General features: G+C 37.5%; 2 protein-coding genes across 2 annotated transcripts; one reads left to right on the top strand and one right to left on the bottom strand.

Moving 5' to 3' along the window:
• Positions 1–4,472: 4,472 nt before the first annotated feature.
• On the bottom strand, positions 4,473–24,427 carry LOC144251077 (dihydrofolate reductase-like). The gene is made up of 6 exons (XM_077794203.1): positions 24,328–24,427; positions 23,932–23,981; positions 22,333–22,438; positions 15,680–15,806; positions 12,144–12,259; positions 4,473–4,624 (listed from the first exon to the last, which is right to left on the bottom strand). Exons 1-6 carry the CDS (start codon positions 24,411–24,413, stop codon positions 4,546–4,548), a joined length of 564 nt encoding a protein of 187 aa, XP_077650329.1. The 5' UTR covers positions 24,414–24,427; the 3' UTR covers positions 4,473–4,545.
• A 209-nt stretch (positions 24,428–24,636) lies between these two features.
• Positions 24,637–72,379, top strand: LOC144250942 (DNA mismatch repair protein Msh3-like). The gene is given in 11 exon segments (XM_077794108.1): positions 24,637–24,839; positions 26,545–26,665; positions 33,199–33,419; positions 36,452–36,646; positions 38,497–38,613; positions 39,018–39,135; positions 44,032–44,177; positions 47,652–47,818; positions 57,176–57,254; positions 67,176–67,308; positions 71,919–72,379. Coding segments are annotated over 11 exon segments (1,959 nt in total). The 5' UTR covers positions 24,637–24,638.
• Positions 72,380–144,179: the final 71,800 nt, after the last annotated feature.

Here is a 144,179-nt window from a genome sequence, read left to right on the forward strand (position 1 = left end):
TTGCTTCTGAGTTCATCCTATAGAAAGCCTTGCATTTCCCTGGTGGCAGAGTCCTGGACCACTTTTGGTTTGGAGATGCCTGATTCATGAATTGCTGTTTGTTCAAACTCTATGATATTTAATATGCCTTAGTTTATCTTTTAATACTACTCAGTAATAAAAAGGAACTAATTACTGATACATACTACCTGGCTAAAACAAATAAATTATGGTGAGTGAAATGAGCTAGATCAAAAGAGTACATACTGTATGATTCTATTCATGTGAAGTTCAGGAATACACAAAACTAATCTATAATGACACAAAAGCCAGAATAGTGATTGACTCTGTTGTCGGGGATGGCGATTGACTGGGAAAGGATATGAAGGAGTTTTTTTGGAGTGACAGAGAGAAGTTTGGGTTACAGTGGTCGAATATAGAACGCACCAGGTGTGGCAGCACACACTTGTAATCCCAGCAGTTTGGGAAGCTGAGGCAGGAGGATCCCAGGTTCAAAGCCACTATCAGCAACAGCGAGGCACTAAGCAACTCAGTGAGACCCTGTCTCAAAGTAAAATATAAAATAGGGTTGTGGATATGGCTCAGTGGTTGAGTGCCACTGAATTCAATCCTCCCCTCCCCCCCTCCCCCCAAAAAAAAAACCCAAGTAGAATGCTATGCTTAAGATCTGTATTTCACTACACAAATTTTACCAAACAAATAAACAAATACTGAGGTGTAGTTAATGATGTGCAAACTGAAGAATGAAACATGAAGTATTACTTTGAAATACAGCAAAATGCAAGATGGGCAGTTGGCTAAATATGTGGGAGCAGAGATAGCAAGTATTAAAAATAGAATCTAGGTAGTGGATAGATGGGTGCTTACTGTACCATTCTTTAACTTTTCTGTGTAATTAAAACAGTTCATAACAAAATGTTGGTGGAAAAACAGTATGTAGTTCAGGTTTTGCTAGTTCACCTGTCAAGAATAAAGACAGCTGGCAGCTTTGGGCAGTGCTGGGCAGCTCTAAGCCTTTGTCTTGCCATGAAACCAAGTCTTCTTTCCTTAGAAGAGGACCATGACCAGTGGCTGAAAAGGGGTAGTTTCATTCAGAATCCCAATTTGGTTTTCCTCCAGTTTTTCCTGAGTTACAGCACTGTCAGGTCTAATAGACTAAATTCCATTCTGTTAGGGCTTGTCTTGAGTGTGTGTCCTGTGACTCATGGGGCACAGAATTAGAAAGCACCTCAAATTTACCTTCCAATAATTTAGTTTTTATGTACCTTGATTATTGACTATAAAATTATTCCAAGTATCACATACTGATATGATTTTCTCTGTTTAGTTCCAGAAAGAATGTGGTTTAAGAGAAATGTCAGTGTATTGTCTGAGAACATTTTGGTACACATGAGGTCTCCTGAGGGACAGAAAAGGCTGGGACATATCATTAAAAATTATCACTAATGTAATTTTCCTTTCCACATAAGTAGCCCAACTTCATGTAGATTGGTTATAGCCTTTATCTCCTTTGTGAGTACTAATATGTTTTCACTAGAATTTCTACTTCTATTCCAGGTACTCATTTAATTATGCATTTCTTCTCCACAGCCAGAACATCCTCAATCACAGGGTTCAATCTTTCAGAGGTAATTATTTTTCTAAATCCTTTCAGCAGTTGGCAACATTTCCCTCACAAAGTCATCTTAGCTAATTATGTCATGTGCTTTGCAATTTTTTGTTTATTAACTATTAACAAATACATTTTGTTGAGACATCTGTCACTGAGGTTTCTTACTATGTTTCTGACTTGCTGATACGAAATACTTCCATATGCATTTTTTTACTATATATTTAAGAAGTCTTTAGTTTTTAATAGATCAGCAACATGTAAATCTAATCATTATTTTACTTTTATCTTCTCCCATCTCTCCATGTTAACTTATTACACTTTGCATGCTTTCCTTCTCTTAGAACTAGGGATAGAAAACATTTTTTTTCTTCCCTTAGGCAGGGTGCAAAAGTTCTAAATCAGTGCTTCATAAATTTGAGCAGGATTCTGAATCAGGGTTACTTGTTTGAAAGGCAGATTTTGGGTCCTGTCCTTAATGCAGGTGATGTGGGGAAAATTTTGAGAAACAGTGCTTGTAAGGAAGTAGGTGTTAACAATTACGAGTTCATAGAATCAAAACATTCTAATCTGAGTGTTAGAATATATGTCTTATTATTTACATTTTTGCCATATTTTTTATATTTTAGTATAGTGCTACTCCATAAATCAACCAGGAAAAAGTGAGACTTGCTTCTCTATGAAAGATGAATGAAGCAGGCACCATGCAGAAATCCTGACACCTAAAACTGTTCTCTGGGTTTCTGTGTGATCCATGGCTAATTCATTATGTTTTCCTTTCTACATTTTTAAGCTGACCATGGAGATATACTGCAGTCAAAGTTTCCTTGAAATTTTAAGTGGGGTGTACAAAAAATAACAGAAGCCCAGCTTTCATGAATTAGTGCATTTTTTATTAGGAAAAAATTGTTTTTACTAAAGAAATACATGAACATGGGTTAGTAAAATCAAAGGGCTCTAAAGTCTTAAAATGAAAACAGTCCCTTGTTTGTTTTTTTAAAAAATATTTTTTTAGTTGTAGATGGATACAGTCTTTATTTACTTATTTTTTTAAAATATTTATTTTTTAGGTGTAGACGGACACAACACAATGCTTTATTTTTATGTGGTGCTGAGGATCGAACCCAGGTCCCCTGCGTGCTAGGCGAGTGCTCTGCCGCTGAGCCACAATCCCAGCCCCTATTTACTTATTTTTATGTGGTGCTGAGGATCAAATCATGTGTGAGGCCGGCGCTCTACCACTGAGCCACATTGCAGCCCGGTTCTGTCTTTTTTTTACCCTTAGTTGCTCTATCCAGGGGTGCTCTTCATTCTCTTGGCTTTTTGGTAAGTACCATCATGTTTTTTTGTTTTTTTTCCAAGTTAAAATTTCTCCCAGTTTTGAAGCTAATGCATGTATTCATACATGTAAGTATTAAATCCTCTTGAATCTTATTAATGATTGCCTAATCACCTCCCCTCATCAACCTCATGTTTACATTTGCTTTATCTTCAATGAACTTACTTCTTTCCAAATGTCCCAGATTTGTCAATAAGCTATTATTTTTACTGTTTGTTTTCTAAGCAAGCTACACAGTTGTGAAATTTCCTGTGTTGGATTATATTTATTGCTAATAAATATTTATTATTTATTTGAAATTTATTTTATTGATGAACATAAAGGGCCCAGTTTGTTATCTTAAATAAGTCTTCGTGAAAATATGCACAGTTGCCCACAATCCTAATCACAGTATATGCACCTAAGCCAGAAAATAACACTTGTTAAACTCTCATTCTGTCAACTATTTGAAGCGTACTTTCTTCTTAGAAATATTAAAATTAGAAAATCTGTTATTACACAAAATTATTTCATTCACTAAACAACCTCTGACATTATTCTGATAGTATCTCATTCTTTTTAACTGTTGCAAAATTAAAAATAAATAAAATTTATAGACACATTAGTTATTCATTTCTTTATTTATTGACGTTTGGGCTCTTTCCAAGTTTACAAGAGAATGCTACAACAAATATTCTGGAGTCCGTCTCTTTGCTCAGAATTGAGTTCTAGATGTGGAAGATCTGGGTCCAAATCCAGAATCTTCTGAATTTGAATTGATATTGCTAACTTGCACTTTAACTGGTGGTATAAGCTTACAAGGCAGAAAATGCTATTTCTTTTGCATACCTAGTTTTCTAAATCTTTGCTAACATGATAGTTCAGACAGGTTTTACAGTGCATTTTGTAAGGTTTAGTTTCTAACTTACTGATTTTGGTATCTAGCAATATCCATTCTCAATTATCTCTTAGAATTTTTAATTGATGCTATTATACTTGTTATTACATTTTCTTTTGCAAAGAGCAGCCCATCAATGTAGTATCTCCTGGAATCTCAATGAAGATCAAAAGCAAATTTTAAAGGTCTCAGAGTTTCCTTTTGGTAATCTCCTACTTGCTTCTTTATTGTCCATATTTGAGTTCTTAATTTACTCATTCCCTGAGTGAAAACAATGTTTATTTAGAAGTAGGATGTGAAAAAGAAAAAGAAGAAAATTCACAGTTTTTACCTTGATCTAATTTTCTTTTAAAAAAATGAGTTCTAGCACTTCTGTTTATAATCCATTTCTGCCCTTTGAACTAATCTATCTAGCTCCTATCTCTAAGGACCCTAGTGCCAACTCATGCTATAAGTTGACTGCAGCTGTCTTGCAGATAGGTAGGCAGGTGTTAGGTACTCAGTCCAGACTTTGGGGGAGAGCCAATGAAGGAAACTTATAGCAAGAAAGAGCAAGAAATGCTTCCTAAATGATATTTTATATGACCTAGTATGACTGATGGAGAATAAAACATGCTGCTTAGAAATCATTAACCACACAAGTCTTTTTATTCTAATGTAAAAATACAGAATTTTTTAGAGGGAAGGATAACATGAAATAAATCAGAAAACATCTTCACATTAATCAGTCTTTTCATATACTTCAAATTTGTACTTAATGCCTTTCTCCTCCTGGACCTCAGAAAGAACACCTGGGTATCTGCAAAAGAAAAAGATGTATAATTAATCCCTCAAAAACATAGCTTCCCTGAATCTCAACCAAAAGGCATCAATGGTGATAAAGCAAGGTAAGATTTTTCTTCTTGTAGGTAAGCCACTGTTAAGGTAGACAAATATCAGGCAAATATAATACATATGCAAATAATAAGAAAAAAACCTACAAAACTATGTATATAAATTTAGAAAATGAAAGTTGTGATTTCTCCTCCTTTTCTTCTGATTCCTAATTCTTTCCTCAAAAACTAACCACCATAGCAGTTCCCTAGTATATTTCTATTCTGTCATCAAGGGAATATGAAAATTCCTAAGAATTCTTTGTAAGTTTTATAGCTGATAAAAAATTTCTTATGTAAGCAAAAGAAAATGAAATATAATCTATAGTTGTTTAAAGCAAAAACCGAAGTCATGTGTCTGGCATGGTGACAGATTCTCAATTCCTGTTTACTCAAGAGACGTGCATCATAAGGCTCTAATTCTGCAATGTATGGCACATTGCAATTTCTTGGCTAGAATCAGGATGAATTCAATCTTTCCTCTTCCCTCTTACTTGACTCTTTACTCCCTTTAGTTTCCCATTCAAAACCCAGGTTGTAACCCAATCAATAAATGGGCTAAGGAACTGAAGAGATACTTCACAGAAGAAGAACTACAACTGATCAAACATGGAAAGATGTTCAACATCTCTAGTGATTGCAGAAATGCAAATCAAAACTACTCTAAGATTCCTTCTCACTCCAGTCAGAATGGCAATCATCAAGAATACAAGCAACAGTAAGTGTTGGTGACGATGTGGGAAAAAGGCACACTCATTCATTGCTGGTGGGATTGCAAATTGGTGCAACCACTATGGAAAGCAGTCTGAAGATTCCTCAGAAAACTTAGAATGGAACCACAATCTGACCCAGCTATCCCACTCCTTGGTTTATACCCAAAGGACTTAAAAACAGCTTATACTACAGTGACATAACCACATCAATGTTTACAGTAGCTCAACTCACAATAGCTAAACTATGGAACCAACCTAAATACCCTTCAACAGATGAATGGATAAAGAAAATGTGGTACATACACATAATGGACTATTACTCAGCTTTAAAGAAGAATGCAATTATGGCATTTGCAGGTAAATTGATGGAGCTAGATGATATCATGTTAAGTGAAATAAACCAAAACCCCAAAACCAAAGATGGAATGTCTTCTCTGATAAGCAGATGCTAATCCACAATGGGGTGGAGGGGGGGGGGAGAATGAAGGAAATTTGGATTGTGCAGAGGGGAGGAGGTGTGGTATGGGAAGGATGGTGGAATGAGATGGACATTATTACCATACATACATGTATGATTACACTACTGGTGTGACTCTACACCATATTCAGCCAGAGGAAGGAGAGGTTGTGCTCCATTTGTGTACAATGTGTCAAAATGCATCGTACAGTCATGTATAACTAATTTGAACAAATTAAAAAAAAAGTCTCCTAAAAGCATCTCCCAGTCAATACTTAACAATCCTCACTCTAATTATTCTTTTTTTTTTTAAAGAGAGAGAATTTTAATTATTTTTTTTTTTTTAGTTTTCAGCAGACACAACATCTTTGCTTATATGTGGTGCTGAGGATCGAACCCGGGCCGCACGCATGCCAGGCGAGCGAGCTACCGCTTGAGCCACATCCCCAGCCCTCTAATTATTCTTTATCTGGAGGGTAACCCAACCCAACCCACACTTATGATAATAATTCACTTTTGTTAATGATAATAAATTCACTTTTGTTTGCTTGAGGGGAAGGAAAGCCTATTATCCCTCCCCCTCAACACACACACTTCTTTTTTCACAACTTAATAACTCGTCAAGTAAAAAAGTACAATCCAAAACAAAAACAAAAACAAAAAACCCCAGGTTGTCAGCTGAAGACTGCTCTGACCATTCTGCCTCCTATCAACATTTTTATTTCACTCTAGATCTTAGTGTTTTTTCTTAGTGTCCTGGAGGCTGCACCCATTTGCTCCAGTGGGGGTCAGCAGCAGCTGTTTAACATTCACTCTGTGAGTGTCCCCGGATTTGCTGTGTGACCTATCTCCAGGCCTGACTGGTATAAAAAGGCTTCATTATGGTAAAGAATTCTCATTATGGTAAAGAATTCAGCACTAGGCCTGACCCAGTAAGTTTTCCACAAATGCTACCCATTACTACTGGTTTATTTTGCCCCCTAACTATTAGACAAGGGTGATACAGGAAAACTTTTTTCTCTCATAATATACATGAACATTGCTCAGTAAAAATAAGCATTAATTTTTGTTAGCTATGTTTTTATTTTGCAACCATTTCCTTAGCTATTGCTGTCCCACTATTTTAGTAGTAACCTCTTTTTTTTTGAACAAATGATTTTTACTAGGCCAATTTTAAACCATAATTTTAGTCTCTTTGAAATGAGTCATGAAGAGTAACATTTACATATTTTTTTTCATGTGTAAAATTCTCAGGAGTGTCAAGACTGTCAGTTAATAAGACAAAAACAAAGCAGTAAGAAGTTCTTTCTAAAATCATGAACAATAACACTTAAAATGACTGTGCTTTTGGCTGAATATGATAAGTAGCCATGGTATTAATGTAGATCTTCTCTGTGAAAATAAAATTTATTTCTGCTTGTTGCATTTTTCTTTCTCTAATATCTACACATTCAGTCTAATTTAATAACAGTTATAATTACATTTCCTAATCATCATTCCAAACTTTTTAAAGAGCAAACTGTCTATGATCCACACTTGGATGCTGAGTTCAAGTCTGACAGGATTTGGAAACACCACCTATTTGTTAGGAACCACCCACCCAGAGACTCCCCATTTAGCACCTTCAGGCACCGAGAAAGCCAATAAGTAAGAATCAATATCAGATCTAAACTGACAAAGCACCACAAGAATAACCCAGAGACGATTTTATGGAAAGTTTAAGAGGTAAACAGAGTTCCTGAAACAGTTTCCCATAAAAAACAAATTGCAGCTAAAATAAAACCAGGAAGCAAAGGTGTTGGAGGGAAGGGATATAAAAATACTGTGGACAAATATGCCAGGAACTTGGACAGTCAGGAAGTAGTGGGGTCAGAAGAGGAGACATCAGTTCACCTGAAATCTAATTCTACCTATAAGGTTTTCGTGTGTCAGCTCTGGAGCCAATTACCACTTCTGTTATAGTTTGGACATGGTTTGTCCCTGAAGGGTTCAAGTGTTGGTCCTTAGTGAGGTAATATTGGGAGGTGTCTTTATGGACCTTTAACTGGGGGCAGGGGACAGGGACTACATGACAATGATGACAACCCTTGGTGGGAAGAACTCAGATTAATTAGAAGTATGCCCATGGACTGTAGGATTATACTCTCTCTCTGGCTTCTTATTTTGAGATGTGATCTCTTCTTCCCAAGTCTGCCCCTGCCCTTAGGTTCTCACCAATACCAAGCTGATGCCAGCAGCATGCCTTTGAACCTCCATAACTGTGAGCCAAATAAACCTTTTTTTCTAAAGTTAGCCTGCCTCAGGTATTTCATTATAGTAATGAAAACAGACAATTATAGACTCTAAAGGCCTGTTTTGGTCTTTATCTTTGACTAGGTGGTCACATGGAAGGTTTTTAAGTGGACAGCAAATTCTGTTTGGAGCTCATTAAACAGAAAACTGCTGATATAAAACACTTGGGCCTGCTGGTTTGGTTGGGCCTTCATGTGACAGTCTGAGATAGAAAAATTTCTTCCAAGATGAATGAGGACAGAGCTTGAGAGGACAGGCTAGCATAGTGTGGTTGAAAGAATAATTGCACAGAAAATGACCTATGGGAAAAAAGGCAGCCACAAAGTAAAACCATCTTATTTTGTTAATATCAACTTCTGCTCTTCGGTGTCTACCATTTGTGGCTTTATCTATTTTCTAATTTTATTCTCTTTTCATCTCACAATAGTTCTCACTGTCATTTTTATTTCATTATACTATTGCTTTCTTTTTTTTAAACCAAAAAGTATGGTGTTAATAAAAGACTGTGTTTGAACTGAAACCTATACAAACACAAGAAAATGGGGGTCCAAACTAAGGGGTTACTGTGGGAAAAGGGGGAAAATGGGAAGGGGTAAAAAGTGATCAAAGCTCACTTTTGGAGAGTAGGAAACGATAAGTTCTCTAATGTAGACAGATTTGGAGAGAAAGCTCTAGAATTGAGCATGGTTACAGACTTTAGGGACAAAGTACATTTACTTTGCAGGTTTCCTTTTTCTCTTCTCCTTGTTTTCCCCTTTAGGAATTCCCTCTACCCCATGTTAAGGGGGGCTGTTGTGATGTTAGTACAGGCCCAAAAGTACAGAGGACCATCACAACTTGCAGTGGAAGAGTTTCCTTCAAAGACTCTTCTGAAAAACAACAGAAAAATGAACACTTTCCAGCTCATTTTGTGAGGTTAGTGTTATCCTGATACCAAATCCAGGTGAAGACATAACAAACAAAGAAGCTCAATATCCCTTTTGATTACAAATGTAAAATTCTCAACAAAATTCTAGCAAATTGAATCTAGCAACATATAAAAAGGCTTATACACAATTACCAAGTGTAGTTTATCCCAGAAATGCAAGATTACCATGAAAATCAGTGAAGGTAATATAGTTTATTGATGGTATATTAAATTATTAATTAGCAAAAGACAAAGAACACATGATCACCTAATAGACTTAGAAAGTTACGTGGCAAAATCCAACACCCCTTCATGAAAAAAATACCAGATGAACTAGAAATAGAAGGAATCTTCCTCAGTCTGATAAAGGACATGTGTGACAACTCTACTTTATCGAGGAAGACTAAATCATTACCCTCTAAGACATCTGATCTTTTCGTCTTCCAGACAACATCATACTGAAGTTGTAGTCAGGCAATTAAGCAAGAAATTAAAAAAACATCTAAACTAGAAATTAAACTATCTCTATTTGAAAATGACATTATACCTTATAAATAAAATCCTAAGAAATCTACTAACAATTAGAACTATTGAATTCAGCAAGGTTGTAGGATATCAGATTAATAAACCCAAATCACTTGTATTTCTATTTTTTTTTTTCATTTTTTTTATTGGTTGTTCACAACATTACAAAGCTCTTGACATATCATATTTCATACATTAGATTGAAGTGGGTTATGAACTCCCAATTTTTACCCCAAATGCAGATTGCAGAATCACGTAGGTTACACATCCACAATATTACATAATGCCTTATTAGTAATTGTTATATTCTACTACTTTTCCTATCCCCTACTATCCCCCCTCCCCTTCCCTCACATCTTATCTCTCTACCCCATCTATTGTAATTTATTTCTCTCCTTGTTTATTTTCCCATTCCCCTCACAACCTCTTATATGTAATTTTGTATAGCAATGAGGGTCTCCCTTCATTTCCATGCAATTTCCCTTTTCTCTCCATTTCCCTCCCATCTCATGTCTCTAAACACTAGCAACAAACAGGAAATAAAAGGAAAAATAAAAGGAATTAAACACTAACAAAGAAGTACAAGACATACAACCAAAATTTTACTGACAGAAATTAAAGAGGACTTAAGTAAGTGGAAAGACATCACTGGCTCAAAGTCTGGAAGACTTAATATTGAAATGACAATACTCTCCAGAGTAACCTACAGATGACACCTATCAAAATCACAACTTGCTTTCTGGCAGAAACTCACAAACTGATCATAAAATTCATATGGAAATGCAAGGGACCCAGAAGAGCTAAACCAATCTTGGGAAAAAAAGCAAAGTTGGAAAAACTATACTTTCTGATTTCACAAGTTAGTAATGAAGACCTTGTGGTACTGGCATGAAGATATACATACATATCAGTGGAGCAGAACTGGGAGTTCAGGAAAAAAACCCTCATACTTATTGTCACTTGAGATTGTGCTGATGGTTGCACAACCCTGTAAATATACCAACACTAGTGAGTTAAACACTAGTATAATAAATGCTATGATATATGCAGGACATTTCAGTAAAGATGCTACATTTTTTTCTTTAAATCTGGAGAGGCAGAATGGTATTTGTTTTAAATTATCAAGGGTTCCAGTTTTGGAAAGTGTTCTGATTAAGAGTAGTAAGACTTGGAAAGATGGAAAGGTATTTAAATGAATCTGATTCACACAGTTGTTAGCAGCAAAGAGAAAGGTAAGAAATGAAGAAAAGTTGAGCTCAATATCCATATAATGTGACACTCAGCAATTAAAGCAGAAGAGAAAATACGTAAGGTATGACAAAGTTAAACAATTGATATTTACATAAATTTATATAAAATTTCCAAATGTGATTTTTCTAAGTAGTCACCTTTGGAGCCTAAGCAAAAGCCTGTATTTCAGCTGCTTAGAGTTCTTATACTTTTCAGTTTTCTTTAGAGTTAAGAGCTCAAGAAAAATCATTCACTTCATTTGATCCAAGGCTATTACTCCGTAGAGTAATAGACTATTATTCTAAAGCTTGGCCATCCATTTATTGACTTTGCTCTGAAGGTTCATTTAGGGGGCATTTCAAAAACAAACTCACATTCAAGGGATAATTACTAGATACAACTGAGAATATCTGCAAGAATGCTCTAAAAGCTGGTCTAAAAGGGTTGATATAATTAATCTTTTTCTCTCTATAGAATATGGCTGAAATGTGCTTTTAAACTAAAAATGTTGTGAGCTTTCAAGATTTAGCAGCCTCATGCTGGAGTCACAACTGCACAGGAAGGCAAGTATAACTTCTCTCCATCTCCACTATTGCTACCACCTTTATCTGAGTCCCCTCAACCTTCATCTGAATTACTAACTGGTCTCCTTGCTTCACTCTTGTCCCCCTGCAGTCCATTCCCATAAAGCAGCTAGAACATTGTCACTCTCCTTTCAGACTCTCTAAACCTGCACCCAGTTTGACCCTTGTTGGCCTCCCCCTTGCTCCCACTGGCCACAGTAGCGGTCAGACTCAGGGAAGAGGCCAACCTCATTTCTGCCTCAGCCTCTGAACTAGCTATTTCTGGTTCCTGGAATTCTCTTCCTGCTATTACATGGCTGGCTTCTTCACATTTAGATCTCACTATAGATGTCATTCTTCTGAGAGGACTTCTCAGACTACTCCATGTCTATCACATCCCAATGTTTTAGTTCTCTACCCAACACCTCTTTTGATGACTGTCACTTGTCATTCCCCCTGACTAGAAAGTGTATCTCCAGGGGGTCAGCAATATCATCAGGCCTAGTCAACACTATTTCCCCAGTGCCTATGTCATGTCTGACTCTCCTAGGTTGAACTGAATACATTAATTCTAGATTTTATTGACATCATTAAAACCTGAGCATTTCCAGTATACTGAAGACGTCTAAAGATTCCTAACTTTATCTATATACAATAACACATTCCTACTCTGAACTCATTCTGAAAGAAGAAAATGTTCTTTTCTATAATTCTTACATAGAAAGTCCAAAAGCGCTTTAATAAGAACTTTATACTTACTCTGGAAGAAGTTTATATTTCTCCAAATCAATTTCTGGGAAAAATGTGTCACTTTCAAATTCCTGCATGATCCTTGTCACAAACAATTTAATATGGCCTGGTTGAATCATGGCTTCCTTTGAAACAAAACAAAAAAGGCATCACTTTCCTTAATCTATATCATAAGACACTCTAAGATTTTTGTTTGTTTTAGTTACGAAAGAAATGCCTTATACTAGGCCTTAAAGACTTGTTTATTACTGCCAAAGTATACTACATAAATACCCTATTCTTAAATCTGGGATCCTCTAAAATGTGCCTTAGTTACCTTAAGAATGGAACTAATCATAATCGATAATTATTATATTCTGGTCTCTAGTTTGCTTATGAGAAATACTTTTTAATTTAAGAATTCAGTTTGGTTGTTTTCCTTTGGCTGCTCTTTTAAGAGTTAATCTGGGGCTGGAGTTGTGGCTCAGCGGTAGAGCGCTTGCCTAGCATGTGTGAGGAACTGGGTTTGATTTTCAGTACCACATGAAAATAAATATAGATGAATCAACAACTAATAAAATATTGAAAAAAAAAAGTTAATCTGAATGTGTAAGGCCCAGGGCCACCAAAAATGAATGAATGAATGAATGAATAAATAAATAAATAAGGGACATTAATCCAAAGTTATCAAGTTATTTTCCAAAGAAAAACTTACACATGTATATCCATACAAGATAGTACAGTTTCATGGGATCTTGACTACTGAACACCAAGGGCCTACTCAGTACACTCATAAAATTTAATATTGCTTTCTTTCCTCAATACAGTAATTTAACATGTCTCTTGTTGCTAACAACTATAGCCTTTTTTGTTAAATGATTTTTCTAACTACTATCTACAGTTTTATTGACAGTTTCTACAGAAAGGATTGCTCTCAAACAAATATCTTAAAAATTTTAATAAACAGTATGAATCCTTTACAGACCCAACAAAGCAATAACGCTTTTTGTGTATTTTGCTTTGCAGTAATAACTCGATTCTCAAACATGTATAGATTATAAGAAAAATATTTTTATATGCATACATACATATGTAAAATTCCAGGTGTTTGTTATTCTTAAAGTTCCAAATAAGGGAACTGAACAAATTTTATTTTGAAAACTTATATTTATATTAAACCATTGTTATCTTTGCTACAACCAAATAAATATTCTTTTTGTGTGTGTGTGTGTGGTGCTAGGGATTGAATCCAGGGCCTCATACATGCTAGGTAGGCATTCTACCACTGAGCTACATTCCCAGCCCCTAGTAATTGTTACTATACAAAACAAAACAAAACAAAACAAATAAAAACAAACCAAAAAACAAACAAACCAAAAACCCGAAAAACTGAGTGGGACACTGAACAAATTTTATTTTGAATACTTAAATTTGTATTAAACCATTGTTATCTTTGCTACAACCAAATAAATATTCTATTCTTTTTTTGTGTGGTGCTAGGGATTGAACCCAGGGCCTCATGCATGCTAGATAGGCATTCTACCACTGAGCTACATTCCTAGCCCCTAGTAATTCTTACTGTACAAAACAAAAAAAACAAAACAAACAAACAAACAAACAAACAAACAAAACCCAGAACAACTGAGTGGGATTAACCAATCACATCAGCATTTTAAGTTCTATATCAAAGTTGATGGTGTGAGGCAAACTTTCTGTGAATAGTCAGGCAGTAAACACTTTAGGGTTTGAGGGTCATACGGTTTCTTACTTTTATAGGCAGAAGCAGCCACAGACAACACTAAACAAACAAGTGGGGCTGTGTTCCAATGAAACTTTATTTACGTGGTACTTGGGAAGAACAGCCTGAATGACTGAAAGCAGCTGTGAAGAGAGGCACGTGAATAACACAAATCACCTGAAGGCTTTATTTCCTTATACAAAAGTCATTTTATATACATGCTTTTAAGTACTTAGTGCTTATTAAAAAGTACAATTTCAAGTGATATGATTTGAGTAACTCAAAATGTGATAAATAATAAAATGAACTTGTTTTCTAGAAGAAATTCATATGTGGATGGAAAGATTAAAGAAGAAAAATGTTCATTTCCCCTTATTACAATGGGGAAAAAATAAGAGATTGTGGAATCAGGAACATAAGAAACTGAGAGTTTTTATAATCCCTTCTAAGATCCCGGAATACCTCTTCTTTCACAAATAATTTCAGTGTATATTTTACCCTAAACCCCAAGAAGTAGGGACTGATTTTTCTTTTCCCTCTAAAAGTTACCCTTTCAATAGTGCTTTTTTTGGGGGAGTGGGGTGTACCAGGGATTGAACTCAGGGGCACTCATCAACATTCTCAGTCCTTTGTATTTAGAGATTTAGAGACAGGGTCTCACTGAGGTGCTTAGTGCCTTGCTGTTGCTGAGGCTGGCTTTGAACTTAATATCCTCTTGCCTCAGCACTGTACCCAAGTCAAGAGCCAAAGAATTCTACTTAGTATCCTCATTTTTTTTAAAAGCTGGAAGTCAATTTGTATCAGGAAAAAAAAGAATTCTTCTTTAACACACTATTTACCACCCCCCTTTTTTTAAAGAGAGAGAGAGAGAGAGGGAAAGAGAGAGAGAATTTTTTAATATTTATTTTTTAGTTTTTGGCAGACACAACATCTTTGTTTGTATGTGGTGCTGAGGATTGAACCCGGGCCGCACACATGCCAGGCGAGCGTGCTACCACTTGAGCCACATCCCCAGCCCAACTATTTACCCTTTTGATCTGAAATCATGAAACCCTTCTCTTATGTCCTAAAATTAAATGAAAATTATTGAGGAAAAGCTTTCTGCTTTTAACAAATTCATATACATCTAGTAAGTATATATCAACTAGACCCCTACTCTTTTCTCAGTGAGATTTTCATCCTGTAAGAGAAGGTATATAACAGCTTATTTAGGGCATGGGGATGGGGGTGGAGGTAGAAACTAGTACAGTGCAAATGCAAATCTTGGGGAGACATTTAGAATGGTTCTTAAGCTGTAAATATTAACTAGTATTTTGAATTGAAAATAAAGTGGTATGTGGGGAGATGTTGTTTAAGGGACACAAAATTTCAGTTAAATAGGAAGAATAAGCTCCAAAGGTCTATCATGCAACGTGATGACTTTAGTTATTACCAACCTTATATTGTACTCTTGAAAATGGCTCAAGAATGATTTTAAGTGTTCTCACCATAAAAAGTGAGGTGTTATATTTATGCTAATTGGCTTGATTTAGCCATTCCACAAAGTATACATATAAAACATGTTGTACACAATAAGTAAATACAACTATTAATCAATAAAAAGAAAATAGACTCATATAGACCAAACATTTTACTTTTACATTTTTATTTAGTTTATGTTGCAGGGACAAAATCAAATAATTCAGAATGACAAAATATCTTTTTTAGAGATAACGTACTGTTTCTTATGCTTATGGCTTAATGTTTCCTCCCAACCTCCCTTTAAATGTCAAGAGAACTAAAAGAAAGTAGGGAACATTTCTTTTTATTTGTAGATAACTCTACTTACCTTATAAACAGAACTGCCTCCTACTATCCAAATCATGTCTATTTTACTTGCTAATTCTGGCTGCTCAGTAAGTTTTAAGGCATCGGTCAGACTTTTGGCAAGAAAATGAGCTCCTTGTGGAAGTTCTCTAAAAGTAAAAGAATTACATACAATTTTTGTAAAACCCATCCATATTAATCAAATTATATGAATAGGAAGCAGTGATTATAAAACCAAAATCATCATAAATATGAATCCTTTAAAAAAAGTATGGCCTACAATCAATACCTACCTACATTTGTACATCTAGGGTCCATATGTTAATCAAAATCACATGTGATATAAAGTCACAACAGTAGTCTCTAAAGTAGTGGCATAAAGAATTGTGAGGGGACATGAGACAACTTTCTGGGGGTTACCTTTTCTGTATCTTTGATAGGGGCTGGGTTACACAGGTATACACATTTATCAAAACTTTAATAAATGTACATTTAAGACTTGTGCACCTCATTGTAATATTTACCATAAAAGAAAAAAAAACTGTAGAGAAATACTGAATTCTAGTTAATTATATGTATGAAGAATAGAAGGCTGAAATTAATTTTGACATGCAAATATGAACAAGACAAACTGAACAGATGGATATGTGAAAAAGTTAACACAAAAAATGTTATTCGTAGAATCTAAGTGGTGGTATATAGCTATTTAAAGTTCTTTGTGTATGTTTGAAAATTTTCATAATGAAATATTGGAAAGAGAATGTTTGAGTGTAGAAAAGTTTGCAGCAATATTCAAACTGCTAATACCTTTGGGGAGTGGAAAAAAAAAAACTTTACTGTTCCAAACAAACAGAAATGGTTGAACTATTTGAAAATCAGTTTTTTGCTACTTATATAATTAAAAACCCAAAAGGGAAAAGTTCACATAAACAGTAAAATTATTGAACTAACAATCTCTCTCAACCTCCAAACCAATTATTGTTTTGGCAGGGAGGAGGGGGTCTAATTCCTTTTATAAATGAGGAAACATGCAGAACTAGGCTTTCATAGTAATTAAATATGGAACAAAAATTACAATCCAATGTCAAGGTCTTAGGCTGGTGCTTTAAAAAGATTACATAACTGCCTTTGAACTAGAGGTTATAACAATGATTAATCAAGAACTAATGGGGATTATTCATTCTCTTGGTTGCATCCTCCCTCTCCTCCTGAAATTTATTTTCCTTATTTCACTCTTTGTCATCTGGTAAAGGAGTTAGGATAGAGCAAAGAATATACTTTGGCTCAGGCTAGATAAAGAAATGGAGACCAGGGTGAAGTTAAATTAACTATCTCTTAAGGAATCAGGGCAGTCATAAGGGCTGAGTTGGACTAGGCTGTTCAGGGAGAAAACTTAGAAGTCAAAAATTTGGAATTGGAGAAGATAGTCTAGTTAATAAAGTACAGGACGACTGAAATAGTCATGGTGGTTTTATTAAGTAAAGATGCTGAAGTAAGGATGGATAATAAAGATGGAGTAGAATGGAAAATGGTGATACAGGAACTGACATGAGGAAAAACTGAAAGAAGCATTCTTTTTTATTTGTGGTACTAGAGACTGATCTCAGGGGCACTTTACCATTGAGCTACCTACCTGAAATTTCCTAAAATTCTTTATTTTGAGACAGGGTCTCACTAGATTGTCCAGATTGGCCTTGAATTTGTGATCCTCCTGCTTAGTCTCTTGAGTCACTGGGATTACAAGTGTGTGCCACCGTGCTCAGACAGGAAGCAGTATCCTTAAAGTGGGTGTATAATAGCAATATGACTTCCAAGGTGTTATAAATGGTTGGTGTGGACCTCAAAGAAAGGGGTGATAATTTTGTGAAGATTTCATTGCCCTTTGTAGTGAGTTTGCAAAAGCAAAAACCTGATTAAGGATTGGTTTCAGATTTAAGTTTTAGCAAAGGCTGGAGGAAATGCTTCTGCAAAATGTTGCTAAAATATTAGTTTAGAAATGTTTCACAGGAAACACTAGACCCCTAGATGGCTAAAAAAGAACAGGCAAAAAGTCCAGCTAATGTTTGAGTCTGTTAGTCCCTTTGCAGCACACATTGTAGAAAAGAACAGTGAATAACACATAGTAAACATTTTATATCATGCCTTGTTTCAGTGCTAATTTCCTGCCTATAATCTTTCTTCAAACCAATCTAGATTGGATTTTCCAAGAAGGGAGAGCTGGTATGTAACAGTATATGTATTCTGTGTCAAGACCCAAGTGGGTATTTTTGGTATCTTGTTTCTGACCAAGAGTTTTGTGATGATGAAATAATATAATGCACACAGTAGGCATTCCACTTAATATAAATACTAATCTTACGTAGGTACTATTCCTTTTTACAGGTGAGATTAAAGATGAGGGGTTAAGTAACCAATGATCACACAGCTAGGAATTGGTGGGCATGGTAGTTGAACTCCAGCAGCCTAACATTACAACAGATATTTAATGGGTGACCAGGGGCTTTAAGTGCCTGAGATACCAGGCCTGAGACATTGGGATGCTGGGGATTAGACTGGGCAACCCCCCTACTCCATGTCCTCTGGCCTCAAGCAGCCTTATCTGATTACTCCAGGCTGCTATAGAGACCTTATCCCTTCCCACTATGCTTGATGTGAAAGGTAAATGCATGGCAGATCAAATTCTGGCCTGATATCTTTGGGGACGGCTGGGATACTACTTAATCACAAAAGCCTCAGACTAGAATGGTGTCTTATGTAGAATTGAGAAATAATGTTCAACTTGAGACCATTTATACTCAGCTTTTAAAAATTTGATTTCCAACAATTACCAACTGTTTCAAGTATGATCTATCCTCATGTGACCATTACAGATATTTATAGAAATTTATTTTCTGTAAATAATTAAGTGGGAAAAAAAAAAAACAGGTTGCAAACTTTTCCCGAGTGGGATTATTCTCTTTCTATAAGTAACTTGTGAGCATTCCTTTTGAAGAGTTCTGAATCCCTACTATGCTATATCTATGTTAGATACCGGGACAAGAGATTTCAAAAACAAAACAGTAGTCCTGGCACCCAAAAGATCATGATGGTAGTCAAAAGAATATCTCAGCAGTGGCCATAACATATGAAAAAGACACACAATGAAGATGTGCAGAGGATACTTCAGGAGTCCAGAAACAGTGCATCATCTGGGTTGGGGTGAAGAGGGAACAATGACTCTTTAGCTGGGTGTCAAAGAAGATAAAGACGTGCAAAAGCACAGAGATGACAGACTACCCACAGATTCTATTGATAGTTACAGTGCAGTTATTTAACACAAGAAAGCTGAGACAAAGTTGAGGGTAAAAGAATGTAATCTGTGGTGAGGATTAAAATGCTAATGGATGGGGCAATAGTACAAGGTCCTGAAGTCAGAGAAAAATAGAATTTAGAAAAAAGTGGGAGTTGAGGAAAATAGTAATTTAGATGAGATTTTTGTCTCACAATCAAGGAAAGAAAGAACAAAGTGTTATATTAAAATGAAAATGAGGGGATGGGGTTGTGGCTCAGTGGTAGAGTGCTTGCCTGGCACATGTGAGGCACTGGTTTGATCCTCAGCACCAAAGAAAGAAAGAAAAAAATTATTAAAAAAAAAGAAAAGAAAATGAGATCATGAATGTGTTCATTGTGATTTTGTTCATGTTAATATTTTCTAGAAGCTATAAATTTACAAGGTGTGGGGGTAGGAACTGACATGTAAGGTATCTTGTGAGCAGAAACTTTATATATAAAATTTCAGTGAACCTTCAAAAACTGTCATTATTAATCTACTTAGTATGTAAAGAAGTTTAGGTTTAGCAAACTTTTAGGTTTAACCTGCTGAAGGCCCCAAAGTTACTAGGTACCAGAGTAGATTTAAGACGCAAGGTCTGTCAGTGTTTGCTATGCTAAATTTATGAGTTGGAGAGATCTGCTTTAAGAAGCAGAGTGTGTGTTAATCACTAGAAAAGATATGAGAGTGAGATAAAAAAATATATATACATGATATAAAATTTAGATAACTTTCATGGATTGAAGATGATTTACAACATTTTAAATCATGGAAGATATTTTGGATTTTTTAGAGATGGTGTCAAGATGCATTGTAGTAAAAATTCTTTACTTAGTTTTTGGTACCAAATACTTTAAAAACCTGCTTTGTGTGATATAAATCACAATACCACACAATTCACCCTTTTAAAGTGTAAAAATTGGTGATTTTTAGTATATTTAGAGTTGTGCAACTACCACTAGTTCACAACAAAAAGAGACCTATTAGTAGTCACCCTCTCCATCCTTGGTTCTCTTAAAAAGTCACAATTTGTCCAGAAAGCTTTGGAAAAACACTTTCCCCCATCCCTCATTAACTAAATAGTTACCATAAATAAGTATGTTTGGCACTGAATTGAGGTTACTTAGAGGATTCAAATTCTTTCTGTACTGGGGAGGAGGTTAAAAAAAATTAAGTACCTTTAAAAACTTGCACAAAAAATAGTGGTTTCTGATTGTTAAACTCTGCCCTTTTGTGCAGGACCCAGCAGGTTCTCAGTATATGTGTGGAACTGGCTAACAAGCAGGGAGACAGGAGAACAACAACAAAAAACCCTAGTAAAATATTTTACTAACTGGCATTACTGTTTCTCTGGTATGCTTGATAATAAAGACTTCAAATTTTCTCAGCCCTAAAAAAAAGGGAAATACACCAAAAAATGTTATATATACATACGTAAGAAGCAGCTAAACCCAATTACATACACCACAGGGGGAATCATAAAAAAATTAGACTCATCATTTCAGGAGAAATCCTGGCTCAACTGAACATCCTCCCAACTGAGATTTCTTTATGTTTATTTTAGTTGAAGATAGTCATAAATAAACTTGAATAGTATTCATGTTATTAAAAGTCTCTGGGAATGGCAATATACTCTGTGAATTTGGTTTCTATGAAGAAAAGATATCATCAGAATATCCTAGCAACCAGGAGAAGGAATAGCATAAAGACCAAGGCAGATGGCAGGACACACATCAATGTATTTCCCATCACCCCGAGGAAATCAATGCAACCATCCTGGTAAATCTAGTTTTTTACCTATGACATTCTAGGACAGATGTGGCAGAAAATCTCTATGAGCCTGAATCTTTTAGCCTATAGCTGTACAATTTTTTTCATTCCCAGGGTATATTAACTTGGGTAGGCCATAGTTACTGGTTATTAAAAGAGTATTTCAAGTGGTGCTGCCAAGGTATTTTGTAGATGTGATAACATCTGTAATTAGTTGACTTTAATCTGGGTAGGCCTGATTCATCAATTCAAAGGCCTTAAGAACAGAGCTGAAGTTTCCTAGAAGAAGAAATTTTACCTGTGTTGCCTTAGCCCTGGCTAGAGAATTTCAGCCCAATGGCCTGCTCTAAAGAGTTTTGGTTTCACATACAACTGTGAAAGCCAATTCCTTGTAATAAGACTGATAAAAAGTGCCTGTATCCATAGTGACTCAGAAGGTTGAGGCAGGAGGATCACAAGTTCGAGGCCAGCCTTGGCAACATAGTGAGACCCTATCTCAAAATTTAAAAAATAAATAATCCTATGACCTGGAAGGCTGAGGCAGAAGAATTGCTAAGCCCAAGGCCATTCTCGATAACTTAGCAAGACACTGCCTCAAAAAAAAATCCATATAGATAAATATTTTCTGGTTGAACCCTAACTGATACATGCAGGAAAGGAATATTATGACCATTATGACCACTGTTGTCAAGCAAGTAGTACCTTATGATACTGGACTCTTATTGGTAACTACATTATTAGTTTAAGGAAGAATGCTCAACATTTTGATCCCAAACTTTCCCTTAAGTTTAATTTGCATTACCCCTCCACCAAAGCAAAACCATGAGGTATGGAAAATTATTTTAGTAGGTTAGGATCAATGCCACTATCAACAAAAAGAAACAAAATAGAAATCAGGATATACTACATGTGGTGTAAATGACATGGAAGCCACCAGAGATGACTTCATGGGGCAATAATTCCACACCCTGCTTTTCGCCTTGGCATTTCTGGCGTCAGGAACTATCTACTCCATTGTTAGCAGAAACCAACTAGACATGCTTTGTTCTCTAGACAATCCCTAGAGCCATTTTCAATGCTTTAAAATATTTTACCTTCAGACACGGGGAAATGAACACAAGTACAGTGATATTCGGGTAATCCAGTTAACTAGGAATAGCAGGGCATAAGATTATAACCACTTTTCGTCCATCCTAAAATTCACATCTTCTTATGTTTGTGTTAAGTCAACTGAAGATAGGATAATTGCTTAATTTTGGCAAATCCCAAAACTTGGATATTGTGATTTTATGTGAAATTAGGAAAAAGTTATTGATTATATTGTATAACTGATATTTAAGTTTATTGAAGGTTCAAGGTAACTTGCAAATCTATTAATATAACATTTCAAGGTGTTAAAATCCATTAGTCACTTAAGGAGCAGAATAAGTTGCCATGTGGTGTAACAACTTATTCATTTTCTGTAATCACCTTTGTGATATTAGGTAGCTTCACTAATAGCTACTTTTATACTATTTCATCTTGTCATATACTGGTATGCACTTTAATAAATGGAACATGACTTTCCTGTAGTGACTTTATATTATAGTACTTAGTTGAGTTCTCTACTGAGAACTATATTAATTCTGTCCTTTAAAGGTCGATTCTTTTCAGGAGTAGAGAACCAGGTCTTCCTACCCATAATCACAAGATTCTGTTTACCTATAAAATCACATGGAAAGGATAAATATATTTTGGGACTATACATATATTTTTAATCATATACACGTAGATATTTGTCATAGTGACATCTAGTGGATTTGCTTTAAAAACATTAAAACTTAAAACAGCTTTACAAAAATTTACATTTATCTTTCCTAACCTAAATATAGTAATTATTTTCCCCTCGGACTTTACCCAACTTGTATCCAATATTTAATTATAATCAATTGCAACTACGTATGATGTAGTAAAGAGGAAAGGTTTTGGGTTGAAGTGTTCTAATCCAATGCATTCTATCATTATTAACCAGGCATCCTCCGTCTTAACCAGTACTCCTCCGCCTTACTTTCCTTGGCTATGAAAATAGAGATAAGAATAGTGCCTACCTCTACAATTGTTGGGGGGATTAGACTTAGAACAATGTTCAGCATATGAGTAGTTATCATTGTTGGATAATCATGCTATTCATATTTGGGTACTTTGTAGATTTCCATCATCATATTTAAAAAAACAGTTCCTTAACAGTTTCCTCAATTTATCTTAAAACAGGTTAAGTTGAACTCTTGCCTTTTCAGCATTATACTTCCACAGATAATGCTTTTGTAGAAACCTGATATATATAGATTCCATTTTTGACTTCTTAGAAGGAAAAAAAACCTTGAGTCAAGACATTTGGATCAAAGAAATATTAGCAGATCATACTTAAGGATTCTTGAGAGGGATTTGTGTCCCTGGAGCTTTCCGCTCTTGCCATTTTGTCTCTACCAGTGACATAATAGCCAATTCCAAGGGCCTTATATCTTTTATTAACGTTATGCAGCATCTGCTCCCTCTGACTTTCCTTATTTATTCTGCCATTCCTCTTCCTATACCCACAAATACACATTTCTTAGGTTTTAAGCAGGGTATTCCTCCATTTTCATATTTTTTTCTTTGTTTACCCTCTTTTCTCCCATAGCTCAACTCACCTAGCTCTCTCTGTCTGAAATTGTCCTGGATGTCCTTACAGACAACTCAAAATCATCCTCATCACAATCGAACACCATTCTCCATTCCTTAATTCTTCTAGTCACTGAGACTCTCCCACACTGAAATGCTGAGAGTTCATCATTGATGCCTTCATGCATCATAATTACATTCCAAATAACTCATGTGGAGGATCCTGTAGCCACTCTCTTCATCTTTGCCCCAGTTCAGGTTTAACATCTCTCCCAGCAGCTCTTCCAAAGACCTCCTTTGGCCTCCATTTGGAGCGCTAACCTCCAATGTGAAGATCTCTGTTCAGCTGCCAATTTTGCAATACCTGAACTGTACATGTGCCCAGAATTTTTAAAAAAGGGATGCTTAATGAACCTTGGGAACTTCAGACAGATTTTTAGTAAGATTAAAGATCCCAGATTAACGTGAAGCTTTCCATTTAAAACAACAATTGCATTGGAAAACTTCAAGAAAAATCCTTGACAATCCCAAACATTTAAAAATGCCTTCATTACCTTCTACTGAAGGGGTTGTCGTCATTCTTTGGAAATACTTGAATTCATTCCTGCAAGTTAGAGAAACACAGCATTACTCAAAACATTATCTGGTTGGCTCGGGTTCTAATGCATGACAAACATTGTACTTCCCAGAGGGTGGTGTTCTCCAGGCCAGGGACTTTGCCCTAGGCCAGAGCACCACAGGGCAGAGGCCATGGCAGGGAAGCAGGATCCGGTGGGAAATCAACAATTTGGCTTTGTGCTATAGCCGCAGAGGCCACCTAGGGTCTACATGCCCTTGTCCATTGGAACTGGCTCCAGTTGGCCAGTAGGCCCTGTGCGTCCCTGCCCAGGTGACCAGATTAAAGCCAGTGAGCGCAGCCTTTGTACCCTCACCTCCAGCCCGGCCGATACCTGAGCGGGGGCCAGGGCAGGTCCCTGTTCTTGCCGATGCCCATGTTCTGGGAAACGGCGACAATGCAGTTTAGCTGACGAACCATGACAGCAGCAGTGATCACCCAGCTCCCCTGCTACACCCGGATTCCGCTCTGCGGGAAATGATAGCCACTCCGCCCCCTCTGTCTCATTTGAGAAGGCAAGGCCCCGCCTCCGCCCCGCCTCACGGCAAGGTCGCGGCGTGCTCGCTCCCGCAGACTCCCTGGAACGGCAGCGGGCTCGCGCTACCGGCTGGGCCCTGTAGGCGGGCCACCACTACCTGTCCTGCGATGTCTCGGCGGAAGCCTGTATCGGGCAGTCTTTCTGCAGCCGGCCCAGCCCATGGGAGACAAGCAGTTTTGAGCCGATTCTTTCACTCCACGGGAAGTCTCAAATCCATTTTGTCTCCTACGGAAGCCGCAGCAAAGGCAAACCACGGCTCCGCAGCGCCCTTAGCGTCCACCGCCCAGCCTCATTTGCCGCTGCTGGTGGTGGGTTCGGTCCAGGGCGGGGCGGGGCCATCGGGTGGGGCGGAGCTTGTGAGAGGAATAGGAGGAGGTGGCGACCCTGCGCGAGAATCCCCGAGATGATGGGGCCGGAAGAGAACTGGAGAGGCGGGCCGGGGAAGCAGAGGCTGGGAAACCCCAGCTGGGTCCACGTCGTAGTGTGGCTGAGAGATTGCATTACCTCTTTTTTTTTTTCTTGTTTTTTGCATCACCTGTTTTGAGGGAATAGATTTGAGGCCAAGGTCCCTCTGGTTGTTAAGAGGAGACCTGAAGGGAATTTCCATTCTGACGAATGGAGAGTGCCAGTTGGTCTGGCATACTTGTGTCTTTTAATTCTCCCTCTTTTCTTTCCTGGACTGATGTTTGAAAAGGGGCTTCTCTCCACACGCTTGGTTGGGTGACTTTAAGAAATCTGCTCATATGTAGTTCTTAGGACTGAACAGCGTTGCTGAATATTTCAAATCACTGTGGGCTGAAGCTGAGTAGTGGTCACGATCTTATAGTTCACGTCTTAATGTGTGACGTTCAATTTGGATGTATAAAGTGTCTATAAATGCCAATGGTTAATCATTGGATACTTTGTTGCTTGCCAATCTTTTTTTAAATATTATTTTTTAGTTATAGGTGAACACAGTATCTTTAATTTATTTTTATGTGGTGCTGAGGATGGAACCCAGTGCAGCACGCATGTTAGGCGAGCCCTGTACCTCTGAGCCACAACCCCAGTCCCTGTTGCTTGCCAATCTTTAGTGAAATAAACTAAGATTTTTTGTTTTGTCCTTCCTTCCTTCCTTCCTTCCTTCCCTCCTTCCCCTCCCCCTCCTCCTCCTCCTTCCCCTCCCCTCCCCCTTCCCCCTTCCCCTCCCCCTCCCCCTTCTCCCCTCCCCCCTCCTCCTCCTCCTCCTCTGGGCTTTCCCAAGAGGGAGTCTTCCCTAGGGTACACTGTATACTTCCCAAACTAAGGGTGTGTGGAAGGGGATTACAGACTGAATTTTAGTCACAACCACATTTTAATGGAGTTACAACTAATCTGCTTTAAAAAGTTCTCTTCATTTACATTTCTTTCCTATAGTAATTGCTCCTCTCTTTTCCTTTTTTTTTTAAGGATGACCTAATTTTCACGAATTCACCAAAATTTTATTTTGTGTCTACCATTTAGAGACTATTTGGTGAAGGACTTAAATTTTTGTCAGGTTTCCTGCCAATAGATAGTTCATAGTCTTGTGGCAACTTTAATGGTGAACATATTGTATTTAAACAGCACATAGTTAAATATTGATTAGTATTTAAAAAGTGATATTGTTTATTTAATCTTTGGCTCCTAATTTTGGCTTTGATAACTACTATTTTATTTTTTAGGGGTATTTTATTTAACATGTAAGTGGGGTGAATCAGGTTTTATAATTTGAGATAAGTAAAGGCTGATTGAGTAAAGGAAGGTATTATATGGCTTAGTTTCATTTATTCTAGCAAGACTAGAGGTTCTGAGGCTCATGACCTGCCAGTTTCTACCCTGTCTTTGATGGGGGTAAAAACAGTTAACTCAGGACTTTCCAGAGCTAACAAATAATTCTATGAGGAATGGATTGCAGGGAAGTTGGTGTCATTCAGAAATAATGTTTAAATTACTTCACATACATTAAGCTTTCACAGAATAGATAACACCTCATTTTGTGACCTTTGTCTGTAGGCTACAGAAGTTAACAAAGGAAAAAAAAGAACGCTGGAGAAAGATGGGCCTGTTAAAAAGAAAGCAAAGAAAGTCCAAGAAAAGGAAGAAAGAAATGACTTGGTAATGCCTGGTAACCCTGGTGAGTCTGGGCAATGATTCTTCTCAGCAGTCATGGCTCTGATATTCTTCAGTTTTTCTGGATGGCAGAGAAAGCTCTTTGAGGGTTGAACCTTTGTTCTTTTTGGACAATGATCACTATTGTGCTTGAGTTTGTGGTGATATGTATAGGAGGTGAGGGGGGATGGTGGAGGAGCTGGAGTTCTGCAATTTGGCTATAATTCTCCCAACTTTCTCTTTTTTTCCACTCTAACCATTTTTGTCATGTTTTTAAAAATGAGATATTCTTGTTATAAAAATTTCAAACAGTACAGAAATTTGGATGGTAGACAGTGAAAGACCTTCCCTTTTAGTGAGGTCTACTGCTCATTGTTTGGGTACTGTGTGTTGTTCCAGATTTTTCTATATTTACACACACATATGTGTGCACAGCATAGACCCACAAATTAGTTAATTAGTAATAATTTCATAGTTTACATATTATATTATTAACAAGAAATGTTAATTAAAACAAAACAAAACAAAACAACAACAACAACAACAAAAAAACAGCATTGCTGAGCTTCTGGACTTCCAGAGGTGATTTTGGGTGTAGATGATTGAGTGAGCAGATTTTTTCTAGTTTTTGGCTCCAGAGATTTTGTGATAAGAAGAGACAGGGAATCCATCTTTATTCATAATTCCCAGGACATAAAACAAATAAATTAACAAAATGTCCCATTTCATTGAAGATAACTTGTCTATACCGCTAGAGATAATAAGTCAGATACTTATTTTTCCATATAAATGGTAAAACTTGGATTTAGGGCCAACATGAATAAGAACTAACTACAAAAATGGAGATGTATGACTAATGAGAAAAATATATCTGATAACATCTGATAATACCATAGTCCTTTTCTTTTATGGAGGGGGCTTGAAGGAGGCATGACTTGACAGATTTGCCACTGGTTAATTTTGCATTTTCTGGGGCTCTTTGCCGTTTTTCTTTTTGTTTCATTGCTCTATATAGACCTGATTGTTCAGTTTTTCAGTAAATTCTATTAGCAGTGAGTGTTCTTTTTTAAAAGTCTGCTTTTATTCTAAAGCTTCTTGTAGCTCATTTATTCTTCCTAAAAACTTTGTTTTATTTTCTTTTATAGAGGAAAAGGTAGATGACAGGTGAGGAGAACTGAGGGCTGCCATAGTTAAGTGGCTTAACGGGGGCCACACAGGACAGTTGAGATTAGAAATTGTTGAAATTAAAATGCTTGTCATTTGTTAATTCTGGGTTACCGGGGTTGTGACTCAGTGGTAGAGCGCTTGCCTAGCATGTGTGAGACACTGGGTTCAATCCCCGGCACCAAGTAAAAATAAACAAACAAAGAAAAAAGATATTGTCTCCATCTATAACTAAAAAATATTTTAAAAAATTTGCATTCAGAAGGTGGGTATCTGTTCTGTCCCAGGGTGGTTGTCATCATCATAGTCTCCTCCTCCTCTTCCTCCTCCTCCTCCTCCTCCTTCTTCACGATCTTTAAAATACAGTTCTCATACCATATAGTTCACCAATTTAATGACTTTTAAGTTGTTCCAAGATTTGTGCAAACATTATCAAAGTCAATTTTAGGGCCTTGGGATGTGACCAGTGGCAGAGAGTACTTGTGTAGCATGCATAAGGCCCTGGGTTTGATCCCTAGCACTGAGGCTGAAGGCTGTGGCAGGGAGTCAATTTTAGAACATTTTCATCATCCCCAAAGAAGACCTATACCCAGTCACAGCTACGTTCGTTTCCTTGTAACACTCTCCAGCCCTAGGCAACCACTAATCTACTTTCTGCTGTAGATTTATCTATTGAAATAATTTCATATAAATGGAATCATACAATTTGTGGCTTGTTGTATATGGTTTATTTTCTTTAGTATCATATTTTCAAGGTTCATCTGTGTGATAGCAGTACTTCATTCCTTTTTTAAAATTAATTTATTTTAAGTTGTAAGAAACATAAAATTCACCATCAACCATTTCTAAGTGTGCAGTTTAGTGGTATTTAGTACAATTAAATTGTTCTATCATCCCTACTATTCATCTCCAGAACTTTTTTTTCCTTTTGCATTTCTAAAACTCTACCCATTGAATAATAACTCCCATTCTCCCACCTCCAGTTCTGGCAGCTACCATTCTGCCACAACCTGCCAAGCATCAACAAAGGAGCTTGAGTAGGGGTGACTGGAGATGGAGAAAAACACAAAGAAAAAGAAAACATTTTTAAGCAAAGCTAAGGCCAGGTGGGACACTGCCCTCTAATGGAGGAACAGTGACCTGGAACTAGCTCTGCAAATTTATTATATAGGGTCTCATAATCAGGAAGTTAAACTATAGAGGCATTGTAAATTGTTCAAGGCTTCTGAGTTATCAAGAGGCTTCTTTGTGCACTAAAAAGTTACAGAGATAGAAACATTTTTATGATTATCCTGCTGCACCCAGGAAGCCCACTGTACTGGAACGTCTGATAACTGTTAGCATCAGAGCCAAGTGTCAAGGCTGTTAACCTCTTTGCTTTTTGGCAAGAAATGTTTCCCAGGCTTGGCTTTTTCCAACACTGCAGGATCAGCCAATGACTATGGGTTCATCTGCTCTCCACACCATTCTACTTTCTGCCTCTATAATTTCGACTGCTCTAAACTACATTCATTCTTTTTATTTCTAGGTAATATGCAACTGTATAGATTCATCTCATTTCTTTTTATTTTTTATTTGTTCTTTTTAGATATTCATGACAGTAGAGTATATTTTGACATATTATACATAATATGGAGTAAAACTTTCCATTCTGTGGTTGTACATGATGTGGAATTACACTGGTCATGTATTCATATATGAACATAGGAAAGTTATGTCTCATTCATTCTACTGTGATTCCTATTCCCATCCCCCGTCCATTCCTCCATTCCCTTCATTCCTCTTTGTTTAATCCAGTGAACTTCTATTCCCCCTCCCCTATTGTGTGTTAGTTAGCATCTGCATATCAGAGAGAACATTTGGCCCTTGGTTTTTGGGGATTGGCTTATTTCAGATAGCATGATAGTCTCAAGTTTCATCTAGTTTGGTTCCATAGCTTAGCTATTGTGAGTTGAGCTGCTATAAACATTGATGTGGCCTCATCACATGATGAGGTATGCTGATTTTAAGTTTTTTGGCTATATGCCAAGGAGTGGGATAACTGGGTCAAATGGTGGTTCCATTCCAAGTTTTCTGAGGACTCTTCATTACTGCTTTCCAAAGTGGTTGTACCAATTTGCAGTCCTACCAGCAATGTATGAGTGTACCTTTTTGGCCACATCCTTGCCAACGTTTATTGTTACTTGTATTCTTTATAATTGCCGTTCTGACTAGAGTGAGATAAAATCTCAATGTAGTTTTAATTTGCATTTCTATAATTGCTAGGGATGTTGAATATTTTTCATATCCGCTCATTTCTCAATTTTTCAATTTACAAGGGTTTTTTGTTTGTTTGTTTGTTTGTTTTTTGGTGCTGGAGATGGAATCTATGGCCTCATGCATGTTAAATCACATTCTTTACCACTGAGCCACATATCCAGTTTTTACAATTTTTTTATTGTGTTTTTTTTTTAAATCTGGTTTCCACAGGAGAGGAAAACTTTGTATTCACAAGGGAACTTACATGCTTTTGAAAAGTGATTTTAGAATGTATTTTGGAAATCATGGAAATAATCAAAGGTAAAACATACCTTGGAAAATATACTAAAAAATATGCTTTTAAAATAAGAGAAATCATAGTAAACAAGGTAAAGTATATATTAAATAATTTATGTATTTTGAAGAAAGAGAGTCACCATGTTCAAGGATTTTTGATTTTTTGGCATGTGACAATCTAGGTTTTTTTGGTTTATTCATTTGTTTTGTTTTAATTATAGAGGGCCAAATTTCCTGTCCATTTTCTCTTGGCTAGGATTTTCTCATCATTATAGATTTCCACAGATTAGATTTTGTTAGGCCTTATACCACTTTGAATTGATTTTTATCCTGTTTGAAGCTCATTTAAAGCTTCTTGGGTCTAATCAAATTTGGAAAGCCCTTTTAGGCATTATTTCCTCAACTGCTTTTTTTCTGTTTCCTTCCTCTCTCTTCTTCTCAAAGTTTATTTCAGGGATGTTGAACTACTTGCCATTGTCCCTGAAGCTTTGTTTTCAGGTCTTATATCTCCTCGTGTTTCATTTTGGATAGAATGCTTTCAAATTCAGTGATCTTTTTTCTGTAGCATCTAATCTGCTATAAAGCACTTTCAGTGAAAGTTTTGTTTTGGATATTTTATTTTTTTTTAAATATTTATTTTTTAGTTTTCGGCAGACACAACATCTTTGTTTGTATGTGGTGCTGAGGATCGAACCCGGGCCGCACGCATGCCAGGCGAGCATGCTACCGCTTGAGCCACATCCCCAGCCCTGTTTTAGATATTTTAGATGTTAGCTCTGAAGTTCCTTTTTTTGAAAATAATATCTTCAATTTCTCTGTGTGAATTATATCTCAGTAAAACTATTAATAGAAAAAAAAGTATCCTTTTACCCCTCTTTTTGCTTATGTTTTTCTTTGCCTTCTCGTTATGTGGAGTGTATTTATAAAACATGTCTGTATATATTAATTTCATCATATCTTTCCTCTCTGGATCTGCATCATTGAACTGATTTTTCATACTTTTCACATGTCCAACAATTGATTGGATCGTGGCTGTTATGAATTTTTTATTATTTTCTACTGGATTTTGTATTTCTTTAGAGTCTTGTACTTTATTCTTGCAATTAGTTAACTTCCTCATGGGTCATTTTGATTGTTTTCAGGATTGTTTTTAAATTTTGTCAGAGTATGTCTAGCAGTAGGTGAGCCTGTCCCTAAAGCTTTCTTGAATCAGAAGGGTTGCAAAGTAGCAGCAACATACCATAATGTGTATTTCCACCATAGAGAGATAAAAGACACTAATAACGTTAAGATATTAAAGACACTAATAACGTTAAGACATAAGTAAAAGTGATGAAGTAAAAGTGATGAAGTTTGAGTTTTACTCAATCGCAAACATACACCATGTAGTAGAGCCTTAGTACTTCACTTCTGTTTTCAACACTTCAGCTAAAGATCCGTCTTTTGTTTTGTTTCTGGGAAAGTTTTTTTTTTTTTTTTAAACCACAGGAGGGAAATCTGTGTACACACTTAAATTATGAAAGTTTTATACTTTCAGAAATGAACAGAATATCACTTGTGCCCTCAGAATGTTCTTGCTTTCATAGGAAGGGTAAAAGATGATAAATTCATGCAACCCCAGTTTCCTTATATTTGCTAATAGCTACCTAATACTATTGCTTTAAATAGTGAAATAATATATTGTGGTACATGGTAAAGATCCAATAAATGATAGATCCCTTCTCTATGGATTGCTTGCTTATAAACAACTCCTTCTAGGCAGACTGTGTACTATATAAAAGTTTGAGCTTCTTATAGGAATGTAAAAGAAAAACGATTTAAAGCTGGGAGAATTAGAGAATTTCATGGAAAAGATAGCTTTGAGATGGAACTTGAAGAATGAATACAATTTTGATATGTAGAAAGTATAGCATGTGCAAAGCTTGGAAGCAGGAAAACAGGTGTTTGAGTGGGGTGATTGGATTTCCTTGGTGAACCCTTGATGTCATTATCTAAGACTTTCCCCTTAATCTGGTCAGATTCTTCAATTAGAAACCTCCTAGCTTCCTAGGTTCTGGAGAGGCTGGTGGTGTCAGCATATAGTCAATGTACATTCCCATCACCCTTCTGAGTTGCTGCTCCATCAGCTATGCCTGTTTTGCCTTTCCAGAGCTATCTCCCGTCTGCTGCTGAGGTGAGGAAAAGATAGTTGCCTTTAACTTTGGAGTGTGTGTGGGGGGTCTAGAAACCAAATTACTTGAAGTCAGTGCCTTTATTTTAGATCTTCCCATATTCCATTTCCACAGTTACTGGTGCCATAATTCCCCAGTCTCTTGATCATTTTGTGTTGCAAATAGGATTGGTCCTTGGTTTTCTTAACTATTGACTTAGGACTTAGCTTGAGTTGGGTGGGCTGATTGGTGAGAGCTCATCTGTTTTCCCTTCTAGCTTCAGAGATTTCATTTGCAATTGTTGCCTCTCCTCTCCTGTCTGTCCTTAAATGTGAAAACAAACCAACAAATAAAAACCAGAATCAAACTGCAGTGTAGTTTTCCTTTCTTTGTCTCTCTCTTCTTTTGTAGTGCTGAGATAGAACCCACGGCTTTGCATGTGAGCAGGAGAAGCAAGAGCTCTACCACTGAACTCTAGCCCCAGCTTGCTACTGTAGTTATTCAATGAGGTCTCAGCAGTGAGTGAAATCAGGTGTATGCTTGAATATGCCACCTTTACCCTGAACTTGATGTTCTTTATTCCTTTATTACATTATAGTTCAGTCCATTAATGGGAATCTCCCTTTTTAGAAAATTCTGTGTTTATTATAAGTTGACATAATGAGACCCAAATACCATGGTTATATTTTCTTCTCTTTTGTTTTCCAAGAGCCAAAAAAATGTCTGAGGACCAGGACTGTCTCAAAGTCTCTGGAAAAACTGAAAGAATTCTGCTGTGATTCTGCCGTTCCTCAAAATAGAGTCCAGATAGCACCTCTTCAAGAGAGTTTTGCAGTTCTACCAAACTGTACTGATTTTGAGGATATCAGTTTTCAACGTGCAAAGAATGCAGTTTCTTCTGAAGATTCTAAATCCCAAGTGAACCAAAAGGTATGTAATTGTTATATAGATGTATTTCCAGTTACCCAGAACAGTAGGTTCTGAAATCCTTTAGTTTCTGTGGGGTCACTGAGGACACTTGACTGATCATCTGAGTTACCTGACAGATCTTTTGTTTCACAGATATATGGTGAAACATAAGAAATTCTAACATATGGATATTCTAATTTGCTGTGTATTATGAGGGATGAATTGGTTTGTGTTCAAACAAAACAAAACAAAAAATTAAAAGACTCCCAAATTATTTTGATCCAATACTCTTTATTTTAGAACCTCCCTTATTTTACAGTCTATGATTGTGATGTACTTACTGCCTGGATTAGGAACCACTGACTTGGGGGAATTTTTTAGATTATTGATACATGCATAATTTTATTATAGCTCTCCTTAAAGTTTTCATGATTTGCATGGAAAACAATGTTGGGGAACATCTATCTATCAATGTTTTGAGGTTTCCAGTTGAAAGCTTGTCATGTATTAAGTAAACTTAGAGATAAACCAAATAAATATGTGTTTTTACTTCTTCTACTGTTTATTTTGTGACTTATTAATGGTTCCTATCATTGCAGAATCTGGTCTGGCACCATCATTGAAATCTATAATTCAGACGAATGGTTGACTTTCAACCTTAGCTTTACATTAGACTCATCTGGAGAAATTAAAAACAAAACAAAACAAAACAAAAATTGGTATTTAGAACCTTCCTTCAGAATCTTATTTATTTGGTCTTCACTGAGAATTGTGCATGGCTATTTTCTTAGAAGCTCTTATTTTAATGTGTAGACATGGTTGATGATCATTGAATTAGAGAAATGCTTTTTGAATTTATATGTGTGTGTATATATATATGCATATATATTTATTTATTAAAATTTTAATGAAATGTGCTTTTTCTTAGAAAAATGATTAGGACAATAGAATTTTGCTTACAGTTTTCCCTTCGCACAAAGTTCAGATCTATGGACTTCTGTCTCAAATAGGCTACTATAGGTTAAACTCACTTATCTTAGGTCATCAGAAAAGGAAAGAATGTTTTCTTTTCTATTACCTTTTAATACTGAGAAGCAGTTCACCATGGTATAGGGTGATCATTATGGATAGAAATCATAAAGTCTGTGAAATCTCATTTTATTAATTGGAACATTTACCCTGGGGGCTCAGTAGAGCCTATCTACTATTGCTTTGTACATAAAATGACCAACTTGATTTTTCTGTGAAATTAGAAATGATCAAATAGAAGGGTTATCTAGAAGCAATATAAGGACATTATTACAAGCAATAAGCTATTTGAGAGCTTGAAAAGACACAGATGAATGGTAAAAATCTACCAATTGAACATAATTGCCCAGTGGTCTAGGGATATTAATGAAGGGTCGACATGACTCTGGATAGGTTCTGAAATTTATTCTGATCACTCTGAATTGTCAAGACAAGGTTAAGTTGAGTTCAACATGCTGCCTCTGTGAATATTAAAGAAAATATAGTATATCTGAGAAATATTTCCACCCAAATCATATAAAAAATAAGTTGCTTAATAATCAAGTACTTAGATTTACTTGTTAGTACCCCACATGGAGAGAACTCCCCCCTCCACCCCACCCCCCAGAAGTCTGTCGTATTTAGTAATAGAATAAGTTAAAAAAATGAGAGAAACTTTTTTCTAGGAAATATATTTTTGTAAGTATTAATTAACTTTTATATTATGTAGTATTCCTGGAATTTATGTAGGAGTCATAGAAACAAAATTGAAAATCCCTCAAAATGAAAAACAGTTGCATTCTCAGATGTTACGATGAGCTACATTTCTTTGGCCATTCTTCTCCACACCTTACCATCTTCCTATTGCGAATCTTTGCAAGTTTTCTGGGCTATGTTATTTAGATAGATTGAGTCTTTTTGAAATTAATGTCTTTCTGTGCCGTCCTAGCTAAGCTGTTTTTTTTTTTCTTAAAAACATTTACTTGACATCCACAGAATACATGTTTCTGGGGTTTCTATTGATATGAGATTACACTTTTCTGCTCTCTGTCCCTTCCTCTTCTTCTGCTCACTAGTTTTTTAGGGCATATTTTTTATTCCAGTGGTAGTTGAGTAACTTTTTAGATATTGAGAGTGACAGCATGGCTCTTACTTAGAAATTGATTTATCCTATCAATTTGTCTCATTTTCCCATTTCTTAATCAAGTCTAATAATCAAGGGATTTTCTCTAAGCTGTAAGTTGGAATTAATTATGGTTTTATATTACAGGAAGTTCAGGATAGTAGGAGTACTAATATTGAAAATGTAGCCCAATGCTCTTTGTTTCCCAAAACTTCTTTCCCCTATTTATTTACCAAAACAATGATGATTCTCTCTTGTAATACAGATTTATAGAATATACTATCTTTTAGAGCATGCTTGGAAACATGAAACATTAAGTGCAGCTTTAGATGCTGGCATGCTTGCTGCAAGTGTTTTTGCCCAAGATTTATCCCCAGTTGACTTTTATTCATTGTATACCTGGGAATAAATAAGAAAATAAATGTTTATTAATTATAGGTTCAATAACATAAAATTTAAAAAGAAGTATGTAAAACATTCAGGTTGGTTAGATTTGCAAAATTTACTTAAATACTGGCAGTTTTTGTTTTTTTGGTTCATAATTTTTAAAAACGTTTTACTTTGAAAAAAATTCAAACCTTTGTACATATTGCTTTGTACATAAAATGACCAACTTTATTTTTCTGTGAAATTAGAAATAATCAAATAGAAGGGTTATCTAGAAGCAATATAAGGACATTATTACAAGCAATAAGCTGTTTGAGAGCTTGAAAAGACAGAGATGAATGGTAAAAATCTACCAAATGTACATAATTGCCCAGTGGTCTAGGGATAATTTGCCTGAATACTACATTGTGTCTTGGGAAACCTTTTACCTAGATTTACCAACTATTAGTTTTTTGCTAATTTTGCATTTTCTTTCTCTGAGAATTTAGTATAATAGTTTATTCTTGTTAAACTATTTAAATTTTTTGGTTGCCAGGACAGTCAGTTTGGCCTATCACATAGGACTCATGAAAACTTACAGAAAACTTCTGATAAACCATCTAATAGACGATCAAAAAGCATCTAAACACCATTAGAGTTTCAATATATAGAGATGAAACAGCAGCATAAAGATGCAATTTTGTGTGTGGAATGTGGATATAATTATAGATTCTTTGGGGAAGATGCAGAGGTAAGTTGTTTTCATTTTTTTCTTTTTCAGCTTTAGATATTTTTCAATATTTTTGTTTTATTTCTTGACTTTGTGAAAAGCTAATTTGATCAGTCACCCTTTAAAATGCTTTCATTTAAAATAAAACTCAAGCACAAGCAAAGTTGATGGAGCTAGACTTGTGGGGGAGAAGTGAGGAGTCCCTACTGGAATGTTACTGTTTATTTTCTACGGTGCTGGGCCAATACTTTTCATCCATAAAAAGTTTATTAGATGAATCAATTGATGGATGAACCATTGCCAATGTGTGTTTTTTTTAACTTTTTTTTTTAGTTGTCAGTAGATCTTTATTTTATTTATTTATATATGGTGCTGACAATTGAATCTAGTACCTCACACATGGTAGGCAAAGTTTCTACCACTGAGCCACAACCTCAGCCCACAAATATGTTTTTTAGGAGAATCTCAAGTGAAAAACAATTTTTTTGAGATGTATTGAAGTTCTCCTTATCTTAATTAATGAATTTTCATAGCCAGATACAAAGTTAAGTTTCAATGAAAAGAGCACATTAATTCTGCCAACTACCCACAGGTCTTTGTGTCAGTCATCTTTCGATCTTAGCCTAAGCTGTGTCTCAATTTAACTTGGGGGTATTTGATACAGATCAAGAAGGTTTAAAGTGAATTTGCACATTCAATGGGCAAGTAGAGGGAAGCTATTGCTGGAAGCGGTGGTTGATTGTCATGACTACATAGTCTCAGGCCTGGTTAGGTCATATAACATCAGAACATGATGATGTAGTACATCTGCCACCCCTTGGATGGGAAGAGAAGAGTTGGCCAATGTTTTCTTGTTCATGTTTTCTGAATCATGTTGGGGCAGAAAGGTGGTGTTCTCTAAGTTCCATTGTGTTCTGTGTTATGAAATAGTATTGACATATTTCCTGAGGTTAAGAACAGGTACGGGGGCTGGGATTATGGCTTAGTGGTAGAGCCCTTTGCCCAGCATGTGTGAGGCACTGGGTTTGATTCTCAGCACCACATACAAATAAATAAAATAAAAAAATTCATCAACAACTAATAAAAATATTAAAAAAAGAGAACAGATACATAGCTGGCATCCTATAGGTGAAGGAGAGAAAGAAACCATCTAGGTTAAATGATAAATTTTTTGACCATAAATAGTAGAGGATGATATTTTCTTGTCTTCAGTGGTGGGTGAATACAGTTTAGATGTAAAGGGGTAAAGGAGTGAAAGTACTGGAAGAGACTTCCATGGCTCTATTTGGTGGTATCTAAGTGTGTTCTGGAAGAAAGCAGGGAATCAGGGACTGCTTCCTGTTTTTGCATTTCTATCAACCATGCATCATTAATTAACTAACCAGTCTAGAGAGTTCTTCATGTCACTTATTAAAAGTTTCCTCTGTCCAAGTGGATTTATTATTTATGCATACTCTGTAGTATCTTCTAATCATCAGTTATTTGTATATGCCATTTGCATAGAAAATTCTTATTCCTTTGGCCTCTTCCTTTTTATATTGAATAGTCCTTATGTAAAGACAGCTCAGCACTTTTAGGTTTTGGAACATCTAAGGACATAGAAAAAGAGTTGTCATTTTTTGGAGACATTTAGAGATACAGATTTTGGCCGTAATGTCAGGTGGTAGGAACTGCCAAAAAATAGATGAGACCAGGGAATTTATATGGGGAGTTTCTTTCAAACTTTTTATTGATGTACCACACATTTAGAGAAGTACACAAATCCTAAATGTATACCTTGATGAATTTTTAACAAAGTGAACAAATCCCACATGGAATCTTGAAATAGAAATTTATTAACATTCTTTCTTTTTTTTTTTTTTTAATATTAGATTGCTGCCCGGGAGCTGAATATTTATTGCCATTTAGATCACAACTTTATGACAGCAAGTATATCAACTCACAGACTATTTGTTCATGTACGCCATCTTGTGGATAAAGGATATAAGGTCAGCTTTGATTTTTAACTTCAAGGGAGAAGGGAGGGAGATTCTCTTCCAGGGAGTGAAAACATGCCTTTAAAGTAACAGGCAGGCTTTAATGAGTTTTAGAATTTGGCATTTGAAGAAATGAAAAAATGTTTCATAATTATTAACGTACCTTGATTTTTAAGAGCATATTGTTAGGTATTTACAGAAAAAAATTTTAAACTCAGTAACAGAGTGCTTCTTAGTGATTTGTGTACACTAGTCAGCTGCTCATGGTCCTTGTTGCTTAAACCTTATATCTGGACACTGTGGACTAATTCACTTATTTTAAGTGTTTCAGAATTAATATTTAAGCATTTTGCAATGAGTTTGTTAGATTGGTTTTTCATCAGATTTGATATTAAATATCTCTTACTTTGTTGAAGGTGGGAGTTGTAAAGCAAACTGAAACTGCAGCATTAAAGGCTATTGGAGACAACAAAAGTTCTCTCTTTTCCCGGAAACTGACTGCTCTTTATACAAAATCCACACTCATTGGAGAAGATATCCTTTTCGAATAGTAATTTTTCTCTTAGTTGTTACAACTGCTTTGTTTTAAGGTGACATTAAAAAAAAAAGTCCTTTGGGAACCTTTTTGATGAGGTGAGGTGGTACAGTTATTTGAATCCTTGGATAGTGCAATAATGAAGAGGAAGGATTGATAGTAACTAGAAACAAACATTTTCAATGTCATAGTGAAATACAAATTCATCATATACTAAGAGCAAGAAGAAGTGAACCTAATAAATGATAATGTCAAGTTAGCAATTGATTTGAAATTGTGTGTTTTCTTGGATCATTTGTGGACAAAGGTTAGGTGTTTAGGGCCTATACATTCCTTAGGATCTTCCTACTTTGAGACCTGAAAAATAATAACTTAGTAACTTAATGTGGAAAGAAAACTATGAAGTCAAAATTAAAATATACTTAAATGCTTATAAAATATAATATAGGCCATCTTCATTAATTGTTAATTCATGAAGATTTTATTGCTTTTGAAAATGGATTGTGGGTAAAACTTTATTACTTTGCAGAAATCTTTAGTATGCCCAATGATTGCTGCCAAATTTATAGATTTTCATAAATTTGTTGTGTTAATTGAAGCAAAGTAATTTTAAAAGCAAAGTCATAAAATTCTGTTTTTAAAGCCAAATAGTTGTATATAAAATAAGGTGAGGGTGCATTTAATAATGTTTACTTAGGTTGGGTCTCTTATAATAAAATAATCTAGGGATAAAGAAGGCCTTAAATCATGTGCTAAAGTATTTCTTTTATGGTTTATTACAAATCTGCGTATTTAGAGGCCTCTTAGTTTCTATGCAAATTCTGAGGATTATTTTGTTTTTTAAGATCACAAATAATGAATAACTGTCATTCGGAGCAAACTCTAAACCATTTGCATCCCTTTGGTTGTTCTAATCTGATCAGGCTGTAAAAACATGGTAGTTTATTTTTTTCTTTTTTACCTAAGCTGAGTCTCCTACTTGAAACCCATTCGTAAAAGAGTATCCTTCCCTGCTTCACATCTGCTATGCTTATGGCTCTTTTTTTAAAAAATAACTTTTTAAAAATGAGTGCAATGGAATGTTGCTCAGCATTAAAGGAGAATAAAATTATTGCATTTGCAGATCAATGGATAGAGTTGGAGAATATCATGCTAAGTGAAATAAGTCAATACAAAAAAAAAAAAAAAACAGGGACTGAATGTTTTCTCTGATAAGTGGATACTAATCCATAATGGGAGGGGGGTGCAGGATGTAATGAGTTGGAGGAACTTTGGATGGGGCAAAGTGGAGGGAGGGAATGGAGCAAGGGGATAGGAAAGATGGTGGAATGAGACAGACATCATTACCCTACTTCTTGTGCAACCAGAGAAGTGAAAAATTATGCTTCGTTAACAATGAATTGAAGAGCTTTCTACTGTCAGGTATAATTGATTAGAATAAATAAAAAATTAGTGTGTTATGAACATACAGAAAGGCAAAATTCACTGTGGTGTATTCATATATGTACATAGGAAAGTTTGGTCATGCTCATTCCACTATGCTTCTCTTTTCCCATCCTTTTACCTTCCCCCTAAATTTCATTTCTCCACACCATCAATCTCTCTTCTATTTTTATGGGATTCCCCTTGCCCCCCACTCTCCGTATATTTTGGTCTAGTTTCCAAAAAAAAAAAAAAAAAGAATTGAATCCTTGACTTTCTGGGTCTGGCTTAATTCACTTGTCATAATGTTTTCTAGTTCCTTCCATTTACCAGCAAATGCCATAAATTCATTATTCTTTATGGCTGAGTAAAACTCTATTGTATATATGTACTATTTTTTCTTTAAAAATTTCTGTTGATGGGCACCTAGAGTGGTTCCATAGCTTGACTATTGTGAATTGCACCTCTAAAAACATTGATGTGGCTGCATTCTTATATTTTGCGGATTTTAGATCTTTTGAACATATACCAAGGAGTGGGATAGCTAGGTGTTATGGTGATTTCTTCCTAGTTTTTTGAGGAATCTCCATACTGCTTTCCAGGATGGTTGCACTATTTTGAGTCCCACCAACAATATATGAGTGTACTTTTTCCCCCATCTCCTCACCAATATTTATTGCTGTTTGTTATCTTGATAATTGCTATTCTGACTGGAATGAGATGAAATCTCCATGTCGTTTTAATTTGCATTTCCCTATTTGCTATATATGTTGACCATTTTTTCATATATTTCTTGGCCATTTGTATTTCTTCTTTTGAGAAACATCTGTTTAGTTCTTTTGCCCATTTATCTATTGGGTTATTTGTTTTTTTGATGTTAAGTTTATATATATATTTTTTTTTCTGGATATTAATCCTTTATCTGAGGAGCAGGTGGCAAAGACATTCTCCCATCTTGTAGGCTCTCTCTTCACACTCTTGTTTCTGTTGCTGTGAAGAAGCTTTCTAATCGGATGCTGTCCCACTTATTGATTCTTGGTTTTATTTGTTGTGCTTAATGAGTCTTGTTAAGTAAGTTGATGCCTGTGCCTATATGTTGAAATGTTGAGCCTACATTTTCTTCTTAGAAGTTATAGAGTTTCTCGTCTAATTCCTTGGTCTTTGATCTAGGTCTTTGATCTTTTTTGTTAAAAAAAATGGTTCTTTTTAGTTATACATAACATTAAGATTCATTTGAACATAACTGTAAAAGCATGGATTGTAATTTGTTCTAATTCAGTCCCCACTACTTCCCCTTTCCCTCTCCTCTTCCATCCCCCTATTCCCCTCATTCTACTGATCTTTCTGTTTACTTATAGTTTTGTTTTTAAATTAGTACCTAGTAGATAAATACATAATGGTGAGATTTCACTGAGGTGTATTCATATATGTATAGGAAAGTTAGGTCAGATTCATTCATTGTTCTTTCCTTCTCTTGTCCCATCTCCTTCTCCCTCAATCCCTTTCTTCTACTCCACTGATCTTCTATTTTCTTTGGTCCACTTTGAAATGACTTTTGTGCAGGGTGAGAGATAGGGATCAAGTTTCATTCTTCTACATATGGGTATCCAGTTTTCCAAGCACCTTTTGTTAAAATGGTCATCCTTTCTCTTTTTGGCATCTTTGTCAAGTATCATAGGGCTATAAGTAAGTATATGAGTTTTTCTCTGGGTCTTCTGTTCTGTTTCATTGGTCTTCATGTCTATTTTGGTGCCAGTACCATATTAATTTTGTTACTGTAACTCTATGGTATAATTTGAGATCAAGTATTGTGATGCCTACAGAATTGCTCTTTTTGTTCAGGATTGCTTTGGCCATTCTGGGTCTATTATTCTTCCAAATGAATTTTAGAACTGTTTTTTTTTTGTTGTTGTTGTTGTTCTAGTTCTGTGAAGAATGTCATTGGTATTTTGGTGGGGATTGTGTTGAATCTATATGCTGCTTTGGTAGTATGGCCATTTTGATAAAATTCTGCCTATCCTAGAACATAGGAGGTCTTTCATCTTCTAAGATCTTCTGTTTCTTTTTTCAGTGTTTTCATAGAGGTCTTTCACCTCCTTGGTTAGATTTATTCTAAATATTTTTTTTCAAGTTATTGTAAATGCGATAGTTTTCCTGATTTCTTTCTCAGCGGATTCATTATTGGTGCATAGGAAAGCAATATGTTGTTCTTGTATCCTGCTAAATTTGTTTATCATCTTTAGAAGTCTTCTCTTGGAGTTTTTCAGGTCTTTTAAACATAGGATAATGTCATCAGTGGACAGATAATTTGACTTCTTTTTTTCCTATTTCTCTCCCTTTAATTTCCTTCTCTTGCCTAATTGCTCTGGCTTGAGTTTTATGGAATATGTTGAATTGGAGTGGTGAGAGTGGACATCCTTGTCTTATTCCTGTTTTCGGAGGAAATATTCTGTTTTTCTCTGTTCAGTATGATATTGGCCTTTGGTTTGTCATATATAGCCTTTACAATGTTGTGGTCAGTTCCTTCTATCCCTGGTTTCTCTAGTGTTTTAAACATGAATGAGTGCTGGACTTTGTCCAATGCTTATTCTGTATCGAAATAATCATGTGATTCTTGTCCCTAAATCTATTTATGTGGTGAATTCATTTATTGATTTTTCTACGTTGAACTAGGCTTGCATCCCCGATCATGGTGTACTATCTTTATTTAGTGTGTTTTTGAATGTAATTTGCAGCATTTTATTAAGAAGTTTTTCATCTGTGTTCATCAGGGATATTGGTCTGTAGTTTTCTTTCCTTGATATGCTTTTATCTGGTTTCGGTATCAGGGTGATAACTGGCTTCATAGAACGAATTTGGCAGTGTTTCCTCCTTTCTTTTATCTTCTTATACCCAAATTGGATGTATCCAGACCAGCTTTTTCCAGAATTAGCTTTTACCTCTTGAGAATTGGACTAATGGACTCATTTTACACACACACACACACACACACACACACACAAACACAAACAAATGCACGCATGCACAACCTACACACATATACATTTATTTCTGATTTTTTAAAATGTCTTTTAAAACTGTTTTACCTTTCTGGGAGCTTTAGGTATGTTAAAGAAAAAAATTAATTTATACTTATTTTACTATATTTATGCTTTGATTTATAGAACCAAGTATTTTAGAATTGTTAATAATTCAAGTCTCAGCATCATCCAATTAAAGGGGGTTAATATTTGGGCATCCACAGCATCTGATGTATTCTCCTAGGGCCTTTGGAAGTGAGACAATAATAGTTACCTGTCGTCATGAACCTTACATGCAGCTATGCTCATGGTAAATCAGAAGAATGTGCTGCATGGAAGAGTTTTGCATAGAGGAAAATACTCAGAAAATGAACCATTGTTTTAATGGAGAAAACAGTTAATATTAAACATTAGTGGCACTTCAGGACATTATTTTTCTTTAATCATTATTACATGTGAATCCTCTGATCAAGCTGGATGATGCTGTAGATGTTGATGAGATACTGACTGATACTTCTACCAGCTACCTTCTATGTATCTATGAAAATAAGGAAAACATTAAGGACAAAAAAATGGGGAACATTTTCATTGGCATTGTGGTAAGAATTTTGTAGGTGAAAAAGGAATAATAACTGTTCATGGTATTTCTAAACATGAGAATCACAAATGGTTTATAATGAGGATAACTGATGAGATATGCCTTGAAGTAATTGAACTGGGAAGCATTGTCCTCTTTAGATTATACGTTACATCACTAGTTACAGTATACTCCTATCTCAGCACTCTGCTATGGAAAGATACAGATAGTTTCGGTTCATATGCTTCAGGATTTTAGGGTTGAAGGTAAGTGGAGTAATAGGCATAAATGTGGACAGTGTGCACATAGTAGAATGAAACATAAGCCAGCCACATGCATGTGTAGCAAGAGTTTTCTAGATTTCATCTACAGGCTTGAAATTAAACATGAATGATTCAGAATATTCTATCTAGATTTGGAGAAAGGGATAGTTAGAGAAGTGATAATTGACCAATGTAAAACACCAGACTAAGTGTTAGGAATATTTATACTCAGTGTTTCATATAAACATGGTTCGTGAATTATAGTTTTCTTGCCCTTGCCTTATGGCAATTTATGAATACATTTGCCCATTTACATGCCTACCTGGACCATGCTCAAAATCTTTTTAGGGCCTTTCACAATTATTAAATACCTTTGTCCTATTGTACATTAAGTGAAAGCAGGGCTTTTTGCCTGAGTAATAACTTCTCTTTGCTTTTTAAAATTTCTACAGTCAGTGACAATATCAATAAATTCTTACAATCTGAATGTCTCCAGTGTGACTTTTAATACCTTATTATGTGTTACTCTGTGCTAACTTGGCATTTGCTTAACCTGTAAGCTCTTCTCTCAGGGAGTTAGCATTACCTTGGGGATTGGATGGCTCTAAGCCAATTAGATTTGTTTTTCTTCCTTGAGAAGCACTTTTTATCTAACTGCAGACACAGTTGGACCTATCTACAAATAGTAAAGTTATTTGCTTTTAGGCTTTAACATATGTTGTATGCTATTTTATATTTACCTGAAACTCAGTTTAAAGAACAGAGTTGACAATGTATAGTTCCTTCTTAGCACATTGAGAAATAACCTCTAATCTACTGACAGATCTAACCATAGTATGTGAAGTGGGATACAAAAATAAAATGAAAGTGGTAATTTGCCCTTTCAGTGTTTTTTTTTTTTTTTTTTTTGGATCCTCTCTTGATCTCAGAAACCACTTTTGGATTGATGATATCCAGAGTTAAGGATATCATCAGTCCAAAAGTGGTTATAGGGTGTGGATATAGGATGAATTATAGGATGTGGATATTTTCAGCTGGCTCAACCTCTCTCCTGAGCTCCAGGCTTTTGCATCTAAATTAGTATTAAGCAAGGGCACTCAGAATTTTCTGACCCTTCAAACTCAGTGGCTGAAATGGAACTCATTTTCCTTTACCTTCAGAACAGTTCTTCCTGGATTTTTCCCTGCTGTGATCAGTGTTAGCCATTCCATAGTCACAGCCTGGGAGTCATCTTTGTGTACTGGCAGTGAGTCTAGAATCGAAGGCTTCACTATTGGAAAAACACGGTGATTAGGACCATTGCCTTCAGTATGGACAGTATGGTTCTAAACAGATTGACTTTAAATTTCTCCTCTTGTTTTTTGGTACCAGTGATTGAACTCGGGGGCACTTGACCACTGAGCCACATCCCAGTCCCATTTTGTATTTTATTTAGAGAATGGGTCTCACTGAGTTGCTTAGCACCTTGCTTTTGCTGAGGCTGGCTTTGAACTTGTAATCCTCCTGCCCTCAGCCTCCTGAGCCATGGGGATTATAGATGTGCGCCACGATGCCCACTTAGCTTTCTTGATAATACATACCTTATAGAATAATGAAGTTTCAGGTGTTACAATAGAAAATTTCTCTAATTAAATTTAGTAACAGAATATTTGGCTGGCTGATAAGTTTGTTATTTGACATCTTTTAAGTGGCTTTTGTAAATGCATGATTATAGACTGTGGGACATAAACTTAGATATGTATCCTGAGACACTGATACTATAGATAGTATAGTATGGAATACTATAGAAAGCTTTTTCAATGGAATTAAAAGATTTTTCTTTTTTTAAGATTGTAGTCTTTTTTGAATGAAAGTATTTTTGATCTATGCGTGAGATATTTAAAAAATTATAAAATATTCAATGAAAAATGCATAAAATTAATTTGGCAGGGTAGCATAAGACAGTCACCCAGGTCAGAACTATAACTACTACAACCCATAAGATCCTTGTGTATCTCTTCACTCCAGAAGTGACTGTAATCCAGATTTTTGAGGTAATAAGTTCCTTCCTTTTAGTTCTAGTTTTACCACTTTAATCACAAGTGTAGATATACTGTACGTATTTTTCTTTAGATCCTGCTTCTTTTGTTTCCTATGTTTTTATGTGAGATTTATTTACATTTGTTGCTGTAGGTTTTTTGTTGCTGTGTCCTATTACATTTTATTGTGTACAGTTTACATATTCCTCTGTTGGTGGACATATGGGTTCTTTCTAGTTTTTGGTTCTACAAAGAATACTGCTATATGTATACATGTTTTTGTGCATGTCTTCTACTTTATACATGCCTGAATTTCTCAGGAATTTACATCTGGGGAAGGAATTGCTGATAGGATGTGGATATTTTCAGTGGGCTGTTTTAGAAAGAGGCTGTGTCAGTTGGTTAGCCATCAATAGCATATGAACATAGGGATTAATGATTCTCCCTTCTTTTAGCTGGTGGAGGCTGTAACTCACCCTAGGCTTCTAATAGGCATTAGTAGTATATAAGAGTGTGGCCTGGGGAGTTAGACTGTGTGGGTTTGAATCCACCATTTAGTTCTGAGACCTTGGCTAAGTAACTTGACATTTTTTTTAACCTCTTCCAAGTGGTAATATTTTCCAGTTTGTCTTTTGGCATAGGGTGATGGGGTATCTTCAAGTTATTTCATTGAATAGACTGCCTGGTTGGGGTTCATGAGAATTTGTTACATGTATATTTTTTTTTTGCAAAAATTTGCTTTTTATTTATTTGTTTATATAACTAAGTGTATTCTTGAACATTTTGGTTTTCAGATTACTAGGACCATATTACTTATTACTTCTGTATCTATCTGTACAATGCCTTATATTTTCTAAAGCATTCACGTTTTTTTTTTTTTTTTTTTCTGACTTGATCCTTACAATAGTTCTGTTAGGGAAATAAACTGACTTATTTCCATTTTGGAGGAGGAAACTGAGGCCCAAGTAGGATTTGGTGACTTGTCATAGCCACTCCATCTTTGCATTAGGTCCAGGGCCTGTACTCAGGTGCCTTTTGAAACTCCCATTTAGTTTCTTTTAGTTCAGTGACTCTGACTTATGTAAATAAGTCTTGAAAAACAACAGGTTTTCAAACACTTTAGAAATGGAATGTATCATCTTTACTATTTGCATGTTTAACCATAACTGGAAGAAATTATATTGTCTGTGATATTACATTTGTGCTTGTTTTCAGGGTGTGCAGCCTGCCACAGGTGAAGTTGTGTTCGATAGTTTCCAGGACTCTCCTTCCCGTTCCGAGCTGGAGGCTCGGATATCAAGCCTGCAGCCGGTGGAGGTGCTACTTCCATCAGACTTGTCAGAGCAAACAGAGATGCTCATTCACAGGGTCACTGCTATTAGGTATGTTGGCATGCTGTTTGAAGATAATGATTCTGAAACTGATTTACTGACAAAGCCAAACTTGTCAAAGTTGTTAAAAATAGTTTATAATTATAAAAATTATATTTCAATGTAACTTAAAAAATTTTATATTTCAGCTTTTTTCAAAATTTCATTTCAGAATTGTATTTCAAAATAATGGAAATTTTCAAAAGAAAATTACCCATACTATCTCTTTAATGTAAGACTATAAAAATGATCATTTTAAAGGGGCTTCTGATATTACTTAATGCTATTGTTTGGTAATTAAGGGGCTTATGATATTACTTCAGTATATTGTTTGGTAATTTTCAGTTTCTGGAGATAGGATTCATTTTTTGGAAATCTTACGTAGTTTTGAAAATGCTTTCTTTGTGCTTTATTTTTTTTTTCGATTTTTAAAAAATTTTTATTGTTCGTTGTTCAAAACATTACATAGTTCTTGACATATCATATTTCACACTTTGATTCAAGTGGGTTATGAACTCCCATTTTTACCCTGTATACAGATTGCAGAATCACATCGGTTACACATCCACTGATTTACATATTGCCATACTAGTGTCTGTTGTATTCTGCTGCCTTTCCTATCCTCTACTATCCCCCTTTTTGTGCTTTAAGTTTCAGTTCAGTGCTGCGTCCAGTAGTGTCCAGTAGTTTCATTTACAAGATCTAAGGTCACATGACTTATATATGAAATGGTGTAATGGGCACTGATGCTGTAGAGGAAGAAAATGAGTTTATTATATGTGTCTGGCACAGTTGACAACCCAATAGGAAAGGCAAGTATGTACATATCTAACTGGATTCATGAGGCATGATATGTTTCGTACCATTGAGGAGGATTCTATACTGCCACTGTGGAGCAGTGGTGAAGACCAGCAGTGGTGGTGAAGAGACAAAAATTTGGGGCTGGGGCTTGAATGAAGAGGAAGTTGTATATTGAGGAACTGGACTTTAGAATTAGGCAAGCAAGCACATAAAGATTTTCATTTAGTAAGTCGACAAAACAGTTAGAAAATCAAACTGATTTATTAAGTGAAGTTCCATATGTTTCTTTGATCTTAAAGTTAAGAGTGTTCATTCTATTTAAATGTAACTTCCAACAAAGTAGCTTTTGTAATTTGTTTTTTGATTATAACACAGACATATGTTCATTTAGAAGTTAGGATTTACAAAAAAGAAAGATAAAGTAATTCAAAATTGTAAAACCCAGAGATAACTACATTTTAGTGTATTATTTCTGTATATGTATACCATCATTATGCTTATCATAATTATCAAATGTTATTCACTTTTCAGAATTGTATGTGCTATACTTTGATATGACTGGAAGAACTGTAAGTTTGTTTATACTAATGTCACCACAAACACATGAATATCATGTTGTTGTCAAGACAGCTATGACTTCATTATGTATGAAGGATTTTTTTTCAGTTAGATTATGATCTTTTTTGGTGGTACTAGGGATTAAAGCCAAGGGTTCTCTACCACCAAGCTACATGTACAGCCTTTTATTATTTTTTACTTTAAGAAAATTAAATTAAAATTAAGAAAATTAAAACGTTGTCTTGCTAAGCTGCCTAGGCTGGTTTCAAAACTTCATTCCTCCTATTAGCTCGAATTGTAGGTGTGAACCACTGCACCTGGCTAGCTCCATTATAATCTTATGGGATCACTGTCATATGTGTGATCTGTTGCTGATTAGAATCTCAAGTGACTCATGTATGTATGAAATGGTGAATTTGAGCCATTTAATGCTCCAATAGCAGTGTAAGAAAGTTCCTATTGTTCCAAATTATCATCAATATTTGATAATAATTTTGCTGATTGGTTAGTGGGTAATAGTTTTCAATATTGTCCGAGTTGCATTTCCGTATTTCCTAAAGAGTTAGAGCACCTTCGTATGTATATTGGCTATTTAAATGTCATCTGTTGTGAAGTGCTTGTATTTTTTCCTTTATTTTGTAGGACATAGATCAAACCCAGGCCTTGCTCATGCTAGGCAAATACTCTACTACTGAGCTATAAACCCTATGCATACCCCCATCTTCTTCTATTAGGGTTTTGATACTTTTCTTCCTATTGAAGGTTTAGGCGTTCTTCATATATTCTGGATATGAATCATTTTGTTATATGTGTCACATCCATCTCCACTTCTGCAACTTAATTTTTTTCTTCTTTGAGGTGGCTTTTGATGAATCTTAGTTACATGTAGTTAAAGTGTGGTATCCCTTCCCTGTATGATTAGTAACTTATATATTCTATTTAAGAAGTCTTTTTTCTAACTAAGGTCATAAAGATACATGCTTACATTATCAGAACTGTAATAAATGTGTGTAGTTAATAGGTATGAAAGCCTGCAAGTATTGATTTTTATGTTGAATATGAAGTAGGGATTGAGGTTGATTTTTTTCCATATAAGTGTCTTTAATTATTCAGTATCATTCATCCACTTTACCCCAATTCTCCACTGCCTACACTCTCCCATACTCTAATGTCACTTGTTGTAAGACAAGGGTATAAATGATCTTGCTTCTGAACAATCTAATCTGTTCCATTGATCTATTTCTCTATCCTTATGCCAATATATTAATTGCTGCAGGTTTGTAGTAAATTATAACAACTAGAGGAGCAAATACTTGTGCTTCTTTAAAGATTATGTTACTGATTTTCTTAACCTTTTGAATCTCCTATGTTATTTTTTAAATTATCTTGTCAGTAGAGGCTGCTTGATTTGATTGTAATTTTGCTAACTTCTTGAGGGGAATTAACATAGCCCTTCAGAAAATATTAAATCTGATAATCACAAAAATAGTATCTTGTTCTTAGATCTTCAATTTCTCTTAAGAGTATAATTTTCTCCTGAGGGTCTTCTTATTTTATATTATTTAGTCCAAAGTACATGATATTTTATTCTATTATAAGAGCTATTATTTGAAAATTTTATTTCTTAGCTTTGTAGCTGGTACATAAAAATGAAAGTTTACTTTTCATGAATTCAAATAATTTATCTGTATAACAGGTGTATCTTGTATTGGAGCATTATTCTGGTGTCTCTAGAGAAGCTAAATTAATAGTATGCACACACAAATAGAGACATTTAAAAATACATTTACTATAAGGGAATTAGTTCATGCATTTATGGAGGCTAAGACGTCCAAAATCTGTATTTGACAAGTTGGAGACCTATAATTATATAGTTCCAGTCTGAGTCTTAAGGCCAGAGTGAGGCACTTTCCTGAGAGCTCATGGTCTGAGCTCCAGTGAGAGTCATAATCCAAATGCAGAAGACTGACATCTCACTTCAAATAAAACCAAACAGAGAAAGATTTCTTTATTACTCAGTCTTTAAGTCTATTCATGTCTCTAGTAGATTAGATGAGGCCACCCTCATCACCCACATTGGAGAGGGCATATTGCTGTACTAATTTTGCAAATTTAAATGTTTATTTTTAACTAGAATAACCCTCAGATACTCAGACACAATATATAACCAAATATCTAGGTACCTAAAATCAGGTATCACAAGGCACAATAAGATTAACTACAAATTACTTTCTTCCTTTCAAATTCTACAAAAAAATATAAAAATCTGTTGTTTTTAACAAAAGTATCTGTTTGAGAAAATGCTCATATCAAAGAATAATGGTTAAATAATAATGAGTTAATTATTTATCTCAGCAAGTTAACAAAAGAACAGAAAAACAGAAGAAATAATAAAAATGAAACAGAAATAAATAAAACATACAATTGATATCAATGAAGTCAAGAGGTGATTCTCGGAAAAATTAATAAGATTGATAAACTTTTGAGGTACTAAATCAAGAAATAGATGGACATACAAGTAACTAATATTAGCAATGAGAGAAGGGAGTTAATTATAGCTCTTTTAAGACTTATTTATTACATAAGAGGCTATAATGCTTTGTTAATGTTAAATGTTTTTGCACTAATTTTTTTCAAGGAAAGACCACTCAGGAAATGGTAAATCCTAAATCATAAGCCATTCATTAATTGGTATTTGTTGGTTTCATAGTGGGTCCATGATCCAGATATGAGGGAGAATGTTGTGTTAAATTTTGAGAATTTAAATGAAAGAGTCAACTTCATGCTTTTTCTTTGTAGGCTGAATTTAATTACCAACAGAATTTTAAAAATAACTATGAGATTACTAAAAATTTCAGGTATTTTTTTGTTTATTTCTTGGTCATTGGTACTGATATCCTTTTAATACCATGCCATAAAAGTTTAATACTTGCATTCAGTTAACAAGTACTGATAAGTCACCTAATATATAAAAGGCAATGTTACTTACGGTATTTTGTATATCCAAAAATGGGTTGAACATGACAGTGAGCAACATATAACATTATAAAACTTGAGTAGCATATACTTAAAAAAGCATCTGTATGACTTGTGTAGTAGTATGTTTTTTTCAGAGGCACCTTTATTGCTGGGATTTTTTACCCCGTGGCAGTATTAATTGGCTTCAAAGTATCCATGATTTTTTTTTAATTGTACACAAATACACACACACAGAGACACACACACAGACACACATGCACACACACACAGACACACATGCACACACACACATACACACACACACACACACACTTTTTGGTTTTAGGAAGAAGAGTACTCAATGGCTGTGGGCTCACTTGGTCCACCCAAAGCCCACTGAAGAGCTGAGGAGGTTGTGGTGACAAAGTCAAAAAAAGGCTTCTGATGACCAGTTTCACAGAAGTTGTTTCACATTATTATTGCATAGGGAAGCCTTTTATGCATAGTCTGTTACCTAGTAAATTTAGCTTAGGGCCATAATAATCCAGTGAGGAAGCAACATACTTTCAAGTGGCATCCAATGGGCTGAAAGTTCACTGGCAAAAAGCAGAAAGAAAAGGAACACAATGTGCACTTGAGGGTGGCCATGTTACCATGGTGATGGGGCTGGTTGTGGTTGGTGTTCCAAACCACAAATATACAGACCAGTGAGTGGAGCCCTATGATCCCACACAAAGGCAAGTAGGCTTATTTCCAGCTTACATGCCCAACAAATGGCCTTTTCACATATTTTCAAAAGATCCAAAAAATATATGAAAAAATACACCCATTAGATAGACCGTGCCTGACATGTAGTTGAGATGATAGAAACCAAAGCAGATGTATATTAAGTGTTGAATAAATTTATGTCTTGATTTTCAAAGTTTTTAAAAATATTCTACACATTAGGAAATTCTTTTCTCTTTCTGCTGATACTAGTTGTTATCTTTGAAGAGAGAGAGAGAGAGAGAGAGAGAGAGAGAGAGAGAGAGAGAGAGATGCCCCTAATATGAAGAGAGAAAATCAAAAGATCTTAAAAGTTTTCTAGCTGTCTCTAATTCTTTCTGGTAAGAATAACAGGAGACATTTTTTACTCAATCGGGAAATAAAAGCATTCATACTGAAATGTAGGCTACTTTAAGTTCCTTTAGGAATTTGCTATTTGGGAAATAGGAGATTTTTACCTCTATATATTTTTAAATGTTCAGTATAGTGACTCTGAAAATTTTGCATAAAGTATAGAAAAAAGAATACCAAAGTGTTCAAAAGTACTTACATAAATATTAAACCAACCAAGAAATGATGGGTGTTTAGGAGGGGGGGCAATTTATAGGATAAAGTTGACTTACCATAAATATAATATTTTCATAAGAATAAAAATGAGACTTGGAAAAAATCAATATGAAAGAGAAATTTGACTTAATGAAAATCTGCTTTCCTCAATTTTATTTACTTGTTTTGCAAAATGTGATAACTATATTTTTTATAGTTACTCATAATTTTAATTCTTCTTTGGAAGGTCTTAATTACAGAGCATGGTGACCTGGGTAATAGCCAATTTTTAGATCCAAGAAACAAAATTTCCTTTAAGTTTGATCACTTATGGAAATAAGCAAGTGACCCTCAACCAGAGGAAGTAGATGGAGGTTTGAAGTCTTGGAGAGAATCCTATGACAATGCTTTAAGATCCTATGTGAAAGATCATTATTCCAATGGCTTCTGTACTGTTAAGTAACTGTCTGCCTATTTCATTATCAGAGTGTTATATTTCTTATATTTACCTTATCACTTGGGAACTTTGGCCAACCAAACATCACTTCTTTCTTAGTTATGGTCTCTGTATTTTATTCCCTAAATCTTTTTTTAAATATTTTTTAGTTTTCAGTGGGCATTTATTTATTTATTTATATGTGTTGCTGAGAATTGAACCCAGTGCCTCACACATACTACAAGCATTCTACCACTGAGCCACAATCGCAGCCCCCTAAACCATTTTTGAAAGGAGTATAAATACATGAAAAATTTCTTTATAAAATCACAATGCATAATAATTTTAAATTTCTATATGTTCTATTTCATATTTATCTTATTTACTTATGAAAAAATATTGCCTTCCTTCAAAAATTAAGTTTTTAAATACTTTAACTTAGACTTAGGAAAAAATGTTAAAATTGTTGGGAGATCTATTATCCACATTTGTTTCTTTTTGACATAGGCATTTATACAAAAAACTACTTCTGCATAGTTAAGATATTTTTCACTAGATAATCAAAACTGTTTTGAAATAAACACTTTTAGAAATCCAGAGTAATTTTATTTTTATTTTTTACTATCTTTTGGGCTCTAACAGATAAATTTGGCTCTAACATGATTTCCCTTTTATAATATTGTGACAAGAAATATATGTATAGAATGTTTAATTTTTTATTTGTTTGTTTGTTTGTTTTGGTGGTGCTGTGAATTGAACCTAGGGTTTTGTGCATGTCAAACAAGAACTCTACCAGCTGAGCTGTAACACCAGCCTCAGAATGTTTAATAATTTTTTTTTATTATTGTATTTTAAACTTATATCAATTAATGAAATCATGATGTTTTGAAATATGTATACACTGTGGAATGGCTAAATTGAGCTAATTAGCATTTATTACCTAACAGGTTTATTTTTTAATGAGAATGCTGAAAATCTAATCTCTAAGCAATTATCAAAAACAATACATTAACTTGAGTATTTTAAATATGTGATGATGATGAGTTAAATGGCAATATAGAAAGTTAGTTAAGAGCACTTACATTTAAACTTTAATAACTGGTATGAGTCTTAGCCCTCATTCTCCAAAAATAATAGTGCTGGTCATATTCTCCCAATATAATAGTTTTGGTCATGTTGTTTTACTCTCTTTCTGCTTCCTGTAGAATGAAATCTAAAGTTTTTACTTATATATACTACTGTATGGTCTAAATCTACCATTTTGTCTCCCACTAGTCTACTTTACACATACCCTCTAACCTGATGACCTAATTGACATTCACTTAACAAATCCTTGATTTCATGCCTGAACTGTTTACTGGTCTTTATTCTCAGTCTCTGCTTATCAGAATCTTATCTGCTTTGTAAAGCTCAGCTTAAAGACACCTCCATTAAACTCTAATCCCGGAGCAATATTTTCCTCTATTCATTGTACCTCTGTCTCTGTTAGAATTTAACAGAATCTAGGGCTGGGGTTGTGGCTCAGAGGTAGAGTGCTTGCCTAGCATGTGCAGGGCACTGGGTTCGATCTTCAGCACCACATTAAAAAATAAAATATGGGTATTGTGTCCACTACAACTGAAAAAAAAAAAAAAAATATATATATATATATATATATATATATATATATATATATATATATATATATATATAATTTATATATAATTTAACAGGATCTGGTTGTGAGTGCTATGTTTTGCTTATTCTGTCTCAAGGATTTAACACACTGCGTATGTGCATTGTCTGGCATTTAGATTAATTGTGTTTTTCTAGTTTGATTTTTTTCCCCAATAGGTTTATTCTAAAACTATAGATGCACAAAAGACTATCATGGCATGTATTGAAAGCCACCAGTTTCAGCCTAAAAACTTTTGGTAAGAAATAGATATTCTCTTTTGTTTGCATCTAATTATTTTGTAGAGAAATCAGCAATTTTTATCCATTTTGAGAATTTTTTTTTGCTGCAAACTGCACAGCAGTTAATTCAGATACCAGACCAGGTGATAAGGAGATGGAGACAAGACAAATAGAGAAAAAGCTGGGGCGCCATGGTTCTCCATCCCCTGATGAGGGATGAACAACCCAGAGCCAGTTCACCATGTTTATTATATAGGTTTTAACCTCAAAAGGATTAGTTGTAAGAAAGTTTCTTAAAGATAAACAGAACCAAAGTGGAGGTTATAAACAGCTCATTTAGAACTATCAGCTTGTGCCCATAATTCTCCACCTGTGGACAGCTGTCATTAGAACCCAAGGTTAAGAACTGATAAGTCCCTGGCTAGCATGGAATTTCCCTTTGAACAGGGCATCACCACAGCAGCTGGACAGTTTCAAATCTAGGCCTTTGCGCAGAGAATTCTCAGGAGGGACAGCTCAAGGATTATATAATTCATTCGCTGCTCCCAACATTTATTAATTTACATACATCCTAGTCCTTTTTATTTTCAAGACAGGATTTCACTAGGTTGCTGAGGGTCTTGCTAAATTCCTGAGGCTAGCCTTGAACTTCTAATCCTCCTGCCTCAGCAAGGTAATTTTTTTACTTACAAGATTTTAGCTCTCCATCTATGAATTTAGACATTATTTAGATTCCTTCCAATTCTAATTTGGTTTGGTTTTTGTTTTGTTTTGTTTTGTTTTGTTTTCTCTCCAATATGTGAGATTGAACCGAGGGGTGCTTTACCACTGAGCTACATCCCTACTTCTTGTTATTTTTTTTTTTTTTTGAGACAGGGTCTCACAAAGATGCTGAGGCTGGTCTTGAACTTGCAGTCCTTCTGTCTTAGTCTTGTGAGTCACTGAGATTACAAGAATGTGTCACCATACCTAGCTCCAATTCTAAGATTCTATAGCCATATCTTTTTAAAAACTACTTTTATATTGAGTGAGAACAAATGATTAATATAAAGTGCCCAGTTGAAATTATTGAGTTTCACTTGGGTAAGGGTTAGTAATATTTAAGTTGATTATGTAACTCAGCATCCTGTCCATTTTCAGAACATACCATGAACAGAATGGGCATGGTTCACTTCAAAGCAAACTAAGGAAAAGTGGAAATCCAGATAATTTAGAAAACGTTTATGGTGAGGCCACTTGGTTCCAGACTTAGGTTTGAGTATGCCTTGGGTTTATCAAATTGGGAATGACTGGTCCCCTCCTCCCCAACCCCTCAACAATTTTTTTCAACTTTTTGGCCTCAGTGGTAAATCACCTCTTTCTTGTGCCTACTGCTAATTCTGCAGCACTGTATGTGTATGTTTTAATAGGAATGGTCGTTGGAGATCAGAGTGGAAGTTCACTATTACACCACCTACAGCCCAGGTGGTTGGAGTACTCAGGATTCAGGTAAGATTCAAACATGTTCATTGATCATGGTAAAAATGTTTACATTTTTGGTTTGGGAGTATGACTCAGTGCTTGCCAAATATGCATAAGACCCTGAGTTCAATCTCCAGCACTGCCTAAATAAATAAAACTTCACATTTTAAAATAAACATGCAAGTTGGTCTTTGTTGTAGAATTAAAATAAGTACTAAATTATATGCAAAATAATTTAGTAAAGAGAGGTGGATGGAAGTGAGTAGAAATAAAAGCCTTCCTGGGGAGGTAGTTAAACAGAGATCTATTTTGGTTTGATAAAGATAATTATGTAGAGAATACTGTTTGCTGGTTATTTTTTTTATGTGGTGCTGAGGAGCGAACTCACTGCCTCACATGTGTGAGGCAAGCTCTCTATTGCTGAGCCACAACCCCAGCCCTGTTTTATAGTTGTGTGTGTGTTCGGACGGGGGGTGCTGGGGATTGAACCCAGGGTCTTATACATGCAAGGCAAGCACTCTACCAACTAAGCTATATCCCCAGCCCTATACATATACACTTTTTAATACAGAATGTCTGGTCACAATTTGGGAGAAGGCTTACTTCATTTTTTATTATCTTTTAAAAGTCACAATGAAAATTATTTGAAAGAGACATTAAGATATTTAGGCCTAGCAAGACACAGTGGCACACACCTGTAATCCCAGTGGCTCAGGAGACTGAGATAGGAGGATCTAGAGTTCAAAGCCAGCCTCAGCAAAATGAAGGCTCTAAGAAATTCAGTGATTTATTTTATTAGCTACAGGGTCTTGCTGAGTTTCTTAGGGCCTTGCTAAATTGCTGAGTCTGACTTTGAACTCAAGATCCTTCTGCCTCACATTCCAGAGTTCCTGTGATTACAAGCATGTGCCACTGCATCTGGCCTATGTCACACTTATTTTTATAGTGTAATTTCCCATCAAATATTTGATTTTCAGTGATTTTCTTTTAACTCCCAATTAGGTTTTTCTACGAGTCAGATCTATGTACCTCCTGCATATTGATGATATTTGTATGGCCTTGTCTCACATATTAAGTATTAGGATTCATTAAAACTCCTTGGTTTTCAAAAAGAAACTAATTTTCCATGCTTTTTATTATTTTTAATATTTCTAAAGTGGGATCTTATTTATCTTTGTAGTCATAATGTCTGGCCCAGTGCCTGGAATCAAAAACACAAATGTTTTTTGTTGTTTTTGTTTTTATTTGTTTTTAAATATTTTTTTAGTTGTTCATGGACTTTATGTTCTTTATTTTTATATGGTGCTGAGGATTGAACCCAGTGCCTCATGCATGCTAGGTGAGCACGCTACCACTGAGCCACAGCCCCACACAAATGTTTTTTGAACTTAAATTTTATCTGGTAAGGAAAGAGGTTTTGTTTCTTTTTTCTTTTGTACAAGATTGAACTCAGGTTCGCTTTACCAATGAACTATATCCAGCCCTTTTTATTTTTTGAGACAGGTCTCATTAAGTTGCTAATACTGGCCTCAAATTTTCCATCCTCTTGCATTAGCCTCTCAAGTCCTGGGATTACAGGCATGCACCATCAAGCCCAAAGAATTCTTAAACTGGGCTGGGGTTGTGGCTCAGTGGTAGAGCACTCGCCTAGCACATGTGAGGCCCTGGGTTCGATCCCCAGCACCACATAAAAATAAATAAAATAAAGATATTGTGTCCAACTACAACTAAAAAAGAAATTTAAAATAAAGCAATATGAGTGTTTAATGTGAATGACAAGGGAAATATCACCATAATAAACTGCCTGCCTCCAGATTTGGCTATAGATATTTTTTATTTTACCCATATGTTTTTCATTTCTTGATCATTTATCATCTTTTAAGATATGCACTTATAATATGTGACATGAAATAATTTAATAAGGGGATGGATTATCTCATAACAGACTTGTGATCCTTCTGCCCCTGCCTTCCAGGTTGCTGGGATCATAGGCATGCACCACCACATCTAGCAACATAGAAACATTTTTTGTGGGTGATAACTAACTTTCCAAAGCAAAAGAAAAAAAATAAAAAGAATAATATTAATTTATGTCTTCACAAATTGTGTAATATCTGCCTTAATAAAAGACAGCTGGATTCTCATATCAACTTCATACAGTCTGTAACCCTCACAGTGGTAAAGTCACTGCACATCATGAGGTTTCTAAGAAACTGTATTGTAGAAGCATGAGAGTAAGAGTGGAAAAGGCAGGACCGGGGCTGTAGCTCAGTGGTAGAGCATTTGCCTAGAATGTGTGAGGCACCAGGTTTGATTCCTGGCACCACATACAATAAACAAATAAAATAAAGGTATTGTGTCCATCTACAACTAAAAAAAATTTTAAAAAAAAGAGTGGAAAAGGCAGACATCGAGCTGGAATGTAACTCAGTGGCAGAGCACTTGCTTAGCAAGCAAAGGTCCTGGGGTGCGGCCCTGAGGGCATTGTTCATTTCATCTTTTTAAAAATATTTATTTTAGTTGTAGTTGGACACAACACATTTATTCCACTTATTTATTTTTATGTGGTGCTGAGGATGAACCCAGGGTCTTTTGCATGTGAGTCGAGCTCTCTGCTGCTGAGCAACAACCCCACCCCTGTTCATTTCATCTTAAAGCAAAAATATTTTTTCAGGGCATTAAGATTTAAAGACACAGTAATGATCTCTTCAGACCATACTGTGATAGACTGGAAAGTACATGGGGTTTGTTTGTCTGGTTTTTAGTTTTGGTGAAGACCTGGATTCAGATTGTATTTTTATCATTCAAAAATGCTTGTAATCCCAGGAACTCTGGAATGTGAGGCAGAAGGATCTTGAGTTCAAAGTCAGACTCAGCAATTTAGCAAGGCCCTAAGAAACTCAGCAAGACTCTGTAGCTAATAATTAATAATAATAATTAATATAATTTATATCATCAGATCCCTACTGATCAGCGATACTGCAAGTATTAACCTTGTACAATTTTTACCCCATGTTTGGAATGTACAGGCGCTTATCAGTACAGTCCTGGAAGTGGAATTACTGGGCCAAACAGTATGAGATAATAACACACTGGCTAAGAACACAGAGCCAGAAAACCCAGCTTATTAGTTTCACTACCAGCTGTATACTACCAGTCAAGCCAATTAACCTCTCTGTAATTACCTCAGTTCTCTCACCAAAACACTTCACAACTGTCCCCCAAAGACCATGTGTTAAAGGTTGGGTCCCCAGAGTGGTACTACTGGGAGGTGCTGTGGACTTTCAGGATGTGAAGCCCAAAGGTAGGGTTAATGGGGATGCATTCAGAGGGGACTGTGAGACCCTTTCCCTCCCTTTTAGCTTACCAACCATGAAGTGAGTGATTTGCTCCACCACTCACTCCCCCCATGATGTGCTACTTTGCCACAGGCCTGAGGCAACAGAGCCCGTTTATCATGGATGGGAATCTCCAAGACTGTGAGCCCAAAGAATCCTTTTCTAAGTATTTCTGGGTATTTTGTTAAAGTGATGGGAAGCTAATGAACACCATCATGGGTCCTTATTTGTACCGTAAATGCAGAGTGTAGATAGATTTTTGGGCCAATGAGTTGAGATTTCAGATCCTCATGTTATTATGACCCAAAACATTTCTATAACCCCTGGAAGTTCCCTCTTGCCCATTTCCAGTTAATTCTTGACCCCTGAGCAAACCATGGAATCTATAAAAAATATAAGCACTAGAAATTAGAGGACAGTAGATGCAATTATTTATATGGCAGTCCTTCCGTCTTTTCTCATGGTGCTGGGAATTGAACATGGGGCCCCGTGTGTGCTAGGCAAGGGCTACACCACCACGCCCCACGTGCCTGGCCCTGTGGTGGGCTTTAAGTTTCCCATCTGTTGTTCTGCTCCTCTTAAATGCATGGGGCCCCATGTTCAATCTTTTGAATAAATTACTTTTTTTTGTATTGAATTTTTAGCTATATTTCTTTGTGTTTATTTTTTCAATGGTTTCTCTGGAGATTATAATATGCGATTTTAAATTTCAGTCTACTTCCAAATAATATACTATTTCATGAAAAAACTAAGAAACTGACAGTCTAATTCCATGTATTCCCTTCCCACCCACTGTGCTCTTGTTGCTTTACATTTAACTTTTTCACATGTAACAAATACAACAATACAATTGTTACTTTGCTTTACAAGCCAATATTTTTTTTTAAGAATTTCTTTTTAGTATTGGATACAGGTCTATTATAGACAAATTCTCAGCTTTTGTCTTTCTGAGAATATCTTCATTTTTGAAGGAAATTTTTACTGGATAGAGAATTTTTGGTTAGCAGCTTTTTTTTTTTTGTTTTGTTTTTTGTTTTAAATACTATGCTAAAGATGCCATGTAACTATCCCTGGCCTCCACTTTTTTGGCTGAAAAGTCAGTGATGATTCTCATCACTGTTCTGTAGATCACCTGCTTTTCACACCTCTTTTGATTGTTTTTAAGATCTGCTATTTATTTTTAGTTCCCAGTAGTTGGACTGTAATATACTGACGCTGTGGTTTGTTGTGTATTTATCCTGATTAGGGGTTGCAGATATTCTTGGATTTGTACATGGTCACTTTACCTTTTGATTTGTTTTTTCTACTCCCTTTCTCCTTCTAGAAACCTGGTGTGTATATGTGAGCTTGACAACATACAAGGCTCTTGGGATTTTATTTTATATTTTAAATCTTTTTCTTCTCTTTGTGTTTCCATTTGGATACTTTCTACTGACTTGACTCTGGACATGTTACCAGATGAGCTTGACAGCAGATGGATGCAGCAGTAGAAAGAATGAGAACCTTGCCAAGGAGCTGAGGGATCTTGGCTCTCTGGTTTTACCCCTGTCTTCCTGGGGCTGGGCTGTGGTGGCCCCATGGTCAGGAGAGGCAGGGAGCCCTGTGGAGAGGTTGTTTGGAGAATTACCTGCCTCTGAAGGCACAGCCTGATTGTTCCCATCCAGGGAGGATTCTTTCTTGTGTCAGTAGAGGCTGAGAGAAGCCATGAAATTCTTCTGAATGGCTGTTACTTTGTAAAATCTAGTTCATTTAGGTTGTTTGTATATTTGGGTAATGGGCCTTAAAAAAAAAAATCTTGCCTGTTTTGGTTATATGGATTTGTGCCAGTCTCTGTGATATAGGTGAATTGAGGAGGATGTGAAGTTACTTCAAGGACTGTTTTTTTTTTTTGGGGGGGGGATTGGGGATTGAACCCAGGGGTGCCTAACCACTGAATGACATCTCCAGTCCTTTTTCATGTTTTATTTAGAGACAGGGTCTTGCTGAGTTGCTTAGGTCCTGGTTAAGTTGCTGAGGCTGGCTTTGAACTCACAATCCTTCTGCCTCAGCCCCCTGAGCCATTGGGATCAAGAGTGCGTACCATGTCTGGCAAGAACTGTTATTATATTTAAAGAATATAATAAGGTCATTATTATGACTATTATTATATTTTGAAGGGTTTTACCCATTGTCCTTCATAGTGACTATACCTACACTAAAGGATGCTTTCCTTTATTGAGAAGGCAGGGCCAAGGCTTTAAGGAAGTGAAATTAGTAGCAACTAGGAAGAGTCACAGGGATGACTGAGTTGAAACAACAGTCACTTGGAGTCACTTGGAGAAAGATGACCCTCAGATCTGTGAGAGGGCATTAAGTCCCCTAGGAAAGCTCACAGCTCTGCAAGAAATGATTACTGCTTCAACATCTTAGGGGTGCACACTGAGGCTGAGAACCAGGAGGAAGACCCTGAGAGGCAGAAAGGACTCAGAGGCATGTCCCAGGTAATGATTAAAAAATATTATCAAGATAATGTCAGATGCTTGCAGAGAAAATAACAGATATCATTGCAAAAATCTTACAGAACATTGTTTTGAAATTGAGCAACTATTTTGGGCTGTGGATATAGCTGTGATCATTTCAGATAAGGTTCCTCTTCTCATAGAACTTATAATAGGGTGGTGGGGATAGAACAATAAGTATAATAGATAAATAATTATAGACCATAACATTTACTATGAAGATAACAAAACACTGTGTGGTGACTGTGAATGAGTAGCAATCTGAGAAAGAATGGTGGGAAAAATCTCTTGGATGAACACTAAAAGGTAAGAAAATCCAAACATGTAAATATTTGGAAGGAAGAAAACATTTCAAAAGAGAAAAAAGTAAAATCATAAGTCAAGTTGAGAGAGAGAGTATCAGGTGTTTGGAAAGAAGGTCCATGTAGCCAAAATGTAGTGAGAAAGGAAGATTTAAAAATCCTGGAGAAGACAAATCACCAGCAATGACTAGAGGTGCTGGAAAACGGGGTTCAGAACTCCCAGTGGTTGGAAACTGAGAAGGCTACTTTGGAAGGAAGGAGCTACAGAGATGCAAAGCCATTCACAAACCTTCCCAAATCCACAGCTGGTTCCCAAATTACATACAACTAGGAGACTACAAGGAATCCAGGATATAGAAACAGCTGGAAGGCTGGAAAAATGCTGAGCAGAGATTTTTGGCTGCTGCCAACAGCAGGGAAGAAGGGTTGGGAGTCTGAATTTTGCCAAGTTGAAGAGGCTCACTCAACATCATTAAAACCCAGATATGCCACACCTTAGAAGTAAAGATGATGACTCAGGAAGAAGGATTTACCATACAGGGAAAGGCAACACTCCAACACAACCATCTTAGCAAAGTGTACAATCACACTTCCACAAGTTCAAGACAATTAGCTCACAGTTTAACTTTTGGCTAAAACAAAATAGCACTCTTCAGCAGAAGAGAACCTAAAATCTCATATTTCCTGCAGTATTCAGTATACAATTAAAAACAAAAAAACAAACAAACAAACATATGTGGAAAGAAAATGTGACCCAAGGTTAAGAGAAAAACAGTAGATAGTAGTAGAACCTGAGATGATCCATATGTTGGAATTAGTGAGATACGGATGTTAAAAACCAGGACCTAAAATAGGAGTCACATTTAATGAGTAAATAAGAAATCTAAACATAGGAAACATAAAAATTTAGAATTCAGGGAAAAAAATCTAGGGGGAAAAAGCCCACAAAAAACAAATACAGGAAAACAAAACCCCAAACAAACAAAAACTCCCACTGGATAAACTGAACAGAATACTGGAGACAGGTGAAGAAAGGATCAACTGAACTTAAAGACAAATCAATAGAAATTATGATTTCTATAGAGAGAAAAAATATGGAGGTGGGAAATCCAGAACCTGAGCATCTCATCTAGCAGTTTAACATATATATGATTAGTTCCCATAAGTGGAGCAAGATAAAGCAGTGGAAAAAAATATTTAGAGAAATACTAACTGCAGATGTCCCAAATATTGTGAAAATCAAATTTCAGACCAAGCAATTCAGTTAACCCAGGGTATATTATACACTTAGCATATTATGGTAAATTGCAGATAAAGAGCAGACTTTCAAAGCAGCCAGAGGAAAAAAGGACACATTACATATACCAGAAGTATTAGGGATGACAGGCCATTCAGAGAAACAACAGAGGCCATGGTAGAATAAAATAACATTTAAAGTGCTGAAAGAGAAGAAAAAAAAATCTAGAAATCTATATTTAGCAAGCTGTCTTTCAACAGCGAAGATGGAGGTCTCCACAGGAGTTTAAGTCCTTTATAATTTTTACATGTTGGAAGAAATTGAAGGACAAAAAAAAAGATAGCAATTTGAGGGCTAGTTAGAAGAGGATGAGCATGTAACACCTAAAAGGTGGACAGGCGTGATGACTGGGACACCAAGAACAAACTATGAAGACAAAAGGTATAAGCTGTTAAAGCAGGATGTGAATAATGAGCACTCAGAGGCTCCTTCCTCAGAGCTGTAATTTGGATTAATAAACCACTTAATAATTCCAGTGGGACAGTGGGTGCACGGAGTACCCCAGAGTTAGTAAAATGGCAGTAAAGTTGTACTTCAAGATATTCAAAGAAAAGATGAAGCTTTACAGCCACCAGAACAACAAACATCCAACAATTTTAGTGGGTCTCAAATTTGTCTTAAATCAACAATCTTCTGCTTGGATTAATGTCTTGATTAAATATCACAATGCAAAACAGCAGCACATTAAGTAAAAGATATGCAGCTGGTAAACATGACTAGGAAATTTATAAGTATACTGCATATTCTTATGCAGTACAATTTTTCTTTCGCTTGTTCAGGCACTGTTATTTAAATAAACCTGGAGTACCTAAAATAGAATTCAGGTTTACAAGATGAAAGCTGGCAGTAGAAATGTGTGTTTTGGAGAAGTACAAAAATCTCAAGAAAGAAAAATATAGATAACATGTTTTATGCATCTTGTTTAGTGAAAGAGCTGTGGTTAGAATGGTCTAAAGCAGCAGGTGCAATGGATATTGCCATACACAGTATGAATTTTGAAAGCAGGATGCTTACCACTAGTAGTAACAAAAACATTCAGCATTGTTTTGATACTCATTTATAATAAAATATTGGGAAGGGCTGATGAATTTCTGTTAAAAGCCGCTTCTCTATGTTACATGTAACAGATGGTAAGTATTTTACAGTTTTGTTTAATAAATCATGCATTTAAATGAAGTCAACAAAAAGGAAATATAAGAATATGCAATTTTGACATTAAAGTTAGTCTTAAAATGTAAGTAAAATAAGGAATGTGTCCTAGGCGGTGAGAATGTGAGGCAGACCCATCAGAAAAACAAATTCTATGGAAATCTGCCACCAATAATCCTAAATATATGAAATGCTAAAAGTTCTTTCAGCTAAAGGTAAATGACATGGGACAAAAGCTCAATTTTATAGGAAGGAAGGAAGAGCAATGGAAATGGTAATAAGTGTGTAAAATAGTTATTTTTTATTCTTCCTTTTTCCTTCTTGCTCCTAATAATTATTTACTTCAAAGTTGCTATTAGGTAGGCTAAACAGGTTGTCATTCATGGTGGGGGGTAGGCAGTGTCACAGTGTCACTGTGACACTTTGGGGTATCAAAGAATGACAATAGTCAGGAACATCCATTCAGGCAGAATAAAACAAAAAGTCTGGGTTGGTAGAACCCTGTGCCCCTGAAGATGGGATCAAGAACACAGCATTATAATTTTTCACATCAAACAACTAGTTCTTTCAATGACACTAGGGGTGGGTTGGGAAAGAATACTTTACAGTGAAATAAACAATTTTTTAAAAATCTGAAACAATCTCCAATTTATAGAAGTTTCAAAGTACAAATTTGAGTTGTTTTTCCTCAGCTAGTTGAGAAATGTTTTAAGTACAGGATTTACTTATGAACCATTTTGATAGCAAACTGCCTATTACCTTTGAATGTCAGTGAACATTTTCTACATGCAAGATTGTTTTTCCGATATAAGCAGAATCCAAATTGTGACATTAACAGATGTGGAGATACCTTCTATTCCTCAAAATCCATTTGAGTTTTGCCAAGTGTCCTAATACATTCTTCTAGCAAAACATACAGTCCAAAACCACACGTTGCATTTAGGTGTTATGACTGTTCAGCCTCTCCAATCTGGATCAGCTTTATTTATTTACTTATTTATTTATTTTTTAAAGGAGGCCTTGGAAAAGAAGGAAGAAAAGAAGGCCTGTCCTTGACTTTTTAGACCTTGAAACTTTGGAAGATCATGAGTTGTTTCATCAAATGTTTTCCCATTTGTTTGTCTGATGTATTAGATAGAGGTAATTTAAACTTTAGAAATTAAATTTATGTTGATTCTACATTATGCTCCTGTGTGTATGTATGTGTGTGCAAGGGGGGAAGGGTTTTTCCTTCAAGGGAAAGCTTATTCCTTGTCCCAGAGTCTGGAATGGGTTTAGCCATGGGCAGGTGAGTGGAGGGCAGGTCCATAAAGTCCCAGCACATCCCCCTTGCTTTCTCCCTATCACATGCTCTGGAGAAGTAGATGTCTGCTGTGGGCGCACACAGGCAGCATAGGGAGAAGCTCACAAGGTGGAAGACTGAGGAACTGAGGAACAAGGCCTCCAGTAAACAGACCTACGAGTCAGCTGATATGTTAGCTCTAGCCAACCCTTCAGGTAACTGGAGCTCTGGATGACATGTGGATCACAGCACCATGACAGACTCTGAACCAGAGTCACATCAGCCAGGCCCCTTGAATTCCTGATCCACAAAGAACTTGAGATAACAAATGATTGCTCTTTTAAGCTGCTAAGTGTTGGGGTAATTTGTTACCAAAATATACAATAGAGTAATCCACTGCACTAACAGAATGAAGCAGAAAAATATTAGCATCTAAAACAGATGCAAAGAAGTATTAAGACAGAATTCTTAATAAATTCTTAATAAAACTTCCAGGAAACCAGAAACAGAATCTTCTTGAATGTAATAATGGACAACCTACAATAAACACTGCACTATATACTACTGAAAATATTCAATGGTATAATATTGAATGTTTTTCCCAGAGGGATGAGAAAATTCAAAGATTTTTTTCTTTTTCAATAGACACTAGAAGTTTAGCCAGTGCTATAAGGCATGGGATAGGGGTGGAAGAAAGAAAGAAAAGAAAAACACAACAAAAACAAACAAAAAAAAATGAAAGAGAAACAAACAAAAAAGACCCCCCAAATAAAACAAAGACTACAAGGAAATGGAAAAAGTAAAACTATATTTTTAGAAAGCATAATTGCGTATGTAAAGACTCCTGAGGTATCATGTATAATACAAGATAGCTACTAGTACTAAAAAGTGAATTAAACATTAAAAAGTATCCCAAGTCTATAACAATGACCAAAAAAATGGCATTTTACATGTAAGCAACAAGCAATTATAAATGAAAATGAAAAAAATACAATGCCATTTGCAAATTAAAAAACTGAATACCTGAGGAAAAATTGAACAAAAATACTTTTACACTTTCACTAAAAACCACAAGAAAGTGCAGAGAGAAAGTAAAGAAGACCTAAGTAAACGTAGCATGAGATACCATGCTCAAAGATCAAAAGCTTTCATATAATTTTTGACTCAAAAGCTGTTCGGTGAGAGGAATGTCTTTCAGCAGGTGAGCCTAGGACAACTGAACAAGCGCATGGGAGAACAATGAACTTTTCACAGTGAATAAAAATCAATCCGAGATGAATCGAAGAACTAAATACAAAATTAAAAACAGGAAGACTATAGAAGAAAAATATCTTTGAGAACTTAAGGCAGGTAGATCATTAACGGGGAATAAAAAAGTTGTGAACCAAAGACAAAACTGATGACTTGGACTCCATTAACTTTAAAACTACACTATTAGAAATATTATCAAGAAAATGAAAAGGCAAGCTATAGAATGGGAGAAAATATTCACAATGAATATATCTCATGAAAAAAATTATCTGAACATATAAGGAATTTCTATAAATTAGTAAGAAATAAGACAAAAATAATTTTAAAAATAGGTAAAAGACTTGAACAAGCAACTTCATAAGAATATAAGTGACAAATTAGCATTTGCAAAGATGCTTAAACATTATTAGTCACTTGGGAAATGCAAATTAAACACAATGAGATACCATTCTATACCCACTAGGAGGACTGAAGTTAAAAAGATGGTATCAAATATGATGAGGACTAGAGCACACAAAAGCTCTGCACTGGAGACAGGGTGTTGTGGTTAGTTATGAGGTGTCCCTCAAAAGCTTGTGTGTGAGACAATGTAAGAAGGTTTAGAGGTGAACCACCGAGTTATGAGAACCTTACCCCAATCAATGAATTAATCCTGATAGGGATTAACTGAGTAGTAAATGAAGGCAGGTAGAGGAGGTGGGTCCCTGGGGGTATGCCTTTGGGGTACATATTTTGTCTTTGGCCAGTGGAGGCTCTCTCTGTATCCTAGTGCCACATCTTAAGCCTCTTTTCTTCACCACACTCTCTCTGTGATGTTCTGCCTCACCTTCAGCCCAAAACTACAGAGTTGACCACTTATGGACTGAGACCTCTGAAACCCTGAGCACCGAAATAAACTTTTCCTCCTCCTAAAATTATTCTTGTCAGGTCATTTGGTCACAGCAACAAAAAAGCTGACTAAAACATATGGTATAGTGATACAACCACCTTTGATAGCCATTTAGCAACTTCTTAGAACATTATCTATGCATATACTCTAAGAACTGGAAATTCTTCTACTACTTACCCAAAGGAAGTGAGAACCTATGTATATAAAAATAATTTTAGAAGAGCCAGGTTTAGTGGTGTACTCCTGTAGTCTTAGTGGTTTGGAAAGCTGAGGTAGGAGGATTGAAAGTTCAAAGCCAGCCTCAGGGAACTTGGTGAGGCCCTAAATAACTTAACAAGATATTGTCTTAAAATAAAAATAAGTAAATAAAAAGGACTGGGAATGTGACTAAGTGCCCCTGGGTTCAAACCCTGGTACAAAAAACAACACAAAACAAAACAAAAACCCAATCTGTAAAAGAATGTTCATAGCATCCAGATTCATAATGGTTAAAAATTGGAAACAAGCTGGGCTTTGGTGGTGCACGCCTGTAATTCCAGTGGCTCGGGAGGCTGGATCACAAGTTCAAAGCCAGCCTCAGTAAAAGTGAGGCACTAAGCAACTCAGTGAGACCCTGTCTCTAAATAGGGCTGAGGATGTGGCTCAGTGGTCGAGTACCCTCGAGTTCAATCCCTGGTACCCCTCACCTTCCAAAAAAAACAAAAAACAAAAAAACTGGAAACGACTTACATTAGTTCACAATCAGGAAAGGGAAAAGTAACTTAGGGTCTACTCATATAAGAGAATATAATTTCCCAATTTTTTTAAAAAAAAACAGACTATGAGACATTTGCAAAACAATATTTCATGTGGAATAATCAGCCATACTATATTCTGCATTATTTTGCTTATGTGAAACTCAAGAATAGGTAAATTATGACTGAAATCACAATGGATGCTTATGGAAAATGGGACCCACAGAAGGGACTTTCTGAGGTTACTGGTATTTCTGCATTTTGACTAGGATGGTGGTTACGTGGAGTATAATTTATGAAAGTCAAATCATACTGATTTTAGAAGTGAGCCACCTTAAATATAAAGATGCAGAAAGGCTAAACACAAAAAGGATGGGGAAAAGATGCACCATGCAAATACCAACCAAAGAAATAATAATTTAGATTTCAAAGCAAAATGTTTTCCTGGAGATAAAGGAGTACATTTCAAAATTTTATCAGGTTTGCTTTATCAGTGGGACATAAAATTCTAAATCCATAGGTACATAATGTAGCTACAAAATAGATAAAGCAAAACTGACAGAATAAAGGAGAAAAATTGACAAATTCACAACCGTGGCGGCAGATTTTAACCCATTTCTCTTAGTAACTGACAGAATCAGGTCTCAAAAAACCAGCAAGGATAACAGAAAATAAACCTGATTACTAATCTTAATTCCACTCATAGAACACAGCACCTAGCAGCTGAAGAGTACATAATCCAGTCAAGTAAATAGGGAACATTTATCAAAACTGACCGTTGTTGGGCTATGTAGCAAGCTCCATCATATTTTAAAGGATTTAAATTACATAAAATGTGTCCTCTCACCTCAAACCATGGTGCTAGCAATCATTAACAAAACTAACTGGGATTACGCCTAGGTGTGCCCTGAGAAAGACATACAGATGACACTGGGGCGAAGATGAAATTGTGATGTAAACTGGAAAATTACCTGAACAAAGGGATTATGATATGATGATGTATGAAAATTTGCTGGATCTAGCAAAAGCCATGGTTAACGTTTTAAAATATAAGGAATATAACTGAAAAAGAGAATAAAATTGAGTGCTGGCTACCTACTTCAAGTAGTTAGAAAAGGAGTAATGCAACTGAACAGGATGGAGATCATAAAGTTAGCAGCAGAAATTAATAAAATACAGAATAGATAATATCGAAATGAAAAGGGTTATCGACATACAATCTTAACATTGTTACACAAATAAATTGGAAAAAGTCCATGAAAGTCAAAATTCTTAAACAAATCCCAATTTATCAAAACCAATGCAAGCAGAAATAAATGACCTGAGAATGAAAGAAACTGATTTCTTAATTAAACTCTATCATACAAGGAGGGTTTAAGCCCAGATGGCAACACTGATGAATTTCACAATTTAAGAAAAGAGCAATTTTACAGTCTTCCATAGACTTTTCCAGTTGTATAAGATAATCACAATCTTGATACAAATCTAAAATGTGTATTCAGAAAAGGGTGTTACATAATATTCTCATGTATAAAACTAAAAAATCCTAAAACACAATAGTCAATTATAGGCAGTGATGTATAAAAATAATGTCACAACCTAAGTGGGCTAAATCCATGAAAATGACAGCAAAATTAACATTATCTGCATAAAAGAGATTATGTAATTAGTACAATACATACAGAAAAAGTTCTGATAAATTCAATACTGAGTTAAAAAAAAATCCCAGAAACAATGAAAAGGAAGATGTTTGAATAATGTAATAAGGCTATGTATAAAAAAACTTGCATCGAAAATAGTTACTGGTACAACGAAATGTCCCAATAACATTACACCAAGATCAGAAGACCCATTACCATCATTTCTTTTCAGTGTTGTTGTGGAGATCCTACAGGATCTAATAAAATAAGAAATAAAAAGCTTAAGGATTAGGGCCCGTCGCCGCCCTAAGTTGAGGGAGAGGCCCGGCCCAGCACGAACATCTCCCAGCGCTGCCAGTGCACGGCCTGGCCCCGGCAGAGGGGCACGCAGAGGCGGCGGCCGCTCGTAAGCCGGCCCTTGGCCTGGCCCGCCTGCCGCCAGCCGCGCGAAGCCGCCTCAGCAGCCGGGACGCCGCCACGGCCTCCAGGACGCCACCGTCGCCGCCATCTTGGGACGCCGGCTGGGTCACCTGACCTCCCCGCCCACCTGGGCAGCCACCTTCGCCGCGAGGGCGGGGCGGCCGGGGCGGGGCCTGGGGCGGGGCCTGGGACGGTGGCCCCGCCCCCGACCGGCTCAAGATGGCGAGCGAGCGGGCGGTCGCGGGCTGCTGGCGGTCCCCGCCCCTACCGCCCCGCCCAGCTCCGGGGGTGTGTCCCAGCCCGCCCGGGGCCCCGCGCTCTGCGGGCTGGCAGGACTACTGGACACCGGTGAGTACTGCCGCGCCCTTGTCAAGGACTTAACTAAGCTGCTGGCCTCCAGGCCAGAGGTATTTCATTAATTTGAGCCCAAAACTATTGGACTTTTTATCTGACTAGTATAAACTTGGATCAAAGATTGTCAGTTATAACGTTTTTATAAAAGTTTGCCTCTCAAGTGAAATAATTTGAATAGGATTGGCAACTAATTTAGTACTCTAATACTTGAGAACTAGGAGAAAAACTCAGATATCAGATTATTTTTTTAATCAGAGATGGGCAAATTCTTTTCCATGAAGGGTCAGATTACAGCTGACTTTGGCTTTTCAGGTCTGAAGATCTCTGACACAGCCTCAGCTCTGTGGTTATAGCCTGAAGCAGCTATAAAGCTCACATAAATGACTGCATAGCTGTGTCCTCCAAGACTTTATCTACAAACATAGGCAGTAGGCAGATTGGCTTCCTGGGCAGTGGCTTGTGGACCCCTGCTCTAAGTCACGCTTGGCTTTATTCCATTAGTGCTGCCATGACTGTTGAGCTGAGCCAACCTGACCAGGGCCTCTCCCAGGATCAGGGAGAAAGCTGAGTGTTGAAACAGGACTACCCTGTTCTGTTGAAAGCCCCTTGGCAAGTTGCCCACCTGAGGTCTCATCTGTCCTGTGTTAGTTGAGAATGAATGTGTCTTCTTGTTGGGTTGAGCATAGCAGGGGACCAGAGTCACAGTGGGGGAAGCAGGTCCAGCTTTGTTCCCCTCCTGCTCTGGGCTGTTCACTTTGATTGCCCTTTATTTTACTTTTCTCCCACTTCTCCTTTGCCACTTAATTCCCTTCCTCCTTCTTCCTCTTCTTCCTTCTCTTTCTTCCCTCTGTGTATCTTTTTTTTGTGTGTGTGTTTGGTACCAGGGATTGAACTCAGAGGTGCTTAGCCTCTGAGACACATCCCCATCCACTTTTATTTTTTGAGACAGGGTGTCACTAAGTTTCTTAGAACTTTGCTGAGACTAATCTTGAACTTGCAGTCCTCCTGCCTCCTGCCTCCTGAGTCGCTGGGATATTAGGCATGTGCAACCATGTCTGGCTCCATCTGTATCTTTTAATTGATTTTTTTCCAATTTACATTCAAGGTTATTATTGCTAAGTACAAGTCTTAGCCTTGTTATTTTGTTAAATTTCTTATGTTTATTTTGAATATTCCTTGATCTTTTATTTCTTTCTTATTTTTCATCTTTGTAGTTTGAATCTTTATTATATTAATAAGATTTTCTTTCCCTTTTCTCTTGTGTATCTGTTCTTCTTCTGAGCTTTATACTTTTAATGTTTTCATCGTAGTAACTCTCTTTCTTTCACTTTTTGATGCAGGAGTCCAATTAGTATCCAATAATTGGGTCAGGTGGGCTTGAATCTTCAATTTTTGCTTGTGTTGGAAAGTCTGTTTCTTCCTTACTTCTGAAGGATAGCTTTGCTTGAAACACAACTCCTTACTTGGTATTTTGATTCTTCTCTGTGGAAGTGGAGCCCAACACTGGGCTCCTCTACTCGGCCATCTTCATAGAAACTTTTTATTAACTTTTTGGATTGAAAGGGGAATTTATTTGCCAGGAAAGATGATCACATCATATTTCTTCTCAAAACAGTGCATGTCTTCCTCTTTGCTGATTGGTTTCAGGGGTGCAGTCCATGGTTGACTGACTCCATTGCTCTGGGTTTGAGGTGAGGCAGCACATCGTGGTGGGAGGGTGTGGTGGACCAAATCTGCTCAGGGCAGGCTAGAATCAGAGAAGGTCCTGGATTTTTCATTTCCTGTGAAGCCAACAGATGAACATTAGCAATTCCTTGAAATTATCTCTGTTTGGAAAAGAGTTGTAAATGGCTATCTTCATCACAAATAAGAATAAAATCACATCATAAAATTTTTAAACATTTTTTGTTAGAAATTTTGTAACAAACCTAGGTATTGGAAGAGGAAATGTTTTTCATCTTCAAAAAGCCCATTAGTCTTAACCCTGATGAGAAGAAGAAAAGAGGTGAGGGTACATGGTTGGCTACCACGTTTGATAGTCAATCACCCATGAAACCAGTGTCCCTCCAACTTTTCCAAGGTGCCAGGACTGCAGGAAATGCTAGGCACAGAGGCATGAAGAAGCCTTGGGACCACCTCCTGAGATGCTCCCTGCCTAGAGGGGTGGCAGACAGTAAAGGTGGTACAGACAGAGATAGGAGAGTGAGGCAAGATTTAGGGCACCAGGAAGACAGGGGGACTGTGCGCTGAGAGGAGGTGGGGGTGTGACATTGGAGTGGGGTGACGCTGAGGAAGGCAGCTCTCTGGGCAAAATATGCACAGAGGTGGAGTTTTGAGACAGCCTGCCCTGTTAGATGAGGCTTGATGAGCAGGTGGGAGACTTGGAAATAAGGGGTGTGTGGGAGATAAAGAATAGGAGGAGACTGGGTGATAGGACTGATGACTGTCAAGGGAAGAATCTGCTCCACCAGCTAGATGTTTTGCTGGAACTTAAGTCTTAGTAAGGCAACCCTGGCTGTGCTACAAAATCTATTGTTTTTTTAGGACTAATGATATGGCAATCCGTGTTCTGAGTGCTTCTAACATTTTAATTTAAGTACAAAACCCCTATAAGACAGGTATTTTTAACTTCATTTTATTGCTCAGCAGGCTCAAAAGGGGCTCAGAAAGGCTAAGTAACTTGCCCCAAGTAACCCAGGTAGTGAGTGGCAGGGGTGGAATTTAAGTCAGAGACTGAAGGTAGAATTCATCTTAGCCACTCTTCTTTGGACGACTCATCATTCACTCATATTTATGCATGCATTCATTCATTCACAGAACTAATGTTTATTGAGGGCCTGTTAAGTCTCAGAACTACATAGGCATTGTGGACACAGTGGTGAGTAAAAAAAACACTGGGTTCTCCTCTCACGAAGCTTTGAGTCCAGCAGCAGAGAAGGACATTAAACTGGTGAATATAAACTAATGAGATAATTTCAGGTGCTGTGAAGGACACATAGCAAAGCCAATGTGATGGAAAGTCCCAGTGCAGTGTGGCTGTAGGGATGCAGGCACTGCTTGCTGTGACTGCCTAACGCTTCTCCAAGCTCTGAGAGAGGCTCTTGAGTTAAGATTCAAGTAAAGACAGAGATTGTCACATGAAGAGATAGAGGAAGCGCCCAGGTGTAGTTCTTCCCTGTCAAGGAATAGCTGGAAGGCCTGTGTGTCTGGAGTGCTCTAAGTGACAGACCCTAGAGGTGGGAGGAGAAGGTGGGGCCGTACCACTCGTGGGCCTTAAGTCTGTCTCAAGGTGAAGTGTCTGCTTTTTAAATTTTTTAAACAGTGCTGGGGATCAAACCCAGCATCTTGCACATAATAGGGAAGTATACCCCTGAGCTACCCAAGTCCTGAAGGCCTTGCCTTGTATTCAGGAGTCATGGGAAGTCACTGGGGAATTTTAACCAGGGGAGTGAGGAGAGCTGAGATTCAAGAAAGGGTGGGCTGGTGGAGAAACAAGCCAAGAAAGCCCAGGGTGTTCCTGGGATCCAGTCAGGGGTGGGATACCATAAGGAAGACAGGCAGGAGGGCAGGGAATGGGGTTGGTAGCTGTCCCTGCTGGCAAGGGAAGACTCAGCAAAGACTGATCTTGTGGGAAACTGGTGCAACACCTCCACTCCCTCCAAATTGGGTTAGGTGCTCCTCCTCCTTGTTCCTGAAATGGCATTCTGTCTTGGGTCATCTTCTAGCAGCATTTTAAAGTACTGTCATTCCATTCATTAATACTGTGTGGACTATTGCACTCACCTTCTCTTTCTCTGTCTAACTGGGTGGGTTGGCAGGAATATTGGGGTGTGTAATGTCAAAAGTGAAGCACATGAACTGCTTGAAGATGCGGAGTTCTCGCCTAGCAGGTAACCTGAGCAAATGCTTCCCATTGACCGCCAGTGTAAAAGTCAGAGTCATAAATAACGATGGGTTTTGGAAGCCCTGATTAAAGCCACAAATCAAAGAGGAATTTCCATGTATGCATGGTGTAGAGAGGATGGCTGCTCATGAGTTAAGTTGGTCTTTCAGCTAGCCCATTGCCTAGTGCTAGTAATAACCATCAGTAGCCCTCAAAGATTTGCAATATAAAACATTATGTGTTGGATGGATCTGCTCATATGAGAACTAATAAATCAACGTGGATCTTGTTAGAGAATGACATTCATATAGAGGAAGTTTGCCTGTGCAACTTGCCATTGAAATTTAGTTAAGTCAACAAGGATCTGCAGTCTTGGGGGTCAGTTCCCCTACAAAAGCCAGTAATGAGTCAAGAGTATTCTTTGTCTTTTAGATGGGTTAAATTTATCTGGTTTAGCTCATAAAGGTAGTCCCAATTAAAGAATTTGCATTAATACTTGTAAGCCTCTTAGTGAGAAGAACAAAACCATGTTACAACCATTTTAAGTAACAAGGGAATTGTTTTACTCAAGTTTCCTTCAAATCATGTAAAACCTTTCAAAGAGTTGTTCTTCAAAGATGGCCATTGATACCCCCTAAAACTTATTTATATAAGTTCTAGTTAGTACATTCTTCTTTTAAAAAAAATACTAGTTTTGTAAATAGGGCTTACCAGCTTCTTGGCTACCCATAACCAATCTTCTGACAGTTTGAGTTGGACATGACATAGTGGACCACGTCTATTATGTGTTCTCCATCCAGAGTTCCCCTAGCACTGTGTCAGAGACAGAATATTGGGTCATATGGATGATTGGTCTGGCCCAGGGTGTCATATCTCATCCAGAGTTATGGTGCCAGGATGACATGTTGAATGGAGAGTCGTAAATCCTGGGAGTGCCTGGAGAAGGGGTTCTTGATGAAAATGTTTTCTGGGATGGATGTGTCCTCGTGTGCTGCCTCCAGCTCCAGCCCTGTTCATGTCTTGAGACAGTAAAGAATATCATGGGGTATGTTTTATTGTGTTTAGTTTTTCTTACTTTTCACTTAAAGCAGTTTTAGTGTGGCTGTTTAGTCAGGGCGTGGTGGTGTTCTGTAAAGTCTCCAGTGTCTCTGAGCCACTTGAAGGTAGCAGACTTGCCTCTGCTGTGCTCAGGCCATTGTCTGGAGTGTTGTTCTCCCTTCCCCAGATCCTTTCTTTTCCCATGTGGAAGATGCTCACTTGACCTTCAAGGTGCACTTGGTATCCTGCTTCTGTTGGAGAGATGTCTCCATCCCTCTGCTCTCCTCCCAGTGAGCCTGTCTCCTCCTGGCAGTTTCCCATGGCTCTTGCCATTGTGGCATTATGGGTTGTTGTGCATGAGATGACTTTTATTCCTCGGGAGCTTTCGGAATCTGGGGCCCTGTCCATTTGCCTCTGGATCCCCAGTGCTCTGTTGGGTTGTGGTTTGCTGTCACAGTTAACCACAATGAGATGGTTTGCTACTAACAGGCTTTCTGCTCAGACTAATCTTTTGATTCTTTTCTTGCTGTAAAATAATCTATAACATTTCTCTTCTTTCTCTTTTTGTTAGATTATGTCTACTGTGCTTTGAGCCTGTGAAACACATTCACCTAACATCAGACTTAGAATATTAATTTATACTTAGCCTTAGACAGATTGATGTCTCGTAAAAAAGCAGGCACAAACTCAGGGGTTCAAAGTGTTTTTCACTACAGCCTTCTTGTCTGATTTATTTTATGTTCCAGATTGTTTTAAATGATGAAGGTACTGACAGTATTCATTTATTGTGGTCGATAGCCCTTGAGTGACTGGTTACCATAGAGGAGGGTAAATCCTATTTCTGTATGGTAGGATTCCCAAGTATGTTTTTCTGGTGGACATTTTAATCAGAGAAGGGCTTTGGTTTGTTTGTTTGTTTTTTAAAAACATTCACCTGGCATCAGGTGTTATTTTTTGTAAACAGGACAGGCAGGACCTACGGATCCTGATTTTGGTTATATGAGCTCTGAATCACCTTGTTCGAATTAGATGAGTTAGATGGTAGAGGTGAGCTATGTCTTAGCTATTGGAGTTTTAGACTTGTACTTCCTGTTGGAAACCCGTAGCACTGGACTATAGGGATGTTGGGCACAGTTCAGGGAATCTGGGCAGCCTGTATGTGTGCAGCACAGTGGACTAGGGATGCTGGCAAGGGCCACAGACCTGCATGTCACACTGATACTTCTTCTAGGTCCTTCTACAACTGTCCTTTGCTAATTTAAATTATTAATCCTTTTTTTTTGTAAAATCAGTGATGTCCCATGTAAACTTGCCAGTGAACCTAAATGTGGCAGTTTATTATATCATGGATGCAAATGAAAGAAAAACATGGTCAATATTGGTTTACTTTATACTTTAAACTGGACCAAGAAAGCATGAAATTATTATTAGAAATGATTTTCTTCAGAAAACTTTACTTCTCTGCATTATTTTGGGCTTTCATGAATGGAGTTGGTAATTCCCCTCTCACCAAATGTAAAAAATACAATGCAAACAATTTGAACAAGGAATGATGTATATGCTATTTCATATTCCATTCCTGACATGAACCTTAAGATTCCTGAGGTTCACGTGTAGCCTAGAGTTGTTGGGTCCTAGAACAATTGACTGCTCATGATTCTACCATGTGGCCCTAGACCCTTTATTCCTGTCAGTAGCTACCAGATAATATGTCATCTTAGCAGTGCCCAGAAATGTATTCTAGAAAACCCTTTAGAGAGCAGGACTCATTTTATGTGCTACTTTCATTGTCAGGGGACACAGCAAACTAGCTTGGCATTTCTTTCCATTCCTTCCTCCACTGCACAACTTTTATTGAGTGCCTGCCATGCCAGGCATAGCAATGAGTTGATCTAGATTCTTGATCTGGGGGTGAGGGAGTGGGGAGTGGGCACAGGTGATAAACAGTAAACAGAGCAAGTAAAGTTGTTTTTTATTTTTTTGTTTTGTTTTGCTTTAGGAGGTGAGGACTTCTCTGGAAAAACTGAAAAGTAGATCTGGGGGTACAGATGGGGGACTTGCAGTTTCAAAATAAGGTGGAAGACCTCCCTGAGAGGAGGATGCACAAGTAAAGATTTTAAAGAGAGGACATGACGTGAGAAGACATCTCAGAGAGGAGAGTGCCAGTCCATGGGAACAGCCAGTGCCCAGGATCTTGTCCGGGAGGTGACTGAGTGTGCGGGCAGAGCCCTGAAGTCTGGTGTAAGTGGTGATGGAGAGGAGAGGAGGTGGGAATTCCTTGGTAAGCAGGGCAGGTAACCAGTGCAGGTAACCAGTGCAGGACACCTTTCTCCTCCAGGTGCTTCTCAATAGGGTGATTTTGTCATACCTCCTACCCCAGTGACATCTATGTCTGGAGGTAGTTTTGATTGTCACAGCTGGGGGAGGGTGCTCCTGGCACATGGTAGATAGAAGCCAAGGCTGCTGCGGAACATCCTATAGTGCAAGGAACGCCTCACATCAAAGAAGGTCAGTAGTGCTGAGGCTGAGAAACCTGTTTGAATATTACATAGTTCATAGGCTGTTGATTGATTTAGTTTGTCTTTGAAGACTTGGCCAAAAAAAATTAAAAAATAAAAATCATGGGAAGAGGTTATTAGTCACCGTAGTTACAATTGACATTGAAGCTAATGTTGGCTATTTTCATTCATTGTGAGGAAAGAAAGTCCACATCTTGCTTATACATTTTAGTAAATCCTGGTGTTTTTAAGGAGTAATTAAAAAAAAAGAAACTCATATACCATTTATAAGTAAGTAGTGATAATCTAATTTGAACTCAAGTAGGATCTTAAGATTTTGAAAGGGTCCAGGATATTGATCCACACAAGGGAATATGTTTACTTATACAGAAAAAAAAAGGATTTTCAGTACTTAGAATAAAAGCTATTTGCATATAAATATGAGATTATTATTAAAAGTAGTTTTCTTGATTTGCATCCAACCAGATTTTTTAGAAATCAGTTATTTGTGTGCCCCTTTTATAATTTTTACCTTGTCCATATATTACCTATATTTTTCTTTATATAAAATAATTTCTTTAATTTAAAACCATTTGGGAAAACTTCTATTCATTGCTCTAAGTGAAACTTAACACAATATACCATAAAACAGAAATAAAAACATTACTAAGTTCTAGGTAGATGCAATTGCCTTCAGTGATACTGAATAAGAGACTGAATTCAAAGGCAGATTGCTAGTCTTAGGGGAAATGTGTGGGACATGCTGGCATCAAAGGAAACTTGCTTTTACTTTATTTCATCATATAATTGTCACAGATTTTGTGCCATTTTTTTTTTTTTTTGCAAAAAAAGTAAGGTGTGGTCATTATGTGAAGCTTTTTTGAAAAAATGGTGCTGGTATTTTATTATTAAATTACGTCAGAACTAGTTCTGATTCAAGGTCTCTCACTCCTACTAATTATACAGTTATTTCTCTAATACTTTTTCTTTAAATTGTCTTTGGTGCAAACTGAGGATGCATGGGAATACTGTGAATATATGTTAAAATCGAGTACTCCAAATTGATGCACATCATTTCTTCATAAGGGTTAACTGTGCTTTTCTGGTCTGAAAAAAATTAACATATTAGTTAGTATTGATTTGTGTATAATAGTTGAAATACTAATGATTGAGAAAATTTACCAAAGTTTTTCCAAGTGGACTTGGAAAATTTAAACTTTTGTAATTTTTTGGCACTGTTCCCATTGGTTTTGTTATCAGACACCACCTTTTGTGCCACTCACTGTTAACACTGCAGACCACTCACTTGGCTTCCAGTACACCAACAACTAGCTCTGAGAGTTGCAGGTTCATGGTTCTCACATCCTTATGATAGTACTAACTCTAACTAGACTGTTTCTGTCTATAGCTAGACTTGGAGGCCCTTTAAACACTTGGACCATATTATATAATGTCTGGCACACAACAGACACTTAATAAATGTCCATTTCCATGAAAAGCAGTCTCCTTGAGTCTTTGATTACCAGGATTCAATCCATGAGAGTCCAGCAGCCTCGGAGAAGGAAGAGAAAGTCTTATTTCATCTTCATTCCTGAAGAATAATTTCCCCAAATATCAAGTTCTGTGTTGACAGTTTTTTCTTTAAAATTCCTCTAATGAAATGGTTTCACTGTATTCTGCTTCCATTCTTTCTGGTGAGGAGTAGAAATCATTCATATTATTATTCCATGTATGTAATTTTTTCCCTGCTGCTTTGAAAATTATCATGTCTGGTTATTGGTAATATGAGTATAATGTGGCTAAGTGAAGTTTTCTGAGTATTTGTCCTCTTTGGATTTATTAAGTTTCCTTATTTTGAACACAGATATATTTCACCAAATTTGGAAATTTCTGTTTATTTTTTGTCATCTTCTTTCTTCTTCGAGTCACTTCAGTGAATTTTAATATTTCTTATATTGTTTCTATTCTAGAATTTTTATTTGGTGTCTTCAAATAACACTTCTTTGTTGAGAATTCTCATCTTTTTATTCACACTGGCACATTTTCCTTTACATTTATAACCATTATTAAAATCCTTGTGTGTAAGCCAGCATTTGGGAATCAGTCTGTTTTGATTTTTATCTTTTCAACTAGTTGATGTTTTCCTACTTTCTTTGTATACTAATTTTGGATTGTAACCTGGATATTGTGAATGTTATGTGTTGTAGAATGTTACATGTTATAGAATCTCTGGATTCTGCATATGCATCCAAAGAGTATTGATTTTTTAAAAAAACATTATTAGTTACTTGATCAACTGAGGTGATAGATATGTTACCTTTTCTTTCACATAAAAGATAATACTCCCAAATCTCAGTTCATTTCTTTTGTCTTAGCTGTGCTGAACTGAGTTTGCCACACAAATTGCATGGTTTAAGGATCAAATCATGGTTTGGGCAGGGTGTAATGGAGAGGGTTGCCCTCTCTGATTTTCTCCTTTCTAGAATTCCTTCAGTTTCCCTTCCCTAAATTTTCTAGTGATTATGGTTGTTCTGAACACTAGAGATATAAACATAAATAATATCAGTAATATTATGTACTCAGTGACTTAATAATAAAGAACTTACTTGTGCCAGGTATTGCATGTCTCTGTCATCTGTCTCTTTATCTTATGTCATTGAGCCTGTCCTTCAACAATCTTCTGAGTTAGGCATTTTCATACAACCTTTAAGCTGAGGAAACCAAGAATCAGCTAAGATATTTATCCAAGATTGCAAACCTAATAAGTACCTAGCTGTACATCAGAATTAATTCTGATTCAAGACCTCTCACTCCTACTAATTATACAGTTATTTCTCTAATACTTTTCAATGAGAAATCTGGGAATTAAGCTTTTTAATTTTTCTGTTTTTGTTAATCTTTAGTGTTCTGCAGTTCATCTGGATATGGATTTGTTATTAAATATTCAGTTTAGCATTTGTATTTAAAATTGAGTATTCATTTTTTTTTTAGTTCTGAAAAATTATTAGCCCTCATCTCTTTGTTGCCCCTTCCCATGTTTCTTATCTCTGTGGGATTCCTGTTGGAGTTATCCTAGGCCCTAACATCCTGTTCTTCGTGGGTCCTTTTGCCATCCACAGTTTCCACTCTTTATTTCTCTGTGCAGCATTCTGGATGGTTTGGCAGATCAGCCTTCCAGCTCACTAACTTTCTCTTGAGCTGTGTCTATTCTTCTGCTTCTACTAGTTACTGAAATATTAATTACATTGTCTTTATTTTCCATTTCTACATGATCTTTTTTGAATGTGTCTTCTCCTCCCTCTTTTCCTTTTTGATTATGATGTAAATTTAAAAAATCTTAGATTCTAAGTATATTTTTTGATAATCACATATCAAACGTGATTTCTTTTACATGTTTGATATTTCTAATCTTGAAGTGTGAACTCTGTTTTTTTTTTCTGTGCTAACACTTTTTGGTAATGGTTTGCAGCCGCATGTGGTGTAGTGTGGAATGTTCATTGCCTTCGGGGTGGTGCTGTGAAGTTCCATGTGTCTGGGCTGTGCAAGGGTTTCTTTGGAACACTTTCTCGTTTTCTTCTGCTGGGATGCCTGGGACTTTCTCATGAGTCTGCACAACATCTTGGTAGGCTAGGGCTCCTGTACTTTGGGGCAGTGTCTATTTGGACTCCAAGCCTAGGCTGTGTAGGTTCTGGTTTCCATGCTCTCAGGAGTGTCTCCACCACCTAGACAGACAGCTGCCTTGTATTGGGCCCTGATTTCAGTTCATTTTCTGTACCTGTCATCCCTACATAGGTGGGTATCTAGGTCTTAAATGTTGTTTGTGAGGTATCACCTTCTGCTGACTGCCTTCTCTTTGACTTCTATCTTCCTTTCTGGCCTTGGGGCTGTCCTTCTCTTCTCCTTTCTTACTCCGTTTTAAAATATTGAAATTTTTTTGGGTTGGGGTATGTGGGTAGTGGGGGGTTCCATTCTCTTCAACTCTACTTTCATGTTACTGGAAATCTCAGTAACTAGGATTTGAGCCTTGTCATCCAAAGCCCATGCACCTCTAGGACATTATACTGGCCTAGCATAGTGACCGTGGGGAGTGGAAAAATGGGACTAGAGAGCAGAATGGCCGTTTATTATTTCTCACTGTGAGATAATTATTTGCTAGCAGGCTGAGATATGCAGACTGATAGGTTAGTAGCTTCCTTCTGGACAGAGTACACAGAAAGAGGGACTGTGCTTTTCCAGTGTCACTCAGGCAAATAGGATCTTACTGGCCAATATGAATAGGCTTGGGATTTTCATGTATATTCTTACATGCCTTTACTAAAAATTAAGGTGTTCCTAAAGGTTATGCATCTCCATGTGGTCTTACAATTGCTCTGCATTCTTTGGATCTTAATTGGGGATCTTAAGGAGAATGTTCAAATCACAAGGTCACTTCATAAAATGGAGAGCAAGGGAGTTCAATCTTCTGAAGAGATGTTTTCAATACATTGGTGTCAGCACCTTGTCAAGAATTCACTGTAGCCTCCATGATACCTGGCTTGGAAAGAAGAGAAGAATGGGCAGATGTTATGTTTTCTTATTATTTTTTAAGTCACTTTGATGATGTATAGTTCACACATGATGAAATTCACCAAAATTTAATTTGTTAAAATGAGTCTTAACAAAATACAGAGTTTGCGATCATAACTGCATTACAGGATATAAAACATTGCCCAGCACTCTGAGAAGTCTTCTCATGCTCATAGACAGGCTCACTTTCCCCTGCCTCGATCCTAGATAGTGGGGCTCTGTTCAGTGCTGCATGGTTTCTTCTTCCCTGCAATTTCCTATTAGTAGCCCTGCATAGGATCCAGTCTCTTTCCCCTGGCGTAACTTTTCTGAGCTGCGTCTGGTTGTTGCATATTAGCAACTACTGAGAAGCATCCCGTTGTATGGATGCACAATTTGTTTTATTCATTTAGGAGTTGATAGATATTTTATTTCTAGGTTTGGTCTATTAAAAATAAAGCTGTTATGAACATACAAGTCTTTGTATGAACCCACTTTCATTTCTCTTGGGTAAACATATAGGAGTGGGGATTACTGGATCATGTGGTAAGTGTGTATTTAATTTTTAGAAGCTGCCAACCATTTAGTAGCTGCACTGCCTTGCCTTTCCACTCACAGTGTGTGAGAGAGCCAGTTTCTCAGTGTCTTTATTCACATATTTAACATGGTCAATTTAAAAAATAGCCTTCCTGGCCTTCACTGTAGTTTTAATTGATAGCTCCTTCTCTGATAATGATATTGTACATCTTTCCCTAGGCTTAACTATCATTTATATATATTCGTTGTTATGATGTCTGTTCAAGTCTGTTCAAGTCTTGGAATCAAGCCCTTAAGAGATTTTTCTATAGCATAGATACATATCCTTTATATGTTTTGCAAATATTTTTTACCAGTCTGTGGCTCAGTTTTCCATTTTCTTATTTTGAAGGAAAAAAGTTCTTGATTTCTATCAAGTTTAATTCACCAGTATTTAATTATAGCACATGATTGGCATGCCCTCTCTAAGAAATCTTTCCCTTACCCAAGAGCACAGTGTTTTCTTTTGGAAGTTTTATTGTTTTGTTTTGGGTTTTTGTCAGTGAAAGATTTGAGTTCTTTATGTTACCTAAGGATTAAGTTCATTCGGCCTCCCATGTGTATTCAGCTGTTCTGTTACAGTTGGCTGAAGTGATTGTCCTTTCTCCACTGAATTACCTTGGCACCTTTGTAAAAAACAAATTGACCTTAGGTTTGTGGATCTCTTTATGAATTTTCTCTTATCTTCCAGTAATCTACATGTGTATCTTTAAATCATGAGTGTATATTTTCCCTGAGTCATTCTACTTGTTTTTTTTTTTTTTCAAAATTGTTTTGGTTATTTCAGGTCCTTTGGGTTTTCATATACATTTAGAATTAGCTTATTGATTTCTACCAAACTAATTTCTGGACTTTTATTATTTAATTTTGGTACTGGGGATTGAACCAAGAAGCACTTTACCACTGACCTATATCCCTGGCTCTTTTTATTTTTTATTTTGAGATAGGGGCTAGCTAAGTTGCTTAAGGCCTCACTAAGTTGCTGAGGCTGGCCTTGAATTTACAATCCTCTTGCCTAAGCCTCCTTAGTCTCTGGGATTATAGATGTATGCCATTGTTTGGCTATTCATTAGAATAAAATTGGATTTGTAGGTAAACTTGGGAGGAGTTGACTAAACAAAATGTTCTGATCAAGAAAGTGGCTTAATTTCATTTAAAAGTTTCTTTTAACATTTCTCTGATTATAGGAATTGTAAATATTTTGTTAAATTTATCCCTAAGAACTTTGTATTTTTGACACCCCCATAAATGGTATTTAAAAAGTTCTAATGCCCAGCCATTTGGTGCTAGCATCCAGTTGCTTTCCACCTGTGTATTTATTTGTGTTCTGCATCTTGAAAACCCCACTGACTCTTCTCACTGCTTTTTGGAGTTCCACTGGGGTCATCAGCATACTGTTTGGGTATGAAGACAGTTTGACTTTTTCCTTGCCATCTTTTTTGTTTTCTTATCTCACTGCTATTTTACTTCTGCATGTGTATGAACCCCACATTATTTTTGCCTTAATAGTTAACTTTTGAAGAGATTGTGAAGAATGAAGAAATGTTATTGCACTACCCATACACCTGCCATTCCCACTCCTCTTCTTCCGCTGAAGTAGCATCAGCTTTCCATCCAGAACTTCCTTAACGTTTCTCATAAGTTTTTCACAGTGAGTTCTTTAAGCTTTTGCCTATTATTATTATTATTATTATTATTATTATTATTTACCAGGGATTGAACCCAGGCCATTTAACCTACGTCTGAGCCACATTGCCAGCCCTTTTTAAATATTTAAGACAGGGCCTCGCTAAGTTTCTTAGGGCCTCACTAAGTTCCTGAGGCTGGCTTTAAACTTGCAATCCTCCTGCCTCAGCCTCCGGAGCCACTGGGATAACAGGCATGTGCCACCATGCCTGGCTAGCTTTTGTTTATTTTAAAATGTCTGTATTTCCCTTTACAACTTGAAAGGTATTTCTCCAGGTAAAAATTCTGGTCAGTGCCATAAAGACTCCTTCTTCACTGCACGTTTCTTGATAAGTTTGCTGTTATTCTTTCTTTATTTCTCCATTTTTTATGTAATGTGTCTTCTTCTTGAACTGCACTCAAGATTTTAATTGACAAATTATCATTTGTCAATTAAATGTAAAATAGACATTTTAAAGGATACTTCTCTGTCCCTGGTTTGCAGCCACTGACCAGCAGCCTGGTGGGGGCCTGCGTTATGCATGTCTGCACGGGATCCTGGAGTGCTGGGCTCTTCGTGTGCTTACAGTTCCTGGCAGATTTTTAAAAGCTGGCCATTCCTCTCTTTGTGCACATCTCTTCTCTTCTCCTTTCTCTTAAGGCCCCGTCACACTGCCTGACCCTGTCTGCAGGTGAAGGGTGCTTTATTCTTTTCCCCTCTATTTCATTTTCTTTTGTGCTTCACTTTGGAAAGCTTCTATTGCTGTGCCTTGAGTTCCCTCATTTTTGTCAGTTGTGTAATCTCTTCAGTTTATCTTTTATATATTGTGTTTCTCATAACTCAAATGCATACTTATTTAAGTCTTATTTGCATTTCTGTCCTCAAAAGTTATCATTTTTTTTCTGGAATATACAGGACATTCTTTTAATTTCTCTGTAGAGAGAATTTTCTGTTAACTTCACCAACTCTGACATTTATGGAAATTTTTTCTTCACTTTTCCTGTCTTTTGTCATATTGTCTGACTTCTTACATGCTTGGTAATATTTCATTGGATGCTAGACTTCAAGAATTTTATGTGGTTGGTTGCTAGGTTTTGCTTTATAAATGGTATCAATCCAGTTATGTGGATTTTGTTAGGATGTGTAGTGAACTGGAGGTCAGTTGAGTCCACTGAGACTTGTTTACAAGTGCTCCAGTGCAGTGCTGGGGACAGTGCTTGTGGAGACTGGCCCAGCCTGCCACTTGGTCCATACCCTGTTTAGAGCTCCTCTGTCTGCAGTTAAGTCTCTCTGGGACCTCTCTGCTGATCACTACTATTCTTGGTGTGTCTCTGCTGCACTGCTCCTTCCCAACCAAATTCTAACCTCCTGGGCCTCTGTAGTCTTTGGTTTCCCTTGGTAGAAAGTAGCCTTAGGTGTGCAGTGGTTCCCTGCATATTCATATTCGTGTCCTTTCTCTGAGGGATTATATCCTGCACTGCCCTAAACTGCTGCTCCATTCATTTTTTTCTGGTTTCCTACTTGTGCCAGCTGCGGTCAGTCTTGCCCCCTTTTCACCACCTGGCTCCTCCTGGCCAGCTATCACCCTTCCTGGGCACTGTTGTTCTTCCAGTGTACTTTTGACTAGCTCTTCCTGCATAACTGTGGTGTGATGCTGGGCTGGATGCAGGCCTTTCCCAGGGGCTGTGGTCCAGTCCTCTGCCTGTCCATGCAGGGAGAGTTCATCCAGGCATGTTTGTAGGGTTCTTTGTGCTGCTTTATTTTATGGTCTATGTCATTCACTTTTTCAGTATTTCATAAATTTATTTTAACGGTGTCAGCCCTCCATTTAACCTCACTCCCAGTCAGATGCTGCATGGGGGCTGGCGTGCTTCAGGGACTTCCAGAGCAGTGGGCACAGATGTGATGCCACCAAAGAACTCTGTGCCAAAAGTTGGATGGCCAGTGTTGGCAAGGAAGAGCCTACAGCCCCAGGAAATGCAGTAGCAGGAGATTGACCTCTTGGGGTGTGGGAAAGGCTCTTTGGGACAAGAATTCTCAAACTGGAGTGAAAGAAGTGAGTGTTTCTGGCCATTGGAAGAGCAGGTACAGGATCATTGAGATGGAGGATTTGGGTGCATTTTAAGAACTATAGGACCTGGATGCAGTGGTACACGCCTGTAATCCCAGTGGCTTGGGAGGCTGGGGCAGGAGGATCGCAGGTTCAAAGCCAGCCTCAGCAACAGCGAGGTTCTAAGCAACTCAGTGATACCCTGTCTCTAAATAAAATCCGAAAAGGGCTGGGAATGTGGCTCAGTGGTCAAGTGCCCCTGCATTCAATCCCTGGTACCAAAAGCAAACAAACAAACAAACAAACAAAAAAACTATAGGAAGGGCACTGTGCTTACTCTGGCAGTGTAGCATGGTACAGTGTCCGTAGTCCAAATGTGAGTTCAAATTCTGACCCCAATTTTCTAGATGTGTAACCTTTTGCGGTTTTCTTAACCTCCCTGAGATTTTCTTAATAGAAACATGGGAATAATATGGTTGATGTCGAGATTTAACAAACCACTGCTACACAAAATGCCTTTAGCACAGTTCCTCACTTAGGAAATAACCAATACGGGTTAATTATTATCCAGTATTTTATTGCTTATAGATGTTATTTCCTTCTTTTATGTAGCTAGTGTAGTAGGATCGCTAATATTCTGCAATAATAGCTACTCTTTTGAGGGACTTAATTGCCAGGGTCTTTAGTTCCTGATTAAGCAGAGTTTCTTGCAGAGTTCCTGGTATTTTTCTGGTTATTTTCTGTTATCTTAAAGCAGCAAGGTAGTTCTTAAGGCAGGAGCACACAGTGGGCCTTGAGGCTGCTTCTGTGTGAGGAGTTTGGAGTGTACTGCGTTGGGGTCTCTCCTGGCCCAAAGTGGAGCTGAGCCTGGAGCACTGCACTGCTGCTCTGTGCCTGTCCTGTTCTGAGTCCCCTCTGTGCAGGTCCTCAGGTGCTCTGTACTTGCCTGTGCTGGGGCTGCATGTTCCTGCTGGGCCCTTGAAAGGACGCCCTGTGAATGTTCATGCCCAGCATTGTGATCCCTGGGCTCGGCCATGACCCAGAGTGGCCGTGTTCATTCGAGGCAGTGATCCTGCACAGAAACTACATATTTTGATTATGTCACACACATTTTTTCATATGTATAATTCTTTATTAAAATTCACCAAGTAACTATTTTACAGTGTGCATTTTTAATAAGTTCTTATTACTAGCTTAACAGAATTAGTTGAGGAAAAATGTGGTTATTATTCCAGAGAAAAGTAAGCACCTAGGCACCAGCTTGTCATTTCTATTTTAAAATCTTATCAATTACTTCCTAAATTGACCCTGGTTTTCCTGTCTGCTGGGTAGGACCCCCTGTGTTGGGCTCCAGCAGCGCTCCTGGGCAGCTCTCTGATTTTCAGGGCAGGGAATAGTAGGAGGCATTTACACCTCCAGAGCAGGTGCGATTGATCTTCCCAGAATTAAATATGGGGGCAGTTCTCTTGCCAAAACTATCCTCAGGGAGGTGTTTGGCAGTCTGTTTCTCTATCTTTCTTCTTTTAGGTCAGAAATGGAAAGGCTGGGTGGTGGGAGGAGCAGGAGGGCAGGCTCTGTGATGTGTGTTTCTCTTTATTGCGCCTGACTCCAGCCAGGCTCTCTTTCAAACAGCCAGAGTCCTCTCGATAATTGGCTGTCAAATCCAGGCAGTTCCCCACCTGCCTTGTCCTTTCAGTTGATGCCCTCTTCTCCAGCAGGAATAGAATGAGGGGTGTCTGCTTAATAGAAAGAAATGGTCATATGGGGGAATTCTTTAAAAGAGTTGCCCATATTTTCTAATATGAATAAGATGCATATCCATAAGCCAGTGTGATCTGAGTCAAGGCTTTGTCTAGGCCTGAGGACCCTCTCCTTTCTCCACAGCCTCTCCTCTGCCTGTAGTTCCATGTCTTACATGGAGTGAGAAGATTTGTGCTAGAAACATACATGTAAACTCTTTTGAGTTTATGAAATTTTTCTTGTTTTACTCATGCCAAATTCAACAGCTATATTTTAGTGATTCGTCTTTGTTGAATCTTTCTGAAGAATTCCAACTAATGTTCAGGAATTCAACTTTCTTTTGACAATTGTGTCACTGGTTTACACAGTATCCCACTGAGTTGTTTAACCAGAGTAGGAGGGGTAACTGGTATAAGCAGGCTTGGGAGCACAGGTAAGTCCCTTGTTGTGGGCAGGTCATTCAACTGGGTTATATGGGCTATTCACCAGCCTACTTTGCTGGGGACAAACTAGATGAGCAACCAAGGGAAAGCTGCTTAGCCTTTCTGGGTACTAGTTTGCTCAGCTGGAAAGTGAGGATGATGGTAGTTTGGGCTTGGTTGAGTTGATGTGGGAATTGAGCCCTACTTGTAAGGTGCTTCCCTGCCCCAGCTCATCACACCCACTCAGAAATGCAGTTCCTCTGATTTCATCATTCCTGGAGAGCAGCCTCTCGGCTCTGAGTTCATTATGCCCTGGATTCACAAAATGGCTGGAAAGATTAGGTGATTGGCTATGGGCTTTCTTGGTAAAATGCATGGCTTTGAAGTTAATTTATTATGTGTTTGTGTTAGTCAGCTTTGCATTTATGTGACCAGAATACCTGAGAAATCAATTTAGAGAAGGGAAGATGTATTTTGGCTCATGGTTTAGAGGTCTTGGTCCATGGTTGTTTTGGCTCCATTACTTTGGGCCTGACATGAGGCTGACCATCAGAGCAGAAGAATAGGGTGGAGGAAAGCTGCTCAACCATGGTAGCCAGGAAGCAGGGAGTGATGGTGGGAGGGGCCCTGGGACAAGATATACCTTCCTGGGTGTGCCTCCAGTGACCTGCTTCCTCCAGTTAGGTCTCAGTTCCTAAAGTTCCCACTACCTCCACTGATCTCATCAATCAGTTAACTAATTCCTCAGTGGATTAATCCATTGATAAGGTCAGAGTCCTTATGATTTAATCACTTCTTCAAATCCTCTTGTCTGAAATTGCTGCTTTGGGGATCAAGCCTAAAATACATGAGCCTTTGGGGCACAATCCAGATCCAAACCATGGCAGTGTTTTGTATCAACTATGTGTCAGGCATTGTGCTGACACACACTGAGGAACCAGCAGTAACTGAATGCAGTCCTGCCCACAGGGAGCTTCTGTCATAGAAGAATTTGTTGCATACAGCTGTGAACTGTAATATAGCAGCAGGTCAGTCCAGGTTGCCACCACCTGGAGCATTTGAGGTGAGCCCAGTGAGCAGGAAAGCCTTTCTAGAGAGGCTGCACACCAGCCAACACCTCATAGCCAAGAGGAGAAGAACCTCCACTTCTGATGGACCTAAACATGGGGTACATAAAGGGTGGTGGGCAGTGGTTAGGGTTGGCCAGAACCACAGGTCTTCATGTGTTTTACATCCTGAAGAGGTGTGATGAGAACATGGTAGCATAGGTTAGATGACTCGACTTCTGGCCATACACTTAGTAGGTACTATTTGTGGGATTCATTCCATGCCAGGTGTGCTTGGCTCCAGAACTGTGAGCTCAGCCACCATATTGTCTCGGGGAGGGGAATGCTGCCCTTGGTCAGGTATACAGAAAAGAGAAGGCTTAGAGAGGAAGGGAAAGGATGATAACTGGCTCATTTCCAGCCAGAGTGAGCTGGGAGACCTGGGCGTGGAGGGGGAGGGGTGTGGTTGGGCATCACCAGGTCAGAGTGTGGATGGATGGGAGTTGATGCAATTCAGGAAGCCTTTCCAGTACCTTAGGGTAGAGATGCGGGGTGAACTTTTTGTTAGATTCTTGCTAACCAGACAAAACCTATTTGTTTCTTTTGCTGTTTTCAATGTGTTTGAGTAATACTGCATAATCATTTTTCATAGGGGTAAGCCTCTTTGTCTCCTTGCTTCTGAGAGCCACAGTAGAGGAGTAGATTGTGTTTGTGTTGGGAGGAAGTGACTCTGCATCAGATAGAGGGCACTGAGGAAAGACATCCAGCTTTTCTTTATGATCTGGTCCTCACCACCCTTTCTTTGGTGTTGTACAACTCTCATTTCCTCTGAGATGGATTCTCAAAGTCCGGATCCTTAGAGGCATCAGTGGAAAGAGCTGTGAAGGTAGGGAGCAGGCCACGCACAAAACCTTGTGTTTGCACAGGGTGACTCGTCTTGGTTGATGCACACTCAGGAGTATGGGTTTTTTGTTTGTTTGTATTAGGGTTTGAACCCAGGGATGCCGTACCACTGAGCCCCATCCCCAGCCCTTTTAATTGTTTTCTTCTGAGACAGTGTCTCACTAAGGTGCTGAGGCTGGCCTCAAGCTTGTGAACCTCCCAAGCAGCTGGGATTATAGGCGTGTACCACTGTGACTATCATGAGAGTGGTTTTAAAGTTTTTTCTTTCCCCTGTAGATGGATTTGAAGATTATAGTAAGATTGGGCCAGCATGAGGATAACAACCTTCTTGGACCTTTCAGGCCAGGACCACCTGTCCCCTCTGGTGCACCTGGAATCTTTAATGGTAAGCAGAGCCACAGCCACACCCCTCTGCTCTGTGTGGTTTACAATGGCACTGGGGCCACCTTGCTGCTACAGTTCAGAGGGCTCATGGCTGAGGTGGGATACAAGCTGTGTCCCTGAGGCCTGAACTCTCTGAACGATGGCCGCCTTATCGACTGTTATGGTGCTATGGCCCAGAACTTTCTGCTGTGCATACCCATGTCTTGTGTCTTATGAGTTTTGGTTCCAATTAGTTGATTTTTTATGCTAATGTAATTGTGCCATTTCTTAAACGTTCTAATTGTTGCTGATATGTGAAGATGAAATTGATTTTTATATTTTTATTTTCTCACATTGATACTAAATTCATTTATCAATTTACTGTACATCTTGTGGATTATTGGGTATTTTCTACATATATCCATGATATTGTTTATGAAAAATGGCAGTTTTATTTTTTCCTTTCTTATTTTGTAGTTTTAGTAACTTTAATTTATGGCCTTAAAAATTTATTTAAAATTTTAAAAAATAATTTCACACAGAAAAAGCTTCAAGAGTATAGAAAAAATTCTTGTATAGCTTTCCTTTGCTCAGATTCATCAGTTAGATTTTGCCCATTACGTGCGCCATCATTCTCTTTGTTCTATGTTTAGTGATCTCGATCTGAGCGCTTGGGCCTAAGCCTGTCCCTCATGTTGTCTCCCCTCCTTGTGCTTTTCTGTAAATAGGGACATTGACCATTCACTCATATAATCATAGCACAGTTAGACTTAACTGATGCAGTACTGTTATCTGATGTGTAACTTTTCATGAAAGCTTGCCAGTTGTCCAACAGTGTCTTTAATGTGGTTTTTCTGTGTCTCTCTGTCTAGAACCCAGTCCGGCATCTTGTATTGCCTTTAATTTCTGTGTATCTTCAGTCTCCCTTAATTTCTAAATTTCTTAGCCTTGCATTAGCTCTTGTGATACTGACATTTTGGAAGAATGCAACTCATTTGTCTTGGAAAAATAAACTTGGTTAACTTTAATATCATCATTGAGGTCTGATTTTTAAGTCATGCTCCTCCTATATCTGTTGAGATATCACGTGATTTTTCTCCACTGAAGTTCTCTTTTTAAAAATGCTCTTTAAAACTTCTTTTATTGTTAAGTGTAATGCATATAGAAATTTGGAAACAACATACATACAGAGTTTAAGACATCTTTATGAAGCAAATATCCATGTAGTCACATGCCCAGGTCAAACAATTGTACATTGCCAGCATCTGGAGCCCCTTGCCCCATTCTTAATCACTACTTTCTATCTACCAAATATAAGCACCATCTTGATTTTTATGTCAATCATATCTTAAATTTTATGTCTAGTGTCTACCTCCAAATATCTAATTTAATTTTAGTTTTTTTGAATTTGACATATGTGAAATCATACAGGAAATATTGATATGTGAATTCTGTTTATAGTTTGAGTTTGTTCCCTTTGTAACAAGGTTCTTGGAATATGAAGACATTGTCCATCTACAATTGGTGGAGAGGTTCGTTTTTGACTATAGGAACAGTTTGCTAAGCATAATTTTCTCTATACTCTCAGAGCACGTAAGTACACATCTCTAAAGGCAGCACACTCAAGAGAGTATGGATGTCAGATGGGGTGTGCTTGTCTTCTACTCGGGTAGGTACTGACAGCTTTCCCAAGTGAGAATATTTATTCACACCCCTGCCTTTGCCCTGCATTTTGTCTGCCTGTTGATATTGTCAAATTTTAGATTTTCTTTCAGTCTGGTAGTATGGTAGTATATATAATAATGTCACTTTGTGATTTGGACTTGTGTTTTCCTTATTCTGAGTTGAGTTTGAAGTTTAACCAAATTGAGTTTGAATACCTTTTCCTGTTTTTGTGGGACACCTGTAATTCTTTTGGTGAAGTTCCTGATCAAATCTTTTGTAGGAGGGGTGGGGAGAGAATAGGCTAGTCTTTCTTTGTGACTAGTGCAAGTTCTACATATGTTCTAGATTTCAAACCTTTCTTAATTGTCCATGGATGACCAGAAACTATTTTCATGCAGTTAATTTTGTCAGCATTTTCCTTCACACTTGGGGCATTTTGAACCTTTTTCTCTGTCTTCTTTTCTTTCTTGTTGCTGGGGCTCAGTGCCAGGTATTAGTGCATACTGAGCAATATCCAGCTCTGCTATTCTTTTTATTTTTTTTAATACCTCTATTATATTTATTTATTTTCATGTGGTGTTGAGGATCAAACCTAGGGCCCCGCGTGTACGAGGCAAGCACTCTACTGCTGAGACGCAAACCCAGCCCACCTCTATTCTTTTTATTGCTTTAAAGACTTTAGTTTTCTTTCCACATTGAGTTCTATAATTTAGCCAAAATTAATTTTTCTTCATGCGTAAGAAAAATTACAATGGAAGAGAGATGAGCTTGGCTTCAGAAGCCCTGACCTTTCCCACTGCCTTGGTGCTGTTACCCACAGTCTCTGTGCACGAGCTGTCCCTTTTGCACTCCCTGCCTTCCAGCTGGTGGCTTGCTCTCCCTCAGCCAGCATCACACTCACCATAGGGACTCCTGCGGAACTGGGAGAACAAGGGTCCTCACCTTTATGTCTTATTTAATATGACTTGTCCATGGTCTTCTGCATTCCCATGTAAATTTTAAGCCCAACTCAACAGAGTCTAACAAAATAAATTAACAGATAACACTTGGTAGGATTTCAGCTGGGCTTGCATTAGCTCTGTCAGTTTGGAGAATATTGCCGTCTCATAATAATTTAAACTTCCAGTCCATAATGCAGTGTATCTTTCTATTTATTTAAGTTTTCTTTAATGTCCAATAAAATCTGATCCTTTCCTCTGTAAAGGTTTTGTGTTTTTCTTTTTATGGTGTATTTTAAAGGAAGTCAGAAACATTGTATCCAGTTAACGACTTAAAGGAAATCTAACTGTGGTATCATTATCACACTCACCAAAATTAACAATAATGCCTTCCAGTCTACTAAGCTATGTCCAATTTTCCCTGACAGCTTCAAAAATGCCTTTTTATGGTTGGCTTGTTTTTATCATGATCCAAATGAGGTGCACACATTTCATTAGGTAGATGTGTCTCTTAAGTCTCTTTTTGTTAACAGTTTTTGTTAACAGTTTTCTTTTCATCTTAAATCTCTTTTAATCTTTAATGCTTCTCTTTTTGTTAACAGTTTTCTTTTCATCTTAAATCTCTTTTAATCTTTAATGCTTCTCTCTTTCATCTTCCCCCACATCATTTATTTGTTGAAGGGGTCATTAGTCTTGTAGAAATTTTCCACATTCTGGATTTGGTGGTTATTATTCTTATGGTATGATTTGCTCGTTTTTTAAAAAAAAATTTAGTTGTAGATGGAAACAGTACCTTTTATTTATTTATTTGTTTCTTTCTTTCTTTGTTTTTATGGGGTGCTGAGGATCGAACTCAGTGCCTTACATGTGCTAGACAAGCACTCTATCACTGAGCTAAAACCTCAGCTCTTGCTCTGTTTTTCCTGTAAACTGAAAATTATGTTTGGAAATTTGATTATATTATGCCTAATTTTTTTAAAACAACATAATTGTTTTGTGTACCCATTACAAATTGTTAGGAAATGAATATCTAGTCCTGATTTTAGAGATGTTATTATTGAGCAGTGCCTCAGGTGTTTTATTCTTTCATGTTATGAAATTCCTCAGCACCTTTTCTTCTGGTGATTTTAATGATTGCAGATAATCTTTGCCCGAGTGTATGATTGTATGATATATTGGAAAATGGCAGTCTTCTTCCTGTTATCTGTGAGATCTGTAGTGTGGCCCCACTTTAATCCTGCTATTTCATCTTCTATAGGCCTTTCCACTCTAGATAATTTTTACCAGAAGTTTATCAATTCTGTTAGCGGTTTCAAAGAACCAATTTCTGGCATTGATTCTTGTGTTATATGTTTATTTTCTTGTTTAGTAATTTCTGGTCTGATTTGTTATTCTTCCTTTGGGTTTTTTGGAATTTAATTGTTATTTTTTTTAAACTATGAGTACTTAGTTCTTTCTTTCTTTCTTTTTGGCCCTTTCTTTGTAACATCCGAATTCTACATTGTGAGATTTCCTTTTGTGTTAGTCAGCTTTCTGGCATGGACAAAAGACCTGAGACAATAAGTCAAAAGGAGGAAAAGTGAATTTTGTCTCATGGCTTCAGAGGGTTCAGTCCATGGTTGGTTGAAACTCCATTGCTTTTTGGGCCCTGGCAAGGCAAACCACCATGGCGGGGAGCATGTGGTGGAGCCAAGCTGCCTACCTCATGGTGGCCAGTAGGTAGTGAGAGACAGGAAAGGGCTGAAGTCCCAATATCCCCTTCAAAGACATGCCCTCATTGGCCTAACTTCCTCCAACGAGACCTCACCTCCTACAGATTCCAAAATGTCTCAGTAGCACCACAGGCTGTAGACCGAGCCTCCAACACACAAGCCCTTGGGGGTATTTCAGTTCCAAACCATATTACCTCCTATGTCCTATATTAGCTGCATCCTCAAGTTTTGATATGTAATATTTGTATCACTTTGCAATATATGAATTTTAAATGATTTTAAAATGATTTCTCCTTTGATCAATGAGTTATTTAGAAGTATGCCACATAATTTTCAAATATTTGAAGATTTTTCCAGATATCTTTCTGTTATTGATTCCTGTTTTAGTTCTTTTTTGGTCAGAGAACATACTTTATGTTATTTATTTTCTTTTAAATTTGTTGAGATTTGAAGTCAAGCATAGTGGTACATGTCTGTAATCCCAAACATTCTGGATGATGAGGCAGGAAGATCACAAGTTAGAGGCTTCTTATGGTTGAGATATGAAATATCCCCCTGAAACTCATGTGGGAGACGATGCAAGAGTGTTCAGAGGTGACATGATTAGATTATGAGAGTCGTAACTTAATCAGTGGATTTATCCACTGATATGGATTAATTGGGTGGTAACTAAGCAGGAGGGTGTGGCTTGAGGAAGTAGAACACTGAGGATGTGCCTTTGGGGGTTTAAGTTTTGTCCCTTTTGGGGGCTACTTTCTCTGCTTCTTGGCTGCCATGTCCTGAGCTGTCTTCTTCTGTGTGCCCTTCTGCCGTGATGTTCCGTCTCACCTTGGCCCAGAGCTATGGAGTTTGCTGACTGTGGACTAAACCTCTGAAACTGTGAACCAAAATAAACTTATTCTCCTCTAAGCTGTTCTTGTCTGGTCTTTTGGTCATAATGACTCAAAGCTGATTAGAACAAGACCAGCCTCAGGAAATTAGCGAGACCCAGTCTCAGAATAAAAGAAATTTTAAAAAGAAGTACTGGGGATATAACTTAGTGGTAAGTCATCTGTGGGTTCAGTCCCCAGTATCATAAATAAATAAAGTGAATTTAGATTAGTTTTATGGCTCAGGGTATGTTCTGTCTTGTGTATACTTGAAAAGAGTGGGCATTCCAGTGTTTGGGTGTAGAACATATTGTAAATATCATTTAGGGTAAGTAAGTTGAAAACATTGTTTAGTTCTTCTAGATTCTTGCTTATTTTCTTTCTACTTGTTCTGTTAATTACTGAGAGAGAAATGTTGGCATCCTCAACTATAATTGTGGAGTTATCTATTTTTCCTTTCAGTTCTTGTATATTTTGAAGCTTTGATGTAGAGTGTATACACATTTAGTTTTGTCAGACAGAAGTAAATAAATTGATCTCTGAATCATTGCATGATAATTCTTTTTCGCTAGTACTGTTCCTTTTTTCTGAAGCTTACGTTCTCTGATGTTAATTTATGCACTCCAGTTTTCTTTTGATTAATATTTGTATGACATATATTTATACCTGCTATTAATTTATCTGTGTTTTTAACTTCTGTTTACTGTGGAAGGCACATGGTTGAGTCTTTTTTTATCCAGTATAACAGCCTCTGCCTCTTAATTTGAATGTTTAAATCATTTATATTTTATGCTACCATTGATTTGGTTTATGTAAAAACCATCTTATTTTCCATTTCTCTCAATGTTCTTGCTTTTAAAAAATAAATTAAAAAGTAGATTCTATTTTATCTCCATTTGACTTATTAGTTATACCTTCTTAAAAATTTTTATTGGTTCTTCTAGGAATTATAATTTACTTCTTTCACTTACCACAACATATATTAAAATAAAATGATGCCACTTTGTAGAAGGTGTAAGATACAGTGTAAGAAACTCACACAGGATACTTCCATTTCCTAGCTTTTGTGCTTTTTTCCTACATTGTACCTGTATGCATGTTTTAAACCACACCATACTTGGTTAATGTATTTGCTTTTTGGGGGAGTATTTTCTAGAAATTGAACCCAGGGATAGTTTACCACTGAGCCACATCCCCAGCCCTTTTTATTTTTTATTTTGAGATAAGTTCTTGCTAAGTTTCAGAGGCTGGTCTTGAACTTCAGATCCTCCTGCCTCCTCAGTGGCTAGGATTGCAAGCATGCAGCCACCATACATGGCTCTGTCTTTGCTCTTAAAGGCATAGGTAATGAGAAAATTGTTTTTGTATTTGACATCATTTTGTGTGCTTTTTCTCTCTTTTTGTGAAATGTGCATTTCCAGCAGGTATCCTTTTGTCTCTGGAACTTTCTTTGACCATACTTGCTCATATAAGACAGCTGTGCAGAAATTCTCTTGGCTTTTATGCATCTAGAAGAAATCTTTATTTAACTTTTATTTTTAAATTAAAGAACTGGACTAGAGTTCTCGTATTCTTTAACTGTGCAAGCACATCCAGGCTTCCCACTAGACCCGGGGTGTCGGTACCATACTTGCTGTGAAGGCTATCTCACAGTTCTGACTTGGATGTGTTCACCCTGCGCATTTCTGCTGGACTCCTGCTTAGCCTCGTGTCCTCCCCACACCGACTCACTCCTCCATGCTTTTCTCGGTTTCTGGAGTATTCTACAGGTACTCTTATAGACTTTGTCACTGTAGGTCATTGAGGATTTTCTTGCCTACTTTGGGCCTGGCCAGGCCTTTAATCCCCTGAGGCAGGGCCTGGAGCTTGCTCATGTGGCACCCGGAAGTTCTCATGCTCAGTCTGGCGCCACCTGAGCTCAAGGTAGGCCTGTAGCTGAGTGAATGGTGAGGAAATGAACAAAGACCTGCAGGGCTGTTTCCATGGTTACTTGTTTACATTGCTGTACAAAATTCAGCAATGTGTCTTCTTTCTCTATATTTAAAAAAAAATTTACAAAAATAACATATATCTGTTGAAAGAGTGATCTAGGAGTTGAAGTGGTAACAGTTTCCCTCCCTCACCACTCAGGCTTAGAAATAGCTGTCAACTGTTTGATGCATGTGTTCTCAGGCTTTTTCTTAAGTAAGCACATGTACATGTACATGTATACATGTATTGCACATGTCTTCATAAATGTAATCTGTTAAGATTACCATATGTAAAATTCCTCACCTTGGTTTTTCATTTACTTTTCATGGATATCTTTTTGCATAGTATGCCAAGGTGTAGATATGTTATGATTCTTGAAGCTCCCTTCCATAAGCTTGTAAGGACACTAAGGTTGTTTACGGTCCTTTGCTTGTATCATACTGTCATGACTGACAACCTGGAGAGCCATTGGTGACCGAGTACCATCTGTGAGCTTCCCATGATTGTCTCACTACATTCTTACAACAGTCTTCCAGGGTAGGTCTGGGCCATCTCTCTAGAGGGCCTCTCTCTACTTTCATCTCATTAACATAGCTGATGGTGAGGGGTATTGGGGCTGATACTTTTGGACTCTGTTCAGCCACTGTGGCCCTCCAGGTCATGCCAGTGTAAAGCAGCAGGTTCACCAAGTGTTGATTCCAAAGCACCATTTGTTTGCTTTTAGCTCTTTGCCATCTGTATTCACAGTGGCAGATTGTCCCTGCTTCAGGGGCTTTCTCTTATCCCTTTCCTCTTTTTCCTTAAGAGGGCAGGTCCCTTGTGACCACTTGAGGCTAGATGCAGATTCGTCTATCTGTTCTATGGCCCTAGAAGCAGAATGGGGATCTTGGTTGCTTGATTTCCCAGGGGAGGTTAACATGAATGTGTTCCAGTGGAATGTAATCAGCGACTTTCTCTGTAGTGTCTGTTTTGACTTTCCCAAGCTTCCTGGCTGCCAGATCCCGACCTTCTATCCCCAGGGTGGTATAAGTCTCTTGGTGGACAGGCTCCAGTTGATGGATTTCATTTTATTGAAATGTTGATGGATTTCATTTTATTGAAATGTTGTCCTGTCACATGTGCTCTTTTGTGATTGAGTTTTTCATTTGCATACTGTTTTCATGGTTTCTCTGTGTGGTGGTGATTTCAGTGTTACATTCCTTTCTGTTGCTAAATAATATTCCACTGAGTGGACAGTTGTGTTTTGTTTACCCCATTCATGAGCTGATAGAAATTTAGGTTGTTTTCAATTTCTATCTGTTGTGTATAATGCTGCTGCAATCATTTATGAACACATTTTGAAAAATTAAGCTCTGTATCTTAATTATTGAGGTCTAAGAGGGAAAGAGTTATTTATATAATCTATGTGCAAGTCTTCCATGAGATATTTTCTCCAATCAATGGCTTGTCATTTTTGTTTTGTGTGATTTGGGGAGAAAAAGTTTTTAATTTGCTGAAGTTTTATGTTTTAAACTGATAAATTGATCATTTTTATGTTTTAGCTTTTATATAAAATGCTTAAATTATTTGAAAATTAATTTTTATGTATGGTATGAGGTAAGTCTTAAGGCTTTTTTTGTCCCCATGTGAATATCTGTTTATTCTAACATCACTTTTTTAAAAGACTCTCCTTTTCCTTTTTACCTTTATGAAAAACCTCTTGATGATATATTTGTGGATCTCTTTTTCGACTCTTTACAGTGATTTGTCTAATATTTATACAGCCCCTCCAGCTTTCCTTTGACTGGTGTTAGCTTAATATATCTTTCTTCATCCTTTAATTTTAACTTATTTTTATGTTTCTGTTTGAAGTGCATTTCTTATAAGTGGAATATAATTGGCTTTTGCTTTTTAAATCTTCTGTTATGAACCTTTGTCCTTTAATTGGAATGTTTAGAGCATTTACATTTAATGGAATCATTCATGTGGTTGGTTTTAAATCTATTGTCTTGTTGTTTTCTTTTGTCATACCTGTTTTTTTTCTTTATTTACCTTCTCTTGGATTAAAATTAATTGAATATTTAAAAATTTTTTTTCCATTTGTCTTTTTTAATATAACCATAGTTCATTGTTTTGTTATTCTAATAGTTGTCTTAGTATTGTTTTATTTAATTAATTCACGAATTTCTTCATTCATTCATACAGACATGCATTCATACCAGGGGCACTCTACCACTGAGCTATACCCAGCCCTTTTCACATTCATTTTTGAGGCAGGGTCTTGCTGAATTGCCAAGACTGGACTTGGATTGGCTACTTTCCTTCCTCAACCTTCTGCGGTGCTGGGATGACAAGTATGTGCCTCTGCCCTCTTGCTCAGTGCTTACCCTCTGTGTGTGTTCCTGAACACAGCCCCTTGAAGGGGTGTTTCGACACCTCATTTCTAAGAGCTGTCCAGCAGTGTGCTTCCACTTCCTGCCTGCTGGTCTTCACACTGTTTTTATAGTGCATCTTACTTATGTGTATGTTTCTCCCCAGGAGGCCTAAGTCATTCAGATTGCACCTGCAGACTGTGGTCCCTTGGAACAGTGGTGGCAGTGACATGTTCTTCCCTGATGACTGGTGCCGCCTCTGTGTGGAGTGCTTGGGCACCTTCAATTTGTGGTGGCCTGCCATCTTGTGTGGTTCCTCCTAGTTTTTCCTCTGCTCCTCAGCTGTGGGCTGGAGTGCTGCTCTTCTGTGCATTGCCAAGGTCCTGTGGCCTGAGTCTCCCCTTCCCTTAAGATGACTGTCACCACTTATCCTGCCCATAGCTTTCCTAGCATCATCACTCCTTCTCATTTTATGGGTTTTATTGCTGATAATCACAGGAAGATGGGAAAGTAAAAATAGTGAGTGTAGAGAAATGTCTGAATTTAAAAAAATGCCTTCCAGACTCAAAACCCTCAGTCAGAGGGAGGGCTTCCAGGTGCCTCTTTGGTAATCTGCCTTCTGTGTTTATTGGCTCTTAATTTCTTCCATTACCTCAGACTTTTCTTTCAAGTCTGTTTAGTCTGAAGAATCAGTCAGCAAAGGAGAAAAAGATTTTCCATTGTCTTAGTGGATAGTTTCAAAGTCTAATGACTGCCAGACTGGGAGATGTGGGTTCCCCCTGAAGTGACTGTCTGAGACAGGCCTCAGCAGGTCTGTCCTCCTTTTGGACGGTGGTTGCTGCCTTCCTTTGCTCCATCACCTGGCTTAACACAGTGCCTGGAACATAGTGTCCTTTGGTCAGTGTTATCCACATAGCTGTGTGGATTGTTGCTCATCTCCATAGTCAGATTATTATTAGAGGACTCCTTGATATCATCTGGGACTTCAGAGCTGATGAAGATGACTTCTCAATGGTAGTGGAAATTGTAGTTTGACAGTCAGAAGATTCTGGTCTGTAAAACTACTGCATCACATATTTTTTACTTATATGTTTGTAAGAAATGATATATACCCAGTGGTAGCAAAATTAAATATCTGTTTATTAATCAATCAACTTTAAGAAGTCTGACCACAAATGAGTTTGTCATAAAGAATGGGTATCTTATTTGAAAATGACACAAATAGTCCTTATTTTAGAAAATTAGGAAGACTGATAGTTATGAATGCCATTTGCCCTGGCAGTTAGGCCTTTTTTGTATTTCTTGAGTTTTGCCAGATGATTGGTTGCTAAGAAATACCCAATCAAAAGAGGTCCTTTAGATTAGAACAATCCCAGTCATTAGTTTTTCTCACCTGTGATCTCCATGGGCTAAATCTTGATTTTTCTTTCTCTTTCCGCTTCTCCATGATTGCTATTCTGGAAGAAAAGCACGTTGCTGTGCGGCAGATGCCAAGGCCTTGCCTGTGCCCCCTCCCCCGCCCCTCAGTAGAGATGAGTGAGATGAAGAATGCAGGGTTGCCGCTCTAGTAACGAATGGCGAGCCACTGCAGAAAGTTTCAGTACTCTTAGGCTTTAGAATTCTGAGCATTTTAAACTGAAAATAGAAAAATAAGCCTTCTGTGTACTTCCCATATTACTTTAAAATATTCATATGAATATGACACAACACTTTTTAAAAGACCCAAGTGGATGTTTGGAGTCTTTAAATGGATTCTCTTTGTAAATGAATCACCATTTACAGTGCTGCTGCAATTATATATTTGTGTTAAATTTAATGTGGTATATTGGAGCTGGAGCCTCTCTTTTGTTTAATGCTTTGCCTTAGAAATAACTGGGATGTGTGGATTGTGGGGGAGTGCATTTATGAAAGAATTATTTATAATGTATACATTCTGGCTGGAATTTAAATAAGCACAACCCATAGGCCTGGCACATAAGCCATTAGTTGTAATGGCTTTTGGATGCTGGCCCAGCATGCAGACTTCTTGCTCCTTCCTCGATTTATATATGGCTTGTTATAATAGAGTTGTCATTCTCTCTTCTTTTTATGTTTTTATATTGCCATATAGCTTATTAGCTTTTTAAGCCTGTCTGTAGCATAAATACTCTAAATGGGAAATGATTTTTAAACTGCATTTTTCTAATTTTTTTAATGAAGTATTTTAGTAAGAAAAGCTAAAAACTATAAGTATATACTATATAAGATGCTTGGCTTAACCTTAATGTAATCCTTTCTCTGGTTTTCATTGTTCTAGAGCTCATGGTACAAACTGAGTTGATGAAATAGGTCCCTCTTGTTGGCACTTTTCTACAAGGAAACAATGCATGTTTCCAGTGGTGTTGTGTGGATATCTCATTCCTCCTGTAGTGAGAGACCTTATGAATCCAGTCAGGTCTGAACATTGTCACCTAGATCTCCTTAGCAAATCCTCATTGGTCTTGTATTAGCTGATATTCATGATTCAGAAAACAGTCTCCTTAGAGCTGGTTCAGGAACATAGGCTCTGCTTGTGCTCAGCTCCTCTCATGAAACAGGAGGGGTAGGCAGCACTGCATCCTATGGACGGGGCCTTTCTCTTCTCATTAATATTTTGTTATGGAAATTTTTCAACCTGCATTGCAGGAGAGGGAAAATTAAAATGAATGTTCATGTACCTTCATCACTTCAGCCAGCATTGACATTTGACCAATCATTTTTCATTTTTCTTCCAAGGTAAAATCATCCCAGATAAAAGCAATTCCCAGACACCCTATTACTTCAACTATAAATACTTTAGTGTAGCTAAGAAGTACTCTTTTTAAGAAACATAATGACAATGCCATTATTATAATTTATAAATTATTAATGGTTATTTAATATCATCAAACATCTAGTCATTGGTCAGATTGTCCCAGTTTTCTCATATGTGTGGCTTTTGCAGATGGTTTGTTCAAAACAGAATACAAATAAAGTCCCCAACTTGAATTTAGTAGATAAGTCTCTCAGATCCCTCTGCCTTTCCCTTGTCATTTATTTATTGAGGAAGCCATACCTTAATTCTACAGAATTTCTCACATTATGGATCTGGCTTGTTCCACCTCTAGTGTCACATTGTCTTCCTGTTCCAAGTATTTTTTATAAATTGGTAGTTACACCTGGAGGCTCCATGAGACTCAGTTTCTGTTTTAGAGAGATAGCAGATAGGCTATTAGAGAGATTGTAGATAGGCTGTTTTCTCCTGCTGCATCAGATCGGGAAGCACAGAAACTCTTGAGTGGCCCTTTCTGTGTGTCAGCTTTGACCTGGTTGCAGGTGTCATCAGCCTTGTCCTTCCAAATAAAGCTGCCCATTAGTTTGTCAGCCAGCTTGATGGTCATTGCCAAAACCCAGTATTTTTGCGGGAGGATGTTCAGTTATGAGGCTCTGGTTCTATCATTCTTTCTTAGTTTAATGACTAGAATTTGTAAAGAGCTTCCCCTATCAACTATTTGGTTAACCCTAAAGATCTATTTGTACAGAGAAAGACAGGGCAAGTGGTTTATTTTCCCCATTATTTACCTATTTACAGAATAATTAGCTCGTGTCCTAATAATCTGCAGAGGTGACCAGTTAGGTTTTTAGATATGTTTTTAGTATTGTTATTATCCCCTGAATTGTAACCTAATTAGATAATACTTTAGTCCACTGTTGGCCTGTTCTTTTGTTGTTGTTGTTGTTTGTTTGTTTTTAGTTGTAGATGGACATAATACCTTTATTGAACCCAGTGCCTCATACTTGCGAAGCAAGTGCTCCACCACTGAGCCCCAACCCCAACCCAAGGGCCTGTTCTTTTTGATGATCAAGTTATCCCAGCTCTGACCAGTGGAAGGCCTTCAGTTTGGCTCCAGAATCTTCTTGAAGTTGCTCAGTAGACTTTGATAGTGCATCTGTGCGCAGAATGTGCCGTTCCTTCAAGAAGCTCAGGTTCCTTTACAGAGGAATGATAATAGGAAACCAGAGCATAGTCCTCTGGGTACTCATAGCAACAAGGATGAGCTTTGCTTCTAGTGACAGAACAATTTATTTTTTAAATAAAATCCCTCATGAATTTATATTGATATTTCTAACTCAAATTTAGGATAATAGGACTTGATATCAAATCAGAGACTCTGCATCTGATAGAAGAAAACGTTTGCTCTGATCTACATATTGTGGGGTCGGGCTCCAAATTCCTTAATAGGACACCCATAGCACAAGAGTTAATAACAAGAATCAACAAATGGGACTTACTTAAACTAAAAAGTTTTTTCTCAGCAAGAGAAACAATAAGAGTGGTAAATAGGGAGCCTACATCCTGGGAACAAATTTTTACTCCTCACACTTCAGATAGAGCCATAATATCCAGAGTACAAAAAGAACTCAAAAAATTAGACAATAAGATAACAAATAACCCAATCAACAAATGGGCCAAGGACCTGAACAGACACTTCTCAGAGGAGGATATACAGTCAACAAGTACATGAAAAAATGCTCACCATCCCTAGCAGTCAGAGAAATGCAAATCAAAACCACCCTAAGATACCATCTCACTCCAGTAAGATTGGCAGCCACTATGAAGTCAAACAACAACAAGTGCTGGCGAGGATGTGGAGAAAAGGGTACACTTGTACATTGCTGGTGGGACTGCAAATTGGTGAGGGCAATTTGGAAAGCAGTTTGGAGATTCTTGGGAAAGCTGGGAATGGAACCACCATTTGACCCTGCTATTGCCCCTCTCGGACTATTCCCTGAAGAACTTAAAAGAGCATGCTACAGGGATACTGCCACATTGATGTTCATAGCAGCACAATTCACAATAGCTAGACTGTGGAACCAACCCAGATGCCCTTCAATAGATGAATAGATAAAAAAAATGTGGCATTTATACACCATGGAATATTACGCAGCACTAAAAAATGACAAAAGCATGGAATTTGCAGGGAAATGGATGGCACTAGAGCAGATTATGCTTAGTGAAGCTAGCCAATCCCTAAAAAACAAATACCAAATGTCTTCTTTGATACAATGAGAGCAACTATGAACGGAGTAGGGAGGAAGAGCAGGAAGAAAAGATTAACTTTAAACAGAGACATGAGATGGGAAGGAAAGGGAGAGAAAAGGGAAATTGCATGGAAATGAAGGGAGACCCTCATTGCTATACAAAATTACATATAAGAGGTTGTGAGGGGAATGGGAAAATAAACAAGGAGAGAAATGAATTACAGTAGATGGGGTAGAGAGAGAACATGGGAGGGGAGGGGAGGGGGGATAGTAGGGGATAGGAAAGGTAGCAGAATACAACGGTTACTAATAGGGCATTATGCAAAAATGTGGATGTGTAACCGATGTGATTCTGCAATCTGCATTTGGGGTAAAAATTGGGACTTCATAACCCACTTCAATCTAATGTATGAAATATGATATGTCAAGAGCTTTGTAATGTTGTGAACAACCAATAAAATTTTTAAAAAAAGATATATGGTATTCACAAAATAGGCTGTCACTGGATGTTGTTGCAGAGCCTCTGTTTTTTGCAGTCTCATCTCCATCTCCCTTTGAGAAACTTGTAGAAGTGGCAACTGTCCTAGAAAGATTGTTTAAAAGATTTGCAGTCATTGATCTGAACTGTCATGATTTTAAGAAAATGACCAAAGATTATATTAGTGTATTTTACACCAAAGAATATTAACCAGAATCTTATTTGTCTTCTCTTTGGGCCCTTCAAGTTGAATAATAGCCATACCTTCTTCATAACACTCTAAAACTTCAATGTATTTCATACACTTTCAGAATACAATATCATGCAAAAAAAGCCCTCTGAACTGGTAAAATTTATATCTAAGTTGCTCACAGTTGTTCTTTAGGATATACCCCCATTTTTGGCAATATAAATTTGCATAGTATTAAATTCATTGCTAGAAATAGATTTAAATAAGATGTTAACAAGGAAATATAAATTATACTAATTTATTATACATCTGAATATTGGTTTATTAATAGAGGAAGGTATACATAGTGTTCTTTCTCTCTCAGAAAGTAACTGATATAAAGACCTGACAGGACCATATTCAATGTACAATATGCTATCCAAATGGGGAATTTTATGAAAATTACAGGTTATGGAGGAAAAGTACATTATTTTTCTTTTTTTTTAAATTTCATTAATTTGTTTTAATTTGTTACACATGACAGTAAAATGACCTTGACATATCATACATTTGAATCAGATGGGATAATTTCTCATTTTTCTTAGTGTACAAATTGTAGAATCACATTGGTCATGCAGTCACATAGATATACACAGTAATAATAATGTCTATTTTATTCTACTATCTTTCCTTTCCCCCCATCCCCTTCCCTCCCCTCCCATCACTTCTCTCTACCCAATCTAAGGTGATGCTATTCTTTTTTTTTTCTTATATCTTCATACATGTATTTTGTATAATGATGAAGGTCTCCTTCCACCTTCCATACCATTCCCTTTCTCCCTTCCTTTCCCTCCCACCTCTCTTCCCTATCTAGAGGTAATCTTCCCCCATGCTTTTCCTCCCTACCCCATTTTGAGTCCCTCCCCCTTATATCAGAGAAGACATTCGGCATTTGTCTTTCTGGGGTTGGCTAAATTCACTTAGCATAATCTGGTCTAATGCCATCCATTTCCCTGCAAATGCCATGATCTTGTTATTTTTTAGTGCTGAATAATATTGCATTGTATATATATGCCACATTATTTTGTATCCATTCATTCATTGAAGGGCATCTAGGTTGGCTCCACAGTCTACCTATTGTGAATAGTGCTGCTATAAACATCGATGTGGCTGTGTCCCTGGATTATGCTGTTTTTAGGTGCTTTGGATATAGACTGAGAAGAGCAATAACTGGGTATAATGGTGGTTCCATTCCCAGTTTTATAAGGAATCTCCATACTGCTTTCCACAATGGCTGTACCAATCTGTACTCCCACCAGCAATATATGAGTGTACCTTTTCCCCCCGCATCTTCAACAGCACTTGTTGTTTGACTTCATAATGGCTGCGATTATTACTGGAGTGAAATGGTACCACAGAGTAGTTTTAATTTGCATTATTCTGATTGCTAGAGATGATGAGCATTTTGTGTGTGTGTGTATTTTTTAATGGATTGTATATCATCTTCTTAGAAGTGTTCTGTTCAGGTCCTTGTCCATTTGTTGATTGGGTTATTTATTTATTTATTTATTTATTTATTTATTTATTTATTGGTGTTTAGCTTTTTGAAATCATTGTATACCCTAGAGATTAGAGCTCTATCTGATGTGGGAGGGTAAAAATTTGTTCCCAGGATGTAGGCTCCCTATGCACCTCACATATTGTTTCTCTTGATGAGACAAACTTTTTAGTTTGAATTCATCCCACTTGTTGATTCTTGGTTTTAATTGTTGTGCTATAGATGTCCCATTAATGAAATAGGGGCCTAACCCCACATGATGGAAATTAGGGCCAACTTTTTCTTCTATTATATGCAGAGTCTCTGGTTTGATTCCTAGATCCTTGATCCATTTTGAGTTAACTTTTGTGTATGGTGAGAGATAGGGATTCAATTTCATTTTGTTGCATATGGATTTCCAGTTTTTCCAGCACCATTTATTGAAGATGCTATCCTTTCTCCATTGCATACTTTTAGCCCCTTTGTCTAATATAAGGCAGTTTTAATTTTGTGGGTTAGTCTCTGTGTCCTGTATTCTGCACCTTTGGTCTACCAGCCAGTATTGGTGCCAGTACCATACTGTTTTTGTTACTATTGCTCTGTAGTATATTTTAAGATCTGGTACAGTGATACCACCTGTTTCACTCTTACTGCTTAGAATTGCTTTAGCTATTCTGGATCTCTTATTTTTCCAGATGAATTTCATAATTTCTTTTTCTATTTCTGTGAGAAATGCCATTGGGATTTTGATTGGAATTGCATTGAATCTCTAAAGTCATTTGGTAATATGCTATTTTAATAATATTAATTCTGCCTATCCCTGATCAAGGTATATCTTTCCATCTTCTCAGGTCTTCTTCTATTTCTCTATTTAGTGTCCTATAGTTTTTATTATATAGATCTTTCACCTCTTTTGTTAAGTTAATTCCCAAGTATTTTATTTTATTTTTTTGAGGATATTGTGAGTGGGGTAGTTTTTCCTCAGTTTCATTTCAGAGGATTTGTTGCTGATATACCACAATGCTTTGAATTATGTGTGTTGATTTTATATCCTGCCACTTTGCTGAATTAATTTACTAGTTCTAGAAGTTTCTTGGTAGAGCCTTTTGGGTCTTCTAGGTATAGAATCAGTAAATAATGCTAGTTTAAGTTCTTCTTTTCCTATAGTTATTTTTTAATTTCTTTTGTTTAACTAATTGACCTGGCCAGTGCTTCAATAACTATATTGAATAGAAGTGGTGAGAGATGGCATCCTTGTCTTGTTCCAGGTTTTAGAGAAAATGCATTCAATTTTTTTCCATTTATAATGATGCTGGTCTGTGGCTTAGCTTAGATAGCTTTTACAATGTTGAGGTAAGTTCCTGTTATCCCTAGTTTTTCTAGTGTTTTGAATGCAGACCAGTGCTGTATTTTGTCGAATGCTTTTTCTCTATCAAGATGATCATATGGTTCTTATCTTTAGGTATATTTATGTGGTGAATTACATTTATTGATTTTTGTATGTTGAACCAACCTTGAATCCTGGGGATGAATCACACTTGATCATGGTGCACGATCTTTTTGATATGTTTTTATATCCAATTTGCCAGAATTTTATAGAGGATTTTTGCATCTATATTTATCAGAGGTATTGGTCTAAAGTTTTCTTTCTTTGAAGTGTCTTTGACTAGTTTTGGAGACAGGGTGATATTGGCCTCATAGAATGAATTTGGAAGTACTCCCTCTTTTATATTTCCTGAAATAGATTAAAAAGTATTGGCATTAGTTATTTTTTCTTAAGGCATGAGATTCATGATAATGAAATGCACTCTTTTGTTGGATTGATATTTAAGGTTAGATTGGCATATGAGCTCATGATCATAACCAGAAATGATTTGCCCACTGTCATTTTGAAAAGGAAAAGGGCAAGATGGAGGCTAAAGGTGGAGTTAATAGTAATAAGAATAATGCTGAGGGAACATGATGAAACTTAATGAGATACTGAACTTTAATCTTCGACTGACAAATTTACATAGTAAAGGGACTTTTTATCAATGTCAGCCAAACAAATTATTATCCTATGAAAAATGGTTCAGCTAGGTTTTTTCCCCTCTCCTCCGTTTAACCTATACAATGGAAACAAATTTAAAATAATTTATTCAATGTATACATTATTTTGTACATTTAAAACTTTCTATTTCACACACATGACCAAACAAAAAATATCAATTACTTTAACACATCATCTTTCAGAATACATATTATCCTATAAGTACATGTAGAAAACATATAATATTATGTTCAAAGTGAAAATTAAAATTGAACAAAGGGGTTTTGAAAGCTATATCTTCTCCTCCAAAATATTCTCACACTATAGAATTGTTTCTACTTTGCCTTCTCTTTGAGATCATAGTCTCCAAAATATAGCAGAGTCCTTAGTCTTATTTACCAATGAGAAATACTTTGAGCAAAAGTAGTCTGGTGCCATTTTAATAGCTTTTTTTCTGAAGTACTGCTCTAGCAGTCTAAAAGTTCTTATATGTGCACATGTCAAATTTCAGTTACTATAAAATAATACCTGAGACTGGGTGACATCAAGAAAAGAAGTTCATTTTTGGTTCATAGTGCTAGAAGTCCAAGGCCAAGAACTAACAACTGGTGATGGCCTTTTTTCTGGCAGAATCCCAGGTGGATAAGGGTACCATATGGAGAGGCAGCAAGCATTTATATGTGTGTGTCCTCTGTTCTCTCTTCCTGCTCATCTGTAAAATGGTCTTAAGAAATCCAACCTCATAGAATTGTCTTGAAAAATGAAATGTCACCAGGAGTACAGATTGCTAGGCAAAGTGTATGCACTGCATTGAGAATTGTACAAATGATATCTACAATTTTTATTTTTATAGTTAGTATTATCATTATTCCAGGAAGCAAAAAAAATCTCAGTAAAAGCCAATATGTAGGCAAGCTCTGGGTAAAAACTACCTCAGTGATTTCATCTCAAAGGGTATTTGGAAGTGATTAGTTAAAAAGAAAAAAGCAAGGTGATGAAAGCAAAGACAGAATATTAGCCTCTAAGGCAACTTCTGAAAGGTAGTATTGTTCAGTATACACACTGAACAGGCATACAAGGTAACTCTTCTTTTAATTTAGAGAATAAAAGACTTTTATAAGGAAATAAGCTTTTAGCCTGCATCATAAAACCGTAATATTAATTAAGCACTTAATGTTGTGAATGCCTTACATGAATATTTATATCTATATATCAGTGTATACATATCTGTTTACTCATGTGTGAAACACGGCAAAGAGAGGATACATGAGTTACTCAAAGTTACACACCTTCTAGCTGGTAAATACAGTATTCAAATTTCTGCAACCTGATCCTCAAACTGACCCCTTAGACTTCACTCTTTCTGTCTTTAAACTGATGAATGGAGTTAGAATAAATAAATGCACAATCCTAGAATTATAAAAATGTTTAATAAGCAGAATATAGAAAGCAATAATAAATCAAAAAACTCTCTTTGGAAAATAGCAGCTTATCACATCACTGACTTCTTAGAGAATTTTTTTAAAAATGTATATATTTTTAGTGTAGGTGGACACAAAACCTTTGTTTATGTGATGCTAAGGATCAAACCCAGGGCCTCACTCATGCTAGTCAAGCATTCTACCACTGAGCCACAACCCCAGCCATACAGAATTTCTTAAAAAGAAAAACAACATATACATTTCAGAAAACATCCTGTGAGTTATAGATAAATATCTTATCAGTTTTTGTACCAGAGTAAAATCCTTTTGATAGAGAGTAAGTCAGAAAAGTGGTACCATTTGTTTTGCCAAAAATTTTTTTACTTTCAATTAGTTTGGTCCATAAGTAGCAAAATAAGTTATCATTTTAAGTGCATGTTAGGACTATAGGTTCTCATTTACCTAATTGCGGAGAAAATTATTTTAAAAGAAATTTTCCCCTCAGAAGCATTATAAGAGTAAACATTAAATATGCATAGAAGATACAGCTAAGATTTTTCCTGAAGAAAATAAGCAATTTTTAAAGAAATATAACTGAAGACAATTGAAGTCAGTATATCTAATTATTAGGATTTTATTGTTTATTTTACTCACATAAAAAGAGATTTGAAATATGACATTTTTCCTGTTTGCACACTGAAAGTCTGAAATTTATGATTTGTCACAGAAAGGTTTTGAGAGTGACAGAGGAATAGCTTGGTTAAAAACATAAAAAATAAAAGAAATCTGAAAATTACTCAGGAAGATAAACTTATACTATGCTTCCTTGTCATAACTTAAATACATTTCTTAATCAGAAATAGGAAAAACCAAAGATAATATATATATATATATATATATATATATATATATATATATATATATATATTATGGAACCTCTTATATTTGGCACTTAGAGCATAATAAGAACCCTCAAAGCTGTAATTTCAAAGTTTTCAAGAGGATACAAACACAAGAAAAATAAAGGCAACTAACTGCTAAGGTGAGAGCATTGACATTTGTACTGTTACTCTTTCAATTCCCATCCAAACTGCTTATAGGAATGACTGCATAGACTGTATCTTTTGCTGCAAAATACTGCTGCCAAATTTGTACACAAAAAAGAGGGTGAATTTATAAAATAGCTAATCTTTTCAACCTATGCCAAGAAAATTGATAACTTTCATTGCTCCCAATAATATACAATTTGATACCAATGAGGAAAAACACACTGTAGTGCTTTTATAACTAATATATAATTACAAAAAAGATTTAATGCCACATGGTCTTCTAAATAATCAAGATTTTACTCTTACTAACAAATTTTATCAGATAAATTGATTTTATGATGTTTGAAATCACTATTTTCGAGATGCGCCTTGTGTGTGAGATCCTCTTTTTTTTGGATCTTCTTTCTTTTCTCCCCAAACCCTCATCTCCCTGCCAAATGTGGGCCTGTCTCTGAATGACATAACATCAGTCATTCAGAGATCAGGGTTTGGCATCAGGAGGACATGGATATAGATCCTTGCTCCAACAATTTGCCAGCTATGCTACATTGTGCAAATCATGAAAACTCCCAAAATAACATCATTAAAATTGCAATAATATCAACCTCACAGGATTGGTGTGAAGACTAGTTGAACAAGTACAAATTTGTGCTTGGCACAAAGTAAGCACTCAAAGTAATGCTAGCCTGTATTAGTTATTCTTGCTGTGTTATAAGCAGCTTTTGAAATCCTGCTTCCTGAAAGTCTTTCATATAAGGAAGAGACAGAATATGCTGGGTGACTGGTATATATCAGACAGAAGTCTTCCCTCTGCCTGGAATCAGAGAACAAAGACAGCAGAGTAAAACCTTATCATGCAAATACCAAATTGTAAGGAATAAAAATTTATATAATAAAATTATAGAATTAGAAAATAGGGAAAAGAGAAATATGCCTGTAGTCTTACTACCATAAAAGAAGCACTGTTTTCATTTTTGATAAAACTCTGTCTAGTATGTCTTAAGAATATTTTTCAGTTATAGTATAAATAGGTACAGTACATATGCAATACTGTCTTGCTTTTTAAAAATCTCTTAACATATCACAAACAGCCTCTGTATCTATATTTTTACTACTAGTATTTTTATTGTCTTCTGTACTTTTTTATGTAATTGACTCTCACTGAAAACCCATCTTCACTATCTCTGGCCCCCCAAGTCTTTCCTGTTCTCTGAATCTGAGCCTATATACTTTTTCTTTCACATATTCTCCCTTGATCGCTTCAATCAGAAGAAATGAAATAAGGCAGAAGGATATAACAGACACATTCTAGGCTCAGCATGACATTATAGACAGCATAGAATTCAGAAAAGATGTCATAACCAAAGTGACCTCTGAGTGAGCAGGTCTTTAAAAATGGGTCAACCTATCTCAGAATTGCTCTGCTCTATCAACATTCTCACTTAAATATAAGGCCCCAGGATGATGGCTCACTGGTAGAATACTTATCTAGCATGTGGAAGGCCTTGGGTTTCATCTCTGGTACCACACACACACACACAAGTCCCAATTGAACATACTAATTAAAGTGTAGTCTAGCTGAAGAAAATATAGCACACAAAAGAACTCATTAGTTCCTAGAACTTAAGCAAACCACTCAACTAATGCAGCCTAAGGTTCCTTTGTCTTTTTATAAAAAAAGCATGTCAAAACATTGTCTTATTTTGAGGAAAGCATAGTCTGATAATTTTAATTTAATTTATAATATCAGCAAAGTTTATGAATCAGCATTGAAATTTATGAGACTAATTCCAGCTTCATCAACTATAATGTGAGGATAGCAATACTGCCTTCAGAGAGTAGTCATGAGAATTTAATGAAATAAGGCATATGAAGAATTAGGCATAATACCTGACTACTCCTTTTATTATTATTTTCATAATTAGTACATATACCTAAAATAAAATTCATGAAATGCCAAAAATAGCTTCTTAAATTCTAATTAGAGAAGACTGAGACATGAAAATGTAAGTGGCAATGAAAACCAAGGCACATATGGTGGCCAAATAGGCAGAATAGATGATGAGTACTTTGAAGAAAGGAGTTCAGGAAGCTTCTTGTGGAAGGTTCTGGAATAATGGAGAATTATAAAGGCAAAAAAAAGGAAAGAAAAGAAAGAAAAAAGATAGAAAGAAAGAAAGAGAAAGAAAGAAAGAAAAAAGAAAGAAAGGAAGGAAGAAAGAAAGCAATGAGAAGTTACTTAACATTTGCAAGCATGTTCCCAACATAATATTTATTTTTATTCTTTTAAGAACATAACTATAGCCCTCACTCTCTGCCAGGCATTATTCTAATGCTTTATCAAGCTTAATATGTTTAATTTTCAAGTAGCTTTCAAGAATGTACTGTAGTTATCTCCACTTTATTGTAGAGAATCTAAGGCTCAAAAAATTAGTAGACATGTCCATGTCAGGCAGCTAGTAGGGTAAAAATCTAGGATTTAAAACTGGCAGATTGGTTCTGGAGTCTATGTTTGAACCAGTATACTACGCTTCCCTATCAGGCAAGCAAAATTTAAGAGAACTCAGCTGGTGAGGATATGATATATAGAGGGAGAAAAATGGGAGCGGAAGATCTACTAGAAAGATAATGCAATAATCCAATATAGGGCATTGATGGTCTTATATTAGATGTAGGTAAGAGGAATGAAAAAATGAAATAGAAGTATATTAGTTAGGTAAGAGTAAGACCAAGATAGACAAGTTTGCTCATGTTCATATAATTTATCTCGTTTTCCTCATATTTCTAGAAACTGTTTGCACTTTCCACTTTCAGATTGTTTCACAGAACATGTTTTCATGGTATATGCCAATTCATTTTCATTCGTTATTTGTTTTACTTCTCCTGCAGTTGGGTCTTACACCATCTAAATGTTGAAAGATTGAACTGAGAGTCTTAAAGAGAAAATAAAAAGCAATTAACACCTGCAATAAAAAACCCTCCCCACAGCTTTATTCTGGCTCCAATCCTTGTAAAAAAAAAAAAACAAAATATTTTTTTTTTCTTTTGCACATTGAAACAGATCTTCAATAAGCAGAGGAATAGTATATGAAAAGCTATACAAGGAACTGGAGTTCTGGCTCACTGGTAGAATGCTGGCTGTCATGTATGAGGTCCTGGTTTTGATGATCAGCACCAAGTATAAAGTAATGATTAAGATTTATTTTGGTGGTGCAGGGGACTGAACCCAGGGCCTTTTACATTGGAGGCAAGAACTCTACCAACTGAGCTATATCTCCAGCCCATGCTTGATCAATGTGATTCTGCAACCTGTATAATCATAAAAATGAGAAAATATATCCCATCTGATAAAAATGTATGATATGTTAAGATCATTGTACTGTCATCTGTAACTAAGTAAAACAAATACAAAAGTAAATTAATAATTAATTAAATAATTTAAAAAGAAAATCTGTATGCTCAGAGACATAGATTTCTCACCTAACAGAGTCTTTTATATATCTATTCTTTAGGAATATCTATTAGTTCTCCGTGTTAATGCTTCACAACATTACTATAAGATCCTGAGGGTGTAAAGGCCCTTTCTTGGGGGCTGTTCTGTGAGTATCCCTTATGAAGTTGGAAACAGACAATTCTATGTTGGGACCATTCTTCGAGGGAAGACAACAATGCTCATGACAGGTCACAAGATGGAGTCACTTCCTTCCATTAACTGTCACCCACTCCACAACAGCCACTCCTGGAATTCCCAGTGCTCAGAACCCGGTGACCTCATCTTGAAGAAATAATGGGGCTGGGGCCTTCTGAGGACTCCCATTGGTGGAGCGAGGAGTGGGTGAGTTCATTCTGTCCAGAGCCACAGTCCTGGTAACAAGCCTCGTACATATGGATTCCTCAAGCCTCAAAATGATGGATTCCCTAATGGAGAACCAGGACATTCCTGGTTGTAAGTGCCCCTCTCATCCTTAGAGAGTAGGGGAATAACCTTTGTAGGCATGGGGTGGTGGTTGCCTCCATAAAGTGCTAAGCAGTTAATAGATAGACTCCACCAGAAAAGGGAGGACTCCTCAAAGACACAGACAACATTCTGCCCAAATATAGAAGATACATGGGAGGCTTTGTTAAGTGGGGAGCTTTGACTTCCTCAAGGACCTTACCCTTAGTGAGACTTCTCAGTCTGAAGAATGGCATGAGTCCCGGACTGGGAGCCGGAAGTTCTGAAAGAGTCCGCATAAGTCATGGCCCCTGTTACATGTAGTGTTCCTCATCTGTCAAAGGCCAAAGTGGACTCTCAAGCTTCCTGCCAAAATAGCTTGAAGTCTATCAGAAGACAATGTGGCAAGTCTTGCAAGAGGGAGGGAAAGAATGAATGGATGACTGAGCCAAATCAAGGAGAGGAATTAGAATCAGTTCAGGTCTCAAGCTACAGCTGTAAGACAACTTATCTCTCTTCTTTTTTTTACTGCCTCAGTGTGGGTCCCATTGTACTTTGTATGGCTGGGGCTGGGCACTCTGATAATTGGTGGATGCATGATGTTTCTACACTGGAGGAAGAAGCTGCAGCGGGAGGAGCATGCCCAGCAGTGGGTGGAGGTGATGAAATCTGCAACATTCACTTACAGCCCATTCCTGTACTGGGTCAACAAACAACGCAGATATGGCATAACTGCAGCCATCAAGACAGGCCCTCCCAGGGCTGTTGCCAATGCTGAGATTAAAGTCCACATTTCAGATATTATGTGGGAGCAGGAACTCCCATAAAGACAGATGTTATGCCTTCAGAGTTAGCAGCCCCAAGGCAGAGGACCCTTTTCTCCTGCAACTTGCTTTGGTGGCCGCACAGCATCCCTTAGTTAACCCAATGCCAAATCAACAGACCACATCCCCATTCCAATGGTCTTTCTGGAGATACTCTCTGCCCCACCCCTCTGAATGTTAAACCAACCTCACATGCTGGACTACTCTGCCACCTAACTCTTTCTTAAGTCTCCTGAAAGGCATATCCACTTTTAATCCCTTCAGACACTGTCCCATGGGGTGAACTATTTCAATGTGTCTCCTATGGCTTCTCAGTTGTAACCACTTCTCACTGAAGGAGGGAGCTAACCTAGAGCATAAGATAATTACATAGAGGTCAGAGCCCATAGATTTGTTACATTATTAAAGATTTTTGAAAAGTGAGCGTCTTTTGTGTCTCATGTGCTGGTAGGAGGGCAATGTCCTTCCCCTGTTTGATGGGAAACAAGTCTCACTGATACAATGAGAACTGTAGGCTGACTTAGAAGAAGCACATTGAACCAGTACTTGTGGATGAGCTCAATTACCTCCATCAAGTGTTAAATGTGTTCAAGTCCTTTGGCTAGGTCCCCCAAAGGCACTGCTGTTCTATAGGATGGGAAGTACAATTTCCACAAGAGTGAAAGTTGCTGAGGGCACATGGCTATGTGAGTCCCACGGTGCCTATGCCATTGGCCAAACAAGTCAGCATGAAGGAAATGAATCACACCACACTATGGGCTGAATGGCTGGTATCTAATATATATTGATTTAAAAGACTTTTTTTATAAGATGGATACAATATCTTTATTTTTTATGTGATGTGGAGGATCAAACCCAGTTTCTCACATAGGCCATGCAAGCGCTCAACTACTGAGCTATATCCTCTGCCTGATATATTAATCTTAGGTGGTAGTGCTAAGTGGTAGTGTCTAAACATTGCTTCTAATATAAGCACAATGGAAAATGGCTATTCTAATTTTTCTTTTATTGATGAAATAGCCAGGTTCCAAGGGCATATGTCATTATCTTCTTTTTTGGTATTATTGCTGCTGAGCCACTTCTCCCATTTATATCGGCCTGGCATTATATTTCTGGGTCTTTCCACCATACATCTTGGGACCCCTTCCCTAATCATGCGTTGTTAAAACGTACTTGGTGAATGCTTTAGTGTGTGTAGAGTGTCATCAGCATAAACTATAGATTTGTTTAGAGGAAGGGCTAGTGAGTAGATCTTAAAATTATACAAAGAAATACATCCATAGAGTTCTTTTAAGATATTCATGGCTGCCCTAAAGTTGAGTCCATTGTCACCCTACTATGTGGGAATATTAATTACTTGTGTACTATATGGAAATGGTCCTAAGTTAATCATAAGCTATTTGGCTCCAATTTAAAGATAAGAAAGTCTGATTCTGTCACAGAAATTTTCTCCATTTACTTGGAAATTTGCAATTCCAGTCATCATATTTGATCTCTACATTAAATGCAAATTACCCACAGGTACGTACCCACAGGGGTACAGCCAGTTGTTGCCTATTTTGTGGAGTGTGGTCTGTGTGTGTGTGTGTGTGTGTGTGTGTGTGTGTTTGTGTGTGTTTGGTGTGATTCTCAGAACTTAGTAAACTTTTTTTTCTTTTTAATCATGTGTGTGGCTTGAAAGGATTCCATCTAGCAACTGCAAAGAAAGCCCTAGCCCTATTTATATGACCTCTAGCACTGGAGTTTAAGCCTTTTTCTTTAAAAAATTTTATCATTTGTAAACAAGGTTTTATATTGTATGTCAAAATATAATTCTGGACTAAGTGGACCTTCCTTATTAGTACAGGTGCAGAGGTTCACTGTTCCCTCATCTTGCTCCTTCTTGATTTTGCTCCCTTCAACCTTGAAGATGCCTGAAGCCCAAGACCTACAGTCTTACTTTCTTCAGGCCCAATACACTGATTCTGAAGGTAGATTCTGGAACACTGCATTGCACCCATTTTTGGTTCACCATTGCTCTCAAAGGAAAAACAATCCATAAAAAAATGATCAAAGGTGATTTTTTTTTCTCTTCAGCAACAAGGAGTGGGGGGTGGCTAAAGATACAGTGAGAGGAAAAGGAAATATTTTATTCAGATAAATTATAAATTGCTCTATTACTGATGTGAAATAAAGTTCAAACTGAGTCATCAAACCCTTGAATTCATTACCTAAACAGAACCCAAACTGCTTACATTTGACCAAAACAGCTCCACTAGAACAAGGTAGATTGGTACTTTTTGAGAAAAATCTGAGGAAAAACATGAAGATTAGGTTCATATAACAAACAATATACACAGTATAAACTATTAGGATACACAAATGTGTTGTGGTTTGGGTATGAAAGCACCCAAATCTAGATGTTATTGGTAAGCAACCAATGAGGTGTGCATAAGACAAAATCTGTCAATAAAAATAACTCAAACATTGGGGTTTTGAGCCAAAGGGTGACAAAATTCTCAAATGTGACAAGTAGGGCCAGCCAGGTTTGGCTGGATGGATCATGTGCATCAATGCAAAGAAACGAAACTGCAGGAGAATGCAAAACATCCAGCAGCAAGGAAAGTGTGTCCACTCCTCAGCTTTGTTGCCGTAGACCCATTCCTGAGTGCCAGGTATTCTGCAGTCATCTTAAAGCCACGCACTATATTACTTTGGGTCTTCTCTTTCTACAGTAAGTGTTGCCTGTCTGACTCATGGGGAGATAGATATAGATAGAGATATAGGTGATAGAATAAACATATCAAGGTGTATTGTTTTGGGAAATTAATGAGAGAAGCAGTAGGAGCTGTCAGACTGAATAGGTAAAAGGATTGCAAATGAAAGCCAAACTCAGATCATGGCCCAATCTTTGTCACAGAGCTGAGGGTGTCTCAAGTGAGACTTGACTTTAGCTCAACACAAGGCACAGGCTGGGTAAGTGAGGACACCATACTGATATAAATTCCAAATTAGAAGTAAGTTATAGGTTGGTGGGGTTTGTAAGCTGGTGAGTTTTCTGGACTGGAACAAAGGAAGTTGAGATACTGATGTCTGTGAAACATGGTAGTTTCTCAGGCAGGATGATGACAACCAAACAATCAGCTCAAAAGGTGGAGCTTAGTTCAGTATTACAAGCTTTTGTGATGTTTAAGATTCTGTATTTAATTTATTTTCTGAAAGTCAGTATATAGTTAATGCTATAGTATCTCTTGAAGATGCCGCGTGGCAGCTCGGTTATTTTGTGCCCAGCCAGACTTTGGCAAATGCAACCATCACAACTCTTTAATTCTACAAAATCCTTATTACCTCAGAAGGAAACTCTGTGCCCATTGAACAATCATTAATTCCCCAGCTTCTTTATCTGGTTTAGGATGTTTCATATGAATGGAATCATAATATGTGGCATTGTGTATGCTTCTTTTAGTGTATTATTGTCCTGGACTGTTCATGTTGTAGCATGTAGCAGTCCAGCTGCGTCTCAGTCCACAGGCAGGCTGGGGGTTTGTGCTGCTATTACAAAGTCAATGAAGAGCAGAGCTTATGACTTTATGCCATCGGATACAAAAGTACACAATGTGATTGCCAGCTTTTCACATCATTGAGAAAGATCATATGCTTCTATAGATGGGATACCATGAGGGGTGAGCCTCTGTTTGTTCCACAACACACCATCCAGTGAACTAGAGGCCCAAACTAAGGAGGGAAATGTTACATTTATTGGAAAAGCATGTGAAGTGTATCTACTAAGCATGGAGGAGGGCCACCTTTTCAAATAGACTAATTTAAAGGCAAAATGCATAATCAATACTTAAATATAACCATACCAGCATGTTTAAATTTGGATGACAAAGGACAGAAGTCCATCCCCAAGCTGGGAGGATGGTACACAATGAATTCCAACAACAACAGTAAAAAGATCAAGAAAGAGAAAATGAGAAGTGTGAGCCTTCAGTAGGTAAAAAGGAAAATCAGAACAGCCAATTAACTGAGTGAAGCACACCACACAAGGCCTTGGGTGCCCCCTATCCCAGCACAAGTGAGGTAGGATTGCACAGGCCTTACACTGTCAAGACAGGTGCTGCAGGAGAATAGAAAGAGCCACAAAGGGTCAGCACTCGTGCACACTGCTTTTGAGATGAGTGACTGGGCTCCAGGGTATGGCAGTTAATAGAGCCAAATCAACCATGTTCATGCTTCCCCATGCCCTAGCATCTCAAATTCCTGGAAGAATGAACATAGGATTCACATGCATATGACAAGTAAGAATGCTCTACATTACAACAGCAAGAAGCTCTAACACCCAGGGACTATCAGGAAAAGAAGTAATGGACAACAAATATCAGATGCTTAGAAGGGGAACTGAACAGCTTCAAAAATATTAAATAAAGTCTATCTTTTCATCTCTTTTCTATTTGCTTTACAAAATGAATCTCTCTTTAAAAATCCTTCTGCTGAAAAACAAGGTGTGGAATGAAGCAAGCACATTATTATAAATTATTATTGCTCTGTGTGGTAAAACATGGAATAATGCAAGGTATTTTCTATATTTATATTCATATGGTTATAAAAGTATTTTTAAGGTAGGTAAAAACACTCAAGATACTATAATAATGGTAATAATTGGGCATGTTTAAGGGAGGAAGTTTGGAAAGGCAGAATAATATACATTGTGATGATCTAATCTGCAATAAGAAGAATGGGTTCCTGTATCGATAGTAAAATTTAAAATTAATAATTTTATTTATTTATATGTGGTGCTGAGAATCAAACACAGGGCCTCACACATGCAAGGCAATCAAGCACTTTACCACTGAGCTATAACCCCATCCCTAAAAATTAATTTTGAAAAAAGAAAGACAAATTTTACAGATATCTCAGAAAAAAAGAAGAAAAAAACGTTTAGCTCTTAACAAAGGCAAATTGTTTTTTTAACAATATTTGCAAAAATTCCAAGAGCTGCCATTGATTTCTGAGAAAAAAAAATATCTCTCATTTTTAGAAGTCAGTTCATTTTCTTCCAGACACACCTTTTTTGCCGTGTACATGAATCATTGTGGTTTTCATTTCTTGTTCCATTTCAAAAGGCTTTTCTCACTTCTACTTTCTGATTGGTATTCTTGACTGCAAATTCACAACTTTTTCAGTATGCATTAATATGAAAACACATTGATTATATAAGCAATAATCTTCAGGTAAAAGGGACTTTTTTAAGAGGACTGTAAGTAAGAAATCTTAAGCAAGAAATTAAAGAAGTGGATTCTGAGTAACCAAGACTTGAGCCTATTGCCACCAGCTCCTCCTCTCCTCCTGTGAAGGCTAGGGACAATGACCTGTCTGTTCTGGAGCCTCATTCTCCTGGAAAACATGACCTGTGAACCAAGCTACATAAATCTGTAAGTGCACCTCTACCACTGGGAGAGGACTGGAAATGAGACTCCTGAGGAATCCAGGAGAAGAGGGGATTGGATGGTTTCTCCAGCTTTCCAGTTCTAAAGAGCAAACCTCATCAACCTGCCCTACTGACCCCTTATTCCTGTGTTTGTTGAACTTGAATAATGGAAACACTCTCATGAACATCTGGTGATTTCTTAATCAGTAGAGACGTAAAGTTTTCACTCCTGGTGCACAGAACTTTCTGTGTTCCATGTGTAATACTAGTATTGGATGTGTTGACTCAGGTTCCCCCATCTCTATCTCTTTTAAAGCTGCTAAAAGGAATACCTTCTGCCTGAAGGCACCATTCATCCATTCATGCATCAACTATTTGCTCAGGACCTGTGATACACCATCGAGCAACCCATTTTCTGTATTTATGGAGCTTGTCCAGAGGTAAGGAGACCTTCTTCAAAGGACAGAAAGTGCAAATCCTTGCCTTTGTAACCCCTGCATCTGTACCACAACATATCAGCCCTTCTGCTGCTGTTTCAAATCAGCCACAGCCCCTGAAGCCACAGACACATATCACTCACATGGCTTAAATATGTAAATATTCTAATATTCTAAAAAGTATTATTCTTCAGAAACTGTGGTGCCTTAAAAAGTCTTTATCTTTATCCCAGATAAAGGATCCCTAAGGTGGCATTCAAGGAGTTGTTCTACAGAAGCCCTGTGGTGTGCTTTTGTGGTGTGCTTAAAATTAACCATAATCACAGTGGATGACATTTTTGTGTGTTTCCTAAAATTTATGTCTACTGAAAACAGTAAACCAGATTTGATGCACTTTCTTAAATTAAAAAAAAAGACCTTCTAGCAGGAAGTAGAGGCAGATTCCTTTTCTCCTTTTTTGGACTTTTAGATGTCTTAAGAAGCATCACTGAGGTCCATGCTGGAGCCTGGGTGTGCTCTAGCAAAATGTAATGTGAATATTAATATTAATAGCAGGGGGGGCCTATATTTGGCTGGAGGGCTGTACTTGCTGATCTGTGATCTAGACAATTAACTTAATTAAAAGAAAACTTACAATATTATTAAAGGATAACAAAGAAAAGGAAAGGTGATTTGGGGTGTGGAGCAAATGAGCCATGCAACTTTAAGGGACTAAAAAGGTGACACCCAGGAAAGCTTTGGAGAGCTACAGCCAGCCCTGGGCTGTGAGGGCAGTAGCTTCAAGCAGAGGAGGAGTGTTGTCTTCGCTCTTTCCTGCTTATGTTCCTTGCTTCTTCAGCCATTGTAGGCCACCAGCATGCCCCTCAGGACCTTCTGTCTCTTCTTTTCTTGGTCAGCTCTAAACTGACCTTGGATTTCTGGATGCTGCCTAATTGATAGCTATTCCCAATTTGTGATGAACATGGAGGGGAAGAGAGAATCTAAAATCTTCTTTTAGTTAGCAGATTGATGTGCAGGTTTCTCACCCCTTTTATTAAGAAATGGGGCACATGTGTGTAAAGCATAAAACCATGTTTTGAGTTTTGTTTTTGTTTTGGATATTATATCACTCACTTGGCTTAAATAAATTAAATATTCTAATATTCTAAAAAGGTGTTTTTCTTCATTTTTTTAATGTTACCTTGCTTTTGTGGTGTGCTTCAATGTTAACCAGAGTCACAGTGGATTTCTTTTTATGTGTTTTCTAAAATTCCTGTCTACTGACAAAAGCAGACCAGATCATTTGATGCAATTTCTTAAAGACAGTAAGGCCTTGGAGCAGGAAGCAGAAGCAGATTCCTTTTCTCGTCTTTCAGACTTTTATATGACTTAGGAAGCATTGCAGAATTTCATGATGGGTGCCACTGGCAATTCTGGGTGAAGATTCTTGTGGGATTTAATATTCTTGGATGCCTGCTACAAATTTATTTCAAGTTTAAGTTGATTCAAATACAATGCTCCTAATTCCATTAAATTTGTGGCTCTCTCACACTGGCTAGAGAAATGGCATCACATAGGGTTCCTTTCAACTACATTTTCTTTCTTCTTTTCTTTTTCTTTTTTTTTTTTTTTTTTTTTTGCTTATCCCAAACTAAGATTGTTTTCTGTCTCTTTAATCAGAGCAACAACAACAATTAAAAAAAAAAAAAGAAAGAGAGAGCCTGAGAGATAACACATTTCCTGCCTCCATGCTGGAGGTAAAGGGAGTAGCCCAACCAACTTACTCAGCTCTGCTGAGCCATAATGTCTGCCCTGTTCTACACAAGGCTCCTGCAGCACCTGGCACAGTCCTCCCTGTCACTTTTTGAGACTATGCTTGTCTGCAGTGCACATAAACTGTGGTGCTTTAAAAACATACCTCTTTATCTTGGACAGAGGAGCCCCAAGGTGGCACTCAAGGACTTGTTCTACAGAAGCCCTGTAGGCTAGATGAGAGGAGGAGGATAAATTCAATGTGCCAAAGGGAAAATAGGAACAACTCAACAACCAAGAATCCTTTGTCCAGCAAAACTGTCCTTCAGAAATGAGGAGGAAGTAGGTGATGATTCTCACAAAGAGAACCCACGTTCCCCACCACGAGGTCCCTGGAACGGCTGAAGGTAGTGAAGTTGAAACAGACAAACAAAATTACTTATTAGCCACATAAAATGAATAAAGCCACAGAAACAGATACTATAAGTAATACTGAGTCAACATTTCTCTCCAGTATGTGGAGAGAAAAAAACATAAGATAACCATAGAACAAACACGTAATAAAAAGTGATGGAAATGCTGACATCAAAAGCATAACATCTCTTTTAAGTAGGTAGTCAAAGCAGAGTTGTATATGATTGAGATTAAGTTGTTATCTGCATAAAATATTTTAAGATTTTTATATAAGCTGTGGTAACCACAAAGCAAAAATATACCTACTAAGCACAAAACTCAAATAGAAGAGAACCTAAGAACACCAGGAGCTGTGGGTTGACTATGTCTCCAAGGGTTCACATGTCATTTGCATGGGAGCATCAGTCTACGGTCCCAGTGTACCCACTTTCTTAATTTCCCAACACCCATGACTCTGCCCCAGCAGGAAGGGAAGGTGAGTGGGCAGTATCATTCAGGGCTCCATGGTCTGACTGCCAGTTCTGGACTTCTGGACCGAGCAGTCACTGGTTCTGTGATTACCTTGGGCAAGTCACTTTAGCTCATGAAACCCCACTCAAGTCCTGAGCAATAACAGGAGGTACTTTTCAGGGTTACCTCGGTCGGTTATACAGAACATGTAGGAAGCACTTGACTCTTACTCAGGATTCTGGCTGTGTGCTCCATCACATCCCCATGAGCACTGAGCCATTGCCCATGGGATCCAGCACACAGCCAGGATCAGGATGCACAAAAGTCAGTAGTCAACTGCTTAATAGTACTTGTTACTCATAGCAGATATGCTGGGTAAAGTCACCTCAAACCCTGAGCCAGCAAATGTTGGGGTGCTGATCCTAGGTGCAGCAGGGACAGTTGCCTGCCAGGCTCTGGTTGCCTTTGCTTGCAGCCACCCACCAACATGTCACCTTGTGGTTTCTGTTTGAGACATCTTAATTGATGCAAGCTGCCAATTGGTTAGCATGAAACAGGGCCAGGAGTGCCACAGCTTGTGTTGAAAGAGAGATTCTGTGATGTGTGCATTCTCCTTGAGGCTGTCTAAGCCTTCCTTTTCTCAGGAGCACAAGTGCACTTCACCATAATGTATGGAGGGTGTTTTAAACAGGGCTATGGACAGGTCGAGAAAAAGACACTTGTTTACAGTGTAAAAATAAAAAGGAAGGAAGATGCTTCATTCAGAATCAGCAGGGAGCATAGCTATCAGGTGGCTCTGCACATGTGCACTAATTTGGGGGTTACAAGTAAGTTTCAGCAAGCAGTAAACTTGCAAAGACAGAATATGAATAAAGAATATCAGCTACACCTAATGTGGTAACTTCTGGAAAATGTTCACTGTTACCATTGCTCTCATTAGAAAGGCACTGATGGACACGGGCAAAGTGAGACCTTCCTTCCATCTGTAAGTTCTTCAGGGTGCCCCGGGGGAGCATGTGAAACAGGAATCCATCTCTAGTTTGCTCTATGCCAACCATCTCCCACTTTCCTTCTATACTTTCTCTTTCTCTTTCTTTTCTTTCATACTCCCTGCCATTTGCAAGGGTCTGGATTGAAGTATAACAGGAACTACAAAGACCACATGCCATCTCCCATCTCCAGAAGCTGTAGCACTGGGTGCTGGGAGCATAAGACAGACATGCAGTTGCCAAGCTGCAGCAGACAGGTGACCTCATGGACACATTTCTGAGCCCATATGGAGATCCCCTCATCATCCTGCTGACCTCCCTTTCCTGCTTGGCCAGGAAACTCCATCATATTAACAGAAGCTTGAGCACTGGCCAGAGTTCAATTCTGTGGACAATTCTCAACACAGATCCCACCTTGTCAGATGTCTGAGGTCATCTGGGAAGTTCTTTGAATTTCCCATAAATTTCCTTAAGCATCTAATTTGCTTCTTGGTTGTGTTCATTGATGACAGTCTGCCTTTGTGGAAAGGATGAATTACAAGTATCACTTACATTGATAGTGCAAAAAAATTGCATCCCAAGGTTTGAAGATGATGGAAGAGCAAAACTTTTTTCCTGCACACATCCGAACCTGGCCAGGTAGAAGCAAGTGCAATGTAGCAAGAGTGCATGCCCAGTGTAGGCCTGCAAGAACCAGAGTCCAAGGCAGGGTTACTTCCACCAAGGCGTGATTGGAGAGCTCTGAAGGCTTCATTGCCTCTACATCATATTGAATTCCCTGTCACTAGCATGTCCCAACCTACCTGTAGGATCACGAGGTGGTCACATGTCAGGAATGATGGATCTCCTGAACTATCCAGTTGCAGTACTGAAAGGGAGAGGGAGAGAGAGAGCGCCTCATTTTATGGAACTGGCTCAGCAACTGCGGAGAGCAGCAAGTTTAATGTGATGAGCAGGGCAGATTGCAGGCTGATGGCCCAGGAAAGTACTGAGGTTATGGCTTAGTCTGGAAGCAGTCTGTGGGAAGATCTTCCTTTTCCAGAGTGTAGCCCAGTTTTTTTTCTTAAGGCCTTTCTTTTGCTGAGGCCCACTCACATTATGGAAAGCAATCTGCTTGACTCTTCAGAATATATTGTCAATCACATCTTTAAAATACCATTGCACCAACATCCAGGCTGACTGACCACCTGGGCACTGTAGTTTGGCCAAGTGGACATGCAGGATTGACCATCACACTCCCTTCCTCTCTCCAGGTATCTTCAAACCAACACCCGTGGATCAGCCTGTGATTAAAACTCAGGTATCAGAAAAAAACACACACTTCCACTGTGCTTGGAATCCAATTCACCTTCTGGGTAGATGGTTGACCTGAGGAATGTGAATTCTGTAGTTCCAAGAGGAGGAGAGTGGGTCAGTGACAGACTCCCTGCTTCACTCACAGGCAAGTTCAGTTGCAAGATAGCCTGGTATCTGCTGCTTTAGGAGACTGTCATGCTGGAACAAAAGTTAACACAATGATATTGAGTCAGACAACAGGGTTGATCTGTGCTTCTGGGGCCCTCCTGAAGCCACCTTGTTAAGCTCCTGCACATCAGGTCCTACCCCCACCCTCCCTGCAAGATTAAACCCCCAGCCACAAGGGGGCTCTTCCTTACTGTTATCCAGGGGATGCCATGGTGGTGCAGTTTCAATCTTTCTAATTTTAATGTGTTTTGTTCCTATTCATCTTTGTGGACTTTCAAAGGCTCCATATTCCTCTGTGGTTCCTATTTGTTTTTCCCTGGATTAAGGACCTTACAGATGGATTTCAACTTCTGTCATAACAAACTTCTCTCTTTGTACTTAGAAGTCTGCATAAAATCATGGGCACAGGTGGATTATTATTACCAAGTCCTTGTTCTTCCCAAACTGGTAACGCTTAACATTCAATCAAGGCAGTATACCTACTTTATCCCTCTCTCCTTCTCTTCCTCCTTTCCTCTCACAGCCTCCTTTCTTCCCTTCCTAATTTTTGTGCTGTTTTAGGAACTGTACTCTTCCTAGATTCTAAACTGGCAGTGGAGGATTAGCTGTTAGCTTGAATTCTAACTGCCTTGAAGTTTATTCTTTCTCTTTAAATAACTCCCAGGATCATTAGCTTGAGAAGATTGTTATTAGCAGCAATTCTTTCCATGTTACAGAAATTATTTTTATTGTGAATTAATTCCTTTCTTCTGAACAGAGTAAAATCCCAAGATCATATGCTGGGAAATGAGCTTCAAAGCAGAGCAGTGGAGGATGTCCTACAAACCCCTGACAAGTGCCTCTCAATGCTTCTGTGAAGGTCCTTGAAACCCAGGAAAGTCTGAGATACCATGACTGCCCAGAGGATCTCGCACAACATGACCACATCCCATAATCCTACCTTCCTGGGTAGGATCTGCAGACAGAAGAAAGACAGGAACTACTGAGAGAGTAACACGTGGACATTAGTCAGCATGTCAGCATAGATTCATTGATTGTGACAGACATTCAAAGCCATGTCTATGCTAACCATTGGTGAAATTAGCTGAGAGGTATCATTAACCTTCTGCACTGCCTTTTTAGTTTTTCTATAAACTAAAACTGTACTAACACTAAAATTTTATCTTCAGAAAAGAAACCTGGGCATGGAACACAGGAGATAATTTCATTTGGCTGGTACAGGGAGAGTGAGTGGGAGGTGATGTAGGACTCACTGATAATAGGAGTGGACTACATCATGCAGGGCCTAAAAGCCTGCCTCAGCCTTATGCTTCACCCAGTGTGGAGGTGAGCAGCTTCACAGAGGTTCTGAGGGTCACAGCAGTGTAATGGGTGTTACATTCCAGGCCATCTGGAGTGGTGTGAAGAAGGAGGGTCGGATGCTGAGTTATACCTGTAGCAGGAGCTGTGCTCCAAGCTCAGCAGGAAGAAATGATGCATGGGATAACTCACTCCAGGCAGGCAGGGAAAGGAGCTGACAGACATAAGAGTTGTTGAGAAAACAGAATGGATCAAACGTAGTTACAAATGTGGGATAAAAAGGGAGCAATTTTGTTTGTTCCTTGTACTCATTCACTTAACAAAAATTCACTGGGAACCTACCACATTGTAACACCCAGTTCAGGAGTCACACAATCCAAGGAGGGAGGCAGACCACAGAAGGACATGCTAGGCTCTTGGCAAGGCCCTTTGCATAACAAGAACATGTCTGATGCTGTCTTTATAAAATCCAGGGTTCAAGAGGGGAATCAATTACACAGTAGTAAAACACAAATTGTGGCGGTAGGAAGAAGGAATTGAGCTACTGAATCCAGGAAAACTGCACAGGTGGGTTAATAGCTTGACCAGCAGAAGGAAGAGAGCTATGTGGTCTCTAACAACAGGAGTGAGGGACACAAGGATCAGGGCCAGGCCTTCTGCCAGCTAGGAAGAGGACCTGGCTGGAGGCTGCTCGGCTCACCATCCACTCTCCTTGAAGGGGCAGGGCCTCCCTTCCCCAATGGTGATCCTCAGGTGGACTCCTCAGGTAAAAAGAGCAGTAATCAGAAGCAGAGCCACTGTGGTCTGCAGCTCCACAATTAGGAGATTTAAGATATTTTTTGAAGAGAAGGATTAACCTTAGCCTGTAGGCCTAGGAAAGTTTCTGGGTGCTGTCAGTCTCTATGACTGTGGTCAAGCCAGTGATGGCAGAAACCTGTTGTAGAGTGTCCACTGGCCTCCTCAACCTGATAAACAGTGTTCTTTTGGAAAAGATGTCTTAGCTGAAAGGGAATGCTGCCTGTTCTGGTATCCATGAGGTTGTGTGAGTGTTGGGGCAAGCTAGTTCCCCTGTCCTTCCTGTCACCAGATGATCCAGAGGAGGGGTTTTGCTTTAAGAAATAGAAACCTTTTTTAAAAATTTATTTAATTGATTTTATTTTTTTAAATACACAGCAGCAGAATGCATTAAATTCTTATTACACATAGAGAGCACAATTTTTATATCTTTATATTTAAAGAATGCTCACGCCATTTCATGTCTCTCTCTCTCTCTCTCTCTCTCTCTCTCTCTCTCTATATATATATATATATATATATATATATATATATATATATATATATATATATATACATACATACATACACACAGTTTGTTTTTTGCATTACAATTCTTATTATACATATAAACCTTAGTTTTTCATATATCTGGTTGCACATAAAGAAGGATGACATGCAATTCTTGTCTTCATACATGTGTTTTGGATAATGATGTCCATCACATTCCACCATCCTTGATAATCTCTTGCTTCCTCCCTTTCTCTTTGACCCCTCTTCCCTATCTAGAATTCATCTATTTTTCACATGCTCTCCCTCCCTACCCCACTAGGAGTCAGGCTCCTTATATCAGTGAAAACATTAGGCATTTGGTTTTGGGGGGGCATTGGCTAACTTCACTTAGCATTATCTTCTCTAATGCCATCCATTTACCTTCAAATCCCATGATTATATTCTCTTTTATTACTGAGTAAAATTCCATTATGTATATATGCGTCATTTATTTAATACATTGATTCACTGAAGGTCATCTAGGTTGGCTCCACAGTTTAGCTATTGTGCATTGTGCTGCTATAAACATTGATGTGACTGTGTCCTTGTAGTTTGTTGTTTTTTAAGTCCTTTGGGTATAGTCCAAAGAGAGGGATAGCTGGGTCAAATGTTGGTTCCCTTCCCAGATTTCCAGGGAATCTCCATACTGCTTTCCATATTGGTTACACCGATTTGCAGTCCCACAATCAATGTATGAGTATGCCTTTTCCCCCACATCCCCTGCAACACTTATTGTTGTTTGTCTTCATAATAGCTGCCATTCTGACTGGAGTGAGATGATATCTTAGAGTCATTTTTATTAGAATTTCTCTGATAGCTAGAGATGATGAGCATTTTTTCATATATTTGTTGATTGATTGTATATCCTCTTATTAGAAGTGTCTGTTCAGATCCTTGTCTCATTTGTTGTTTGGGTTATTTCTTTTCTTTTCTTTTTCTTTTTTTCTTTTTTTGGTGCTTAGCTTTTTGAGTTCTTTATATACCCTAAAGTTTTGTGCTCTATCTGATGTGTTAGGGGTAAAAATTTGCTCCCAATGTGTAGGCCCTCTGTTCACCTCACAGGTTGTTTCTTTTGCTGAGAAGAACCTTTTTAGTTTGAATCCATCCCATTTACTGATTCTTGGTTTTATATTTTATAATTTATTTTATTTTATTTTTATAGTATCTTTTAAAAAATTAATTAATTAAATTCTTTGAATTAAAATTCTTATCACACCATTTTACAATCATTTATCATATCTCTGATTATATATAAGGTATGTTGACACAAAATTCAGATCTTCATACATGTATTTTGTATAATGATGAGTGTCTTGGTTTTAATTCTTTCATTATTGAAGTCTTACCAAGGAAATCGATGAAGATTAGGGCCTACGTTTTCCTCTGTTAGATTCAGAGACTCTGGTCTAATCCCTAGCTTCTTGATCCATTAAGAGACCCAGAATAGCTAAAGCAATTCTTAGCAGGAAAAGCAAAGCAGGTGGCATCGCTATACCATACATCCAAATAGTGCATGGCTTGCATTTCTGTTGGGTAGTATTGATTCAAGACATTTATAAAACAGAAACCTGCCCATCTTGCACATGTTTGCTAACATCTACTTGTCCACTGGGAAATCAGGTTAATTAAGATAATAGGGACTTTTTGATTGCACATGGAAAGTTGTAAACACTTCCTAAGCATGCATGTCTTTTAGGTACAGAATATTTTGTGGGATGAGTTCAAGGTTGGTATCCTTTCTTGTTGAGTTGTGGGCAATTCTTTAATCAATGTACATGGACACTCAAAACATTTTATAGTATAGTCAGTTTCTAGTTTCAGTGGTCTATTGGGAATAAACAAGAAAATACAGCTCTATTGGAAAATGAAATTCTCATGGAAAACTATAGTAATTTTTGATGTCTAGTTAAAAACATCATAAGGAAAATGCCTTATTTCTGCAAAAGTTGTGAAGTCTTCTCATTTCACCAAGTTCTCATAAAATTGTAGTGAACAGTCCCTATCCTTTAGTCTAGTGATAATTTGATGATACTTTGGAATTGCTCATCAAAGTAAGTAGCCATTAATAATAGAAGGGATTAGTCCTGGAAAGGAGGTTGTGTTGTTGTCAACTTTTGTGTGTGTGTGTGTGTGTGTGTGTGTGTGTGTGTATTATGGTAGTGTCTCCAGTGTCTATATTGCAGCCATGTTGACTGAGAGACATTGACCCAATGCAGAACTCCAGTGGTCCAATATGAGCCATTCCATTTGTGCTAGTAACTGGCCAAAGCCAATCATGACATTTTATTTTTGGCCTTAAGGCTTGATTGGCTTAAGGATTTTGGTTCAGAGTTTGGAGGTCAAGTGCTCTGTCTCGATGATCTGAGTGAGGTATTCTGAAGTCCCTCTTGCTACTAGTAGCCATCCTACAGACACCAGGGAGACCAGCCTGAAGGTAAAGTTAATTCTATGATGTGGATCAGAGAGATCAAAGAAATACTTGCTGACATTTACTGATCTGGTCCCCTCTTGGCAGATAAAGAGACATAAATTCCTCCATCCCCAAATTTGGCCCACTTTTTATTCTGCAGAATGACATGTACCCCTGAACCATATTTTTGCCTAGTTCAGGAGTCAGGATATCCATGGGGGTCTTTGTCTCTTTCTGTAAACCTATTATAACTGATACCACGAACTTCCCTATGAGATTATTTTGATCATCTTCATTAAATCCTTCTTAACTATTGTCCATATTATAATTGAGGCTAAAGTGTATGACCACCACATGTCAACTTTGGTTCCCTTAGCCTTACCTATTTAGTCATGCACAACATGTGCAATGGCCACACTGCTGGGCTGCAGTTTGACAATCTGAATTCTTCTGGTTCCAATGCTAGTAGTTGCAGAGTGTGTCCATGCAGATTGAGCCAACTCATGCCCATCTGCAGGTACCCTCAGTCAGAGCATTCGTCCTCTTCCCTGTCATCTTACCATGAGTGAGCTACTATGCTAGTGTTCCATCCAGACCATGATGAAGGACGGCTTTGAAAGTAAAATAAACTTTTCAAGTTCTTCCCGAACTTGACAAATGTTTTAATTGGTTTTAATGTCACACTCTTGCAATCACTGAGAAAACGATGGAGTGTTCTGTTGGACCGTGGCTAATCTCAGAATAGATTGGAACTGTTTGAGTTTGTGGTGTCAGATGTGGCACTTGAAGAAAGCTGTTGATATAAACTCAAATAACTGTCATTTCTTCTCCAGTATTTGTGCACAGTGTAATATGATTTGATAGTATTGATACTGGTGGAATGGAGATGTCACTGATTGCTGCTTATAAATCTTGACATCCTCCCCGTTTTTACAGGTAAACTTATTTCAGATCATCCCTGCCACTGGAGCAGCCTAAATCTTGAATTGCTTTTTGTTTATCCCATTTACATCTTGACAGTTTATCATAGGATGTGTATGAGAACCATTGAAAGATGCAAGCATTGTTGATGTGTTTTGTTCTTATAACCTTGATCATTAATAACTTCACATATTGGATGTTTTGTAAGATTAATGGTGACCAAGAAGGATGTCAGGGAAAGATGTATTAGAATTTAAAATAGAAGCTGGACATGGTGGTACACACCTATAATCCCAGGAACTCTGGAGGCTGAGGCAGGAGGATCAAAGTTCAAGACTCAGCAGTTTAGCAAGATCCTTTCTCTCAAAAAAAAAAAAAAATAGTGGCGGTGCTGAGGATGTAGTTCAGTAGTAAAGTGCCCCTGGGTTCAATCCCCAGTACCAAAAGAAAAGAGAAGCATAATTAGAATACCAAAAACATATGATTAAGTAAAACCTACCATTTTATTTAGCACTTAGAGTAGCTATTGTCTCAAAAGTATCTAATAATTACTTCACTGACTCCTGAAAATAAGGTGCTCATTCAAACCACTTTAATTGACTATTACCTAAGTGTTAAACTGCTTTAAAGTACTCATCACATAAAAGTGTTTTTAAATACCCCTGTGCCTTTCCATGAGTGAGCTGCATTAGCAGAGCTAAATGGACTGGGTTCCTGCTATGTGAGGATGCAGTCTTAAGTTCTACCTCCAGAACAGTGGGAAACTTTGAGTGCAAGATAAACATGCATGCACACACAAACACGCCCACACTCATGCACGCATCTCTGCAAGCCACAACAAAAGCAGTTCTGATATTGATCAGTAACTCCCATCCAAAAGCAGTTCTGATATTGATCAGTAACTCGCATCCTTCAAGCACGTCTTTAAGATAAGGCAAAGCAAAGTTTGTGCTGTGTCGGAGTGCCCTGGTCCTTCTCCTTCTTCCCACCATCCTTTCCTCAGGCAGCTCTGATCTTGGTTCTCTCAGCTGGAGTGCTGAGCCAGCCTGGCTCCTCCTTCCTGCCTCTTTTCCTTCTTCTGTCTGGTGCATCCTGTGCCTTGTAGCTCAGGATATCTTTCTGTGGAGCCTTGGAGTAGACTGATATGGAGCATGTGCTTTGTGTGGGGCCCTGGATAAGTGGCGTGGAGAAGGAAGCTGCACTTAAGCAATGAAAGGAGAAAATGCCCGATGCAAGATCCTAGTTTAAGAAAAATGTAGAAATTGTTGCATGGAAGTTCTGAGTGGGCAATTGTACAGATGAAGACAAAAAAAAAAACCCATTAACAGAGAGGCAACATTTGAGATGGACCCTAAAATACTAATTGTACCGAATATTTATCAAGTATTTACCATATACCAAGCACAAGTTAAGGGACCTGCCTGAATGATACTGCTAATTCCTTCAGTGATCCTGTGAGCCTTGCACTATGATTCTTAACTTTCTTTTGCAAAGGAGAGATTGAGATTCTGCTCAAGTTAAGGAACTTCCTAAAATTCATGTACCTAAAGGATTTAAGCTGGAATTCAAAAACCTATCTGTAGAGCCAAGGGTGTACCCAGTGGCAGAGTGCTTGTCTGGCATGAATGCAGCCCTGGCTTCAGTGCCCAGCAACACAAGAAAAAAAAAAAAAAACAGTGTAAATTCACAAGGCAGCCTGGTCCACAGCCTAGGAACGAATGTGCCACTATGTTAAACTTGGACATAATTCAAAAGAATGGGCCAGAGGGATAACTCAGAGATGGTTTACTCCAGAATAGCAAGATAGAGTACCTTGGTTAATAATGACAACAACTAACATATATAATAAAACTTGCATTTCTAACCTGGCTCAAGAAATTCATCAGAGTCGGTTAAATTTAATCTTAATTTTAAAATACTATTTTTAATGACAAATCAACATTGTACATATTATGGTGTACAATGAGATGTTTTGGTAAGTGTGTGCACACAGATTGCAGAGTGATTAAATTAAGCTAATTAACATTCATCACCTCATATACTGTTCTTTTAATTGTGTGTGTGTGTGTGTGTGTGTGTGTGTGTGTGGTGAGAACATTTAAAATGCACATTCTTAGTGATTTTCATGTGTACAGCTGTACTCAGTGTGCTCTACAAGAGATCTCTAGAAATGTGACCCCAAACTGAAACATCATGTTGTTTGGTCCTCATTTTCCATTCCTGTGTTCGCCCCCCCCCCCCCGCCTCTTCCATCCTCCACTTCTAAGAGTTTGATGTTTTAGATTCTATGTGCAATTGAGCTCATATGGTATTTGTCTTTCTGTGCCTGTTTATTCCACTTAGCATGGATGTCCTCCAGGTTCATGCATGAATATGCACACCTTTGGTTCTCACAGCAACCCTGTGCAGTAGATGACATCACTCTACAGGAGGAAACTATGGAGAAGAAAGCTTCTGACTTTGTCTGAAGCCATTTACATTTATTAAGTGGTGCTAGGTGGCAAATCCCAGCTGTGTTTACTAATTCTGCATTGTCCAGTGTAGTAGCCAGTGGCTCCAGGTGTCTTCACAGCACTTGAGGTGTTAAAACAGATATTTGCCCTAAGTGTATTTTACACCTATGATTTCAAAGTTACATTGAGAAAAAGAATGGAAAATATATTATTAAAATTTTCATAATGATTGCATGTTGAGTTAATAAGATTTTAATATTTAGGGTTATCCACAGTATGTGATTGACATTAATTTCACCTGTATCATTTTTCTGTTTTGTGACTGGGAAACTTAAATGTGTCTTGCATCCTATGTTTACTGGACATTATAGGTCTAGACACCATGCTCTGAGCATGCACGAAGAGAAATGGTATAGAGAAATGTAGAAGAAAAGTTTGGCTCAAAGATGGATAGGCCAGGGATGTTGCCATCTAAGCTTTGCTAGGAAACCATTGCTTCAAGTGGTTGATTTGGAGGATGGAGTGGAATCAAGAAAAGCTGGCAGGGAGACTTGCTTGGGAGATATGGTCATATATTAACCAATTAAGTCCCAAGTTTTCAGTAGTGTGAGGACATACATTGTTCTATATTAATGGATACTATAATTATTCTAATTATTTTCTTATATGCTATATAATGATATGTCACATGCTGTGTTTAAGTTTTTCCACATGTTCCACATCTGGAATGAAGAAATGAAATAGGTCAAGTGAAAGGTTACTGACATCCCCAAACCATGACAGTTGGAGTGAAAAAGAGAGCATTGGAGATGAAGAGAATCATGGAGTCAGAACTGAAAGAAATGACAAACAATTGGATGGTGTCGCCCAGTGTGGAGAAGAGATGGTTGAGGACAGCATATGAGATTCCTCTGAATGATAGGATCTAGGAGACTGCGGAAACCAAAGAGTTGGAATCATTATCAGTGCCAGTGTCTCTGGGTACCATGGCATGTGATCAAGGTGGAGAGGCCTTTTATGTGACAGCTACTAGCAGGACTGCTTAGGGGTGAAGTTGGAGTATTGTTTGAAAGGATGAAGCTCAGAACCCATGGTGAGCAGAGAGGCAGAGAGGGGCTGAGCAGAGATGTGTGAGCATCTCCAAGTCAGTGCAGGCAAGGTGGAACTCTGAGGGTGCGTTTCAGGAGAAAGAAGAGGAAGTAGGGAGAGTCTGAGAAAAAGCTGCTGGGGCTTATGATCAGCAAGCCCTGAATTACTAGAGAGTTGAACCTCAGGAAGAAGTATTTGTTAAGGAAGAAAGAAAGTGCATAGGGGACCATAGTACTTGGATATAATAGACTTACTTATTTGCACACCCATTCATATGTACATCTCTGCATGTATATCAGACCTGCCCTTGATAGAAACAGGAGCAGTGTGGTCTAAAGCATTTCCAGGAGCTTGTTCTGAGTCCCACAGCCAGTTTTTGGCCTAGTAGGGAGTTTCTCTAGATTGCCTAAATTTCGGTTCAGGGGGCTTTCGGCTGCACTAAGGCTCTGTGAGCAAGGTGCGTTCTTGATACTTCCACAGGCATCAAATGGTTCCTCCTTGATGCCTCCGAGGGGAGGGAGGGTGTGATGCTGAAGAGTGTGAGAAGATGGGTGTGTCCATGTGGCAACTGTGCACTGGGGACATCGAGGGAAAGGGTGGTTACCAAAAATGTTTCTGAATATTTTATCTCTAAATGTTGTCCAGGTGAATGGCTTTAAGTGGATGGACAAAAGCACACATTTCCCTAGGAGGTTAGCTGCGCAAAGGAATCTTCTTCTTTCCTCAGAGGTGCTCCTAAGTGTGAAAGCTCAGGGCTGTGTTGTTAGCAGCTGGCCAGGAATGACCATCCCCAGAGCCCCAGTGGCTGAGAGGGTCAGACTCTCTGTATGATGGTGATGGTTGACAGGCTCTAGCTGTGGCTCTTGTGTTGATCGGCTGTGTCTTTCCTTCTTGAGGACTAGACTCCGTTTTCTTGGAATGAGTAGTGGAATGAGTGCAGTCACAGGATCCTGCTTCAAGTACTCCTTGCTGATTCAGCTCTCCTATCATCTAGAGTTTGGGAGAACAGGTCCTTAAATACAATTTGTGTTTCCTTTATGCAATGTCTCTGCCATCTTGCAGACAATTTGAGTTTGACTTTGTGAACATGCTTACTGATGTGAAAATAGGAATTTCCTTCATGATTATCAATTGACAGTTAATGTCTGGAAGTTTGCACAGAAATAGTGAGCACTGTTGCATGCCACTCCTCAGTGGCAGATATTGTGCAGGGTGTTTTATTTGTGGTTTTCTATAATTCTCAACTATGCAGGGTCCATCTCCCACACACTGTCTTCTAATTCCTGTGAGCTTTATTTATTTGTTCTTGCTTAACATAAATTGCAGAGCCCCTGACAGTGTAAAAGCCTGCTCAGGTATTCCTATTCTATCCTCCAGCCCTCCACACACCCAGCTCCATCCCATTTCCATGAACTCAGAGCCTGAATGCAAGAAAAGGTCTATTCCTAGGGGTCATCTAGGCAGTTGAAGCAACTCTCACTGAAACACTGATAAACACTTTAATTTGAGAAGTGGCAGTGCACAGAGCTCTTCCTTTATCAGTGTGTCCCGTCTTCCGTGTGCCTCCTTTTATTCCTACAGATGAGAAGCACAGATGCAATCGCTGTTCACGTCTCTGCATGTTGCTTCCCTTGAAATTAAGTAAGTTTGAGACAATGTCAGGTGACATAACTCTGTGCTTACATGCATAGTCCTGGGTGCTATTTTAGATGGAGAAATTTTGAATTGAAAATTGTTCTATGAGAACAGTGTACAGTGGGGGAACAATCAGATTCTGCCAGCATCTTTACGTATATAAATATGGGGGTGTGTAAGTGGAAGGTGCTATGAAAGAAGATAGAGTCTGTTTATCTTTTGTGATGTGACTTTCCATCATTTGAAAGCAGTGTCACATTATTAAACAGCTTTTAGGGTTTTTATTTGCCAACTGTGGCAAGGAGAGATTTAACCCAGATATTGTACTGTAACTTGCTGATTTTCAAGTGATTTCCAGTTTTTTGTTTGTTTGTTTTGGCATAAGATCAGCTAATAATGTCCATAAGGAATGCATTGTAATTTCTTTGAAGGTTCAGTGAAAAGGAGACCAGACAGTGATTGCAGAAATGGAAAATGGTTAGGCTTCATTAGTGCATTAAGATACAAATAAATATTATTCAACATGCTGTTTATTTATTCATTTATCAGCCTATGAAACTTTTGACCCATGGTTGGAGCTTATAATCACTGCCCTTGCATTGAATGTTCCCTTATGCAGTTTTGCCTCCTTGTGATAGTACCAGTCACATGAAATTCCATGCAGATGGGCAAGATTGCAACATGGGTGATTATGAAATCTTTGATCAGCATTCTATAAGTATGGGGAAAACATTTGAATGTGAAGCATGATGCTTTAGGGGCATATTTTATTGTTGATATTTATTGTTTAGAAAGAAAATTAAAATAACTTGATGTTTCCAGAAAAAAAAAGAGCATCCTGTACCCCTGGCTGGCCATTAGACTTATTGACTTCTTCCACCTTTCACCTGGCAGCTAAGGTATCAAGCTCTTATCTTGGTCTTTGACTTATTCGTGTCTCTTTTTACCATCCGGGCTTACTTTGCTTATTTATAAGATCCCTGGAACAAAACTAATATCCTCACCTGTCACTTAAACTGGAGATAATGTGTTCCTTTTAATTAAGAGGACAATTTTAGTAAAAATTAATTAATTAATTAATTAAAAGGCAGAGGAAGGGGATGGAGAGGACTCCTTGTACCCAGGATGAGCTGGACTCTAGCTTGTGGGGAGTGAACTTACAAGGTATTGTGGAGGAAGCTGCTCATTCCAGGGACCCATTGCATGGCCATTGAATACCCAGTATCTCTGTGGAAGGTGGCCAAGAGAGAACTAAAGGGCTGGGTCTGGGGACTGTTGTGGGGTTGAACCATGAAATCCTATTCTCTGAACTTGATGATTCTGTCCAGTTTGTTTTCCTGCTCAGCTTCCTGGAATCTGCTGAGCTGGAGGAATGGATTATGCAGACTGCCATTTTGAATGGCTCTGGTTGGTAATGCATCCTTTATTCCAATGGTGTGAACATTATTTGCTTCTCTAATCTTCACATACACGGAGGTGGGTGAAGGCTGCTGCCATATGGGGACATGTTACTGCTGTGTGGCATTGTTTGCTGTCACCAAGGGACATGAGGGCACTAATTAGTAAGTATCATTGGATGAACACATAAATACTGGGAGTAGCATTTGCTTGTTCTACATGGCATCCTAGATTCCTTCTCCTAAGAACATTTTCAATCTGGATGTGCCATCCAGGGAGTTTTAAAGGTATATGACAAAATTTGTATTTTTATATGAGCTTTCTGTCTTTGAAGTAGAGCTGCCAGCATTTTTAGTTTGCTAGATGATACTGTGCCTGACTTTGTATAGGAAAACATAACTTTTCCTTCTAATGCATGAGTGTTAGTGTGGGTGTGTACATACACAAGAAGTATTTAAGTTCAAACATTTGCACAAATATAAAGAAATGGTAATCAGCATATAATTATGTAAGTAATTATGAAGCATTGACTGTTGAACTGTATACTGCATGGGATTCTCAGTGAACATCTATTTTTTCGTTAAGAGATCATATTTACTGCAGTGTATTTAGGGCCACAAATGATTTTTCCCCTTAATTATGCAGCCAAGTGAATTGATAATACTCAGTGCTGTGGCCATTATTCCTATTATGCGAGAAGAGAGAAAATGAGCATTTAGAAAACAACAATATAAAGTAATGTGATATGTCTTCTTTCTGCCTGTGGGGTTTCGGAAAGCTCTTTGCTGCTCATGTTGTTGTGTTTCCCACTGATACAACTTGGGTGGGTAATTATTTGAAAATGTGGTGGAGAGTAAATACTTGCTGGGTAACATTCCTCAAAGAGATTCATACAGTGGGCATCATAGAGATTCTGTAGATTAATAGGTACCTTTTGTCTTAGGCATAACACTGGGAAGTAAATGTTCAAACCAGATGATTGAACGCAGGTACTAGTGTTTATAACCACTATGAAGAAAGGACAATTCTGCACTGTTTTCTCCTGCCATGTAGACAAAGAGCTGTAATGGATAAGACATTTGTTAGACAACTTTATCATAAATTGCTTTTGGTCAGTTAGATGTAATTAAAATTTTGATGCAATGCTAAGCAAAAAATATAGAATCATAATGTTGAATGCCATTTATTGCACCACTGCTACACTGAAAAAAAATACTGCTAATCACACATTGAGAACTTATACTGTTGATATCATTGCATATTAGCAGTAGAGAGTTCAGAGGATTAGACCTTGAGTGATCTCTCTAAAGCAATATGGAGATATTATGGGGAAAAGTCTTATCTATTTTTCACCAAACTTACTTTGGTTTCTAGTCAATGTGGTCCTTCCTAATGCAGCCATCAGCAAACTTTTTCAAAAGGAGCTACATAGTAGATGCTTTTGTCTTTGTAAACCATGTAGTCCCCTCATAACTACTCAGCTTTATCACTGCAGGGTGAGAGCAACCGTGGATAACAGGCAAACAGCGAGTGTGGCCTCAGTGCAGTGAGACTTTATTTAGAGATGTTAAAACTTCAATACCAGGCAATGTTTAAGTCTCATGAAATATTATTCTTTTGATTGTCCAAAAGCTGAAGTTGGTCAGATTTGGCTC

Source organism: Urocitellus parryii, chromosome Y, assembly GCF_045843805.1.
Source record: "Urocitellus parryii isolate mUroPar1 chromosome Y, mUroPar1.hap1, whole genome shotgun sequence".
In the NCBI taxonomy this organism is placed as follows: domain Eukaryota; kingdom Metazoa; phylum Chordata; class Mammalia; order Rodentia; family Sciuridae; genus Urocitellus; species Urocitellus parryii.

What these genes read in the sequence shown, in the direction of transcription:
- LOC144251077 (XM_077794203.1), bottom strand. Translation starts at nt 24,413, where the DNA reads ATGGTTCGTCAGCTAAACTGCATTGTCGCCGTTTCCCAGAACATGGGC. An exon ending in GACAACCCCTTCAGTAGAAG is followed by an intron (nt 22,439 to 23,931) that starts GTAATGAAGGCA and finishes GTGATTTTATAG; the next exon opens with GTAAACAGAATCTTGTGATT. An exon ending in AAATATAAACTTCTTCCAGA is followed by an intron (nt 4,625 to 12,143) that starts GTAAGTATAAAG and finishes TTTCTTTTGCAG; the next exon opens with ATACCCAGGTGTTCTTTCTG.